The 129287-nt window shown below is 35.7% G+C and overlaps 17 protein-coding genes across 30 annotated transcripts in view; 13 read left to right on the top strand and 4 right to left on the bottom strand.

Moving 5' to 3' along the window:
- Positions 1–11034: 11034 nt before the first annotated feature.
- LOC132191882 (LIMR family protein At5g01460) lies at positions 11035–16535 on the top strand. The gene is made up of 14 exons (XM_059607003.2): positions 11035–11785; positions 11893–11978; positions 12986–13098; positions 13287–13397; positions 13735–13833; positions 13956–14078; positions 14326–14388; positions 14463–14527; positions 14792–14901; positions 14995–15109; positions 15216–15281; positions 15711–15821; positions 15911–15977; positions 16082–16535. The coding sequence occupies exons 1-14, from the start codon at positions 11436–11438 to the stop codon at positions 16127–16129; spliced, it is 1527 nt and encodes a 508-aa protein (XP_059462986.1). The 5' UTR covers positions 11035–11435; the 3' UTR covers positions 16130–16535.
- Positions 16536–17398: 863 nt separating this feature from the next.
- Positions 17399–21213, bottom strand: LOC132192160 (GDSL esterase/lipase WDL1). Its single transcript, XM_059607412.2, has 6 exons — positions 21027–21213; positions 18948–19025; positions 18323–18463; positions 18071–18147; positions 17836–17985; positions 17399–17706 (listed from the first exon to the last, which is right to left on the bottom strand). The coding sequence occupies exons 1-6, from the start codon at positions 21135–21137 to the stop codon at positions 17535–17537; spliced, it is 729 nt and encodes a 242-aa protein (XP_059463395.2). The 5' UTR covers positions 21138–21213; the 3' UTR covers positions 17399–17534.
- A 3551-nt stretch (positions 21214–24764) lies between these two features.
- Positions 24765–27076, bottom strand: LOC132161640 (GDSL esterase/lipase WDL1). 2 transcript variants are annotated; one of them, XM_059571799.2, is made up of 6 exons: positions 26844–27076; positions 26214–26291; positions 25870–26019; positions 25702–25778; positions 25281–25427; positions 24765–25134 (listed from the first exon to the last, which is right to left on the bottom strand). In XM_059571799.2, the coding sequence occupies exons 1-6, from the start codon at positions 26952–26954 to the stop codon at positions 24927–24929; spliced, it is 771 nt and encodes a 256-aa protein (XP_059427782.2). In that variant the 5' UTR covers positions 26955–27076; the 3' UTR covers positions 24765–24926. The 2 variants fall into 2 exon arrangements, with proteins under 2 accessions (XP_059427782.2, XP_088367254.1); XM_088511128.1 differs by having other exon boundaries at positions 25870–25940; positions 26214–26287; positions 26844–26933.
- Positions 27077–28270: 1194 nt separating this feature from the next.
- LOC132192004 (S-adenosyl-L-methionine-dependent methyltransferases superfamily protein) lies at positions 28271–32158 on the top strand. Of its 3 annotated transcripts, none has more exons than XM_059607177.2 (7): positions 28271–28385; positions 28495–28556; positions 28983–29116; positions 29749–29894; positions 30160–30231; positions 31475–31582; positions 31671–32158. In XM_059607177.2, exons 1-7 carry the CDS (start codon positions 28322–28324, stop codon positions 31844–31846), a joined length of 762 nt encoding a protein of 253 aa, XP_059463160.2. In that variant the 5' UTR covers positions 28271–28321; the 3' UTR covers positions 31847–32158. The 3 variants fall into 3 exon arrangements, with proteins under 3 accessions (XP_059463160.2, XP_059463161.2, XP_059463159.2); XM_059607178.2 differs by having other exon boundaries at positions 28272–28385; positions 31674–32158; XM_059607176.2 differs by having other exon boundaries at positions 28272–28385; positions 31668–32158.
- Positions 32159–39777: 7619 nt separating this feature from the next.
- CAX4 (cation exchanger 4) lies at positions 39778–43896 on the top strand. The gene is made up of 12 exons (XM_059607433.2): positions 39778–40175; positions 40483–40550; positions 40857–40885; positions 41016–41212; positions 41298–41510; positions 41665–41793; positions 41956–42072; positions 42170–42223; positions 42320–42436; positions 42678–42768; positions 43075–43142; positions 43468–43896. The coding sequence occupies exons 1-11, from the start codon at positions 39888–39890 to the stop codon at positions 43137–43139; spliced, it is 1368 nt and encodes a 455-aa protein (XP_059463416.2). The 5' UTR covers positions 39778–39887; the 3' UTR covers positions 43140–43142; positions 43468–43896.
- A 1184-nt stretch (positions 43897–45080) lies between these two features.
- TAAC (thylakoid ATP/ADP carrier) lies at positions 45081–50414 on the top strand. The gene is made up of 10 exons (XM_059606301.2): positions 45081–45535; positions 45725–45781; positions 46920–46982; positions 47063–47119; positions 47203–47286; positions 47544–47612; positions 47691–47803; positions 47901–48070; positions 49061–49139; positions 49944–50414. The coding sequence occupies exons 1-10, from the start codon at positions 45194–45196 to the stop codon at positions 50041–50043; spliced, it is 1134 nt and encodes a 377-aa protein (XP_059462284.2). The 5' UTR covers positions 45081–45193; the 3' UTR covers positions 50044–50414.
- Positions 50415–50697: 283 nt separating this feature from the next.
- RUS5 (root UVB sensitive protein (Protein of unknown function, DUF647)) lies at positions 50698–55949 on the top strand. Of its 3 annotated transcripts, none has more exons than XM_059606300.2 (15): positions 50698–50953; positions 51037–51081; positions 51596–51747; positions 51957–52057; positions 52358–52431; positions 52663–52709; positions 52790–52868; positions 52966–53038; positions 53251–53340; positions 54183–54242; positions 54362–54475; positions 54696–54756; positions 54842–54960; positions 55063–55137; positions 55222–55949. In XM_059606300.2, exons 1-15 carry the CDS (start codon positions 50781–50783, stop codon positions 55450–55452), a joined length of 1494 nt encoding a protein of 497 aa, XP_059462283.1. In that variant the 5' UTR covers positions 50698–50780; the 3' UTR covers positions 55453–55949. The 3 variants fall into 3 exon arrangements, with proteins under 3 accessions (XP_059462283.1, XP_059462282.1, XP_088367062.1); XM_059606299.2 differs by having other exon boundaries at positions 55063–55155; XM_088510936.1 differs by having other exon boundaries at positions 55063–55155; positions 55210–55949.
- A 6783-nt stretch (positions 55950–62732) lies between these two features.
- Positions 62733–66663, top strand: AIRP2 (RING/U-box superfamily protein). Of its 2 annotated transcripts, none has more exons than XM_088510942.1 (5): positions 62733–63119; positions 64127–64277; positions 64412–64505; positions 64672–64906; positions 66308–66663. In XM_088510942.1, exons 1-5 carry the CDS (start codon positions 63055–63057, stop codon positions 66516–66518), a joined length of 756 nt encoding a protein of 251 aa, XP_088367068.1. In that variant the 5' UTR covers positions 62733–63054; the 3' UTR covers positions 66519–66663. The 2 variants fall into 2 exon arrangements, with proteins under 2 accessions (XP_088367068.1, XP_059462507.2); XM_059606524.2 differs by having other exon boundaries at positions 62734–63119; positions 64439–64505.
- Positions 66664–67121: 458 nt separating this feature from the next.
- Positions 67122–70740, bottom strand: LOC132191488 (high mobility group B protein 1). Its single transcript, XM_059606523.2, has 8 exons — positions 70530–70740; positions 69471–69550; positions 69111–69239; positions 68952–69009; positions 68775–68819; positions 68167–68247; positions 67985–68068; positions 67122–67382 (listed from the first exon to the last, which is right to left on the bottom strand). The coding sequence occupies exons 2-8, from the start codon at positions 69536–69538 to the stop codon at positions 67332–67334; spliced, it is 516 nt and encodes a 171-aa protein (XP_059462506.2). The 5' UTR covers positions 69539–69550; positions 70530–70740; the 3' UTR covers positions 67122–67331.
- A 2645-nt stretch (positions 70741–73385) lies between these two features.
- On the top strand, positions 73386–74530 carry LOC132191855 (chlorophyll a-b binding protein CP29.2, chloroplastic). The gene is made up of 2 exons (XM_059606968.2): positions 73386–73949; positions 74035–74530. The coding sequence occupies exons 1-2, from the start codon at positions 73455–73457 to the stop codon at positions 74392–74394; spliced, it is 855 nt and encodes a 284-aa protein (XP_059462951.1). The 5' UTR covers positions 73386–73454; the 3' UTR covers positions 74395–74530.
- Positions 74531–76577: 2047 nt separating this feature from the next.
- On the top strand, positions 76578–80086 carry LOC132191989 (Peptidase S24/S26A/S26B/S26C family protein). Its single transcript, XM_059607157.2, has 5 exons — positions 76578–76709; positions 77130–77305; positions 77393–77465; positions 78589–78757; positions 79694–80086. Exons 2-5 carry the CDS (start codon positions 77152–77154, stop codon positions 79799–79801), a joined length of 504 nt encoding a protein of 167 aa, XP_059463140.1. The 5' UTR covers positions 76578–76709; positions 77130–77151; the 3' UTR covers positions 79802–80086.
- Positions 80087–81637: 1551 nt separating this feature from the next.
- On the top strand, positions 81638–85373 carry LOC132191595 (protein yippee-like). 2 transcript variants are annotated; one of them, XM_059606685.2, is made up of 6 exons: positions 81638–81758; positions 81980–82154; positions 83665–83708; positions 84313–84421; positions 84525–84580; positions 85106–85373. In XM_059606685.2, exons 2-6 carry the CDS (start codon positions 82059–82061, stop codon positions 85188–85190), a joined length of 390 nt encoding a protein of 129 aa, XP_059462668.1. In that variant the 5' UTR covers positions 81638–81758; positions 81980–82058; the 3' UTR covers positions 85191–85373. The 2 variants fall into 2 exon arrangements, with proteins under 2 accessions (XP_059462668.1, XP_059462670.2); XM_059606687.2 differs by having other exon boundaries at positions 81641–81758; positions 85005–85306.
- A 3798-nt stretch (positions 85374–89171) lies between these two features.
- LOC132192037 (uncharacterized) lies at positions 89172–93124 on the top strand. 2 transcript variants are annotated; one of them, XM_059607223.2, is made up of 6 exons: positions 89172–89494; positions 89742–89814; positions 90912–91026; positions 91293–92255; positions 92584–92833; positions 92936–93124. In XM_059607223.2, the coding sequence occupies exons 1-6, from the start codon at positions 89398–89400 to the stop codon at positions 92944–92946; spliced, it is 1509 nt and encodes a 502-aa protein (XP_059463206.2). In that variant the 5' UTR covers positions 89172–89397; the 3' UTR covers positions 92947–93124. The 2 variants fall into 2 exon arrangements, with proteins under 2 accessions (XP_059463206.2, XP_088367269.1); XM_088511143.1 differs by lacking the exon at positions 92936–93124 and having other exon boundaries at positions 92584–92922.
- Positions 93125–95689: 2565 nt separating this feature from the next.
- Positions 95690–101336, top strand: LOC132162627 (Protein kinase superfamily protein). Its single transcript, XM_059572904.2, has 7 exons — positions 95690–96119; positions 96215–96346; positions 97412–97524; positions 97752–97962; positions 98406–98643; positions 100222–100372; positions 100679–101336. The coding sequence occupies exons 2-7, from the start codon at positions 96274–96276 to the stop codon at positions 101039–101041; spliced, it is 1149 nt and encodes a 382-aa protein (XP_059428887.1). The 5' UTR covers positions 95690–96119; positions 96215–96273; the 3' UTR covers positions 101042–101336.
- A 347-nt stretch (positions 101337–101683) lies between these two features.
- LOC132192358 (clathrin light chain 3) lies at positions 101684–103621 on the bottom strand. Its single transcript, XM_088510989.1, has 3 exons — positions 103155–103621; positions 102785–102938; positions 101684–102227 (listed from the first exon to the last, which is right to left on the bottom strand). Exons 1-3 carry the CDS (start codon positions 103535–103537, stop codon positions 101856–101858), a joined length of 909 nt encoding a protein of 302 aa, XP_088367115.1. The 5' UTR covers positions 103538–103621; the 3' UTR covers positions 101684–101855.
- Positions 103622–105838: 2217 nt separating this feature from the next.
- On the top strand, positions 105839–113653 carry LOC132161777 (RNA polymerase II C-terminal domain phosphatase-like 2). Its single transcript, XM_059571960.2, has 14 exons — positions 105839–106108; positions 107696–108169; positions 108782–108992; positions 109241–109398; positions 109502–109572; positions 109666–109771; positions 109903–109989; positions 110219–110360; positions 110470–110837; positions 110938–110995; positions 111671–111735; positions 111835–111888; positions 112839–113463; positions 113567–113653. Exons 1-14 carry the CDS (start codon positions 105839–105841, stop codon positions 113590–113592), a joined length of 2715 nt encoding a protein of 904 aa, XP_059427943.2. The 3' UTR covers positions 113593–113653.
- Positions 113654–121780: 8127 nt separating this feature from the next.
- The window catches only part of CPL2 (carboxyl-terminal domain (ctd) phosphatase-like 2), a 12188-nt gene continuing 4681 nt past the window's right edge, over positions 121781–129287 (top strand). For 4 of the 6 annotated variants that reach the window (XR_009441288.2, XM_059606506.2, XM_059606508.2 and 1 more), the window contains exons 1-12: positions 121781–122207; positions 122451–122924; positions 123731–123941; positions 124040–124197; positions 124284–124354; positions 124447–124552; positions 124684–124773; positions 125017–125158; positions 125263–125615; positions 125721–125778; positions 126123–126253; positions 126353–126406. Coding sequence is in view for 5 of the 6 variants with exons in the window: in XM_059606506.2 (XP_059462489.1) it covers positions 121938–122207; positions 122451–122924; positions 123731–123941; positions 124040–124197; positions 124284–124354; positions 124447–124552; positions 124684–124773; positions 125017–125158; positions 125263–125615; positions 125721–125778; positions 126123–126253; positions 126353–126406 (2118 nt within the window). In the remaining variant the exon portion in view is untranslated. Of the gene's footprint in view, positions 122208–122450; positions 122925–123730; positions 123942–124039; positions 124198–124283; positions 124355–124446; positions 124553–124683; positions 124774–125016; positions 125159–125262; positions 125616–125720; positions 125779–126122; positions 126254–126352; positions 126409–127189; positions 127320–129287 lie in introns of those variants that run through there. The other 2 variants (XM_059606509.2, XM_059606510.2) reach the window with 2 other exon arrangements.

Raw genomic sequence — 129287 nt, 5'->3', positions numbered from 1 at the left:
TGGAACAACTTTAATTGAACAGTTAATTTTAAACGAACGTTCATACTAGAGTTATTTGCATGCAAAATATTGGGTACTACTTTTAAATAGTTTCTTAATAAAAGAAATAAATAAATAAGCTATACAGTGCGGAGTAATGTAAGAAATCTTTTTGTGTTTCTTTCTGCTGTGTTAAAAATGACACAAATTTTTTTTAAATTAGTTTGAATAAAATTTTCTTCAACCTATTATAATAAGTGTCAAGTGTCATCTTACTTGTTTAGATTTCTCAAAAATTAATGTTTGGCTTCCTAGGTTAATAGAATTGCAATAAATAACTGTTAAAACTTCAAAATATTAAAGAAAATGAAAAACTTCACTTACTTCCCCTAAATTTTCGCTCTTTTTGCAGGCACCATTCCATTGTTCAAAAACTCTCACTTTAATGTATCAAATTTTTATTTTCTTTCACTTTGCCCCTTCCGTTATGATTTTGCAGTTAAATCAAACAGTCAAATGAGTAAAAGTCCTTTATACCCCTAATTTTTTAAAAAATTTCAAATTTACCCTTATTTATAAATAAAAAAATATTATATTAATAAAAATTAAAAATTTTAAAAAAATAAAAAAATAAAAAGAAAAAGAAAGAAAGTGAACCCTGTTGCCAGGGGTTTATGACCCACCAGCGGTTCACAAAGTGACCCCCGGCAACGAGGTCACAAGACCCACCGAGGGTCACAAGTGCCCTGCCGATGGGTCAATACCCATCTTTTTCTTTTTTTTTTAATATAATAATAATAATATGACATGTGGGTCATAATACAGGTGGGTTAAATCCACGGGTAAACCCACGGTCAAGAGTTTTTTTTTTAAATGTATTTTTTAATAAAAAAATAAGAATATTTTAGTTATTTAACACTGGTCCGTTAGGATTTCACAGAAAATCCTAACGAAATGGGCAAAGTGAACGAAACTAAAATTTTGATACATGAAAGTGAGAGTTTTTTAACAATGGGAGGGTGTCTGCAAAAAGCGTGAAAGTTTGAGGGGAATAAGTGAAGTTTCTCCTAAAGAAAACATGTGAGAGATGACACTTGACACTTATTAAACTAGATTGTCCCTTTAAAAATGTTGTGTCTCTTAAAATCACAATTGAATTTATGATTTATTATTATTAAATTTTAATCAAATGGTAATTTTAATTAAAAACAAATAAAAAATTAAAAAAAAAGAATAACTTATAGAATTACTTATACATTGTGTCTTGAGTAGATCCAACAACAATCATTAATGAGACTCCTTTGGATATGCTTTTAATTTTGTTGTTCTTTTCTCTCTAGGTTTTCTCTAAGCCCAGAGTAGAAGGAGATAGACTACACATCTTCATCGGTGTGGTAGTGAGAATTGATTTTTCTATGGCGGAAGATTTAACGAAAATGTGGGGGAAGTTTTCTCTCTCGGAGTCGGAACTGAATGGGGTTGAATTTCTGGAAGAAGACGTGGAGGAGATCGTGGAAAAGGGCAAGTCATGTTTAGTGGGCAAGCTAATGGCGGATAGAATAATTGGGAAGGATATAATCAGAGCGAAACTGATTCGTGGATGGAAGCCGACAGGCCATATGATGTTCAAAGTAATGGGAGACAATATGTTTCTTATGGAATTCGAACACCATTGGGATAAGGAGCGAGTCCTTGAAGGAAGACCTTGGATCTTTGAAGGCCATCTCTTCGCTGTGGAAGATTTTGATGGCCTTCTATCTCCAGAGGAAATGCGGTTCGAATATGCAGCTTTTTGGGTCCGAATGTTTCGTCTTCCCCTCGCTTGTATGGGGATGGAGATGGGGAAAAAATTGGGAGCGACGATAGGGGTGGTCGAAGAGGTGGATACCAATGAGGAGGGAATTGGCTGGGGAGCTTTCCTGAGGGTTAAAGTTCAGGTCAATGTTCTCAAACCACTTCCTCGGGGTACCATGCTCCGCATGAAGCAACGCTCTATTTGGATTCCTTTCCAGTATGAGAAGGTGCCGAAATTTTGTTACACTTGCGGAGTAATTTGTCATGGCGTGAAAGGTTGTACTGGAGGTTCGGGAAAGCGAATGGTGGGGTCAGAGCAAGAGTATGGCCCATGGCTTCGTGTTCCTCCAACGAAGCCATGGATAGTAGGCAAAAAATGGTGGGAGAGGGAGGAGTCCAGTTCGGTCGGCACCGGAAGAGAAAACGGCAATAAACATTGCCGGTCGGAGGAGGCTGCTTGGCCGGAAAAACAGGATCAAAAACTGAAAGAAGCAGAGAGAAACAGCAGCGAATCTTCATTTAATGAAGATTGTAACGGATTGCAAAAATCGGGGGAGATTCCATGTGGGAGAGAGACAGAAGATATGGCAGGTGTAACTGATGGAAAGGGAAGCGCTTCTAAAGGCTATGAATTCGGGGGAGTAGTCGAAGGAGTAACAGCCATGTGCCTAAATAAGGAGCAATTCTTAAATGCTTCTTTGAAAAAGGATTTCCATTTAGGAAATAAAATCTGTAGTTATGGAAATGAGCATGTAATCGGAAGGAGGAGTAATGAGGAGTCAAAAGTGGAGAATGTTGGAGGAGTTGAATGCGTGGGAGGAACGGACAAAGGGGTCTTCAATGTTTCTGTGCATGAAAAAGATGGGGGCATTAATCCAAAGGCCACCTGTACATTCAATGTGGGTGCAGCAGGACAAGTGGCTAATAACGGCAAGGAAAGCAGCACGCCCAATCTACATGGGGGTGGGCCCAACAAAAAAGTGGGTAGTCCAACTCTGCGCAAGTGGAAAAAACTGGCCCGGGAGAAAGCAAGTAATGGGTTAGAGGCCCAACAAGATTTCACAATTCAGAGCAAACGAAATGCGGAAGAACGGGATGAAGGTTTTACTGTAGAATCAGGCAGTAAGAGGGGAAAAAGAAATGGTGCAACTCAAAAAATCATTCAAAGAGGAATGGCGGTGGCTGACTTTCAGCCCCGCCAGTCATCATGATTGTCTTGAGTTGGAACTGCCGGGGGCTTGGGAACCCCTGGACAGTTCGAGACCTTTGCCGGTTGGTAAAGGAAAAGAGACCCGACATGGTCTTTCTCATGGAGACCAAGTTACAAGCTAAGAGTTTGGAGTTCATAAGAATAAAGGCTGGTTTTAATAACAGCTTTGGTGTGGACAGTGTGGGCAAGAGTGGAGGCCTCGCCTTACTATGGAAAAATGATGTTAGCATTGAGATTCAAAACTATAGTCGTTGGCATATCAACGCAGTGTTCAATTCAGTGTCGGGGACGCAGGCTTGGAAATTTACAGGGTTCTACGGCAACCCCAATGCTAGCAAAAGACAGGAATCTTGGAGTTTATTAAATTATCTCCAATCTTTTGCTCCAACCCCTTGGTTATGTGCGGGAGACTTCAACGAAATTTTGGAAGACAGTGAGAAGTGGGGAGGGAAGCGTAAAGCACTGAGACAAATGCAGGATTTTCAGCAAGTTGTGGAGCAATGTAATCTGCAGGATTTGGGTTTCTCGGGTCCCAAATTCACTTGGCATAATGGACGTGAAGCGGAGGATTTTACCCAAGAAAGGCTTGACAGAGCCTTCGGCAATATGGAGTGGTGTGATTTTTTTAATAATGTTCAAGTGGAGGTTCTGGTGGCTAGAAGTTCGGATCATGCCCCATTACTTATTGAATGCTCAACTGGGAGGAGAACGGGACGAAGGAAACAATTCTGTTTTCGATATGAGGCTAGGTGGAGTAGAAAAGTGGAACCCAAGGAAATAATCAAGAGAGTGTGGAGGCAAAAGGAAAGGAAAGGTGACGCCTGGCAAGGAATTAAAAGTAATTTGGAGCAAAGTAAAAGAGAGTTACTGCAATGGAGAAAGAAGGAGGTCCCACCAACTGAAGATATTATTTCTCAAAAATCAGCACTGCTACGAACTCTGCAGGAAGTAGAAGGTACTGCTAGGAAGGGTGAGATAAAAAGATTGCAGACTGAGTTGGGTGACCTTTTGGCTCAGGCTGATGTAACGTGGAGACAAAGAGCAAAAATGCATTGGCTCAAAAATGGGGACAAGAATACACGATTCTTTCATGAATGCGTAAAACAGAGGAGATGTAAAAATATTATCTCTCAAATTGATGATGAGGAGGGCAGGAGATGGTCCAATCCGAGAGAAGTTGAGAGGGCTTTTTGCTCTTATTATCAGAATCTGTTCACATCCTTACACCCTACTGGGGTGGATGAAAGTCTGGATCTATTGCCCAATAGAGTCACAGCTGAAATGAATTCCAGACTTGTGCGGGAGCCCACCATGGAGGAGATTTATATGGCTTTATCCCAAATGGATCCCATGAAAGCGCCAGGCCCCGACGGTTTTCCGACTTGTTTCTTCCAAGATCATTGGGACTCGGTGGGTCCGAAAGTTGGAAAAGTCGTCTCCAATTTTTTCAGGTATGGAAAAATTGATAAGGATATTAATTTTACTCACATAGCCCTTATTCCCAAGAATAGTAGAGCGACGAAAGTCACTGATTTTAGACCGATTAGTCTTTGTAATGTGATTTACAAAATTATTTCCAAAGTGTTAGCTAATCGGTTAAAAATCATACTCCCGGATATTATCTCACCCAACCAAAGTGCTTTCATTCCGGGGAGATTAATTACGGATAACATTTTGGTGGCTTACGAAACACTTCACACTATGCATTCTAGGATGTGGGGTAAGGTGGGATATTTGGCTTTAAAACTCGATATGAGTAAAGCCTATGATAGAGTGGAATGGGTCTTTTTGGAGGCGGTGATGAGAAAGATGGGCTTTGATGCGAAATGGGTGGGGCTTGTAATGTCTTGTGTTACTAGTGTCAATTATTCAATAATTATCAATGGGGAACCCGTTGGTCTTATCCGTCCTTCTAGAGGGATTAGACAAGGGGATCCAATTTCGCCTAAAAATTGTGTTCTTTTAAAAAAACTACTTTTAAGAAGTAAAAGAAAAAACAAAACAAAAAGTGATTTTTTGAATTATGACAAAGTATTTGAATTCAATAATTGTTAAAAACCTTTGTGGCTTCTCGATTGATTGATACAACTTTCTCATTCTCCGAAACTACTTTTATGACATGTTAAATGATAGGAATCTAGATAGCCTCACAACATCATTTCAAACAAAAATTAACGGGTATGATACATTAATAACTTATACTCAATTTTTTTTTTTTTTTTTTGACATGTCCGCACAAGAAGGGGGATTCGAACTAGTAACCTCCACTTCATTAAGTATGGTCCCAGCCGATTGAGTTACCTCTTAGGGACAACTTAAACTCAATTTTAACCAAACTTTTAGACCAAATATCTCTTTCTCTCTCTATTTAAGGGTCTCTCTCCTCCACATGCAGGTTTTTTTTTTTTTTTTTTTTTTTTAATTTTTTTAACTTAAGGGAAAAATTGGGCCAAAGTTGAGTTTAAACTGTGCCTTTATCATTTTCCAAAACTAAAAAAACATTAACAAACATATGTGAAAAAAATAGAAATATACATTTAGATACAGATTAATTTCCCCTTGTTTTCAACCGAAAATTAGTTTTTATATTTCAAAAATATCAAAAATGTGTTATTAAAAACTAACCATCATCATATGTCCTTAAAAGATGGGAATGGGCAAAAATTTCCAAACAAGTTTAGAGAAAATGTTTTCTAACTCACTCTAATGAATGCCAAGTGTACTCTAACATGTTGGATACACGTATTTTCTTTAACATTTTTAACAATCATTTATTACCATTTTACTAATCTAGGGATCCGGCTTCAATGCGGTAGTCCGCATAGATGCGGTTGCCCAAAACGGTACCGTTTCAAGCAATGAAAAAGTATGTTTTTTTTTTTTTAAATAAAAAATTAAAAACTCATTAAAAATTACAAATTATAAAAAATAATAATAATAATAATTAAAAAACTAAAACAAAAAAAGAAAAATTTGGTGGTCGGCCACCCCATTTTAGCCAAGGGGGTGGCTGGAGCCACCTCCTATGGCCGGTCTGGGGGTGGATGAACCAACCCCAATGCCTTTGGGGGTGGCCCCGACCAAAAATAAATAAATCATTTGAGGGTGGTCGAAACCACCCCCAGGCCAAGCGGGGGTGGCTTGCGGCAGGTATGGGGGTGGTTTCGACTACCCCATGGCCCTTGGGGGTGGTCCGGCCACCCCCAAAAATGGCCATCCCCAAATGATTTTTTTTTTTTTTTCCCTTCTGGCCTTTTTGTTGTGGTCGGACCACCCTAAAGGCCATGAGGGTAGCTCGTCCACCCCCAGACCAGCCATGGGAGGTGGCTCCAGTCACCTCCTTGGCCAAAATGGGGTGGCCAACTATCCCATTTTTTTCCTTTTTTTTTTTTTTTTTTAATAATTTTTAATGAGTTATTATTATTATTTTTTTAAATCTACTTTTTCACTGCCCAAAACGGTGCAATCGCATCTATGCGGTAATGAAAACTATAGCATAGAAGCAGGATCCCTAATCTAGGAAGTCAAATATATTATAAGACACTTGACATTTATTAAAATAGATTAAAATAAATTTATTTCGAATTCGTTTGGAAGAAATTTTGTCCTTTCTAGAATTCACTAATAATGCAAACTCGTATTTTAAGGAGAATGGGTCAAGGTGGTGACATTACAGGTTGGAATCCAAACGGGTATGGAAGATAAAAAATAAATAATAATAATAATAATAATAGAGAGAGAGAGAGAGTAATTAAAGGAGGGAGAGAATCACCACCTCATTCAATCCTGAATCCAGATGGGGGGGCAACTAGAGAAGGCAAAGAAGAAAGCGAAGAATGTCCTTCTCAAACAAGGAGAGAAGGTTGCTGTCGCTTGCATGAAAGGATGGTACATACTCCGGACTTCTCTCAAGATATAACAATTAACAAGCACCTCCTCTTATGATTCTATTTTATGTAATGTTTTTTTATGGTAAACATGTCTTGTAATTTTATCTTGTCTTTAGAGTTGTGATTTAATGAAATATTGAGGGATATTTTAAATTATAACTTGCCATGCATGCATTGTATTTTCATTTGTGACCATTATTTTTGGACTTAAATTATAGAATTTTCGAGATCGACTCTTCCTACCCTCATCATTTGTGTCGCCTTCGTTTTGATTGTTGTTAATGTTGTTGTAACACCGCAATTGTAACACTTTGAGCAGCTCACATAAAGCGGGTGATTTATAAAGACATTCATAAATATTAAGTTTCACATTGGTTCATTATTAGGCGAGATTCGGCTTTTATTTAAGTAAATATACAAAAATTTCAAATTGGCATGCATATGTATTGTATTTAAATTTTTGAGCATTATTTTGGACTTTTATTATCGAAATTTCGAGATTGACTCTTGCTACCCTCATCATTTGTGTCGCCTTCATTTTAATTGTTGTTAATGTTGTTGTAACACTCCGAGTAGCTCACATAAAGCGAGTGGTTTATAAAGACATTCATAGGTGTTGAGTTTTATATTGGTTCATTATTAGACGAGATTCAATTTTTATAAGCAATTCTAAATAAATTTTAAATTGATTAATCATTTTGAAATGATAGTCCTAAATCATTACAAATTGTAATAGAACAACCTAATAACACCATGTAATACTATAATAGATGGTCTATAAAGATATTCATAGGTGTTACATCTCAAGATAACACTTTTCTTAATTGTTATAGCAATGGTACATATGATACCCTGTAAGCCCCAAGCTCTCAAAACCAGGAGGCTGATTTACGACCCAGTGTGATGACAATCACCATTGTTATAATATTAAGTGAATATCAAATTCAATATTTTATTTATTAATTTAAAATTTTGAGATAAATAGTGATTTAACATAATATTAAAATAAAGCATGTGATTTATAAATACATTTACTCATATGTGTTGAATTTCACATTTGTTCATTATTAGGTGAGATTCGGCTTTTATAATTGATTATAAGGAAGTTTCAAATTGATTAGTAATTTTAAAATGATAGAGCAGGTGCATCCAACGTTTTTTTTTTATATCGTTATAAGTGGTATTAAAGCAACCGAATAACACAATGTTGTACTAGAACAAGGTGTTTATAAAGACATTTACATGTATTAAAGTCCCACATTGATTTATTATTATGTGATACTGAGCTTTATAGTTGATTATAGGAAAACTCTAAATTAACTAGTTATTTTAAAGCGATAGCATTGATATGACTAACTCTTTTCTTAGTTGTTACAGCAATGGCATGATACCATGTAGGCTCAAAGCTCTCACAACCAAGAGGTTGATTTTATGACTTGATGTGATGACAATCACAATTGTTAAAGTATTAATTAAAATATCAAACCTAATACTCCGTTTATATCGACGTAAAATGCTTTTCGTTGAAAAATATTTTCAACATAAAAAGATTTCCTGTAAACATTTTACGGTGTTTAGGGTGTATGGAAAATCACAATATATATATTCATTCAATAATATTAAACTTTAAATTACAAAAATGTCCTGACCAAGTCTTAGAGGTATCATAACCGAGTCCCGTAAGGACCCTACTACAACTCGCCTGGACCCCGCCTAACCTTTCGGGACCTGCCCAGGACCCGACAAGGACATTTTTGTAATTTATATTTTTATATGATTTTCCGTACTCACAAAATATTGGAAAATATTTTACAGGAAAATGTTTTTTGCTGAAAACATTTTCCGACATTAAGGACCCGACCTGGAGCCCGCCTGATTTTTCGTACATGTCAAATACCGAAAAATGTTTTCTAAGAGATCATTTTCCAGGAAAATGTTTTTCACCAAAAATATTTTCCGATGTCGGGTCTAGGGCGAGTCCCGGGCAGATCCAATTGTCAAGTCTCGACAGGGTCCTGGGCAAGTCTTGGCAGGGTTCGTCGATTTGAGAATAAGATGCTCAAACTCGGAAAATGACTTACAGTTTTAAAAAATAGAAACTATTTTCCAAAAATTAAAGAAGAATTTTTGGTCAAAGGGAAAATATTTTCTGTTGACTATTATTTTACGACGCATCAAACATCTGAAAATATGGAAAACATTTTCCGGAAATCATTTAAGCGTAATATTTTTTTATCAACTTAAACTTTAGAGATAAATTATAATTTAACATGGCATCAAAATAAATATTTTAAGTTCAAACCTTATATTTCTATTTTATCTCTCATTTCAATTAATAATTCATACAAGTTTAAGCTTATTGGGATTGACCGAAAACATGCATAATGAAAATAAGAGAAAAAAAATAACACTATGATACTTATTAAAGGATCTAATACACCTTTGTATTTCCAATCACATATCAATGATTCATGCAACATTTTTTTTTTTAATTTTGTTATTATTATTATTATTTTTATTTTATTCATTTATTCATTGAAGGTAAAAGGAAAGGGGAAAATTATTTCGAGTAGTTTGAAAAGAAAACACCTCGTACTAGACCTGCAAAACTACAACGACATCATTGCATGAGTTCTTTTTTTTGACATGTCCAAACAAGGGAAGGAGGAGGGGGATTCGAACTAATGATTTCTATTTCATAAAGCGTGGTTCACAGCCGATTGAGTTACTCATTGGGGCACTGCATCAGTTAAACACAGCACATGAGTCAAACTTTTGATTTATAGGGAACCAAATTAAAAGATAGAGTTGAAAATAAATTTATTAAAAATATTAAAATATATGACTAATTAATTCAACAAATATATGATTAATTAATTCAACACAATTCAATTATCATTAATAAAATATAAATGTAACTTGACGGAAGATGATTTTACACCAAGTAGTAATGACCACCATCAGCATACTGTGATACAAAATTACAAATAGAAGCTTGATCATTTAGTGGTACAAACAATGTAGACTACAAATGACCCAACCTCAATGTTGTTTTGCTTTATAACTTTGACTAATGCCAAATTCTATATTTTTAATTTATAATTGTTTAACAATGTTGATGTGACATACAAAATTATCTGTTTGATTTTTTTTAATTATTATTATTTATCAATAATTAATTAAATAATTAGTTGAAAGTGTCACATCAATCTTATTAAATAAATGATTGATAGAATTATCATATCTGTTATTTTTCTTATAATTTTCTTCTTACAACTCGGGGAGAGAGAAAGAAAGAGATGACTTTCGTCTTTATAAGTAGTATGATTGATAATTCGTGTTAGCGTGTAGAGTTTTGATCGGGTCAACTCATAGTCAATCTGATATGGGTTAACTTGAACACGGCACATTTAATAAAACGAGTAAAACCCTTTAACCTTGACACAACTCATTTGAATAAACAAGTGACACAAGATGACTTGTATATTTAATAAACAACCTGAATTTGTACATGAACTTAAAAAAAGAAAAGTAATAATTTATGAATTTTAAAAAATACTTTGATATAACCAAAAAATGTATATGAATTTAGAGTTCGTTTGAGATTGCGGTTTTAATAAGTGCGATTTTAAAAATAACGTTTTTGAAATCGTTACTTTTTAAAATCGCAAAGGTGTTTGGTAAAACATATTAAAACGTATTTTTTATTAAATATTTGTTATGTGAATTCATAATTTTGGTTTAAATTCACATTTTTTTAAATAAGTATCCCCTAACTTACTTATTGAAATCGCAGATTTTTTTCATATTTTAAATTAAATGCTTTTTAAATTGCAATATTAAACGCTTATGTTTAGCAATATTTTTTAAAAACACAGATTATTTTTGCGAAATCACAATTTCAAACGCACCCTTAACATTTTAGGGTTTTTTTAATTATAAGAAAATCAATTTTAATTTATATGACAAAATTATAATTTATTAATTTCGTGTTAAGTCTCTAAATCATTTTAAAAATTATAATAAAATTTGGGTATGTTATATGGCATTTTAAAATAGAATATGGACCGTGTTAGACACATAGGAGTTTTATGTCACGCTCTGTTTGCCGCGGAGCTTACGACGAGCCGCTCTTATTACATACATGTCTTCTCAACGTTGAAAATCATAACACCCCCTCGCCTCGTTTTGACAGGCTGTTTCGTTCTTTATCACAGCGAAAATGTCCATTTTCCATTAAACCCAAACCACCTCCCCTCACCACACTCACAGCACGTCGTCATTTTCCCATTTGTTCAAAGACAATACCGTAATTTCCCCTACGCATCCTCCCCAAGAAACGACCTCACCGGAGCCCGACCACTTTCCTCTTTTTCTCTTTCCTTAAACATTTGGGTCTCGAAGCAAAACCAGATCTACGAAGCCCCATTCAGCAAAAAAAAAAAAAAAAAAAAAAAAAAGAAGAAGAAGAAGAAGAAGAAGCCCTACATTTCTCAATCTGTCTCTGTATCTCCCTCTCGATCTCTTCGATTCGATAGGGTTCGAATTCGGAGCTCGAAGCGATGGGGGATTTCAACCTCGCTCTCGTAATCGTCGCCATAGTTGTGTGCGTCCTCGTCTTCATCTTCAATGTCTACCTCCTTGTCAACTACCAGCACCCCGATGACGCAAACCAGGCCTATTTCCCCAAATTCGTGGTAGTTTTGGGGCTCTCCGTTGCCGCGATCTCGATACTGATGCTACCGGCCGACGTGGCCAACCGGCAGGCGTGCCAGCACGCGATATACAATGGCGCGTGTAATCTCACCCTCCCGATGAAGGATCTGTGGCTTGCCATCTATATCCTCGACGCCGTGCTCGTTTTCTTCATTATCCCCTTCGCCATGTTCTACTACGAAGGGGACCAGGACAAGTAGGTACTTCTAGGGTTTCAAATGTTTAATATTGTACGGGAATTTGTTAATTAATCATTATTTTTGGTTTTTGGGTTTTGGTGTTGGTGTTGGTATGTGCGTGTAGGAGTATTGGTAAGAGGATCAAAAGCGCGTTGCTATGGGTAGTGACGACGGCGATCGTGTGCGGTCTCGTGCTTGGCATTTTATACGGTTAGTTTAGAACAAAATCTGGTTGTTGATTTGAGCTACAGTGATCACATACGAATAGCATTTTGGGGAATTAAATAGTTCATATCCTTATTGCTGATCACAATCAGGTTGTTGCAAGCCATTTTAACTTGGTTGTTTTTCAGCTCTAGTGCCATAGGATGTTATTTAAACATTCATTTCTAGTTTGGTCATAGGTCCTTTTGCGTTATCTTTGTGTATGTATGTGCGTTTGAATGCATTTTCTTTCACCCAAAAAATGTTGGGTTAAGAGTTATCATGAATCTGTTTCTGGGTTAAATTGGCAACTTATTTAGCTTTCAGAACCAGGAGTTTGAGTCAGGAGAATATTACAGTAGTTAAGTAAAAGTTCTTTGCCAAAATGTTAGATGGATTTATTTTGACATAGTGGTTGCAGACTACAGACTTAGATGAAGTGGTTGTTCATCATGTGCTTCTTCATAATCTTTATAATCTATAAAATATCAATGTTTATGGAGCTCCTTTTAGAGCTATACAGATGCTTGAGGATTTAGATAAGCTTGTTTATTCTTTAGAATCCTTTTCTGATATTATTGACATTCTCATTGACAAATTCAGAGAATTTAACTGACCCATTTCATAACATATCTCTTTGTAACAGGATACCATTATTGATTTTGTGTGTAGATTTATATATGATGTTTAAGACATGGAATTGATGAACAATTTCTTGGAAACTCCATCTGTTAGTTGAAAAGTAGTCCTTTAGCGTTTCTTTGTCACATTAAGTCAAGTGTAATCCCCCCTTCTGTTCCTTCTCCTCTTTTGATGTTTGAGATTCTTGCTTGCTTGCTTGCGCTTTTGTCAATTCACAACATTAGTTGTTGGTTCCTCTCTCTCTCTCTCTCTCTCTCTCTCTCCCTCTCACACACACACACACACACACACACACGCACTCCCACACAATGTCTGTGTGGAATACTTATAATCCTATCTAACTGTTATTTTACACTTTGATGACATATTAGGGCTAGTTGGAAAGGTGGACTTCAATGTTATGCACCTTTCTTCATCCACAACTTCCTTCCCTACTACGTGGGACTTCAATAGTGGACAACAGTGTATTGGAGGCACACACCAGGTTCTGTTTCCACTTACCAACTTCCTATATATTTGATTGGTTCTATTATTTTGAGAATCTATTATTTCTGTTAGTTCTTTTTCAGCTTTTGAAGGTGTCATATGGCATATTACTTGCATGGTGAAGTTAATAATTCCCTTTCTCATTCTGGTGCATTTTTTTTCCTTGTTTTATCCCACTTTTCACAGTGCTCTGCATATTCTGCAAGCGCTTCTTCGGAGAAAACATGGACTATGCGCACTACCTTTCCGGAATACGTCGTTGCTCTTGCTACCATTGTTGGATCTGTACTTTTCGCCGTAAGTTCATCCTTGAAAACTGAGAACTTTTCACTTAATACTGAAATCACTCTCTTGTAGTTACACCTGGATGTAATCTCCAAAGTTGACATACCCTCATTGTGTTTCTTTATGTAATGAATATGAATGGCTGAGAGGTGAGTTAAAATGTTGAATTAGGCATAAGTATCTCATTAAAGGTCTGATGCTTTATCTGCAAGTATTGTTACTTTATAAATGGTCCCTATGAACAACACGTGTCATATTTGATCAATTTTAGCCTGTTTTAAAGAAACATTGTTTCATTTTCTATGTTTCCACTTATCTTAAAATTTATTTTTCCTCGTAATCTATCCAGATATTTGGTGGTGTTGGTATTGCCTGTCTGCCATTGGGACTTATATTTTCATTCGTCCGGCGTCCAAAGGCTGTTATTACTCGCTCACAGTACATCAAGGTGCTCTTGTAGTGTATTATATAGACAAATAAAGATTTCTACTCTCGTGTTTGTAAAGTTCTGCCATAATTGAATTTCATGTTGTGGTTGTTTATGGATAGTTGCTATTGATGTACATGTAGGAAGCAACAGAACTAGGTAAAAAGGCGAGAGAATTGAAGAAAGCAGCTGATGCACTCCATCAAGAGGAAAGAAGTGGTTCTAAGGGTCGAAAGTGGCGTAAAAATGTGAAGGCAGTAGGAAAGGTAGATTGAAACCTTCAGTATTTATAGAAGTTTGTTTGACACTTGGCATTGGGTTTTTATGTATGTACTAAGTACAACTTATCATGTTTGGATCCTTGAGAATCCCCATACTCTAGGTATAAGGCTTAGATGCATGTTATTCTTGTCATGGGGGGGGGGGGGGGGGAAACATATACGTACTGAACTTTTGAGGGCTCTTCCCTCTTTTTGGTGAGTGGAATATTTATTGTGCTTGGAAATCTTGCAGGAGTTGCACCAGTTGGAAGAAGATGTAAAGCTTCTGGAAGAGATGTACCCTCAAGGAGAAAAGGTGACGGTTGTCAATTATGTGACCTGTTTTTCTTGTTTTTCTCATTCTGTTAGTAATTTACATCTTGAATTCAGGCTGAGACTACTTGGGCTTTGACTGTTCTTGGGTACTTGGCAAAATTTGTGTTGGGAATTTTAGGGTAAGTACTGACATCAGCGGTATTATTATTCTGATGAATACCATGGTTTCTTTTCTGCTTGAGGAACGGCAGATTGTATTGATGAAACCATCATGTAACTAAAACATTTAAGTATGAGCTTCCATTGATGGTTTTAGCAATAGCCAAGAATTTAACTAAAAACAATCATCTGATCAATAGGTTTTATAGCCCTGATTGAGTCTAATCCACTATTCTGATTTGGATTATGAGTAAACCTAAGGTTTCTTACTGCTTGTTTACCAGGTTGATTGTTTCAGTGGCTTGGGTTGCACATATTGTTATTTATCTGTTGATTAACCCGCCTCTTTCTCCTTTTCTGAATGAGGTTTTCATCAAGCTGGACGATCTCTGGGGTAACTTTGGATTATAATTTTTTTTCCTAATATAACATTTTCCTTTTACACAATGAATGTTATTTTAATATATTTACTCTGCTACTTAATCAGGTCTTCTGGGTACCGCAGCATTTGCATTCTTCTGCTTTTACCTTCTGCTTGCAGTGATTGCTGGAGCAATGATGCTTGGTCTCAGATTTGTTTTCATTACAATTCACCCCATGAAGTAATGGATTTTGTTGAATTAGCATTTTGTTTTTTCTGTATTTGTTTTGTCACTTTCGGCTGACACTCACAGTGATTGCTCATCAATTGAATTCATCTGTTCACAGGTGGGGAGCCACTCTTATGAACTCTTTTCTATTTAATGTTGGTCTTATTCTCCTTTGCTCCATCAGGTTAGCATCTTTGGTCCTTTGCATTTCCCATTTGCATAATTATTTCTATTGTAGGAGTAGCTGAGGACTAGCCCTTGGTCATCATTTACTACAGGGCTGTGCTTCCTCGAAATAGATGACTTTTTTGAGCTAGTAACTCTGGAAAACTGCTCTTACAAATCTTCCTGATTCAAGTTATCCCACTTATTGTTCAAGTATTTGATTTTTTGTACCATGATAATGTTTGGCATATTGCTCTTATCTCTATTCATGTCATAACAGTATTGAATCTGCATGTTCTTAAATTTGTAGCTTTTAAGGTAAGATATCAATTTTCCATCAGTCAAAAGAAATATCTTTAAAGGAGTTAATTCTTGAACATGGCTATAGGCAGTCATGTTACTATCATTACATTGAAAATCATTTTGATTTTGCTTTCTCGTATTTCAGTGTGATTCAATTCTGCTCCACTGCATTTGCATACTATGCTCAAGCGACTGCAGCACAGGAAATATTTGGCCACACGCTACAATCTCTTCGTGGAATTAAATATTTGTACAAGTGAGTTATACTGGTTTTATACACTAATTATTTCTGATTTGGCATGAATGATCTACTGATTCTTTGGAATATTAATTGTTGCATTGCAGGTATAACGTGTTTCAAATTGCATTTGTCGTTCTGGCGGGATTGACCTTTGGGTATTATGCTGCCTTTGTAAGTTTCCTTCGCTGACCTTGTTGTTTTTATTGTTCTTCTTGACTGCGTGCCATGCCTCTTTTGAACCTGAGAATCTTATGTTGTTTCCTTGGAAATTTTAGGGATGGAGAAGAAGAAAACCCAGCGGCAGGTTCCAACTTTCTAGTTAAGGTATGTTTGCCTAGAAGAGCGTGCACCCACCTGGAGGGCATCAGAATTCTCAGTTTCATTCTCTCTTTTGGAGTCATTTTCATAGAGGATGTGTATGGCCTAGTTTTGTGCTGCGTTGAAAGGTCAGATTTGAAAGGTCAGAGAAGTACTCAGATGTCATCTGAGTTGATTTGGGTTACTGCGGGCGGGGGCGGCAGGGTGAGTGCTGCTGATGCGGCTATTGTTTCTGGTTGTTCCCCCCCTTTTTGTATGTATTATTCCTTTGTTTTACTTGTTTTATACATTTGGCTTGGCCATGTAACTGAGATATCCTCTGCAATTTGGGAACTGGGTTTTGAGAAACTAATCTTGATGTAATATAGCCATTGATCACAAAAAGTTGTATGGGCATCCATTTTATGTTCATATTTTGTGTGCATCATTTGCCTTCTATTAAGTTTTAAATATTATTTGATGAAAAAGTATTAGAAAGCTGATTAGAAGAAACGTCTTTGTGCCGAGGAGGGTTGATTCTGAATTCTAGCTTAGCATGGCCTGTTTTAAAAGCTTGCATTATGTATCTTCCGATTTTACCATGTTCGGATATCAAGTGTATCAGGTTTTTTGTTTTTCATTTATTTAAAATTTTTAATATATGGGCCAATTTTTTTTTTTGGAGATTATGTCATCTATTTAATGGAAAAGTGGACAAAGGTCTCGCATTTACGCCGAGGCCAAACTTGTGTATCAAATCTATCAAATTGAAAACTGCGATTTTAAAACCAAAATGACCCTAAAGCACACGTGATCCTGACATAATTTCTTATATTTTTATTCGCCAATAACTGCTTTCAAACCCATTAAAAGCCAAAATAAAACAACATATAGTATAACCGTTTGCCTTTTCTAAGGGTATGATTCTCGCTCTCCTTTTTCCCTCCTTTCTCCTCTTACCAATTGCGCATTAAAGTCTAATTTGAAGACTTGGTAAAGTTGGAAACTAATAAGTTAACTAACTATTGTGTTTCTGTATGTACTACCCTCCACGAAAGCAAGGTACTTGGGTTATCTTTAATCTTTCAAACTAAAAAAGAAATAAACATGTCAGGAATTTTTTCCAACCCAATCTACAAAACTGTCACAATCTATAAAACTGCCACGATACTGAACTGTTCTTACTAGTTGTACATTAAAGAGACATTTTCTGTCTTGGCAAAGTTTACTGCTAAAATATAAGATGACTAAACAACACTGAGAAAGTACAGTGAAAATGCAAGCCATCATCAAGCTGTAACCAAAAAACTTCTTGTATACTTCCACATATCACACTATTAATAATACTCACGGATGTGGCCTGAAAATGGTTTGTTTTATTCGTTTCCAATTCCCATTGCTTATTTCCATAGAAGCTGGTGTCAGAGATATTCATAGTTTTGCCTTGCCATCAGGACTAACTGGAACATAGGGTGGATCCTCTGCAAATTCAGCAGGCAGTGACTTCCAGTGTAGACTTGGTTCCCAGTCTGCCTCACTAAGGACCTTCATTATTTCCTTCACTACTGTCTTACTCCCCTCAGAGGATAAGTGAATTCCATCCCTGAAGAAGGCATGTATGTAATGTAAGTTTGAAGAAAACATTTACTAGCACCAAAGATTTTGATATTCATGTTTAATCTGCTTCCATTCAAGTGGAAGCACAAAGTATCACATGTGAAAGCAAACTCACGTAAAGCTTGCAGTCAACCAATCATCTCTTTTTTGAATGACGGTCCATAGATCAATGGCCTTGATGTCCATCTCCCTGCACAGCTCTAAACAAGCTTCTGAATATATTCTGCAGGACTCATTTGTCCGATGCAGCTCTCCCAATTTGAGACTGTTTTCAATCAAAATATGTGCTATTAGAACTGAGTAACTCCCACGTGAAAGGGAAGAAATTACAAAGTTTACAGCATAAGCACCTAAATGTTTCACAAATTTGTTCCTCACTGACAGGAGGAGCACTAAGAAAGATAATGCGAGTCTTCTCAGAGAGGCTCTGCCAACCAAAGGAATTTTTGTTCATACACAACTCATAACATCACCAAGGGAGAATTCATGTTTGTTCAAAGGCATAGGACAACAAATTTATACCAGAAAAAAGTTGAACAAAAAATCAAAGTATTCCAACTATTCAAATAGCAATAAATACTGCAATAGCCCTGGAGAGATACCTTTAGATGGAGAGCAATCTTCCTCATATTTTCAATATACTCAGGAAGAGGTACATGAGGACCTAGGCCAGATGGATGAGGGAGCATTGAATCATTACCGCCAAAATAGACAATCACCAAAGAAGGTTGTATGGCAGCATCCTAACATAATAACAAACGAAAAAAAAAAGTGTAGTATTAGATTCCAAAAAGAATTAAATGGAACAAAAAAGAAAGAAAGAAAGAGAAGTACAATAGTAGGAGGGAATGCCCAAATGCTGGCAATCACATGACATTGTGCAAAAGCTTAACCTAGATAAACAAGAGATCCATGGAGTTTTACAAGTTCAACCATGTCCGACCCTTTTTCGCTAAGAAATCAACTTTAGATGGATGTTCTCAGTAAATCCCAGCTCATTTCGTGGCAACTTCAGCCCTGTGATGAGTGAGGTTTGATTGCATATGAACTATGGACTACTTAATCCACTAGTTTGTTGTTACAGCTACTTATGAAATGTGGATTGTCTTTTTTTTTTTCCCTGAATGGAATATGGATTGGCTACTGGCAATAAAAGTCAATTTCCTGATATTGACAGGAATGAATACAGTATAATCTTCAAGTATGAAGTGACGAAACATACAATACCTTTGGAAAAACTTGATCCAAAACCTGTAGAGCATGCCTTGAATTCCAACCGGAGTATCCTCGCAACAATATATCTGCCTATAAAGAGTTCAGAATCTAAAATCAATTTATGCCTGATCTTATAGCACATGAAAATGTAGTGGAACGGCTGTGTTGGGTTGTGAAAATTAAAAGGAAGATCAAACTGAAATATCAAGAACCTCAGGCTAAAAACTAGGATTAGCCTGATTCAAAACTGGGCTTTAATAATAGTTTAAAATAGCATAAGAGAAAATTATTTTATATATATTGACGAGGTGAAGTCAACGACATATATCTCTTCCTCTTATAACAATCTAAAGATTAAGCAGCCAAAATTTAATTGAGACAAGTAGAGAGATTAATTAACAAAGAAAGAAGACACAGACTTTCTTGGTGAGGAACTAAATTTATAAGAAAAATAACAATTATAATGGTTAAGGGGGCAACAACCTCAGACTAAGAAAGGCATTTAGTCATATACGTACTAAAAAGTTTTCAAAAATCAAGTAGAAAGTAAAGGAAAGGAAATTATGCTTAAACTGTCCTGACTCACCATAAAAACACAGAAATGGCAAATTTTTAAAAGTAAAAAATATAACAAGAACCAGATTATTTAACAGATAACATGATAAGTGACAGTTTAATAGTACTGATCTTACATAAATTCTCTTTGAACAAAAAGAAATTAATGTGCATGTCACCAATGTGTTTCTTCATGCATACGCCTTGGTTAACAGGGTTAAATGGAGAGTCCACCAAAACCACCACTAGGACCTTAAAGGTCTCAAGTAATTGTGCTGCTTTTGCAATTTTTCAAATTCTTCAATGAATGTTTGCTTCTGTTTTGTTTTTGTTGGTAGAGACAAGAGGGTCAACATAGTCCCTGTTGCTTTTCAATCAAAAAGAACAGGATGTGCTTAATTATGTTCCCAAATAGTCCAATCCACGATCTATCCAACAAAAGACCTTAAACAAAAGTCACTATCTTTTTTCTTTATTTTTTTTCCTTGGGTGACAAAAGTCATTATCTTGCTTCTACACACATGTTCTTAAAATATTAATTAAATTTGCCTTATTCTATCGGCATAAGTTTTTGGAAATGAGTCTTGATTTAACATAGTATTAAAGTAGAGATGCTGATTTCAAACTTAAAAAATCCCTAATTTATCTCCTATTTCACTTGTTGGACACACTTATTGATGAGGTTGAGAGGAAAGTTTGAGCCCACGCGTGAGTGAGGAGAGTGATTTTAGAACAAATGGTAATTTAACACATCTCAATCAATTGTAAAAAAAAAAGGAGGAAAATAAACGCAATATCTTCTATATTAACTCCTCATAAATCCTCCATGGAGAGTAAAACAATTTTCTCCACGTTTGTAAAAACATCAAGGCATCATTATGTGGAATTTACTCTTACCCACAAAGGGAAAAAAAAAAAAAAAACATTGTGGATTTCCAATCAGACAGAATTGAAATGAAGCAAACTAAAGCGATGCATTAACCCATGTGGATTCTGCCACTAAAAATTCCACCCACTGAAAGATGAAGCCTGAAATGACACACGTAGAATTATTGTGCATTTGGGATTGCGATTTCGTAAGAATAATCTGCGTTTTTAAAATATATTACAAAACGTAAGGCGTTTGACATTGTGATTTAAAAATCACTTAATTTAAAATAAGAAAAATATCTACAATTTCTATAAGCATTATAGGAGTGCTTTTTTGAAAAAATGCGAATTTAAATCATAATCACAATTTCGCATAACAAATATTTCGTAAAAAATTACTTTTTAACCTATTTACTAAACACCTTTACGATTATAAAAAATAGCGATTTAAAAACACAATTTTTAAAATCGCAAAACAGTGATCCCAAACGGACCTTATAATATATCTTCGACATCCACAACAAACATTGTCAGCAAAATTCCAACCTTAACAATCACATAAAATCTGAACAACACAGACATGAGGAATCCGTTGCAGCACACGAACAGTATCTTAAACCAGAAAAAAAAAAAAAAAAAAAACGGAGAAAAAGAAGAAGAAATTACCTTACGAGCATATAAGTCAGCAAGAATAGCACCCCATCCTTCGTTTCTGAAACTTTGCTGAACTATGGAGGAGCCAAACAGCACGAACTGGGGTCTCAGAGGTCCAACCATTTCTCCTCTCTCTCTCTCGCATCTCTCTGTATTCTCTCCACTCTTCAAGTGAAATTTATAGACCTCGTCATGCGCCTGAGCACGCGTAGACGCGCTCGTATTTAAGTGGGGGGTTATTCTCTAATGAGAGATGCCATTGAGTAATTATGATGAAGTGTGGTGGTGATAATTAATTAGTAAGAGTTTGTAAAAGGATACAAAATTAATTAATTAGGATTAAATGAAGTAGAAAGTATAGTTAGTTATAGTGGAGTGATATTTTTATCTACTCAAAAAGTAAAAAAAATAAAAATACCCATAAAATATAATTAACTAGATACTTTCCAGTTCATTTGAAATGGAGAGAGAGAGAGAATGACCAATGGCATTTTTTTTTTGAGAATCCTAAACGTATTGATATTAATATTAAATTGACTAAACGTATTAATACATAATAATTTGATTTATAAAATTTGTTTTCTTATTTGATTTGGACTTTAATAATAATTAATTTATTGAATAATTTATATATAAAAAACTCTTGAAATATAATTAACGCAATTAATTACACTAATTAATGACCGATTCACTCTTAAAAAACTGGTTAAAACATTATGCCATAAAAAACCGGTTTAACCTTATATATATATATATATATATATGTATATATATATATATAACACTTGTATAAAAGCCTATTAAGTAGTATTTTATAGCGTCAATTAGTAGGATTGTAATCGAGCCGATCTGACTATTTAATGTTTAAGCTCAATTCATTTAATTTTTTTTCAAGCATGAGTCAGGCGAGATAATTTGTTCAAGTTCTGTTCATTTATTTTTCAAACGACCAATCATGAGTTGTTCAGTTACTTCATTCATTCAATATATAAGGAAAATGTCATAATTGTTTATTTTTGTAAATCTATACTAATGATTAGTTATTTAATTATGATTACGGTTTATTATTTGAGTAATTAAAGATATTAACTCAAATATTAATTGATCGAATCTTGAGTTTGATCTTTGTTTTTTAGTATTTATATACATTCACTATACATACACATAAATTCATTTATATACACACATACACATATGTCTATATTTAGATTCACAATTACATTCAATTGAGTTATATCTATTATATTACAAATAAAATTCATTTTTAATTTTTTTAAGTACTTAATGTGTTCATATTACAAAGTTAAAAATAGTAGAAATAAAATTATACAACCGAGCTTTTACGAGTTCAATTTGATTAATAAACAAGCCTACATTTTTGTTCAAGTTTTACTAGTTTAATAAACTAACTGAGCTCGACCCAAGCTAATTCAAGCAGAATCTAAGCTTGTTCACAAATGACTATTCATTTAGGGTCTGTTTGCATTTTCAATTTCAAAAAGTGCAACCTTTTCTTTATGAAATCGCAATACTAAATGCACTCTAACAACCTTACCCAATAACTCATATGAGATCCATGGGCAGAACCACCCATTTGCTTGGAGTGGCCACCCCCCAAGCCATATATATATATATATATATATATTTAAATAGACCTTTAAAATTAAATTTTGCCCCACAATAAGTTTTTTTAAAATCTTTTGCCTCCCAAATTAAAAGTTATAATTACGCCCCAATGAAATCCATCTTGTTCAAATAAATTTTAATCTGTGAACCCTAATGAGACAAATAATTATTAGGCAATATCAATTGGGATTCTTTCTAGTGGGCATGAGAATCAGGAAAGATCAATTGCCTTGGCCCAGTCTATGTACGGAAAATGGATTGTGCCTACGAGCTTTTTATCGTGGGGCTCTTGTCCCGTGTGAGCAACTGACAGCCAAGTAAACCTTCTTTGGAATATTGTCGGCTCATGTTAGCTTTTACTCGTTGCCTTAGTAAATATTTCTTTGTAATGTCACACACATGTCTAACTTTATCAAATTCATTAATGTTAAAAGAAAAAAAAAATCATTTGTTGTCTTGGTGCACACCTTCTAATCATAACAAAGCATGAGGAAGAAAAAAAGTTTGTAACGTATGTTGTAGACTGAATCACTCTTAGGATAAAAATGATTCAATCTATCCTATTGAAACAGTTGAGTGATTCGTCCCCTATTAATGAATATTTTGGGTATAGTTGAATTATCTTTATAGTTATTGAAATTCCAAAGTAGCCAAAAACATGGCCAATCGTTCTCAACAGTGATGGTGGACGACAAGTAATGACGATGAAAGTGGCATGAGATTTGTAGTTTGAAGTAGTTGAGTGATTCGTCCACTCTCGATGAATATTTTGGCAGTAGTTGAACTACTTTTATAGTTATTGAATTCCAAAGTAGCAAAAAAGATTCCAGTCGTTCTCAATAGTGACGGTGGACGATTGGTAACAACAATAAAAGTGGTAGTGAGATTGATAATTTGAAGCAGTTAAGTGATTTGTCCGCTCTCCATAAATATTTTGGCAATGGTTGAACTATCTTTATAGTTATTGAAGTCCAAAGTAGCCAAAAAGAGAGCCAATTGTTGTCAAGAGTGATGGTGGATGATTCGTAACACTGGAGCGAGAATAAAAGTGGCAATGAGATTGGTAGTTTGGTAGAGGGTAAAAGAGATTTTAATTTTTTTTACTACATAAAGAGTAATGAGACAGAATTTGGACAGCATAAATAGTGGGAGTGTGAGACATCATTATTTGCCCAACATTTTCTAGAGAATAAATAGTCAGAGGATTTGGCCGGTGGAGCATGAATGTACTTTACCACTCTGTCTCTGTCTCTGTCTCTCTCTTTCTCTATTTCTCAAAATTCCTTTCCCACTGCAATCCCACGGTCCATGGCCACCCTGTTTGATTTTTTTTTTTTTTTCAATAATAATATTTTCTAGACATTTTGTTATTTGAGAAAAAATAATAATAATTAGAGATTTTAAATTTAAAATCTTCGTGTTAAATTGACAGAATTGAAAACTAAAGTTTAAAACATAAACTTTAAGGCTAGTAGGAGACCTGGATTTGCAATATAAGCAAAGCCTAGGCTGGTCTATTAAGCACATTTTACACTACAAATTAGCGAAGGATATAATTTTTTTTAGAAATTGGGCTGGAAGAATTTCTTTCAATTCAATATATAAAAATGTCATGTATTACTTAGCATATAATATAATTTTTCACGTCTATTTGTTACACTCATGTCACGTCGGTTGACATTACATGTTTTTTAAGTGGTTTATAATATCAGTTACTTAATAAACATAAGTATAAATCACTTAAAATACGTCATGTTAACCAATCTAACATGAATGTAATAAATAAGCGAGGAGTCAGAGTATAACATTATTGAACAGTGATATGGGGTAGGGCTTGAGCAATTGACTCTGGCACTAACAAAAAGTTCCCAACAATGACAAAAGCCAACAGCTATCTCCATAACCTTTTCCTTTCCATCCAAATAAACTTTTCCTTCAATCCACATGACCATATTGGAGGTGCACATTTAATTTGAAATTGCTAGAAATTGTTTTATAGTTAATATTATATAGAAATTGTCCCTCCAAAGTGATGTGATTTTTTAAATGCATTCTCTATCCGATTAATTATTCTTTTTCTATACCATTTAAATATTCCTTTCTTGAACGGAAGAAAGAGAGATATAGAAAACATAAAATACTTATCCGTTGATCCGCAATGCTTTTCCACGACACTTAAACTCAAATGCGAAATGTATTTAGTTTTAAAAAATTGGATGAACACGTTTTTTAGGCGCATTTTACATCCGACTCTAGAATACTTAACCCATTGTGAGTGCTCAAAACCTACTCCCATTGCATGTGTCTGATAGAGCTGGCCTCACTTAACATGGTCTTCGTATCAGAACTCACTAGATAATTGGGTAAAAGACTTTCAAATTCAATTGGCAATGCCTTCCAGTGTAGACTTGGTTCCCAGTCTGCCTCCCTAAGAACCTTCATTATCTCCTTCACCACTATCTTGCTCCCCTCAGCTGATAAATGGATTCCATCCCTGGAGAATTATGATCCAAGTCTTTCTTAATTAGGCAATTAATCTAAATAAAACATTGCTTTAATTTGTATATATATATATATATATATATATATATATATATATATTAGAAACCTTAAACCTACAGCATATGTAAGCAAACTTACGTAAAGCAAGCAGATTCCCAACCATCCTCTTTTTGAAGTATAGTCCAGAGATCAACAGCCTTCACATCCATCTCTTGACACAGCTTTAAACAAGCTTCTGAATATATTCGGCATGACTCATTTGTACGCAGCTCTGCCATTTTATCACTAGTGATCCCAACAAAACAGATGCCATTAGAACTCATTGAACTCAATTTAAACTCACAAGTGTTAAAATATTCATCTAAATAATTAAATTTCACTAGTTTTTATCAGTCTAAGCTTTTGAAATAAGCGATAATTTGACATAATATCAAAGTTGGCATGTTATCTGGTCCACACGCGAGGGGAGCGGTGAATTCACTATTTTCTATCAACTCAAGCCTTCTGGTAATCGTTTAACAATAAATAATACAAGATTGTTGATATACACATTACACACCCATATGTTCTGCAAATTTCTGCCTTATCAACAGGAGGAGCAGTGAGAAAGATAATGCGAGTCTTCTCTGAAAGGCTCTGGCAAACAAAAGGATATGTGTTAGAGAAAATGCACCAAATTGCATAATCAGTTTGTGCAAATCTTCTTCTAACCTGAAAGATTTATTACCTTGAGATGGATTGCTATTTTCCTCATATTTTCTACATACTCAGCCAGCGGTACATGAGGATCATGAAGGCCTAAGCCAGATGGGAGAGGACGCATTGAGTCATTACCACCAAAGTAGACTATCACCAATGAAGGTTGTAGAGCAGCATCCTAAATTAAATTAAATTAAATTAAATTTACATAAATACTATGCTAAATTGATAGAAAATAATTGTATTTAATCATTTAATTAATATTCTAACAAACATTAAAGCACGACCGTCTAAAAGGGAAAAAAAAGCATAAAAAAGGCTGCCATTTGCATGACCAAATGCCAAAAAAAGATGAAAATTAATGAACAATACCTTTGGAAAAACTTGATCCAAAACCTGCAAAGCTTGCCTCGAACTCCAACCAGCGTATCCTCGCACCAATGTGTCTGCCTACGCCAATTACCAGCCAAAATCAGTTTAAAATACATGTAAGAATCACGTACTCTAATAAGAAGTGTCAGTTTAATAGGCTGAATTGAAAAATCGCTCTTATATTCAATTTGAATGAACACTTTGTCCCCTATTTTGTTGAATATCTGGCAATTTACAATTAAAGGGTTTTACTTTTTTATTTTAGTTGAATAAAAGCTTCTTATGTGTTTCTTTTGGCTTGCTAAATGGGTCGCTTTCAATTGAATTTTTGAAAACATTAGCTAGACTTTTTGGCCTTCTGTGAGGATCAATAGTAGGAAAGACCCGTCTTTATAATTTCCTTTTAATCCTTAATTCTCTACAGAGAAGGTGCAAATCTTATCAAAAAGCAATAATCAAAGTGAAGAACTATTCTTTGCTTGAAGTTGATGATGATTAATCTCTAAGCTAACATTTGAAACTAAGGATATATATATATATATACGACTCTATAATCTATTTGATTATGATTATAAAAATAAAAATAAAACCAGAAAAGAAAAAGGGAAAATGAAGAAGATGAAGAAGTACCTTTCGAGCATATATGTCAGCGAGAATAGCACCCCATCCATGGTCACCATAGCTGAACTCAACTATGGACGAACCAAACAGCACAAACTGAGGTCTATTTGGTCCGACCATTTCTTTCTATTTTCCAAGTTTCAATCAAACGCACAAACACAGAGGCTGTTGACTGTTCTGTTCTGTTCTATTCAATCGAATTGGAGACAGAACCAGATGGTTTATCCAACCATAGCCATTGTCTTATAGATAGACTACATTTCAAAGCGAGTCAATTTATTTTATTATATTTATTTATTCTGTTTGTCTACTTTTCAATTATTTTATTATATTTATTTTGTCTTTATTTTCACTTTATTTTCTTTTTAGATCTACTTGTGCTTTAGGTCAGTTGCACACCACTCACATTGTCACATGTCCCGCAGTTACTATTATTTGAATGATACTGAAAAAGAAATCTACCAAACACTGGTTTTATCTTCTTTTATTTTTTGTTTTTTATTTTACCTACCCCTCTAAACTAACTAATATTTTTTCAATGCTCAATAAACCTTAAAAATTTGTAACGTAGAATTCTGATCTTTCAATCACCTCCTATCGTTTAATTTTTTCATTTACTTCAACAGTTATGATGAAAAATGTCAGTTATACTCCTATAATTTTTTTTTTTTTGAAAAATACAATTATGTCCTTAGTTTTTTAAAAATAGTTTTTATTTTTTTATTTTTTATTATTATTATTTTTTTATATATATATATATAAAGAAAATTTAATTTTTTCATAGTGGTAAAAGTATGGAGGAGCTGCTAGCGCTGAAAACAAGGAATATGATCATCTTCAGTCTATTTTGGGCTGAAAAATATCTAATTTATGGTTATGATTTATTCTTAAAAATTCTAGAGCCACAAATTAAATATATGTTCCACTAACAAAAAAATAATAATAAAATATTATTTCATATTAAAAAAATATAAAATAAAATAATAAAATAATAATTGGTGGTTGGCCACCCCATTGGGGGTGGCCGGACCACCTCAGACCGTCGGTATGGGGTGGCTGGCTTCGGCCACCCCATGGCCGTTTGGGGTGGTCCAGCCACCCCCAATGGCCAAATCTATAAAAAATAAAATAAAGGTTTCGTTTGGTCCTTGGGGTGGCTAACCACCTCTTATTTTTTTTTATTATTTTATTATATATATATATATATATATATATATATATATTTTTTTTTAATATGAAATAATATATTATTATTATTTTTTGTTAGTAGAACATGTGTCTCATTTGTAGCTCTAAAATTTCTTCTTAGATATGAACCGGATATTCTCTTGGACCGAGAGGATCCGGTTCCTGAAAATAGAGGGCAGACTTGGCAGTGAGAGGGTCAACGGCATGTCGTTTCCCGTATTCCTTTCTTTATAGCTTTTGCTAGGTCTGTTTCGTAGCAGTTTGGAGCCGAAAGAGAAAATTAAAGAAACAAGACGAATATGGACATAGCTCTGTTCTCCCCATCTTCGCTTTTTCCTGACGACGACGAAGACACTTCTTCTCGTACTCACTCTCTCGCTCTATGTTCTTATTTGTTTATTTATTTCTAAGTTTATAGCTCTGGCTTTTCTTCTTTGTATCAAATTTAAGTAGCTGGCCCTTTTCCTTGCAGATGAGGAAACGACAGAGACCCAGCAAAACTACGTGGAGAGGAGGCATGAATTTCCTGGAATGGTAAACCTTTTTGCTTTAGATGATCACTGTACAATTCATTTGGATGGATTTGCCAAATTGGGTTTGGTTTGTTTGTGCAAATTCTATCAATGAGGCCATTTTCTTTTTCTTCTGTGGGGTCGAAAACTGAAATGCAAATCTACACATATATAACTAGCACTTATGTACATTTTTCTAGTAAGAGGTATAAGGTATTGGTAATCTTTTTCATTCTGGTATGTAAAATTAAGACTTATCTCACAAGCTTAAGCTAATAGAAAGTTGAAAATATGATCATTTAATCAATATAAATATGTAAGATGGATTACCGTTGTGGAGTTAACAATTCCCAAAAATGGTTGCTCAGCTTCTGTAATGTTTGTTGTTCCGGTTTTGGGCTACTGTCCTGTTTTTAACACCTACTCATGTGTTTGGCTTTGTATGTAGGAATTGCTCATCCGAGAATTTTCATTCCACCAGCTGAATGCCAATTTACTCTGGCCTGGGACATTTGCTTTTGCAGAATCGTTGGTTCAGTACCGTTCGTGGGTAGAAGGCCGACGATGCATTGAATTGGGCAGGTGCATTTATTGTTTGTTTTTGTTACAATTAGATGATTTTGTAACTCTATGAGTTTGTTCTTAGCAATCTTTAGCATCATGATTTTGTACTCCTGTTGATAGTGATTATGTTTGCATCTTGATCTTGTTATGTGCAGTAAAAATCTTGCTTTATTGTTTATTTGCAACTGCACCAATACCTACTATTACATAGAAGCTTGTTTGTCTGTGGTATAGTTGGAAATTAACATCTGTTCACTGTCATCTGCCATCTGTGCGGGTAACTAATACATTGTCAAGACCCAATATTTTGTGTTTATGTGGGAGGTTTGTGCTTTCATTAGTGACCAATTCTTCTGTGGCATGAATCCTGGCTTGAGGTGTAAACCCAAAATGCTGTATCTAATATGAACGGAGTAACTAGCTTTAAGCTTGTTGGTCTTCTGACACTTGTCTCATAATTCTTCTACTTAAATTTACTTATCAAAAAAAAAATTCTTCTACTTAAATACCTTACACTTAGTTATTCTTAATTAGTTCAGAGTTTAAAAAAGAAAAGTTGACAGTTTAGTAAGTTCTCAGTATCTCTGTAAACAAATGATGTTTAAGGGTTTGATGTTTATCTTGATTTTAAATATTCTTTTCAATGGCAGTGGCACCGGTGCTTTGGCCATATTTCTCTGTAAATCATTTTTTCTTGACATCACAACGTCAGACTATGATGATCAGGAAATTGAAGAGAACATAGCTCATAACTGCAGGGCTAATGGGATTACACCTGTCCTTCCTCACATTAAGCGTGAGTTCTCTTCTATGCACACTTAGTTATGAGTCTTAAGTTGAACTGATGAGGAGAAGAAATTTGTAGTGCAATCATTGCTTAAAATGTTCCATTCAGATGTGTTCATTAGTTAGATTTAGATATCTAACTTTGGGTTTTCATCTGGATTACTTGTGGAAGATAACTGTATTGACCCTCGTATTCACTATTAATCAATTTCAATAATTGATTTGTTTTTTTTGGATCAAATGTCGTATATTCAAGACCCTGCTTTTGTTTTCAGATACATGGGGAGACACCTTTCCAATCACTGACCCAGACTGGGACCTGATTATTGCTAGTGATATCTTATTGTGTAAGCTTCTAATCTTCTAGCTTCTTTCTGACTTGGACTCAATTAAACTGCATTTTTTTTGGGGGTGGGGGTGTCATGCAATGAATTGCTTCAAGAAAAAGAAATGCATAGAGAGGAACTGGCTATGAAAAAAAAGCCATCTACCAAAATTAACCCAGCAAAGTTGGAGCAAAGCCCACTAAACTAAGCTAAGAGTCTCGTGGATTATGGTCTGTGGAGGTATGCAAAGGGTTACAGAAGCACTCAGTTCCATATTGAGATATTGTCTGTGCTAATGTCGTGGTCATTCTTGTTGGGCGAAAACAGGCAATACTAATGTCAGTTGTTGACATATGGATAAGCTTTCTTCTGGTATGTCATGGCATTGTTAATCTTTTTTTGTGTGGTGTTGATAGTTGATACTCTATTCTTTCCACTGGATCCCTGGATCTGGAAATTCCATTTGGCCATCTATCCATGAATCTTGCTATGTTGGATACTTTATGGCTCTTTTAGCGAGAACTCTTTCCCCTGCGCTCCCTCTTGATTTCATAATCACTTTTAGGACAGATCGCTTCTTGTATCACCTCTTCCTTTGTAATAGTTAGTTTCTCATCAAAAGAAGAAAACTTTATGATAGTCGTTCTGGGTGGACTTGTGAACATTTAGTAAGATTTTAAAGTATGTTCAAAATATTTGACTCTTTGGTTTTGTTATTATTGGATTATGTTTACAGTTTAATTATGCACAACGTAAACAGGAGATTTGTGTGGTGAAAAATCTATAAGTAATAAATAACAATGTCCATCTTTAGAGAGAGAAAGTGAGAGTGTTTGTCTCGTCTCACTGGCTGGAAAACATTTGCTCTTCTTGGCTGCTAAACTTATTTTGTCATCAACGGGAGGCTATGTTTGCTAGACATTCCAAAAACACTTTTCTCTTCTCAAACACAAGAACAGACTTCATAAAATAGTTACCAAGCAAACACTTTTCAAGAAGCAAAACACAAAACACAGACATTTTTTTAAAAACAAAACGCACTTTTTAGAAAACTTCTCACACCTTCTTATAGGAATATTTTGAGAAAACACATATTTACTTTTTCCAGGTGTGGAGTTTTACTTACTAGTTACAGAAAAAAGAAAAAAAAAAAGAAGATAGGTGGCTGCATGACCACCCCATTGGGAGAGGGTGGCTGCGCCGCACAACCACCCCCAGTGAAGATGAAATAGGTCTTAATATGTTTTTTATTGTCTGCTTGTAGATGTGAAACAGTACGAGAACTTGATAAAGACTCTTTCCTTTCTTCTCAAATCTTACAAGCCTAAGGATAACAAAGCAGTTCCACAGACGGAGATTGAACAGAACGGTGGTAAGAAATAGCAGATTCTATGCTTATATGTAGTAGAGAATGAACTTAGTGATCTTGCTGAATTTTTTATGGCTCTTGCTGGTAGAAGCAGGGGTCAGGTTGCCCAGGCCAGCATTTCTAATGAGCTGGAGACGCAGAATTGGGAAGGAGGATGAGTCCCTCTTCTTCACTGGCTGTGAGAATGCTGGGCTTGAAGTAAAGCATATTGGATCACGTGTGTATTGCATCAATCCTAGGCAAACGACTGTTTTGGAGACAGTATAAAGCTAATAGTAGAAGCTGGTACTTTGTTCAGAAATTGAAATCAACCTGAGTCAATCGCGGTCTAGATCAGCACCATATATAGTCCATTAACCAGAGAAATTTTCTTCATGACTCAGCTTGGCAGAATATTTGTACTCTTATTTTTCTCATGAGAATTTCCACCAGATAAACAAGTATTTTTCTTCTCAGTTATGGAAGTAGAAGATCCCTTGTGAGAGTTTTTGTAGTAGGGATCTGCAATAGCCAATATGTAACATGTACTTCAAGAATTTGAAATGAATTTTTATAAGCATAGTTACCATTTTGACTTCGTATTAGTTTGGAAAAGTGTTCTGATATGACATACAGGTCAAAAATGTTTTTGTGTGTTTTAAGGATATTTTGTGTTTAAATTGTTAATGTTTTTGTTGTTTTGAGAAGAGAGAACACAAATTTTAACAAACGGGGCTTTAAGTTTCCCAAGTAATGTGATTTATGTTAAATTGTATAGAAATGACTGGAGTTTTGGTGTGTGATCTTTGGATACTATTTTTCAATTGTTAGAAGCTAAATAGGTTGCCATGGTAATGATATTTTATTTGTAGCATGTGTAAGGTGGGCCTATACTCCCCAAGGAATTGAGATCCCATGCAATTCTCTCAATCTTGGTTGTTCTTTGTAAATGAAAGGTAGAGATTTAAAAACATCATTGAAAAAATTTGTTGTGTCATATGTAAAATTCTGCCTCGATGTTTAGAAAAATAAAAGCTTTAAGGGTAGTCGAATCATCCCAAACTTGATGAGGACGGGAGGGGTGGCTCAAAGGGCCTTAGCTCCCTCCCCTTTTTTTAAAAATCTCCCTTGACATATACATAAGTGGCCAAACGATTAAGTTTAACCCTTACCCATTAAAGACGTGGCCTCTACTTGAATCAAGTGCAAAAGTCGGTGAAACACCGGACCAAATGGCATTTGGTATGATTTGAAAAGGTTATAGGAGACAACCAAATTTGCTTGGCATTGCAAAGCCAAATTTCTATTTTTGATATTATTTACTAAAATTGGTAACTCGTAATTGCTTTTTAGTCTAGATTAATGATGCCTCCATTATTCAAAGCATTTGGATGCATAATCATACAAATTAAAGGTACGATTCATTAACATGAGCAAATAAGAAGATATTTATTAGACTTCTTTCAAATGGACTTTTTGTCGAACCTCTCTTGACAAGAAATCTTGTTTCGATCTCTAATGATCATGACACCCGTAAACAATTTTAGGGGTGATGAGATGGTTGAATTACTCTAATTTTATTTTTTATTTATTTATTTATTTTCGAAATGATTCGACCACCTTAACAGTGCCGTGCGTCTTTGAATGTATACTAGTTTATTTATTTTTACATTAATTTAATTTTCATTCACGCTTGAACCTCTCTCGATAAGAAATCATGTTTCAGTCTCTAATGATCACGACACCCCTAAACAATTTTAGGGGTGATGGGATGGCTCAACTACCCTAAAATTATTTTCGAAATGATTTCGGCCACCGCCAAAATCTAGAGGTTGTACCCTTGGCAGTGCCGTGTGTCCTTGCCCTTCTGAGAATGTGAGTTATTGTCCATTTGTCCATTTGCAAAGAATTTTTTGACGAGAGCTTATTGGTTAGCCAGATTGCACAAGGGATCAGGATTGGCCCCCCTTGTTCGTTAAATTGGGATAAACTCACTGAGGAGGTTCGGTCCATAAAGTACGGTCTGAACCGGCCACTCCTCTGCAAAAGCTCAATTCTCAATACTAGGTGGTCCACTTTTCAGTGGTCAATCGGATCACATGGGCAGCTCCTTGATTGAACCCCCAAGCAGGGCTCGATCGAGTTCAATTTGGACAAAATTGCACAACAATTAATGTCCTTGAGCAATGACCCTCCCATGTGCAATCATCGCATTATATGGAAAGTTTCATAGAGTTTGCTTGAGATCTGTTTGGCGTGCATGGAAAACCCGTTAATGAGCGTGGTTTTTGAGCGAATGTGGCCGGTCGAGAATGCTTATGAAATGCTAAGTTGGAAGCGGCCCTTCCGACTACAATAGAAGTCCAATCTTGAGATGTTTGCCGCATAGCATGAGTTTCATCAGTAGCAGTAAAAGACAGAGATGCGTGGTGACAACACGGATAATATATTTTACCGTTGAAGAATCTAAGAATCATAACTGCAACTGATAAATCTCTTTTAACTGCAATAACAAGTCACAGCAGCAAAACACGCACCATGTCAGACTGAATCAACGCCAAAAAAGAGAGTCTCCACTCAACAATAATACGACACAAGATGAAGGAGACTAAATCGAAGGCCAACCCAAAACATCATAAAAACAAAAACAAAAACATGTATATGTAATATGAAAGTGCAGATGTTTTTACTTTATCCTTCTGTGTAATAATATATGCTTTCTTCTAATTATTCTAAACTTCAACAAATTGACAGGAGAGATTCCCCTGCAGAACTTCTCGAACACTCACCCTACTCGACAAAAATCCGTCCCATTGAGGCCACCTAATACGTAACCTTTTTGGCACGTAACAATAATATCATAACAAAACTAGAGGTAGCAGTAGAAACAAACGTCAACAGTACCCCACTGACTGCAGACAAAAATAATTGTGGCACCGGCCAAATCGCCATTTTTTCTTCTTTACCTCTCTACACATATTCTCTTTTCGGTAAAAGGAATATACTAAAATCACATTTTTATTATTGCGAGATAAAAATAAGATATATATAATATTATTTATTTGTAAAAAATAGTGAATTTTGTTGGGGGAATAACTGCATCATTAATCAATTAGCTATAAGTCCGTCATGTCGCATACAGGGACGGAGCTAGCTTTGAGTTTGGAGAGGACTAAGGGTCAAAATTTGTTTGGGGAGGGACCAATTAGCAAAAAATACTTTAAATTATTTTTTTTTTATCTTAATTTTTTTTCTTCTTATAATTTGGGTGAGGACCAAGGCTACAACCGGTTCCCCTAAATCCGTCCCGCATGCATCCATAGCTATTTTCCAAGGAGTCCCTCACATTAAGAAGGGCACACATCTTCAAAATGAGGGATTTCTCTCATTGTCATACTCACTCTCTATAACTCTAAATTTTTTCATTTAGTTTTCTTTAAGAGAATGCACTAACTTAAGATCGAAGTGTTTCAATTCTTCTGAAGATTAATGACGGGAATTTTAGTAATCGTTTTCTCTATTTTGTAAGTGACCCGGCATCAGTCCGATCATAAAAAAAGTTGCTTAAACAAAATAATATTTTAATTAACGCTCTTAATCAGGCTCAAACTTCCACCAATATAAGAAATATTTTAATGATTTTAAGAAAATAATTCAAAACCGTTACTAGGCGTTGCTAAACGGTTACCAAAAGTTGGCAATATCATTTCCCTGCACGGAAGAACACACATTTTGTACAAGCAAAAGATCGTTTCGATGGAGTCAGCAACAACAGGACCAATTAACGACGAAGTACTTGAGCTTTCAACGTACGCCACACACACACACACACACACACAAAAAAAAGAAAAAAAAAATCTTTGGAAAATTAAAACACATATTGTGTTTGACTGTTCGTCAGTGAAAAGATACTGCAGTTATCCGTACAGAAACGTCTTCCGTCTGCATCTGTTGAGATGGAGAGGCGAAGCTTCGCGGAAGCTGCGGAACACATGCGTGTGGGCGCAACAATTCTGGACGAGGATGCTCAGCCGCGCGCGATGTTGATCCGGATTGGGATAGGACTGTCGACTGGGGGTATCCATGTGGGCTGGTTTTGGAATGAAGTGATAACGTGATATGAGTGAGCTTTTATGGGAGTGTGGGAAATCATGAGCATGGCGTTAGAAAACACCGCTGGCATTTATCATGTATTGATGAGGAAGACAACAAAACGCTATTATATATATATATATATATATATATATATATATATATATATATTGCCTTCACATATCTTTGGGCCCAACAAATTTGATTTCCCACCAGAAAAAAAAAAGAAGATAAAATATATATGACCCGAAAAAGATGAAAACTAACCGTCGTTTCTTTTCGATTTCACTTGAAATTAAGATAATCTTATTTTCTCTAATGGTGGAAATTGAATCCAATTTAATTATGATACAAACAGGAATGAAGGAATAAGGGGGCCGGTACCCATTAAAATTTTTGACTCTTGACCCCTATCCATACCAATCTCTGCCTTTGTCCCTGAATGCAAAGAATATGAGATTAGTGATCCATTGTTAATGAGTTTTCTCACGATCTTACAATTTTCACCGTATATTTGAATCACATGAAATTGATCTTCATATATATTTAATAATTGGAGGCAAGCCACGTCCGAAAATTATTGGTGAATAAAATGATATGGGTAAGTTTTGGCAATTAACAAGAATTAATGGGCTCAGAGAATATCAATGAAAATGATATAGAGGTTTGCTATACAATGCATTCCCCACCCATCTTCTCTCTTTAACATCTTGATTTAAAAAAAAAAAAAAATTAAGAGAGAGGAGATCATAGGTGGGAGAATGCACAAAAGCATTTGCCAATGATATATGTGCATGGTTTTTGGCCTTTTTGTTTTTGTTTGTCGAGAAAGTTCAATGAGGTTAAGGAAATAAGACCTAATGAATAAGGGGTAATTATTTAACATATTGTAGATATATAATTGATTACGCAAACTTCTCTATCTCTACCTGTAAATTAGGTCAAGAAAACAACATCTTGTACCTCGCTCTTTAGTCAATGATTGAGTCATTGAGAGAAGAAATCATTCGCGAAACAACTAGTACTACGTACGTAGCTAAAACAACAAAACATTTAAAAGAGAAATGTGAAAAAACAAACATATTATAAGCCATTAAAGTTAGGTCTTCCACCTAACCAAGAGACTCAAAAAACAAAAGGTGGGGAGAGATTTACCGTATCAAAGAGAAATGTGGGGGCCTTAATTCATGGCCATTGAAGGTAAAATATTAAAGACAATTAAGCAAAGCAATTACTATAAAAGCACCAACCTTCTTCCATGAGTAAAATCTCTGAAAAACTTGTGCTTGCAGAAACTCATCCATGGCACAAATTGCAGTAAGTGGCAAATATATAGACACCCGGAATTCAGATGAGCTTTTCTACTTGTACAGTTCTAAGATCTAGCGAAACTTCTTTCTACCTTCCTTACCTTGGCGCTTAGCCACTTCAAAAACAGTGCATTTTAGAGAACAACAGGTTTGATGTTAGAACTTAATTAATTAGGGGAAACCCTAATATTCCTCTTAAACAAATAATTTTTTTTTTTTTTTTTTTTTTCGACAAGTCCATAGAAGAAAGGGATGGTGGATTCCAACTAGTGACATCCGCTTCATGAAGCATAGTCGTTAGCTAATTGAGCTATTTCTTGGGGTCTTAAACAAATAATTGGGTAGGAGGCCAAGAATAACTTTTTTTTTTTTTTTTTTTTTAAGGGCTGAGGGCATGTTTGGGTGTGTGTTTGAAGGACCTAAAAGTGCGTTTAACACTCAAAAGACTTTTCCAAAAAAAACTACCCGTTTCGTAAAAAAATTGAAAGCGCTTTAAAGGGTCCAAAAAGTCAAAAAAAAAGATTAAAAATGAAGTTTTTGCCAAAAAAACATTTTTTAACTTAAAAGCTCTATTTCTCAAACAAGCTCTTAATTAATAAATTGGGCCGGTTGATTGGGTTTCTGATGCAGATCAGAGAGCTTCGTCTGCAAGCTTGTTTGCAACCATACGGACGAGCGTCAACCCAAGAGCCTCGTCTGCAAGTTCATCTAGAGACCGTCCGGACGCTTATGTTATTTTTCTGTTTTTCCTGCTTTATTTCTGTGACCATCCGGATGGCATTATGTCTCGTCCGGACGGCTATCGTAGCTTCATAAACCGACTTTATTTATGTTTACAATTATGGTTAGGAGTTTTGGGGTTATAAATACATGCTTGTAACCCTAAGAACGCAACTTTTGATATTATTTGAGTTTTGTTCAATAAAAATACTTAGAGTTGAATTTCTTCATTTTTTTCTTTAAATTCTAGATAGACTCTAGTGTTTTGAGATTATAGACTCAAGATCTAGAATTATTTATTCATTCTTATTGTTTCTGTTTTCTCTGCATCCTATTTAGTCACGATACATCAAATTCTCTATGCCCAATTTAGAGAAAATTTTTATTCTAAACATTAATAAGGTAATTAATTGCTATGGGCCGTGATTCTAAGCACGCCAGGCTATTTTCATTTTTTTTTTCTAATTTTTTAATATTAAAAAAAAAAATTGCTTTACTTCACCCAATTGCTATAATTCGTGCCCATTTCAAGTAAAATGGAGAAAAACAAATTTATAGTCAAAATGACTCCTCTACGTTTCACTGTCTGCTTGAAATGGAGAGCACCCTAATCCCTTTCAACAATGACAGAGCAGCAACGTCCTTTTAAGTCGCTTCAAGCTCAAGCATTAAAGGATTACCACCATAACCTGCCATCTAATTTGTACGGGCTTGCGAAGTTTCCACGAAGTTTCCCTCATGCCAGTACGGTACGGTGAGTTGTACGTCATCATATATAAATGATTGAGCTATAGCAGAAAGCTTGGCCCTCCTGATACTGCTATGTATTTATATATATCTTGTTTAGAATCAAAAGGAAAATGACATTAATACACAGACAATGCATGCAAAACGTAAAAAGAGCGAAGATTTAAAAGATCTCGGGAGTCGGCCGGGTTGGGTTCATTGATACCACAAGATGTTTCTATGGATAAAAACACTCGTCAATTGTTCCGGACGCGTAACCCAACAAAATAGAAAACGTTGCGTGGTTTACAATTTTCTTGTTTTGTTCAGCTCTATTTACATGGTGATCAGTTAGTTGCCTTTAGAGTTTTTGACTTGTGTCCATTAATGAAAGTTAAAGAGTTTTTGACTTGTGTTCATTATTGAGCATATTTGTTTACAGGAAGATAGAAGTGGAGTTCATGGGAAGCTCTTGCTGATTGGTCAGACCCAACTTTTTAACCTTTTACTGTTGACTGTTTTCAGAATGAGTTTTGACTTCTTCTTTTTGTTTTTTTTTTTTGAATTATTATATATAATATTAATGATACAGAGAAAATATGTAAACACGTACAAGATATGGACAAAAATGGTACAAATAAACTATTCGATCTCTAGATTATTTTAATTAATGGGCATTATGTTAGAATTTGGAACTTGCTAGGAATGTAAAATTAGAAGATCGATAGAAGATCCAATAGAAAAACATGACATATATAGTTTGTAGAATTATAACTAAGGTTGCTAGAATTTCAAGTAGAGCTAGCTGTCAAATGTCCAAATACAAGTGCCCTTAATATTTGGGTTGATGGTACGTTGGATGCAATAAGGTTTTTCATTGCAATGAGGGCACCTGAACATCTCCTTATTCGGGATCAATCTGTTTGACTGAACAGTGCAATAGGCAGTTTTATTGCACGAAATCTATCTGAATTCTGATATCTTGGCAAATATCATTTAGCAACAAAAGTAATATATGTTATTCTTCACACCTATTTATCATATTCACTGCACACCGGACGTGGCATGTTTAATTTAAGTGACTTTCTTTTTTTAAAAAAAAAAGTCGATTGACATAAAAATTCACTTAAAATACATATCAATAGCCGAAATAAAATGAATGTGAAGAGTAACATTACTCGTAGAGACAAATATATCTATTTATCTATGATTTGTTTTATTTTTTGGATGAATTAAAATTTTTAAACGGATATATACTAAAAAAAATAAAAAAATAAAGGAGAAACTTCGAGGAAGATGCCAGCTTCTTGAATTACAAGCCTGCCATAATAATCGAGTTCTCTCTTCCCTATTTATAACAGTAGGTCTCTCGAACCCTTAGAGGCACAAAGAGACACAGAAAAATAGTAACTTCTAAAGAGTACTGGACAGCCGGTCTTGCTATACAACAGTTTGGACGTTTTGTGTCAGCAACGACATACATGGCTTCTTCACAAAGCAGCTCTCACCAAGAGCCATGGCTGTTGGAAAATGGCAACCTCAAGAGCTTGACCAAGGAGATGCGGCACGGCCATGGCCGCACCGCGCACAACCTCTCCGCGTCGTCGCTCCGAAAGAAGTCAGACCTCACACTTATCTCGAAGATTCCTTATGTCTGTCTCAGACAGATGTTGGCTAATCTTCAGGAGGTTGTTTTTGGGACCAAGCTTTTTGTACTCTTCCCAGCCATCCCCCTTGCCATTCTAGCAGAGTGTTATGGTTTTGGAAGAGTAAGTTCTTCTTCTTCTTCTTATCCAAAATATATTTTTCATGCATATAAAATTAAAAATATATGGTTTTCGAGAATTTTATGAATGAATTCGATCTGGGACTTTTTAATTAAATAATATATATAAATATAATTTCTTTTGCCTGAAAACAACTGGCTTGATTGCATTATAAAGTGTGAAAATGACTGATTCAATTTATATATATATACAGCTCAACATGCCCTCGAAAAATTTACTTCTTATTTATTTCCTATATATGTATTTATTTAGTAACCATATATAACCGTTGTGATTCTTTTGCAAACAGCCCTGGGTTTTTGCTTTGAGCTTACTTGGACTTATACCACTTGCTGAACGTGTGAGCTTCTTGACAGAGTAAGTCAAAATATTCAAGGAAAAAATATGTGTCACTACTTTGAGTTCGAATTCGAATTGACCCATATAATTGTTGACTGATCATGTGGGACATGGTTTTTCATGAGGTATCTTTTAAGAAATGGACAAAATCGGACGAAATTAAGTATATGATTGAAAAATAATTAAAACCCAAAACATTATTACAAAAATGAATGAGAGAGTTAATTCATGAAAGCTAAGGAGAACTCAAAGTAATGACTTGTAGATTTCATTGTTCATCATTTACAAATACTGATTCTCGTCTTCCTGTATCTTAAATTGCAGACAAATAGCTTATTACACTGGTCCGACAGGTAAAAAAAAAACATAAAATCTCTCTTGTTTTGGTCGGTTTTAGCCTTTTGAATATAGTACAATATTAGTACTTCACCACAGACAGCATGAAAAATGTAACTTAATTAATTTATCTGTGTGATTTTGCAGTTGGAGGGCTCCTTAATGCAACATGTGGGAATGCCACAGAGCTCATTATCGCTATACTTGCTCTGAAGGAACATAAAATAGCATTGGTCAAGTATTCTCTCTTGGGCTCAATTCTTTCCAACCTTCTTCTGGTTCTTGGCACATCTCTCTTTTGCGGTGGCCTTTACAACCTTAGAAGCGAACAAAAATACGACAGAGTGAGTTACTGAACATTATAATTATATACATCCTACCTACAAATGGTTGAATTTGGTGGTGCTAAAATGACCGCTGATTTGACAGAGACAAGCGGATGTGAACTCACTCATGCTGCTGTTGGCGTTGCTGTGCCACTTGCTACCTATGTTGTTTCGGTTTGCTGGAGCCTCGGCGGCTTTGACAGCCGACCCGACACTCCAGCTGTCGAGAGCTAGTAGCATCGTTATGCTTATTGCATACGCTGCGTACCTCTTTTTCCAAATGTGGACTCACCGCCAATTGTTTGAAGCCGAGGAGGTAATTATCTCAAATTTTAGTTTTACTGTTTGCCTGTTCGATTAGGCGGACGGAGTGTTGAAACTGTTCAAATTTAATTTCTGGTCAATCTTTCCCCTGATACTGAATTACTGCTATGGTAACTTAGTGTAACAATTTTGGTGCAACTGGACAGGAATCCGAGGGTGATGGCGATGTTGCAGAAGAAAAGCCCGCGATAGGATTCTGGAGTGGATTTGCTTGGTTGCTCGGGATGACCTTAATCATAGCTTTGTTGTCCGAGTATGTCGTCGGTACAATTCAGGTAACTCATCAAACATCTTCATAGTATATATGTTATCACACTTTTTAAGGTAAATTTAATTATTTAATTATATCTAATTTAGATTAGGTGAATTAATCGTGTAATTAAAGTTCAAACTCATAAAATGGAATTCACTAAGAATATTTCAAATAATCTTTTCAGGATGCATCAGAGTCCTGGGGCTTGTCTGTCAGCTTCCTCAGCATAATCTTGCTACCAATTGTTGGAAATGCAGCGGAACATGCAGGAGCAATCATTTTTGCTTTTAAGAACAAGTTGGTGAGTATACAATGGTGTGGCCTATTCTATATATATTGCCACTTCTCTGGCAATAATAAACATAAATTCTGAGTGAAATGTTTGGGCATAAATGCAGGATATATCTTTAGGTGTTGCCTTGGGGTCTGCGACTCAAATTGCAATGTTTGTGGTGAGACTTTAAAACCTAGATGCTGGAATTAATGCCTTTATCAAAGTTTATTTGAAAACTTTATACTAAAAATATGTATATTGTCTAAATACTCAGGTTCCATTGTGTGTGGTTGTGGCTTGGATTATGGGCATCAATATGGATCTTGATTTCAACATCCTTGAGACCGGCTCTCTTGCTTTAGCAATAATTGCTACAGCCTTCACTCTGCAGGTAAGAATATTAATAGAAATCCCTTAGAGTAGGCCACTTCGTAACCCATCTTTGTTGGCTAACTCGGCAGAATACACGACTCCGTCCGCAAGACTATTATATCAGTTATTCAAAAAATTTAAAATAGCGAAAAATAATAAATTTAATCATTTAATTAGTACACAAACATGTCTCTGCTCTCTATTGTGTATATTTGTCTTTCATTTAAATTGAAGATTCAACTTTGAATTTTCATATATAGGATGGAACTTCTCACTACATGAAAGGAACGGTTCTCCTCTTGTGCTACGTTATTATTGGAGCATGCTTCTTCGTATCCAACCCACCATTCAGTAAGTAATTGCATCATTGTTTTTAGAGAAATGGTAGATATCAGTATTTTTTTTCATATTTGGCTCATCTCATCTTACAAACCAGCCATTAAATTTGTGAACTTATATATGTGGATCTCATATAAGTCAATAGTGGATCTTACAAATCTAATGGTTAATCTATTGAATTTGTAAAAAAATATGAGTCAAATATGAGAAACTTATTGATTCCTAACATTTCTCATGCTTTTATGGTATTTACTGCCAAGGTACACATCTATCATTATGCCCAAGAAATATCTAAATCTCTCTATTTCTTAACCCCAGACCAAGCAAATGTCATCAACTCGTCGGGACTTAAGATGACAACAGAAGCGGTCTTCAGAGTTTAAAGGGTAGGTCTAATTAAATAAAGTTTTTCCTTTAAATTAGATCGAAAGAATCCCAATATATAAAATTAACATTTATTATTATAGCATGTGATTCTCACATGTATTTTTAATAAGAGTAATTGTACAAATCACACTTTTATCTCACAACTATCTCACAATTCACACTAACGTGGTAGTCTCAATCAGCCCGTGAGTAAGCCCCAACATTGCCACGTTAGCGGGGTGGGATAAAAGTGTAATTTCTTACATTCCTCTTTTGTCTAAAAACAATGTCAATTTTATAAACTAAATTGATGGTATTTTAACCTAGCGATATGAATGCACACAGGCTTTGCCTTGCGGGGTCACTCTCCATAAAAGGATTGTTCCATTGAAACTTCAACTGATTCAACGGAATTTGTGTCCTTTGATTTTGATTGGACTCGCCTGTCTGAAAGCCAACAGTTACATGTATTTTTGCTGGTGAATGGAAGTTGTCATGCCCCCCCTAAAGTTGAGACGGGTTTTATATGATGCCGTCGAAGCTTGATGAAGACTGGCTAGCTATATATATATATATGGTACCTCTCGTAACATAGTGTTTTTGTACTAGGTAAGAAAATAAATGATGTTTTTTGTGTGATAGTTTTGTTTTGTTTTGTTTCATATAAATGCCAAAAGAGTGATGGCATACGGCACATATGGGTTGGATTGCTTCACTCTTGTATTGCAATAATATTTATTAATAAATGGAAATTGGTGTTGTTTGGGTTTGCAATTCAACTTTGTCTTTCAAAGCTTTATACGTACTTGTTAGGTCTTTTGGTCATAACCTTGACAAAAAGTTTGTCATATATGTGCTATACTCCAAAAAATTAGTCACGGTTGCAATCAGAGTTTCGTGTAATTATTTATAAAGCACAACTTCACTTAATAAATAAGTAGCTAATATGACACTCGATATCCATATTGCTACTCTATGCTAGCGGGCGCTACACATCCTCTAATAGGTGATCATATTTATAGTGAAGGGCCAAGACCAGTGACGGAGGAAGGAGGTGGCCAGTATAGGCCATGGCCACCCCACAATTCATAATAAAAAAAAAAAGATTGAAGGTACAATTTATTAGCCCTAAGCCCCTGCCCATACTAAACTATGTCTAAACTATGTCTCTGTCCCTAGCCAAAAGCCCCTCAGTATGCTCACACCATTGCTTCTTTTTTATATTAGGAATGGTGAAAAAAAAAAAAATCTAGAAAAAAACAAGGAAATGATTGAACTTACAAAGTGTCAAAGGCACTAAATAAATTATAATATCAAAAGTATTCTAACACTACTCCTAAAGTGGCTGTCATTGTTCTATAGTTCAGATTTGGGTTTTGAGATACATATTTTGAGGAGGGGGTGCTATAAACTTTTATTTATTTTTATTGAGCTTATTTATTGTGAGTTTTGTTTTGATAAAACAAGTTGGACACACTACACAAAACGACATGACCAAATTGGGTTTAAACACCTTAATTAATTGAGTAGGAATTTTGTTCCAACTTGATGTGGTGAATACAAATTTGTGATGAGTAGATTTCATATGATTTTATATATATAGGTCCTAATCCCTTCGTAGATAAAGTTTTTTTCTTAAATAGGTTAGAGAAAAAAAAAATTTAATTAATTCTATTGAATTGATATGTATTTGAAATGTTTATAAGAGTTATATACATTTTAATAGAGTGTATGAAAATTATATGTATTTTAAACATATATAAGTTTAATAGAATAAATTAAAAAGAATTCCATTTACCTAATTTAGAGAAAACTAACCCAAAAGACAGACTTTCGGTAGTGTGAAGCCTACATGGAAGCCATTAATGGGATTATTATTATTTTTAAGATCCAAAAAGTCAAAGTCTGTTAACAGTAAACGGCTTACAATAGTAAAATGCATCGGTACACAGCGAATCGGAGAATGAAAACACAAAGTCACAAACTACATAGCTCCTTTCTCGCTCTCTGCAACTGCCTCACTGCCAGCCTTATCTCTTTTCTGCCCCTACCCAACACTTGAAACTAAGCCATGAGCGAAGAGAGAGCCGTTCTAGTGTGCCGCGACATCCCAAGCCTTAGAGAAAGCTTCAATTCCACTTTCATTCGGACCACGGACTACGAGCCGCTATGGAAGACCGCGCGGCTCAGCTGTACTGCGAGTGGCAGCCGCTGTAATTTCGCCTGCGTTTCGATGGCAGAAAAGAGAGACCAGAGGGAGTTCGAGCCGACTCCGGCTCAGCTCCTGAAGCACCCGCTGGCTATCGTCGCTTGCGTTCCCAAGGACGCCGCGCTCTTCGCCGCCGGCGCCATCGCCGGTGCCGCTGCCAAGACCGTCACGGCTCCGCTCGAACGCATCAAGCTCCTCATGCAGGTGCCTTGTCAACTATCACCTTAACTTCGGCGCATTTTTTGTTTTCTTTCTAATTCAAAACCATTGCTAAAAGATATTGTAAATGTGGGCGTTAATGTCATAAACGGGGTAGTTTCTTGTTCAATTAGAATTTCTCTTTACTTTTTGAAATTGCCTGTGGTTTTCTTTTTCCTTTTTTTTTTGTCTCAGACTCACGGTGTGCGAGTTGGAAAAGAAAGTGCTAAGAAAGCGATTGGTTTCATCGAGGTACGAGATGGTTCTTTTTTTTTTTTGGTTATTACGAGTTGTGGCAAAAGCTTGAGCTAATAACAATCGGATGATTAAAATCATAACATTTTCATTCCATATGTCTGATACGATCATACGATGTTAAATCAGCAATAAAAAGCTCATTTAATTAATATTTTTACATTTTTTATGTCATGGTCACATAGCGGGAATTCAATGCATCTGATTCAAAGTTATATGGGCTATGATACATGTGCCCTTCATTCTTCCATTGCAAAATACGATCTTGTTGATGATATGAGGAAACTAATAATTAGCATAATTGAAATATTGATTTCGGCCTTTTATAACCATAGGAGATTATAGCATGTTCATTTTCTTGTTCAGCATCTGGTTTAGGGAACTTAGGATGCTATTTGATAAATTACCATTTGTCTCAGAAGTCTAAGGCACAATAACTTGGCCATTTCTGTGCTTTTGTTTCCGTGGTTTAGGGTTCGATATTGTCAGACTAAAGATGGGTGATTTGATATTACTAAATCTTTCCTGATAATTGTCAAAATGAATAACCTTATGGTTCAGCCCCTAAACTCAGTCTCTGTTAGTGCTTCGAGTAATATCTTTTGTTCTACCACTCCAAACAAAGAGAGGAATTACTGGACTAGAGTTGTGTTAGGCGGCTCACAACCAACGTAAAAACTGCAAAATTTTCATGAATATGAAGCGTACGAATGTTTGGTAAGTGCTGGTGTGTGCTGAAGAAGGGCATTCTCTACACAGTTGAATAGAAAAGTTAAATTTCCATGGCCAACCCCATATAGGTGGGATAGAAGGGATTGCTGTCTCTGTTGCTCTTCTTGTTTGTTTGTTATATCTTTTGATTCTTACAATATGACCATACTTAAATGGCATATTTTAATGATGATAGCATCAAGGAAAGAGGAAATTGATGAGAATCGAATTGTTGAAAGAACACTACCTGCCTAATTAAGTGGTTCGGTTATGCCTCTCGTCATCTTCTCTTATGGTAAATGGTTTAATTATGTGATAAATCCATGTGGATTGTGTATATATTATTGGAGATGCATAGTTTATCATCCTCTCAGACTCTATGTTTGATATCCTTTAGTTATCCCATGTCTATGATGGTGTGCAGGCCATAACATTGATTGGGAAGGAAGAAGGGATCAAAGGGTACTGGAAAGGCAACCTTCCTCAGGTTTTTGGATCTTTCCATCTGTAGTTCAGATTTGTTTATCCCCAAGCAATGTTGATTGGGCTTTGTTTTAAATGTTGCAGGTGATACGGGTCATACCTTACAGTGCAGTCCAGCTTTTTGCTTATGAAACTTACAAGGTTGTTATAAAACTGTCTCTAAGAAAATCTTAGTGCAATACTCTATATTTCTCAAACTAAATGTTCTACATTTGAACTTGCAGAAATTATTTAGGGGAAAGGATGGTGAGCTTTCTGTTATTGGAAGACTTGCGGCAGGTGCATGCGCTGGCATGACGTCCACTTTTGTAAGTATTGTTGTAGTTTATATTGGGTTTTCTTAAGTGTATTGTTTCTGTCTTCATGAGATTATATATATCCTTGTTTGATAATATACTTATTACTTATCAAAAAAAAAATTATATATATCCTTGTTTTTCCACTTGGAAATTCTTTATGGACAGTTATCTCTATTTTGGGACTTCTGTATATTTGCCGCTTATCTCTAGTTCTACTTGTTCTGTATGTCTATATATGAATGTCCATATTTTTTTTCTCTATGTAGGTAACATACCCTTTAGATGTCCTGAGGTTACGGTTAGCAGTTGAACCAGGGTACCGAACTATGTCTGAGGTATGATTAGCCTGCTGGTTGTATATATGACAAGATGTCCTTTCCATGTAAATATGAAGAGTAATCTGCTGTTTTCAGGTTGCTTTAAACATGCTCAGAGAAGAAGGATTTGCCTCATTTTACTTTGGTCTTGGGCCTTCCCTTCTCGGAATAGCACCTTATGTTGCTGTGAACTTTTGTGTTTTTGACTTGTGAGTCCACTGTTACCCCCGTTTTCTATAGCATGTTGAAGGAGAATACTGTGGAATGTTGTATCTTATACACATTCTTATTTTTTGTGGATATTAGGGTGAAGAAGTCTTTGCCAGAGAAATATCAGAAAAGGACCGAAACATCTCTACTAACTGCTGTGGTGTCAGCTTCTCTTTCCACGATCACATGCTATCCCTTGGACACCGTGAGAAGACAGATGCAAATGAGGGGCACACCTTATAAGACAATTCTGGATGCCTTTCCAGGCAAGTACTATCATTTTGCTCTCCTACAGAAAAAAGAATATTGCTGCCCATTGTATCAGCATTAGATCATAAATAATTGCGATATAGAGGAAGCTCTACAGAAGTAGTAAAAATAATGAGTTACATAGTTGTTTGTGCATAATATGTCATCTTGCGGATGGGTTCAAAGTTTAGATGGTGAGCAGCTCAAGAAATGGAGATCACTTTTGGGTCAGGACCTGTCCCTCAACTTCTGCTCTTAGGATATATGTGCTTAGTCATAAATAAATGTGGTCACACATTATGTATGAAATGGTATTTCTCTTGGTCCTTTCCTTCTTTTTTTTCCCCCTCCTTAAATTTTTTTTTTTTTTGTGTGTGGATGGTAAGTGTTAAATCATCACTTTTCCTAAAAGCTTAAGCTTATAGGAAAAATGTAAATTTAATCATTTAATCAATATTTTAACACTCCTCCTCATGTTTGTGTTCAAACTCCCTTTTAATCGGTGAGGCCCAACACTTGAAATATTTAATTGAAATGGACGTAAATGACGGAGTCAATGTTCGAACTTAAGACCTTTGCTTGATACCATGTTAAATCATCACTTTTTCTAAAAGCTTAAAGTTATAGGAAGATGTAAATTTAATCATTTATTCAATATTTTAAAGATATAAACTATTGCATGCATGTGGATTTTCTATTTTATGTATGAACTTACCATCCAAGCTTTTTCTTGGGTATGGTAATTTTGTTGTCATTAATCTAAAAAAGACGTGACATTTATTCCACTTCTTGGAAGACTATTGAGTATCGTGACCAAACCAAGAGACGGGGAGGTTTAGGTTGCACATCTCTTGTGTTAAGTTTACAGGTTTGCTTCAGTTGTTGATATTTGTAAAACCTTCAATGATTTCTCAAACATGAAGTCCCATGTTGTCATTTATTTGTGGGTAGATAAAATTTTAAATCTATCATCAACATCCTTGTATCTGAAAATATTTTTAATGCAGGAATTGTGGCACGCGATGGAATAGTCGGCTTGTACCGAGGCTTTGTTCCCAATGCTTTAAAAACCCTACCAAATAGCAGGTTCACATTTATAGCAGTTTCATCTTATCTATTATGTTACCTTGGATTTAGTTCTTGTATTAGTCAATTAATACAGCTCAACCCCAAGGGGTTGGTTCAAATGGTAAGAGCTTTGGTCTTTGTAGTAGTCCATAAGGTCTAAGGTTCGAATCCCCTTGAGTGAAAACAATTCCTTGGGCCCAGCCCTACCCGATCCGTGTGGAGAGGGCACTTTACACGGGTCCGAAGTTTACCTAGCAGGGGTGAGTACACAAAGTGGCCTTGCCTTGGAGGGGTTTCTTTTTATAAAATTTTTTTTAAAAAAAAGTTGGGATAATGCCTTTGGTTGAGTTTTTTTGAAGCTAATATTAACTTAGATTTGTTTTGAAGAGCTTGTATGAAACAAGAAATATTTCTTTAACGATTTTTTTTACATTTTATAGAATAATTAGTGTATTTTGGACGTCCCATGGAAATGAAATTATTTTGTTTTGGTTTGGCTTGTCCATTCTGTTATGTGCTCTGTTTGTACAAAGGATAACTATGATGCTTGGATTTCACATGGTTACAACTTTTACCATCATTTTTCGTTACGGTTCCATGCTATGGATGAAATCTCTCCCTTCTGTCTTTTAAAAACCTAAATGATCAAGGTTCCAAGGGACATCCAAACCCGGAGTTGTGTGGATTATTGGATGTTTTCTTATAAAAATTCAATGCTGCATAATTGAGTTGATTCTCATCTTTAGTTTCTACTTCTATTGTCGATGTTCCTACACTAATTTACCTGATGTATCCTTCTGTTTTTTTTTTTTCCTACTGCAGCATTAGGCTTACCACCTTTGACATTGTTAAGCGCCTAATTGCGGCCAGTGAGAAAGAGTTTCAGAGAATCGTGGAGGGAAATCGCAGTAAACACAGCTAGAATCTCACTAATTGAAAGAGCCTGGGTGTTGATGCCATTATATTGTTTCTCAACATTCTACTCCCGCTCATTTTTCTTGTGGAGATCATTTCCCCTTAGAATTAGCCATTATTTCTGGGAATCATCTTTTTCCAGAAGTTCCTGTATTGTAGTATCTAAGAATTCATGAGGCTCAGAGAAAAGAAAAGAAAAAAAAAAAAAAAGACAAGAATTTAACGATTTGAGAATACTGGGGTTGTATTTTTGTGATGGGAATTAGGATGCCATTTTTTCGTGGAATTCGAGCTCCCCCGAAATTTCCTGTTCCTTGTGTGGATTATGTTCTACCAAAAACTTCTTGAGCTCCCGCTGATTCCTTGTTCAGCGGCTTTATTTTGTGAGTTAGTGAATTATCCTTTGACTTCAAATTTTTCCACTTTTCTGCAATTCATGGAACTTGAAATTTATTGGGCCTAGGCCCACGCCTCGGATTGTCTGTCTCGTTCAGTGGGCCGTAAAGCCTGTAATCACCCGTTAATAAAACGACGGCGTTTTGGCATCGTTGATACCATCGTTTTTAAGTGACGCCGTTTTCGAGTCATATTGAGCCGTACAATTGGGTGGTTGTGGAACCACAAAGACCAAGATAGGCGACACCTGGCTTTCTTTCTTCGCAACGGCAAAGGGGGACAAACCAAAACCCTCTTTGCAGCGCCAACAACTATAAAACCCCAAGCCTTTTCGTTTTCTTTTGCGAAATGTCGTTAGTGTCGTGCATTCTGCGAGTATCATTTCCCACGCGCGCTTTTGAATCTTCCAGAAAGAGTAGGGGAGCAACGCGTCGTCGTTTTCAAATTCTATGCTTTTCTTCGCAGCCAAACCTTCCCGAAGGAGAAGAAGAAGAAGAAGAAGACGGGGCTGATCATGGCAGGTAAAAAATAATAATAATAATTCGAAGTATGAAAATGGTTAAGAAGGTTTTGCTAGGCTCACGGTTTTGTTTTGGCGTTTTAGGCAGGTGATCTTGGTGGAGAGATATGGCAATGGCATTGCTAAGAGGTCGGGTCTTAACTAAATTTCTTTCTTTTGTTCTGCCTCGTCTCTACTCTCTGTAGTTTTGCTTGTAGTTCACTAATCGTGAAATTCATGAAAAAATGAGCATAACAGTAGATATGAGAGCAACTTGTGATATTGCGGCATTGGCTATATTTCGTTGCTTTAAATCACTAATTGTACTAAAAACTTAAGTAGATAGAAAATGATTGATTTAATCATTTAGTTAATATTCTAATAATTTTCCTTAATAAGTGAAGTTGAACAAGTAGAATATGTAATTGAATGAGAGAAGAATGACGGAGATAAGGTTCGAAGCCGTCATTATCTTTATTTGGATACCATGTTAAATCACTTTATTTGGATACCATGTTAAATCACTAATCGTTCCAAAAGCTTAAATTGATTTTTTTTTTAAAAAAATGTGCTGATTTAATTATTTAATTAATATTCTAATACAATAGAACCTCGGGTTTAGGCTGTGACTTGTTTTGTTTATCATTGAGCCGTGGCATCACAGGTACATGTTAGATGAAGAATCGGGATTGCGAACTTTTGTTGAGGAGCATAGTTCAGATACTAATAGGTTACAAGACTTTGATACCTCTGACACTACATTATCGTGGCTTCCGGACGTTGTTAAAGATTTTATTTTACCTGCAGGATTCCCAGGTTGCAAACATTAGCATTCTTACTTTGTTTCTCACCAGCGAATGTCTTATTTCTTCTATGCTATTGTGAAAAAAATATGACTACCTACGGATGTACGATGGAATTAGAGAATTTTGAGTAGAGTTTTTGTGCTTCTAATACCCAGGTGTAGTAAGAGAATCTGTGTGATTCATGAGAACATGTGCTTTCTTTTTTGGCATTTGATGCAGGATCAGTGTCAGATGATTACTTGCAGTACATGTTGTTACAGTTCCCTACCAATATTACTGGATGGATCTGCCACACATTAGTCACATCAAGTCTTCTTAAGGCATGTCAGTCTAACTCAGGCCATTACTTCTGCTTGGGTATGTCTATTAGGAAGAAGGAAACCTTTAGCTGTTGTTAGTCTTATTAGGCAGTCTCAGAATTATCTTGTGCTACATCTTATGTTTCTTTTCTTCTTTTATTAAGTTTATCTGGTATAGTTAATTTTTTATTTGGTGAGGTGTTGTTTTGGCTGAAATGATGTTTAAAGTTTGTGAATTTTCATAAAGTTTACTCTTTCCTTCAAAATATTACAGACGTATTTTTTCTTCTGACAAAAATTGTTCTATGCACTCTCTTTCAGGCTGTTGGTGTTGGCTCTTTCTCAGGAACTACTGCTGCCGCCTCTGCTGCTGCCGCCTCAGCTGCTGCCATCAGGTGAATTTCTCTTTTATTGATTTTATGTATTTTCTTTATCGCTGTTTCTGGAAGTTTTATATTTTTACTTAATTTGATGAAAATGTGTTTGTGTGAGTGTTTGTGTACTTTGTTTATATGAACATATATCTGTTTCGTGTGTACGTCTGCCTGTGTAGACAATGTTTCTGTATCAAACTAGTCTTTTATTGGATTGAACTGCAACTGCAAGTTATGCAATTGTTTCTGCAGATGGGTGTCAAAGGACGGCATTGGAGCTGTTGGACGCTTATTCATTGGTCTGGCACTGTAAAAATTGCTACAAAAGAGAAGGTTATGTGCTGAAATTTTTATCGATGACTCTCACTATATTTTCCAGGCGGCCGGTTTGGAAATCTTTTTGATGACGACCCAAAACAATGGCGCATGTACGCAGACTTCATTGGTAGTGCAGGAAGGTCCGTGTAAGAAGCTTTGTTTTAGATGTAGAGTAAGTTAATATTAGATGGTATTCAATATATTTCGTTAATTTTTTTAACAAAATTCACCTTGCAGCATTTTCGATCTAAGTACGCCACTGTATCCTGCCTATTTTTTACCATTGGCATCTCTTGGAAATCTTGCCAAGGTATTATTCCCATTTGGGGCTAAATAGGCTGCTCTTGATTATTTTGATGACTACATATCGAACCCCAAGCATTTAACATTCTTCAGCGATCACTTCTTTTCCCCTCAATTATGTTTCAGAAACATATGTTGATCATATCCATATCAGTGCAGAAGTTTACCATAGGTATGATTAGTTTTTTACTGATATACTTGAGATTCAAATTTATACAGGCTGTAGCTAGAGGACTAAAAGATCCTTCATTTCGAGTGATTCAAAACCATTTTGCAATCTCAGGAAATCTGGGAGAGGTAGCAGCAAAGGTATACCTTTGTATATGTCTCTGCTGAAGCTTAATGCAACTTCTGATGATTAAATTCTCTCACTATCATATTTATTTGGAGTGAACTATGTAGTTTTGCTGCTAATTGTGTCAATGATAAGTCTTCGTTGCCCTAGTTAATTTTATCATTGAAAGCATGTACCTTGACTTTCTTGTTCAATGGAGAGAATTTTTTGCATTACCAAGTTATAATTTATGAGGAAATATCAGTAATCCATAATCATTATTTAAAAAATATATACGTTTCTCTTTTCGCTAAATACTTCTTCTGGTCCCTGATTCCTCTTGACAAATTTTGGAAAAGACAACCCCAGCTATTTAGGCAACTCTACCCTGTGGATAGACATCTACGTGGGCACAGTGTGGCCATCAATATTTGCAATGACGTCTCCTGGCATTCAATGGAAAGTTCTTGTCATTTTCCAGACTTACATGGACATGTTATAGAACTCTGCAGTGTTTCGCTAAGTTATAGAACTCTGCAGTCTTCTGGTCCCTATTTTATAGAAATATTAGCATCAGCTAATGCTGCATAGGACGTGAGTTATAAAACTGGCGCTGCTCTATTCCTATGTTTTCAATTGATTTTTGTTCAAGGGTTCTGTTTGTGAGAGGAAATTATAAGCCTTCTCTTGATGCAGAATTATTTTTTCATGTTTTCATATTGATTTACTACCACAATGCCATGTCAGTGCACATGATTAGAGGAAAATTTTATCCCTTTGGGTTGGACTTTTAACTACAAATTTTCACCTTCTATAGATAGTAAGTTTTTATGCATAAAAGAATGTTTTCCCATTAATTGATTGATCAATTGTTTAGGAGGAAGTTTGGGAAGTAGCAGCACAGCTTCTTGGCCTTGCTCTGGGCATACTGATCCTGGTACATTATGTCCTTCCAAGATGTTGTTCATATATTCCCTTGATAGTGATGTCAATTCACTAAAAACTAGATACTTCTTGATTTGATGCATTTAATTTATTTTAGAGTTACAAATGCAGGATGCACCTGGCCTTCTCAAATCATATCCAGTGTTGTCATTGACATGGATGAGCATGCGGCTTCTGCACCTTTGGTTACGTTATCAATCACTTTCGGTTCTACTATTTAACACAGTAAGAATGTTTTATAATCAGTTCCTAATTTTCTAAGACGTAAATTAAAGCTTAAGTTGAAGAACTTCTTTCTTGGGAAGGTATATGGGATTGTTTCATTTCCTTGCGATTGACCATGTTTAATAAACGTACGCTGAGTGACAAGGGGGGAAAGTACAAAAAAAGCAGGAGATCCTCTCTGATTAGTTGAACTGTTTTCTATGTTCAACTTTATTGACAGATAAACCTCAAGCGTGCTTGTCTGCTGGTAAAATCACATGTTTTACACTCTATTGTTCCAGGTAAAATTCACATTCTTTTTTTTCCTTTGCTCATCACATAAGTTATTTAGTTTACAAAAATGACAAATCTTTTTGTTGGTTTCAGGATGCGTTGCATGCAACAAGGATGAAAATATTTTATTATGGCAAAGATTCATGAAGCCACGGATAACATTTGGTGTGTCCTTGGAGGAGATGGTTTGTGGTGGAAGATCTGTTTCCATGGTATTGCCAAAATAATTATGCTGCTATCCTTTATTATAATTTGATGGTGCCATCAGAAGTAACCTGATCATTTCTATTATTTATCTGTTTATATTGCAACAGATAAAAACACTTCTAAAATTATATGCAAAGGAGCAATATATTCTTATGGTGAACCAACAGCAAGGAGATTTTGAGGTCTTTGTCTCATTCAAGGTATGCATTTAAAATATTTTTCAGGATATACAGGCTCAGCTTAATCAAATTAAGATCCCAATGCAGGTGGAAGCTACAAGTGTGTCTGTCTTGCGTAGTGTGTGGCAGACTTATTGGCTACATGAGAACTGGGACAGTTCAGATGATGTCTTCCATCAGCTCGCACAAAGCATATTGCAGATGGAAGATAGATTTGAGGATTTCATCCAACAGTTAAATAGAGCTGGATGGGATACTGATCAAATAAATCTGAGGGTCCCTAAGGAAATTACCATTGATGAATCAGGTCTTGTTTGATTGTTCAAGCATCGTGATCAAAATGTCTTCATTTTTGGGTTTGATCGTCAGTGCCCTATAATGTGGGCTCTCACTCAGCCAAAATGGACATGCTGGTGGGTGTGCATCACAATGCTGTTTGAGGAAGGTGTCCAGTTCCCTTTGCCAATTTTATCTGAAAATAAGGGGAACGGAGCCATGGAAACATTTAGCTAGAAAAAGAGGTACTTGGACTTGAATCCCTTGGCTGGTATGCTGTGACGTTGTGCACTGGAAGGACAGTTATAGCGGTTCAGATGGGCTTGAGGTCCTGTTATGTAACGAGTAATTTTGGCTTATTCTAAGTTTTGAAGTGATGTATTTAATGGACCACAAAATTTTAAGTCCTTTCTTTCATTTTAGTTTTTATTTGCCAATATTTTGACTTGATTGCAATCAATTTATCAAATATGGAGTGTGTATATGTGCTAAAAATGACACCATGTCAAATTTGAAGCAGTGTATTGTGACGTTATATAGTTTAGTGCTTTTACCTTTTCAGAAAGTATGACAACTTCATCAGGAGGCTTGGATGCTGCTTCGGGTGTTTCTGTTATTAGACTTCTCCTGGGGACTTTGCAATATCTACCTTTACAAGTGGAATTATTGAAGAATTTCAGGAATTAAGTAGCCGCACTTGTTTAATCACTAATTGGAGGAATCATGTCCTTAATTGTTCCTTTTCAGGTGGAGATCAAGGTTCAAATTTTAGGAGAAAGAAGCTTATGTTGTTCCTCCAACATTCAGCGACACCCAAAGGTAAATTTTCAGTTCATTGAGACTACACATAATGAGTTATTACTTTTTGGGAATTTTTATGTGCAATCACTAAATTGATGTTGCTTCCAGAGGCACCCTATACCATGTTCATCATTATAAAAAACCTTGATTCTTGCTTCTGTTGGGATAACATCAACTGTACTGACCTGACTATTATGTAGCCTATAATGTCTTAAAGGTATTTATAACGTCTCATAAATGACTCAACTGCCGCTGAGTGTTAAAGGGGGCTATCATATTTATTTATGGCAAGCGTATTCATTGTATGTTGCCATGTCACAAACCCTTTTTTTTCTTGTCGAGGTTTAGATAGTAGCTGGTCTTGGTGTAGACTGAGATACTTTGGCATCTGGTAATTGGTGTTTGTTTATTTATTTGATTCATGCTATACATCCTCTTCCTATCCTTTTCTCATTCTCCTACTTTTCAAAATAAAACTCCTACATGGCTACATGAATCTCACAAATCTAATGCTGATTTTGAAAAGTGAGGAAATAGAAAAAGGAGGAGAAGTGGAATCATTCCTCTTAATTCATCATAATTTTCTTCCTGAACCATGTTCACACTGGAGTATGACAGCTTTGGCATATTTCTCATTTACAGATTCCCCAACGCTGTTTTTGATTTGACTTGAAAACCTACTTTTTTCCTTTTTTATTTATTTATTTTTATTTTGTTTTATTTTAAATTTCCTGAAAGGCAATTTGGGCTCTTCTTGGTCTTGGTCTATCCAAAGGAGTCTTGGTCAGCAAGATTTTTTCTTTTCTTTCTATTTTGAACCTTATTTATTTATTTATTATTATTTTTTTTTTTTTCTTGGTGCAGTCCTAGCTTAATAATAGCCAGATCTTTATTCTTCTCTTAAGTGTGGCCACCCTTCTATCTCCTACTGATGCAAGGAAACTAGCAAATTCTTGCAAACAACAACCCCAGGTTTTCTTTCATATTAATTGGTTGCGTAGCTGAGAAGGTATGTCGGTTCCACAAGTAAATGGTAGTTTCTCACTCCCAAAGACCCGCCATCTGGTTTTCTACTTTTCTTTTTTCTCATCTCCCATTAGAGGTTGGCTTGTCATTGTCACCAAACCAATCATTGTTCGGTGTTCTCTGTACTTTGCTTAATCACATCCCTTCATTTGTATTGAAGGGTTGGGACTTGGGATTTGGGAACGAGCCACCACGACAGAAGAAAAAAAAAAAAAAAAAAAAAGTCCATAAATCCCAACTGTTTTGACCACCGCCTCAAAGTGAAAATATGGTTTCAGGGGCGGCCTGAACTTCTCTTGCCTTCGGTCTTTTCGTGTGTTCTTTGAGATGACGTGGCTCATTTTAAGCCAATCATTGTGAATTGCGGTTCCCGCTGTTAAGTTATTTGGCCGTCATTGGAGAATTCTACTCGTTGTGTTGTCAAGAATGCTCACATTATCTTGATTGTGACTTATTTATTTTAGTATTTTGTCAATTCAAAAGGAGAAAAAGCGATGCATAATTTATTGTCCCCACCACACCCGGTAATGCTAGATGAAACCAGTCCCACCTAATAAAGTTTGTTTATCTTAAATCTGAACATTTTTGTAGTGTTTTAAAACCCATGAATTTGAAGATTTTCTTATTCTCTTTCTGAAACATGCCCCACGTACCAGAATCTGTATGATTTTTTATCGTGTTTTGTTTGGTACAAATCGAATCGTTTGTTAAAAGTTCTGAATGAATTGAAGAAGAGGCTGTTGAATTGTAAAAATCATTGGTTTTAAATTAATAGAAATCTTTTTTATTTGTTGTTAATGTTTGCTATTCTTAAACCTTCCGTGTGTTTTCTGTCAAATAAAGTGATGCTCGATAAGCCAAGTTAATTTTTTTTTTGTTTTTCCACATCATATTAATATAAAAATTATTCATTTTATTAAAACTAAATTTTTAATTTTTTTCAACCACACAAATAGTTGTGTCACCCTTGCATCCCTGAAGGGAGGGTAAGGATAACCACCCTTCACCGCGAGCCACCCCACCTCTGGAGGGTGGCTTGTGAGAGGTGGTGGGTTATGATGTGGCAAGAAATTCAAATTTTAAAACATCAAGAAATTATCACAAATAACGTGTATACTAAGTGATTTATTTTACATTTACCCTTTATCTTTTTTTGTACTGTAATTATATGAAAAATGCTATATGTGCTTACTTTATGATCTGACAGTAAGTTTTATCAATGAATTTTGGATAGGTTAATCTATATATAATAAATCAATGGTGAGAATTACTGTCACACCGATGGATAAGCAAATTCTTAAGAGAGTAAATACTTGCAGCAAGTGCATATAGCAATTCTATAATTAAAAAACCCAAAGCCCACCGACAACCACAGCACGAAAGGTTAAGATTCGTATGAGGCCAATCATAGTTTTATCCCTTCATAACCACCAACAGCCTACAGGCCAAAGATAATCCAAAATAGAAGTTTATCCTTTGATAACCACCTACTTGTATTTTTCATTGTCTGATCTCTACATATTTTTTATCCCTCAAAAATCTTTTTTTTTTTTTTTTTTTTTAAATTCTACCCTTTCTCCTCGATTGTCCTCATGCCTAATTCTAGTTTGACCTAATGTAGCACATGACTTAAAAAACCAAAAAGAGAAAGGTTTTCTACATTGTCGGCGCACGGAGAGAAAGATACATTGCATGGAGCATTTTAAGACTATCGAGCACGTTTTTGGGTTTACGTGTATGTACTATATATGTAGCAATCTCTTAACAATGAGCACGAATAATATTATAATATTACAAGGTTTTTTTTTTTTTTTCACTTTAAAAAATATGACTTTTAATCATTATTTAGTTTTATCATTTTTTAGGCCATGCTAGTTAAAATCTTTGTTTTCCTGTTTTTCATTTTTTGTTCTAAAAAAAAAAAAAAAAAATTAACAAATAACTCAAAATACAAAAACATTTTTCTCTTTTATATCACATCAAAATGCTTCTTTTTTGTAAAAAAAAAATAATAATAATAAAAATCTATCCAACAATACACATTAACAAACACACCCATAACTTTCAAAAAACCAAAAAAAAAAAGCAAACACACCCATAATTCTATTTCTATAGTTAAACGAAGGGCCCCTGGTTTGCAATCTTCCACTAGTTGGATGTGTAAGGAGAAAGGAGAAAATAATATAATAAGAGTAATTGGATAAGATAACTTCTTGAATAGCCTATAGTTATCTATAAGCAACAGCATTGTCCTTGTCATACATCATTATATTATACTTAAAGCTACTTAGCCAAAAATAATATTTATTTATGATGATATCTAATGCTAATTGACAAATGTGATCTTTACTCTAATCAATGGGACCACAAAGTTTGTAAGGTAACCCACCTCTTTTATTAAAAGAAGAAACCTAATCTACTACATTTTTGGTAATCAATAAAGTTTAATTATTCTAATTTAATAGAGCATGCCATGTTTTTAGGATAAATCGGGAGCATAAATAAAAGATTTTAACTTCAATAAAACCCAACTTTTGCAGCCCTCAATCACCAACTGCCACATAAGCAAAATGCATAAAACTATCATACAGCTTAAAACACTAGATTTTTCCTTATTTCTTCAATTTCTTCCTTCTTGCCGACAACCTCCCTCATTTCTTCTTATTCATTCTTCTTGTCATTTAACAGAGAAAGAGTGAACCTTCCATTTAACAGTCATCTTCTCCAGCTCTAAGGTGATAAAATTTCCTAAGTGTTAAACCTTCCACCTCTAGGTTTTAAATTTAAATAAAAAAACGAGTTTTATGGCATTAGAAACGAGTTTTAAAGTATTAAAAATGAGTTTTGAGGCATTATAAACAATTTTGAGGCATTAGAAATGAGTTTTTTAGGCTTGATTTTGTGGGTTTTCCAGCGGGTCAGGTGGGTTTTTTGGCGAGTTCTCGTGGGTCTGGCCGTGAGTCTCGCCAGACCCACGGCATGCATTGGGCAGCTTGGATTTATTTATTTATTTATTTTCATTTTGATCCGGTGCTTTTGTTTTCAGTTTTATTTTTCACATTTTTTTAATGGATGAGGTGTCACAATGTGGTTGGATGCTACAAAACACCACTTTTAAGGCTTGACCAGATGGTAGAGACTCTCATAAATAAAACCATTGACATTTCCCAGTAATCCATTATAATTTTTGGAATACTACATGTTTTATTATTATTTGAATATAAATTGAAGTATGATTAATAAGTTTGTAAAAAATATTAGGGTTAAATACTAAAACTCCCTTAGGGTTTTGACACTTTATTTTTTCCCTCCTAGGTTTTGATTTGTATCATAGGGGGGTACCTGTAGTTTTGATAAAGACCAAATTAGTCCTTCCATCCATTAACCGTTAGTTGACTTAACGGAAGTCCATGTCACTAACATGTGGACCAATTAAAATTTGACATATAGCATAAGTGGCCACGTTATTAGTGATAACGTGGTCACCTAATTAAATTTTTTATTTTTTATATTTTCAAAAAAAAAAATTTGGGGTGGCCTTTGGTGCTCAAGGTACCTCACAAATCAAAATTTAGGAAAAAATAAATAAAGTATCCAAATCTTAAGGGGGGTTTTTTAGTTAACTTTGTAATATAATTAAATGCACCGTATTATGGGTTAAAAAAAACAAAAAAAAACATACTCTATTATTATTACACTGCTTACCTCATTGTGGGGTCCATGATTTTACAATCACGACACGTAGCGCAAGAAGCTTCAAAATATAAACCACCAACGGTGGGATCCGCCAGTAACGGTTAGGCATAGCTCATGCATGCTCTTCACGTGTCAGTAGATGCTGCCACCGCACCGCCTTCTCCAACTACTCTGTCTTCTTCATACAACCCAGAATGTCTCTTTCACATCATCACCCGCTGAGGCACACATCTCCCATGAGCTGCGAAACGACACCTCACCTCAACCAGAAAATAAAACACCCAATATTGATTTTTTTTTTTTTTTTTTTTTCATATATACTATATTTTTATTAGAACTACTACGTCAATAATATTATAAAATAAAAATACAATTTTTCGCATTACTTTTATCACAGACAAATTTTAGGACAAAAACATACAAATATTTATTGCAAAAACACTTCACGTATATTTGATCAATATTTGTGAAGTTTTTTTTTTTTTTATATTTGACCTATATTCTCTTATAATCAGTCATTAAATTTATGAACTTATGAGGACCTCACACATAAGTTAACAGTAGACTCCATAAATTTAATAGTTGATCTATTGAATTTATAAGAGAATATGAACTAAATATAAAAAAAAAATATTAACATCTAGCATTTCTCTATTGTAAAATAAAAATATAATTTTTAGCATTACTCTTATCGCAGGATCAATGTAAGACAAATTTTAGGACAAAAAACATATAAATATTTATTGCATAAACACTTTACAAATATTTGTAATAAGAGAAATGCTACTTAGAATATTATTATTAACCTTTAAAAAAATATATATTAAAGATTAATTTTTACTATCACGTCATCTCAATTGTACGACGCTTCATATTATGTTTGTTTATTTCATGAAAATTGGGTGACTTCTAATAATGGTTTGAAAATAGCTTTATAGTTTTTAATTAATAAAAAGAAACTTTTTTAAAGACAATTAACAAATAATTAAAAATATAAAAACCTTTTCAAACTATAAAGTACTGTTTAAACATGTATCCCACCAAATAAAATACTTACGGCTTTTATATCACTTCAAAATATTTTTTAAAACAAAAAAAAACTTTTCGAAGTCGCTAATAAATAATTCAAAATATAAAATACATTTTAAAACAATTTTCAAACAATAAAATATTATTTAAATATAGGTCCTACCAAACTATACTTCTCCCTTTCCTTTTATATCAAATCATCGAAACATTTTTTTTCTCAAACATAAACGAATCTAAGGATTTTCCTCTATGTTTCGGTCAAATCATATATTCTCCAAAACTCAAATTTTCAACTTTAACTCTAATTTGAATACGACTAGACCCAATTAAATATTTTAATCATCAATTAAGAACTTTAATTTTGTGATTGAGTCATTAATTTCGGAATTACTCAACCAATCTTTAATTTATCATTTCATCTAAATTTAATATTATATATATATATATATATATATATATATATAGTGGGCATTCATCGAAATTCATTTCATTATCGCTTCCCAATGTTTCTGTTCACTCCCCGGCAGTGACCTCACTTAGGTCACTGCACAAACACGAAAAGTAATATATATATATATTACTTTTACTAAGTGAGGTCACTGCCGGGGAGTGAACAGAAACATTGGGAAGCGATAATGAAATGAATTTCGATGAATGCGAGTGGGCAAATTGGTCATTTCGGAACCCTGTCTTCAATCTCCTGCCGCTACCTCGCGCATTAATAAAGAATTGAGATGTATATATATATATATATATATATATATATATATCTATATATATATTACTTTTACGTGTTGGCCAAGCGAAAGCCAAGTCAGCCCCACCTCTCTCTCTCTCTCTGAAACGTCTCCAAAGTGCAAGAGTTTCTGAGACTGACGCTGGGCAGTTAAGCATAGAAGATTATTATCAGGAAAAATGAAAAAGGGGCCACCCGGGTGTTTATAGAAAGTGAGAGAGAAAGCTGTAGAGTTGGGTTTGTTTTGGATTTGTTGGTTTTTAAGCATCTGGAGGTGGGGAGTGAATGGTGGTGGTGGAGTTTGGTAGGGTTATTGGGTGAGCTTCTGTTGGAGGTGGATGAGTTAAGAGAAAAAAATGCGCAAGTCTTTCAAGGATTCCCTGAAGGCCCTCGAAGCTGATATTCAGTTTGCAAATACCCTGTAAATTTCTCATTTCCTCTCTTTTTTTTTTTTTTTGGGGGGGGGGGGAGGGGGGGGGTGGGTGTTGGTGGGTTTTTATTTTATGAAACAAAATTTTGGGTTTTGAGTGTGATGATGAGAATCAATTTATTGAAGTTTAATTTTTTTTCCTCTCGTTTGTTTAGCTGTGAAATACGTGTTACATTTTTAGTCAATTATTTTTATTTTTTAATTCACTTCCTCTGTTTTTTGTATTTCTCCATTTTTCTGTTTTTAGCTGCTCAATTCAAACAAAATGGTTTATTTCGGATTATTTTCAGATGTGAAGGAACGATTTTTAGAATTTATAAGTTATGACGGTGGTATGTGCAAATATGCATATGCCCCAATTGGAGAAATTGTGGGACATTCCAACTACTGATAATTGCTCTGTGTATTCAATGGGCTCCAAGCTTTGTTCTCTCTTGAATTTCGAAGATAATTTTTTCTCTACGGTGATTTTGTGTTGTAATTTTGTGGAGTTTGAATGTGTGACCCTGATTTATACACAACCACTGTTGATTTTATTGACACTTGCTTGATTGGGAAAGAACCTGAGGAGTCATCATAACAGAATAGTTTTTTCAGGTTCTGAGACTCTGGATTCTCAGAAAGAACCAGTCAAGCTTGTGTAGTTCCATTTGCAATCTTATGTTAAATCTATCATCCTTTTTGGAGATGGGACTAGTTCAATTCTCATTGCAGCCAATTTTTGCACCACTCTGAGCCCATTGCTTTTTTTTTCTTCTTTTTTTTGGGGGGGGGGGGGGGGGGGGGTTTCTTGTGTTTATTGCTTATTATAAGTCTTCTGCTTTTGATAATTTGTTCTTCATGGAAGAGAAAGAAAAATGAGGAGGTGTTTTTTGTTTTGGGAAGGGGGAGGGGAGGGGGTGTATCTGCAAGGTGCATCCATCGGGACTGAATGTACACTCTGCTGATTATCTTTAGTGACGATGTTTTTAAGGGGTAAAGTACATCTTGTGATACAGGGCTTCTGATTATCCGAGGGAATACGATGGTGCCTGCCTTCAGATGAGATTATCCTACTGTCCAGCTTCTCAGTTTTTTCTCTTTCTTGTTCAGTGGACTGATTGTCACCTTGCTGGTGCCTTGGGATTGCTTAGGGTTCTTATATTCAAGGTTAGTTGCAATTTCTTATCTTTCTTTCAGTCAATTTAACTGGTTTTTGCTTTTAGTCTATTTCTTTGATTGCCATATCGTATATAATGTCTAATCCATAATAGTGTCGAACTTGGTACTTTGATCTTGTCAAGGGTGTGATAGTATTAGGTTTGTTACAGGCTTATCAAGATGGGAAGACCACCATGTATACTCATGAAAGGAAAGCCAGTCTAAAAGAGTTCTACGGTAATTAGGTTCCAAAGGAATTGAATTTCTTTTTCTCTCAAGTTCTTGAAATGCTCTTTTTTTTTTTTTTTTTTTTTTCTGTTAAGTTCAGTGCATATATTTATTCTCCGAATAATTCCAACTGTCTGGCAATCCATTTTGTACCATTTTGGCTTTTTGAGAACAGGTGTGATATTTCCTTCTTTATTGCAACTTCAAAGAGGAATCACTGATGTAGAAGAGAGGAAACAAAGAGAAATTTGTGCCACCAAATACAAGAGAAAGGATGACTCGGAAAAAGGAAAGCTCTCTGAAATTGATTTAGAGAGAGAAGAAGAATGTGGTATTTGCATGGAGATGAACAGCAAGGTCGTGTTGCCCATTTGCAGTCACTCAATGTGTATGAAGTGCTACCGAAATTGGTATGCTAATTGTTATGAATTACTAGCTTTTGTTATAATATATTTCCGCAATCTATCATCTACTGGCTGTTATCCTATGAAAATGATAAGGATCATGTATTTATTTATTAGATAGGAGCAAGTCTGAGCAGACCATTCATTTTCTTAACCTGAAGAAAGGGAAAAAAAAAATGTAAAAGAAACTCATTTGAAGGGCACTGTCAATCGATGTTATCAAATATCTAAGGCCCATGGCCTATTTGTTGTTGCTTACAAACTTTGAGACATTTTGTAGAGAAACCAAACAGATCAATGATCATTATCATAGAGCATTCCCTTGGGTGGACCAACAATTCTTAACAGACTCTCTCACTCACACGCATGCACAAAAGCACAGGCGGAAAACCATGTAATAATTCAAAGCTTGCGAATTCCAGATTCTGTACAGCTAGACCTTTAGCCCTATTGTTTACTAAATGTCCAGTACCAAATTTGCTCTCTCTTTTTGTCAGTTGCAACTTGCCTCCAGAGATTCACCATGTTGTTTGATAGCATCATCAAGGTCTTTATGTTGAATAATCTAGTTCATCCTTAACAGTTTCCTGGACACAATTAGTTCTTGTCTATCAAACTTGTTTATCAGACCCGCCATATTTGTCCAGGTTAATGATTGAACTTGTTTAGAGTGCATTTATGGGATGATCATTGATTCATGCCCTGGAAGGCTAACCCAGAAATTATGCAATCAGCTCGAGGTTTCCTTAAGATCATCAGAACCTAAATAGGCATTTTAGATTAAAACCCTGCTCATTCTGGAAATTTACAGCTAGCCAAAGATGGTTTCACCACACTGTAATCCAGACCTGATCTCTTACACAAACCTCAAAATACTATACAAAAATTAAGTAACATAAGCAAATAATCTACGTGTTTTATTGTTTTCTTTGTTGGAAAGCTAAAATTTGTTATAATGTACAGATACTTTTATTTCTTACAGAAGTGCAGTGGTACTAGACAGATTTTTGGCATTCCAACCAAAGTAGTGAACATTCTAATAGAGTTAGGAGCTTCCAATGGAATCTTTTTATGGCTAGGGCCCAACTTTATGTCTCATCTCTATAATGTCGGCAAGAATATGTAGGAACTATGTTTTCTTTATCAAAATATTGAATGCATTCATTTATGCCCATAGATTCTGCTTCTACTGCATGTGATGATTGCTCCCAAATGAAATAGTGCGATTTGATTTAGGGCCTGTTGTTACTTTGTCCTGAATCATCACTCAGAAAGAGTCTACTCCTTTTTTTTTTTTTTGAGGACTTACTTTTATACAGTGAGTGCTGGAGATTTTATTTCTCTTCTTTTTGTGACTATATTAGTTAAGTTGGTCATCATGTTTGCTGTTTCGTGGTTGCTCTCTAGGCGTGCACGATCGCAGTCATGCCCCTTTTGCCGGAATAGTCTCAGCAAAGTCGACTCCGATGACCTTTGGATCTGCATCAGTCGCTGTGAAATTGTTGACTTGTCCTCGATCTCCAAGGAGAACTTGAAGAGACTTTTTATGTACATTGATAAACTGCCTCTCATTGTTCCAGATCCTACATTTATTTCTTATGATCCTCATCACCGTTGACTTAGTTATCTGCAGGGGCTGGGAACATCGTGTACATAATACCTAGTTGATTGTATATAATTCTTCTCTTCCAAGAAGCATTTGAAACTGTAAATCGTTTTCAGCACAACTCAACAGTAAATTATTTGATTTCATTTTTTCTTCATTTGCGTTGTAGTTCATTTTCTGCAGTATGTTTGTAGAAAATGTTCACCTTTTTTTTTTATAAGACAACAAAGAAGAAAAGCCGAGGAGGGACTTTAAACTTTCGAGCCGCAAAGGAGAAGGAGAAGATATGGGAATGCTTCGCTGGACGTAAAAGTTAAAGCTTCTATGAACTTTTTTCTCTTGGGAAAATCTTGAAGTCCATGGTGAAATCCGGATAATTGAGAGCTAAAATAACAGTTCAAGAGACGGAGGAGGTTTGTCACTCTTGTGTATTAATTTACAAATCTGATTGTTACTTGTCATGACCACTGCCCATGTAGCGTTTACATATTATTATCAATGGTTCATTAAGAAAAATATTGGCATCCAACAATTGCTTCCATGTAAATCACAGCTTGCTTCAGATGTTAACTTTTTCCTTGTTAAAGAGAGATTATGTAATCTTTAGCCATCACATGCCAAAAGAACCAAAATTATTATCAACTAAAACAGGAAAGCTCCTGCAGAGCATACAAGTAAGACTAAAAAGGAAAGTGGCAGCAGCACACAAAAGAGTGTGCGCTGTTTCAAGGAGCACCAAAAGTGACCTAGCAGTTTAAACACACTCCACAATCCTTTCCCACTAAATTAATCAACCATTACACTCGAGTCACAAAGCATCCAATTTTAGTCCTCGTCATCGTCGTCCTCCTCTTCCTCTTCCTCCCCCTCGTCCTCCTGCAAAGCGATATAGTTGTTGTAAGTATTGGCATCAGAACTACCAAAAGCAACCACCCCATAATCAACATGAACAATACAAGGCAAGGAAAGTTTACAGCTTAACAAGCCAATGATTGCATCAAAACAGAGACCAAGGTTGCCGGGAAAACTCGGTTCAATTAAGTCATTTTATGTGGCTAGTGGACACACCCAAAGTATCTTCATAAGGTAAAGCACCAAATTTATGTATTTCATACGTTTGCTTGGGTTTTCCCATGAGTTCCCTGACGAGTTAAAGCTACTTTCTCATCATAGTCCCTATTATCTTTCAGGGCCACACTCATTCTGTTCCCCGTGTTAATAGCCCCTGAATATTTAGTTGAGCAATTCGAAACTCAAGATTCATATAAGCAGGCGAATCCAAAAAGGCACTTGAACTTAACCATTTCCGAACAGGAAGCCAGCTTTTCATCTACAACATAGTTACCCTCCTTCGGAAGTTCAGGAGAATTGAGGACAAAGCCCTCAATAAGTACTTGTTTTATATAACCAAGAACGTTATGACAAACATGCCAGGTAATGCATCCAAAAAAAAAAAGAAATTATAGAAGTAGAACTACCTCTGCACTTGCTACGACATCGTCATCATGCACTTCAGATTTTGACCTGTCTGACTCCTCTTCACCATCATCTATTGCACTATCCTATCAACGTAAAGATAATTATGTCAAGCTAGTAAAAAGCCCTAACAAGTACCAAGAGTAAGAATAACAAAAATAAGTATTAGATGCGAAATATCCACCTGCTTCTTGTTGTAGGCCTTCATAACCTTTTCATACTCGGACTTCTTTTTTGCAGCCTTGGCTTCATATGGAGCTTTTTCCTTTGAAACCAGGCAATAAAGCTCAAGTAAATAACACATATCCAAATAAAATATCACAGAAGTCGTTCACCAAAAGAACCATCTCTGTATCACTAAATGATCTTATCTTGACAGAACTGACATGATAGTGATCACATTATGATATAATGATATACTATCTAATAAGGAAAGAATATCTCTTGTATTTCAACACTCATTCACCAAAAGACCATGCACCGAATGACATTATCTTGACTAAAAGAAGACCGGCTTAACATCCATTCTCAACCTCAAAGGAGCACCCACCTCATCAGGATATTGAGGTGTTAAGATAGCCATGGATTATTTGGCATATGTCAAGTCGACAGTCATTCAGCCAAATCACAAAGACTTCCAGAGAATTTCAGTGTCAGGTAGCAAACCAAACGGTTTCACACAACAATATATTTAGCAGCAGCTTTCAGACGGAAATCAATTTCCATGTCAAAGAACGTAATTTCAAGGCCAAATAACTCCCCAATATCAATATAAAACATAAGAATACTTACAGCACCAGACAAGGATTTCCACTGCTCCCCTCCAGCTTTCCCAACCTTCAATTAAAGCATGCAAAAAACAAATCTGTAGTTTTTTTTTTTTTTTGGAGGGGGGGGGGGGGGGGGGGGGGGGGGGAGGAACTGTGTTATCATGCAGAAAGAAAGAAAGCAAATTCATATACAACTTACAGCTGACACAGCTTTAATATCAGGGTGTTCTTTCTTGAAGTCCTTTCTGAACTCCTCACTATTGAATTAACAAAGCATGGATCAGATAGATCTTCAAATTCATATCTTCCAAAACCAAGTAAAACTACTGGAGAAAGCAACAGAGAAAGAGATACAAACAGGAACACAAAGAAAGCACTAGGAGGCCGTTTAGGTTTATTAGGGTCTTTCTTGGCATCTCTCTGCTTCTTGGGCTGATGTTTGCTACTCTTGTCAGCCTTGGCTACCGCCTTTCGCTTCCCAATCTTTCTGAAAAGCCAAATATACACGACACATCACTACAATATTCCTGTAACAACTGTATACACCATTGGGTATGTAACATCAGATATCGATAAAATATATACCCATGCCGGTGGCCATGAAACCAATACCATAAAATAGATCGTGTAAAGGAACAATCTATTTAAAGTTCATCTTAAGCCTAAAACAATAAAATAAAATGCAAGAATTGAACCTAAGCAAAACACAAAAACCAACCTGTCATCCACAGGCTTCAAAGTTTCCCTTGTGTTCCTAGCAGTCCCCTTGCCCTTGGGACCCTTCATCGTTACAATCGCCTGCCCAAATAAACACTCAAATCAAAATGGACCAATTAAACATATAGTTAACTATGACACCATTTTCAGATGATATAAAATCTATGGGGCAACGGCTGAACAACATTGATTGCGTTCAAAGAAAAGAAGCAAAAGCTTATAGCTCAAGCAGCCAGGCCAGTGTTCCAAGTTCCAACAATACAAGTCAATGCACCACGCAGACACACATATTACCATCTCAACAGGCAAATTGAACACATAACACATAAACAAACAACACACACGCAAATTAACAAAAATAGCTGCAATGATGAATAGAAAGAAATAAATCAACAAATTTTTTTTTAGACAAAAAAAAAAGGAATCACAAGCTCACATGGTTTGAACCACTATAAGCATCAATTAACACTTTTTTAAGAAACCAAACTTATACTCCGTAGTTTATCTTTTCCATGTATATATCACAACAATTTTCAAAATTAATAAAACCGCAAACGTCAATCATCAACCAATTTGATAAGAAGCTGAGCATAACACTGATGGATATTCGCACAAGCAGCGTAAATCACGTTAAAAATACACATACTTGCAGTTGCAGAGAGAGTTCGAACAATAAATACTCCGTCAAAAAAAATTCTAACTATAAACAGAATAAAATTCTAGAATTTTTTTTCTATAAGTTTAGATAGAGTCGCAATTATATAAATATTCTACTAAAAAATATGAGTGTGGAGACAGACTTTTTAAAGTTATCCATGCTTTTTCATTTTCAGAGTAAGTTCTTTACGACAAAGCAAACGAATATATAAACAACGAATAAAAGAATAAAACACTCACGCCGTTGATTTGCTTTTTCGTTTTTTTCTCGCTTTTTGAAGAAAAAAGCAACACATAGACTTTTAACATTCTACTGCCTTCTGGTTTTTAAAGTTTTCTCGTCAACCAAACAGAGAATTACGAAGTAAAAAACAACGAAACAGATCTAGGAAAACATCTTCACCTTTAAGGAACGGAACCGAACGGCGACTCTTCCACAAGAATCAGAAACAAACCGAAAACAGAGAATCAAAGCGAGAGAAAATATGGAAAGCCAGGGAGGAAAGGAAAGCGAGAGAAAATTGAATTCCAACAGAGCAACCGGAAGAGCCAGTAAACCTTAAGAGTTTGCCGCCACAGGAGTCAGCAGAGGGAAGCTCCTTTTACCGACTACAGCCGGTTTCCAAGGCTTCGGTGCGGGTTTTATATGTTATTTTATTGTCCTTCTCGGTGCGCTTGATTATTTTAAGAGAATTCGCATTCAAGGGACGTGATATTTGTGCGTAGAAACGGGACAAGGGAGATATTTGTGTCAGCTCTTACTAGCTGACACGTGGCTATTCCTGAGCACTGTTGGTGTTGAACTGTTTGCGGTTCGAAAAATATTTGTCATGCATATATAAATATATAATTGTATTTTGAGGTTTTTTAAAATTATTTATAATATTTATGTTATATTATAATAATTTTTTTAAGAAAAAAAAAACTGTAGCGTCACACGTGGGATAGTGGGATAATTACGGTGGTATCTCAATCGACGTGAATTAAGAGAATATTAAATAAATAAATAAGGTATCATGCTCTTAACCCGAGTTAATGTGGTTGATGACACCAAAACTGCAATGATGTTTTTGAACTTATTAAACATTGTCTTGGTTCTGGTTAATGTCATAATGATGGTGTCCAGAAAGAATTCTTATTCGCAATTATGGTATGCCATTTTTACCTAAACAAGTGGGGAAAAGGGTTATAAGAGAAAAATAAAAATAAAAAGGGGTGGGCATTCCATTAACTTATCTAAACAAAAATACACTACTCAAAATAAGAATAACAAATAGAAAATGGACGAAAGATTGATACGGTCCTCTCTATCTTGGATTAAAAGCTAAGAAATATGTCACATAAAATGGGTTTTACTTTTAAAGCAAGTTGAGAGTTTAGTGGTAGATCATCTCTATTCTACAGTTTTTGTATCGGACTATGACAGTGCATTTCAGTTTTAGCTTCGTTATGATGGTTGTTTTCGATTCCATGTGCCATGTGGGGATTCAAATAAATTCACCTTAATTTGTGCCTCTTTTACTTCTGTAACCGTCTTGAGCGGCCCTTTGAGGTGATCGAGCCACTCGTTTGATCTGTTTCTTACCTTTTGTAATTATTTGTGCACTGTTTTAATTTATTTTGGGTCTATTGTTAGGAAACTCACCCCTTTTTTGATTTTAAGATCACCCACTTTTTTTCTTTTCAAATCAAGAGTTGGCATAGATAGGGGCCATTAAAGAGTCTTCACAATATATATAAGAGAGATTCAGCGAAACACATGGAGATTATAACCCATAAAACAAAAGCACAACACCATAAAAGCAAAACAAACAACATATATAGACAACAAAAAACTAAATATCATGGAAAAGATATCATGGTGAGGCCTTAAATATCATGGTGGTGGTGTGTTGGAGGAGGAGGTTGATAGTGGAAGACAGATTTGGGTTGAAAAAAAAACTAAATTTATTCTCAATGGCTAGCGCATGAGAGACCCGGCACGGTGGTTAATAGCGGAGATTGGAGGTGGAAGAGGAAATTAGCTAAACTTGTGGTGGTGGAGGAACTGACATTGTTAATTTGATAGAGAAAAATTGAGAAAAACATAGAAGAAAGACATGAGATGGAAACGTACGGCGGATGAGAGTCCACTCCCTCCTCCCCGCAACATGCCATAGGTGGTGGCCGGAAGCTTCTCTCACTAAAAAGTAGAGAGAGAAACATATATCATCATGGTATGCCTTTAAAATTACACCATTAGGGAACTAAACAGCATTGATTATTTAGTTTGTTAATGTGTTTCGAGGATATTTTTTGTTTTGATGAGTTTTAAAAAGTGTTCTTAGTCTTCTTGTGAATACCATTTTTGTATTTCTATAAGTGCTTTATATTTTGATTGATTGTTAATATTTTTCATTTTGAGAATAAAAAGAAAAAAGCAAATATTTTAACAAAAACGTGCAAACAAATGGACAAGTTACATTTTTATAACAAGGACTAATACAAGGTTTGGTTTAGATTGTCGTAAAATAATTGTGAGATAAAAATGTAGTATATAGTATTACTATTTATATTGGTCGATCTCTTACAAGTTACAACTATCTCAAAATGTTGTTGTGTCGGTCCCAATCAATTCTTATATATTTTTTTTCTTAACAATAACTATTCAAATGTTGGTTAAGATTATCATATCAAATATCATTGTGGAATAAAAATATAATATCTAGTATTAATCACTTTTAATAGAGACATTTTGAATAAATATTAGTTTAATAAATTGTGACGATGCATTTTAAATACCTATCACTATAATAAATTGGATTGAAAAAAATTTCACCATTTCAACTTAAAGAAAACTTAATTTAGTCTTCAAGTCGGAGGCCAATCAGCTGAAGACCACGTCTGATGAATCGAAAGTACCTAGTTCGAATTTCTCTTTCTTTTTTCTTCTTCTTATAGCGACATTTAAAAATAAATAAATAAATAAAACTTAGTTTATTCCTCCTGTTTCGTGGTCCAAATTTAGGGAGAACGGATTTTCTCCTCTATAGCAACCTCAACCACACAGAACGCAGAAAACGTCCAATTTCGTGGACCGGAGAGAGAATAGCCAGTTTCCGGACCCTACTGGCCAATCTAGCTCACTACCAGATAAGGCAAAGATAAGGCGGAGACCCTCACGCCCGTCAGATGGATACGCTCCTTCATCCAACGGCCACAAAGTCTCACCGTGGATTATCCACCAAAACTTGATAAAAATACTCAGTCACCTCCCTCCACTAAATATAATTTCAGTCTTTCACACCCTGCACTCCACTTCACACCCGGCGAACGTTAGCCCAACGCCATGGCCGCCACCACTGCCGCTGCAGCTACATCATCCTTCATGGGGACGCGTCTCTCCGACGTGTACTCCAACTCGGGCAGGATCCAAGCCCGATTCGGATTCGGAGGCAAGAAAGCACCCAGGAAAGCCACAAAGCCCAGCAACGACCGCCCGCTTTGGTACCCTGGAGCCAAGGCCCCAGAATATCTGGACGGGAGCTTGGTGGGGGACTACGGGTTCGACCCATTCGGGCTGGGGAAGCCCGCGGAGTACCTGCAGTTCGACCTGGACTCGTTGGACCAGAACCTGGCCAAGAACTTGGCCGGCGATGTGATCGGGACCCGGTTCGAGGAGGCCGACGTGAAGTCGACCCCGTTCCAGCCGTACAGCGAGGTTTTCGGGTTGCAGAGGTTCCGAGAGTGCGAGCTCATTCATGGGAGGTGGGCCATGTTGGCTACTCTAGGCGCGCTCACCGTTGAGTGGCTCACCGGAGTTACCTGGCAAGACGCTGGAAAGGTACGCAACACCCAATCATGGTAATGCGGTTCTCCATCTCTTCGAAAATTTCCATTTGTAAAGCTGTAAATTGTTGCTATTTCAGGTGGAGCTGGTTGAAGGTTCATCTTACCTTGGCCAACCGCTTCCATTCTCCATCACCACATTGATCTGGATTGAGGTTCTGGTGATTGGGTACATCGAGTTCCAGAGGAATGCAGAGCTCGACCCGGAGAAGAGGCTCTACCCCGGTGGGCCGTACTTTGACCCTCTCGGCTTGGCGGCTGACCCGGAGAAGAAGGCCACCCTCCAATTGGCAGAAATCAAGCACGCCCGCCTCGCCATGGTTGGGTTCCTTGGGTTTGCTGTCCAAGCTGCTGTCACGGGAAAAGGCCCCCTCAATAACTGGGCTACCCATTTGAGTGACCCGCTCCACACCACTATTATTGACGCATTTTCCTCTTAAGCAACCTACCCCTTGTTACATCCTATGTCGCTTGGTCTATAAGTATTTTACTTGGCTGAATTATCATTTGTACTCTTTATCTTGTAAAAATATGAGATGACATTTGATAGGCTAAGCAGAATGTTTTAGTGACTTATTTTTCAAGATGTGTGACCGTAAAACATAGATTTGAACCCAAAAAACACTTCCTCCCTCGGATCATAATCCCCAATTATGGGATCTTGCAATCTGACAAGTAATTGTAAAAAGCTCTCGATAGGGTTTACATATCCGAACCGGAGACCCCTCCAGCCCAAACATTGTTCGAATTGATAAGCCCTTATACCGATGATTGGGTAATATGAATGAATACCTGCCAAAACTTCGATCGAAAGCCTCTCACAATTGATAGAGGCGGATGCAAAGATTGTTAGGAATTTTGATCTTCCTCCTTCACTCTCCTTGGTAATGGTAAATAACTTGTTGGGCAAACTAATGTTGTGTGTAAGCATGTGAGCTTCTTGGTGGAGATCGTTTATGAATACCGAATTGCTCATGACTACTCTCAAATGCTCGCTGATTGACAAAATAAATTATTATTTGATAAAATAATAAATTAAAGTACACGTAATATTTAGTGTTAATCTTTACTGCTACCTCAATGAGTGGATATTTGAGATTATATGTAGCATTTATCTCCAAAGAGTGTTCTAAAATAAAAATGAAAAGGAAAAAGATATGTTCCTTAATTTGTTTTGCCCGACAAATTATCAAGTTTTAGGAGCATGCATTAAGACAATGCAATTCGGAAGGCTACGATCGGTACACGTCATGTTTGGCACACATAATTGTCATTTCTTTTGGAATATGAATAAGAATTACTGAGAATATAAGATGGTAGAATAGAATGATCATTCATATTCATTTGTTTCATGACAACACATATACTCTTACAAAAATTGAACAAAAAATTATAAAATATTCAATTTCTTTTTTTCTTCTTTTTTTTTTTTTTTTTTTTTTCAAAAAAATAAGTCAAAAATTCGATGCGTTGTCAACTACCCCCACCTTAACGGTCACATAACATCGAGGGTGGATAAGACCAACCTCGATGTTATGTGAGAGTGGTTGGCCACCCCTTTGAGTAATCGACCACCCATATAATTCATTCATATATATATATATATATATATATATATATGAATAAGTAAATTTTTTGGGAAACACGATTTATTCCCACAATAATAACTATTATATTGCAATGGTCTATTCCTCATACTAAATGTGCCCCTTAGGGTTAGCTTCTGATTAAGATCATACTAAATGTGCCCCTCATATATAATTCCTAGAATGCTTAGACAAGGGATGAGATCATAGGTGGAATTAACATTTTAGGTGTTAGGGAGTAAAACTGAAAAGAATATTTTTTTAGAAAATTCTTCCATTTTTTTTTTTTTTTTCAATTGAGTTCAAAGAAAAACTGTCTTACTAGAATAACATACAACTGAAATCTAGGATACAAATTTGTGTAGCTACAATGGGTGTAAGAGCAAGAGTATAGGAGACGATTTTTAAATTACTATAACATTGCGAGCATCCTAAAAACATTTAAATGCTTATATTACAAATGGCTAATCAAAAGCTTAAAAACGTGTCAACTACAATTGCTCTTTCGGAGAAGCACCGTAACTCAAATGCAAAATATATTTACTTTAGATAATTTAATAAACATGTTTTGAAATTTCTAATTAGTCATTTTACATACAACTTTAAAATACATAAGCCATTGTGAATACTCAAAGCGTAGCTATAAAATAATGGAGAAATTATTTTTTCCACATATTTTTATAATTAGATACAATGATGGATAGGAATTGGGCCTAATCATCTTCTTTTTTTTTAATATTTAAAAGGAATATTTGTGAGATTAAGATTCCTAGCTATGATCTCTTCTTTTATATTAAAGATTATGAGTAAGTGGAAGTATTTGCTTTTATCTTTTCCAATATAATTAAATATTTTCAATATTGAACTCATTCCTGTAACTTTCAATAAATTTTCCTAATTTTAAAGTGAAAAATAAATCTACATTCCGGGAACCGTTAGATGAACAGACCTGACTCATTTCGGTGCTGATGTGGCGACATCACAGGGGTAATATATAAAAGTTGTTGAAAGGTTATGTTACTGTAGATTGGCTCACTGCGATTACACTGCCATTTTACCCCTTCAGCACGCGCGAGGAGAAAGAATAGGGTTTTGGTATTCCATAAATCTCAAACTGTAAAACCCCAGTATTTCTCTCCCGTCTGTATATGAACAGCAATCTCTTCAAGGTAAAGCTCATCGCAATTTCCTTTGAGTTTTTTTTTTTTTTTTTTTTTTTTTCATTTTCCTTTTGCAGTTGATTTCAGTCAGTGCGGTGGATCTAGTGCTCTGTTCTCATTGCTATTTGTCATTGATTCTGAGTTCTTTCTAACTCGAGCGCTTGCGAGAAATGCTTGGCTATCTTTTTCTTTTGTTTCTTTTCGGGCTTATGTGTGTGTTAGTTTTCTGGAACACCGCTACTTTATTATAGACACAACCATGGACTTGTGTTATGCTTTTGCTTACTATAATCTGAAGCGACACTTTTTTTTAAGACTTTGAATTGTTGTGCCATAAGCAATCTTAGATAATTTGCACAAATTTGAACTGCTTATATACATATATGTATATAGTTGAAGTGCTGAACAAAAAGATGGTGATTGGTACAGATGGTTACGTTTTGAACCTGATATGGGAACTCGAAATGTCTTGTGGAATTTGGCAAACAAGTATTTCACCTTTGGGCTCATAGGCCTTACTGTTTCTGATCGATATGCAAGTATTGTTCCGGTGCGGGGGGCTTCTATGTCTCCCACATTTAATCCTCAAGCCAGCAATTTTACGGGTAATGTGCCGTGTCACCAGGGTGGTTTATTTATTATTATTATTATTACTTTTATGGGGTCTGATCACGGGTTTTCTTTGGCTGCAGATGACTATGTTTTGGTGGAGAAGTTTTGCCTTGAAAAGTACAAGTTTTCACACGGCGATGTGGTAGTTTTCCGGTACTTTGTTTTGCCTTCGGTGTTGCTTAAACAGCTCTTTTGCTCTATTAGCTCAAACTACAAACGAAGCCTCTGCATAGTGCTATAAAGTAATACAGTTTAGAATGGAACTTGATATAATACAGTCTAGAATGAGTTTCAATATCATAGTGCTAGAAAATTTTCTATTGCGCAAAGAAAGTTGTGATAACCTAAGTTTTGTGTTAAATTTGAAAAATGCTGCCCGTGGCTCTTATTTTTTTGGCCCTCCAGGTGACAGCATTCTGGATTAATGCTTGATTACAAAAAGGATGGGGGGAGGGGTACATAAGTGCAAATGTCAAGAGAAGAGTATTCTGGTAGAATTGGTACAGCAATATGACGCCTTTGGGCGAAAAAAAAGGCTGTGTTCTTTGAACTGGCTTGTTAAGATCTTTTGGATTGATTTCATTTTTCTTCCCCTACAAATAGCTGTTTGTTCAATTTAGGTGTTCATGTTGTGGCTGAAAATCGAGTGAAATGAATAACGAATCTAGAGAGATGATAAGTTGGTGAATAGGGAAATGTGGGATTTCTGGTTACTGTTGGCTGTTAAGTTTTGGGTAAAGTAGGGTGAGGGCAAGTAGATTGAGTAGATTGGGAATAACTCGTGGTAATTCAGTAGATTGAGCTAATTGATTATTTGAAATAATGGGTAAAATGCTTTTGAGTCCCTACTATCCTATTTTCATGAGCTTGTCTGAGTTGATATTGGGTTTGCTTGTGTTTGACTAGCTAAAGAAATGAGCATTAACTCAAAGTTTGGGACTTTAACTTGATTTGTTGATGACAAACAGCCTATATTGTCCAGGAGAGATGAGTTGCACTGGACTATTTTTGTCTGCAGCCTAGGTAGTTTTTAACCCAGTCTGAGTTGCATCCCATCTTTGACTTAAACCTTGGGCTCTGACCAATATTAGGAGCAACATCATCAGTGCTTTAATGTTTACACGTGGTTTTTTTGTCCCTCATGCTTATATTGATAATATGTAACTAAGTATACAAAAGGTCTGGTGATTCTTTTATTATTGCTTTTTAAGTATTGTTTTGATGCCAACATTTCCGTGCTGCATTATGATATTAGTGTAGTTTCAATCCTCTGCAGTTCCCCAAGTAATCACAAGGAGAAATACGTAAAGAGAATAATTGGCTTACCAGGTGACTGGATTGGAACTACTCATAATTCCTATGATGTGTTGAAGATTCCAGAAGGACATTGTTGGTTAGAGGGTGATAATTCAGCTTCTAGCAAGGATTCCAGATCTCTTGGCCCAGTAAGTTGCTCTTTCCGCTGTTTTTGCAGTTTGCTTGAATAAGATAGTGTATAAAAGTTTAATATGGAAGGAGGCCACCCACCCAAAAAAAAGGGTCCTTTGATAATATAATTCTTCACATGGCCATAATTGTATTGGTCCAGTGGCAGAAGATGCAGAATGTTTATGCATTAACGGGGAAATTTTATTTGTTTGTGTACCTTGTTGGGAAATTACTCATGTTGGAGACTTCATATATGAAAAGAGGAACTCCAAGATGATTGTGATAAACAAAATCCATTTTTACCAAACTCCATTCATATTGAGTCAGAATCTGTGAATTAGTAACCATAATTACTCTATGCAACACCAGGAATAAAATTTTTATTTCTATATAATATGCTTTTTGACCAAGCTTCTGCGAGAAAGGGAAATAAGTTGTGTTTGTTGTATCTGTTCATAGCATATAGGAGCTGCAGTTCATTTAAATTGAGAATATATATATTCCAATAATCTTTGGTGTTGTGACGCTACGAACGATTTAGAGTTTTTATTTTGTCTTTGGAATGGAATTGGTGTTTTGTTTCAGACTCAGATAATATGTTCCTTGAGGGACTTCCCATAGTATTGCCCTGAGCAAGGATGAAATTGAAATTGTATTGTGCAGCTTCAACCAATTGTCATGTCGAACAACTTCAAAGAGCTTTAGATTTCTAGGCCAACAGATTGTAATGTTGAACAACTTCAGAGAGCAGTAGATTTCTAGGACTATTGTTTGCGTAATGTTGAAACAGATTATTGTTGTCATTATTTAGAAATTTGTTTAGAATTTTGATGTGCATATATTTGAAGTAAACTTAAATTGTGTCTTTTCCCTTTCTGAAAGTTGCATTTGAACGTCTTTACCCTTTCACCTTGGTAACATTTAGCCTAACTTGCACATGCTCTTATTGACAGATTCCTTTGGGTTTGGTTCAAGGAAGGGTGACCCACATCGTGTGGCCTCCTCAGAGAATAGGTGCAGTCGAGAGAAGTTATCCTCAGGAAAGAGTTTCTTCTCCTTGATATTATTTCGACTCTGGATCTCATTTTGCGAGGGAAAACCATTTTTTTCCCTGATTCATGTCCTTTTGGGCATTTGCAGAGGAAGCATTTTTTGATTGGATTTCCATCTTGTCATTGATTCTTGATATGTGCCCCTTGCATGTTTAGGCTCTTTTAGTGAGATCTATGCTGATTTTGCCTTCATTTTGGGAATAGGATCTTCCCCATTTCTTAGTCAATTTTCAATTTCGCAAACTAAAGATATATATGAATGGAATCATTTAATGGTCAAGATTATATTTTACAGACCTAATTGTGTATATTATTATGTTGTTTGAAATTTTTTGGTCATGTGGTTCAGTGTATTCATTCTTAAAAATTCTGGAATACAAGCACATGATTAGATATATTCATTCTTAAAAATTCTGGAATACAAGCACATGATTAGAGATATATCTAATCATGTGGGGCCTAAGATGATCAACGTTTTAGTTTAGGTCCACTTTTGTTTTCTTTTGTTTTGATAGCCCAACCAATTGTGGCGAAATTGAGGAGGATTTGTATTGTAGAATAAATGAAATGAATAGGTACACCTTCTACTACCAAATCAGTTCACCATTACTTATCCCGAGTTATATCTCTCTCTCAAATGATGGCCATTTTGTGGAAGGTTCTAAAGTAATTGTCATATAGGCAAAGGTTTTTCTCCAAATTAAATGGGAAGATATTTTTTTCAACCCATTTGTTAAATTGACAAATGTCTTTAAAGTACTTGACTTTTACATTATATTTTTTTAAATGATATCCACCCACACAACGAACGATAGACACGTGGTACTACTGAAAACCACATTAGATGGGAAGGTAATTAATCCTAGTAATTATTATCCTTGGCAAATCTTTCCTTTGCACGCCTCTTTATATGAATCACATGCTAAAAGTTTTCAGTCGGCTATGACTATCAAGTTTGGAAATACATTAGGCGTGCCGGCATTAAACAACTCTTTGGCAACTTATTACTCGCATGCACTATGCCCAATTAAAAGAAATTGGCATGCATTGCCCAAGAGATGGGATTAAATAATCATTCATAATAATAATAATAATAAATAAATAAACAACTACAATTGAAGGATTTTAAAGAAAGATGAGACCTTTCGGTACCATGAATAGTAATATGCATATTTTGGAGAACACCAAAACTATTGAAAGAAAGGGTTACAAAACTAAATGTTAAGAAATCCCTAATATCCATGGGAAAATGCTAGTCGTACGTACAATTTACATACGACAAATACGATTAATTTACACATTGACGTGGCTTTGTCAAGTTAACTTCAAAAAAAAATTACCCTCCTATTTGGGGTGGTCGCACCATTCCCAGAGTTTTCGATGTGGAACCGAAATTATGATTCTCTTTAGTTTGAACTGTATAGCATCCAATTAGTTATATTTAAGGGTATTTTTGTCTCTCAAAAAGTGAAAGGACAAAAATACTCTTAAAATATAACTAATTAAATACTTTCCCGGAGATGATTCAGGAGATAATGCACTCTTAAGGAAAGGGGTGTAATCCACGCTTCCAGGTCGGCCTTAAAAAAAAAATATTTTATAGGATATTTAGGAGGTGTTTGTGTGGTATTTATTATAAAATTGATTTTTCAGACAAGATATAGTTAGTAAAATATTTATAATTATTTTGAATTTAAATAACTCTGTTACAATGAGTGATATGGTAAATATAATTATAAATTAATTATTAAAATATTAAATATTTTATCCGGATTATCTTTTAAAATATTAAAAATCTAAACGACAAATATCTAACGATCGTCACTCGTCAGGTTTCTTCAAATTGAGGAACTCGAGTTTCACTCAAATTAATACTACATCTACAGTGTATATATATTAGGGGCACAGAACCTTGGCTCAATGGTATACGATTCGATTGCTCTCGTGGCTCTCTCTGTAACTGCTGGTAAAGATGAAAAAATATTACCCAATCTACCTTTTTCTATTTGTAGCACATTCTCTGCGTCAAATACAAGTCTGCATTGTGATATACTGATATCCCATATGATTGATTTTCGTTTTTTGTTGTCTTTGATTGATTTTCATGAACTTTGTTCGATTTTAGTTTATGGGTTTTGTTGGTTTAACTCGTTTGTCTAACATGGAGATCGGTTTTTGGTGGTTCAGAAGGGAAACAGAGACAAAAAGTTCGATTGCGTGTGTATGTGTGAGGGGTGAGAAACAAAGGGATTGGTAGTGGGGACAGATGGGAAGGCTGTTTGTGATCACTCTTGAAGGAAGCTTCTATAGCTGCAAGCACTGCAGAACACACCTTGCCCTTTCTGATGATACTCTGTCTAAGGTTTTTTTTTCCCCGTTTACCCACAATGACTCAAACCCATTGTTGATCCTTTTGCTCTACACTTGATATTCGTGACGTAATGCTGAATTATGCAGTGTTGTGCTTTGTTAATGTGTGACTTTCTCAGTAGGGAATTAGATATAAGGTTCAAGGAAGACCCTAAATCTGTTAAAAACAATAAAAAAGGATTATTATGTTTTTTTTTTTTAAAAAAAAAAAAAAATTATTTCAAAGTATCGCAAGATGAAAAAGAAACTTGGTTTATTAATTTGGAGATATTATGATTCTTTTTTTTTTTTTTGTCTCTAATTTGATTTATGCTTCCTGGTATGATATTGTGTTTTCATGTGTGAGGAATTGCAAGAAATCCAGTTACTTTATTGTTCTTTCCATACTTTCTTATGTTGGTTCTCTTTAGCTTTCACACCCAGCTAGAGACTTTAACAAAAAATTTGGCGAGATCATACACCCATCAAATGTGAAAAAGAAAAAAATATTATTCTATCATTCTCGTTCTTCTTACTAAAGAAATTTTAAAAAAAAATCTTTGAATTTTTTTTTTTTAATGGAATAATAAAAGTGTATAGCTAAAATAAAGAGTGACATGTAGGTGTTTTGAAAAAAAATGGAAGCTAAAATAGGAAGAAAAAAGAAAGATGTGATTTTTTAGCTAAATTTGAGAGGAAATTTGTTGAACGGAATGTGAATGCTGTTACCTCATAAATGATTTATATTTTATACCATGACACATTTCACTAGGACATTGTGTATATCTGGTATATCTGCATGTATACTTGGTCATACTATTAGAATCTTGATAGATAAAACCAATGTGATTATTGGCATGCTTTGACTATGGAAATGCAGAAACTGTGGAGTGGACTGATTTTTATTTCATATTTTGAGATTGTTATTTTCCGGAAGAATTAGGTCACCCAATTCTCCCAGACTTTTTCCTTGTTTAACTTCTTGACCAAGTTTACTTCCAGACATGTAAAAATGATATTAGTTCATTAAATGTTCAAGATTTTTGGTTTAAAAAAAAATCCAGTTTTTATATGCATTGTGGCTGGCATCACCAGATTTAACTTTATTTAATCATGTTTTTTTTCTTTTGTAAGCTTTTTCATTGGATTGTTTTCAGATTGTAAAGCTTTTACTTATATTGTTTTATTTTATTTTACTTTAACTAGTTTAGGTAGGCGTGTGAGTCTTTTTCTTATTAAAGGCTATATTATTGTCTTCTGATTATGTCAACCATCAGAGACCTGGGGATTTTATGCCCAAACTTGTTTTTATGGCTTAAATAGCTGGTCTAAATTTTTTTCTGGTAAGTAAATAATGAGTCTAAATAAAATAATGAAAATATGAAGATGGTCGTGGGCAGAGACTATGGTTAGTATGTTGTCTTTCTTGGGTGTATATTCCCTTTTCATTGTTATGTTTCAGTGTCCAATCATGTCTGAAATATAGCAAAATGCTCTAACCCTTTTGTTTTCCTATGTCCCAGTCTTTCCACTGCAGGCATGGAAAGGCTTATCTCTTCGACAAAATGTAAGTGTTCTTGATTTTGACATCTGTTACTAGTTAGTATTCAGAACATAATTGTTGGCAGTAGAATCTCTTTTTCTGCACCTACAATTGTACTATTATTGGTTATAATTGTGTGAATATTGGAATAATATCAACCAAAGTAATGTATGCTTGCGTGATTCTTAAAAAGTAAATGGGCTTATCAGTTTGAATAATTTCTCAATGTTCTATAGTTTCTACAGAAGATCTGGTTATATTAGTGTGAGAGGATAGATAATTATATATTCTAAAATGTTGTTTGTCAGTAATCAATGCTCTTAAGTGATATGGGAAAAAGGAATGCTGAAAAACCAGCAAGCTATGAAGTAGCCATAAGGATTTCATTCCTACCAATGGGTTGAAAATCTTTGCCTGTGGGAGGAAGAAATAATGCTTTGTAACAGTGTTCTACTTTTACCATTGTCTTCCCTTTATATTCCATGGTTGAGCTGGCCAGTTCCCCTATGGTTGACAAGTTGTCTGGTCGATGGCCAATCCCATCACTTGTATCCTATGCAGGCTCATGCATTTGGCAATTTTACATATAAATGCTTCAAGTAACATTTTGCTTTCCATTGCACGACAGCGTGAATGTCACAGTTGGAGAAAAAGAGGAGCGCACGATGATTACTGGGTTGCACACTGTTGTTGACATTTTTTGTGTTGGATGTGGCTCACTTGTGGGATGGAAATACGTAAAAGATCTTATGTTTAAAATTTTATTGCTTATAAAATTTTTTTCTCTTGTCAACATAGTTCATTGAAGGATTGTCTTTAAATTTTGCCACTCATTTTCAGGAGGCTGCACATGAGAAAAGCCAGAAGTACAAGGAGGGGAAATTCATCCTTGAGAGGTAACTGATTAGCAGTAGTTACATGCTTTGTTTGTTAATACTTTTTAGAGGGTGTTTTTTATTTGAAAATAATGTTTTTGTGATATAAAAGTAAAAGTAGTTTTGAGTGTTTTGACCATTTGAGTTGTTTGTAATGTTTTGATTTTGAAAAGAGAAAATTGAAGGGAGAATGAAAAATTTTTATCAAACAATTTCGGTTTATAACTTTCTGAGTGACCCGTGTTTTATGAGTAATGCTATATATCACATTTTTATCAAACAACTATCTCACAATGCTAACGTAGCCGTCCAAACCAACTCTTGAAATTTTATTTTTTTTAACGACTGATCCAAGGGTTGGTTGGGACTGTCATGTCAGTATTGCGAGATAGTTATAAGATAAAAATTGAATTTCTAGCATTACTCGGATTTTATTGTTGAGCAGGTTTATGGTGTTGGGTCCTGAAGGAAGAAACTACTTGTCAAGTCAGGAAGATCAAATTCTTGGAGTTAATATAGAGTGACCCGAGTTTTATTGTTGAGCAGGTTTAAGGTGTTGGGTCCTGACGGAAGCTACTACGTGTCTAGTCAGGAAGCTCAAGTTGTTGGAAGCGATGCTGATGATGCCTGAATCATTACATTAGCCTTTCAAATATGAATCTGTTTTGATTGTACATTCTCTGCACACCCCCATTTTCATGTTTTATTCTTCCTTCTGAGTTCTGAATTGGTATTTGCCTTCGTCTTCATAGACCAGTTTTGCAGATAGCATTAGAACGATGCCGTTTCCCTAATTTTAATTTTAGTTTGTATTGACTTCTTTTCCATTTTTTATTTTTAATTTATTTATAGCTTGCATATAATGCAGGATGATGATTGCTGGGTTCTGTCCAATTTTCTGTGCACAAATGTTTTCTATTGATTCACACTGGGCCACGATTGGCCGAGGAAGCCCAAGCCCGGCTCATAAAAACGGGTTTTAGCGTAGATTTAGTTTCAGTTAGAATTAAATTTGTTGGGATTTGAACACCTTGAAGCCTGATTGGCCCAAGAAAAGGGAAAAGATGGTGTATGTCGTCTTGTATGGCCTGTTCGTTTTCTTCATGCTTTGGTCCAAAAGTGTTTATTTCGGCAATCAGACTTGGGTTCGACTAGGAATCCCCCAAAACCAATAACGTCCAAATGTGACTCTCTCTTCTTTTAATGTGACGAAGACGGACTTGAGAGAATTTTTGTCTTATTAAAAAGTGAAAAGACAAAAATATTTTTAAAATATAATTAACTTGATACTCTAGAGAAGATCATGTTCCCTTTAGTTTAGGGATGACCAGTTTTAAATCTTACAATTAGCAAGTTAGTATTGATGAGTTTAACGTGTTTAATTAAATAAGTCGAATTAGAATTGATTTATATGGTCTTATACCAATAAGTGAATCCTAATACGACCTCAACATGTGATATAATTATGGGCGGATAAATCTTTACACAACTCACTAACTCAACACAAACCCAACAGAAAATTAGTGGATTAGGATTGTGAAGTCTAATTTGTTTAATTAAATGGATCAGGTTAAGGTTAATCTATATAATCTTATATAAATGCTTACTCAAATGCAAAAACGAATTACCGCCCCAACTCTAACCTAAAATCTTGTAGGGACAAAATTTTCTTTAAAATTAGGTTAGAAGATTTTACCTTTTAATTCAATATATTAAATTGATATTTGTTTTTAGAGCACGTGACTAAGAATAATGTCAATTTATATTTAAAAAAATACGGGTAAAAATCACATATTCAAAATATAACTACTTAATTTAAGAAAAACTCTGTGCCAATCTTATATATCTAAAATAACTATCAAAATAGTCCTTAAAAAATGAAAAATCCACAACCTTTTACATGTCCTTTAAAAAGACAAGGGGAGGGCCAAGGGTGTGGGTTTCAAACAGTGAACGTGGCACATGGCCTACGCCTCGGGTCCCCATTTCAAGTTTGAAAGTAGACATTAATGTGCAACATCGAGTGCTTCAAGTGAGAGCAACAATCACATTTAGAGAGGTAAAAAAAGACAATGTATATAGTAAGGAACAAATTACATTAATTGAGTTCATATAATGCATAGCATCTAATTCCTTAAAGATTGTAATATATTGTAAGGAGAGCTTCTCACCTCGAGTTAGATTCCGTTTCCAATTTGTGGCTTAGATTTTATCGCGTCAACTAAATTAAATTTGAGGTTTTAAAATAGTACAGTACAATTACCATGTTGAAATTCTTTAACCAAAAACCAACACCATGTTTCTACTCTTCCACGCTCACTCCTGACCACCATAATTGTTGTTACCACCGTCAACCATTATAAACTTTATCGCTCATTTACCTTTCTTTTTCTCTTGGTATGTCATTGTATGAATTTGTGTTGTTTATATTTTATTATGGGGACACATATTTCAATTTTAATGAGTCGAGTTTTAGCTGAAACTAGACCCAAATTAAACCTAATTATCAGATCTTAATATATCTAAAATCATGTTAAAACACTTATGGTAAACTCATGATTAATGCTATTTTTATACTAATTTTATATTGACTCTGTCATTACTCTATACTTGTGTATTGTGAGTTGTCACTGACTCGTTAATGCGACGTCGTATGGTAGCTGTCGTTAGTTGGACCATGTGTTATTACATAATTAATGATCTTTTCGTGTGCCGAAGTGCAATCAAGTGGGGTCTTTCAGGCCCAATCCAACTGATCGATTGGGAATAATTTCTCAGAGGGAATGGGGTCCGCACGCAGAGGCTGACACCAATTTTGAACCACACGATTCACGAGGTACACGTCATGCAATTTAAACCCTCTGGGTCTGAATTTCTCGGCTCAACCATGGCCGTTAGATCTGAGGCTGTGCATCCCGAGAAATCCAACAGCTCACGTTTAAATCTCGGTATCTTTTCCCAGCCCAAGTTTGAATTCCCTGGGAATTAACAACCACTTCGGCAACTTTCTCCCCTTTAAGAATAGGTTTGATTTAAGCCTTAAATCTCAAAATTACCCCTACGAACTAAGTTAGATGACAATACTTTGCAAAGAGTAGCATCCTGGCATTTTTATTTTATTAGTTATTGAATTTATTTTAGGGTAAATATCTTATAAATTTCTTAGTCAAACTTACTTAACTTTTTTTTTTTTTTTTTTTTTTTTTTTTTTTTTGTCTTTTGTCTTTTCAAAATTTTCTCCAAATGTTTAACGTTGGGTAGCTCCAACTAAACCTACCATTTTGTCACGTCAGCATATTAATTTAATTTAAAAATTAAATCTAACAAACAAAAAAAAATTTATTGAAAGAGTGGTCGGTCACCCCCAAAGGGGTTAGGGGCTTAGGGCTGGCTTTCCGACCACTCCTAACCCCTTCAAATATATATAATTATTAAATTAAATTAATAAAAAAATTAATATGCTGATGTGGCAAAATTGTGCGTTTAGTTGGGACTGACGGGTGTTAAACATTTGAAATAAAATATAACGGTATGTGTTAATTTGCCTTTTCGATTGACTTAGGTAAAAATTGAAGGAAAAAAATTGAGAGAATTTTCTATTTTGGCGCGTTGACTCAGAAATTTATAAGATATATACTTTTTTTTTTTTTTTTTTAGCTTATTCAATAGCTACTATATCCACCATGTTACCATAATAAAATAAAAATGAAATATTTGTGTGGTATATAATTTTTTTTTTTTTTTGTAAAGTGTGCCACATCAACAAAATGAGATAATGAAATAAAAATGTAATTTAGAACATTACTTTTAAAAAATATATTTGGGTACTATTTATATCCGATAGGATAAATATTACATAAACTATCACACATTTATGTTAATTTATAAAAAACTTATAATAAAAATTATAGTAGCTTTGCTCAATGTTTTATCTTATTCCTCTAAAAAAGTGTATGACATATGCATAGAAATTGTAACAAGTATGTTTAAACTTAAGAGGAAAGGTGCCGAGTAGTCAAGTCTAAATAAAATGCATGAACTGATGAACTGTAACCAATGATTCAATGAACTTGCCGGTGAATAAATTCTCTTTTCTCTTTTATTCCGAGAGAATAAATTCTCACCTGCCAAACAAAAAAGAATAAATTCTCATTTCTCAACTTTATTAAACATGACAAAGGCACATCACATTTGGACAAAATGTAAGTATCGGTTAGCTGCATTGCATGATAGCCTTTGTCATGTTTAATAAAGTTGAGAAATGAGAATTAAAATGTTTTCGACAAGAAAAATGTTTAGTGTTCTTCTACTGTTCTTCTGGTGTTCTCCTCAAATGTGATATACCTTTTAAAATTACCAATAGATTAAAAGTCAATAATGATAATTTCAAATTCAGTTATAATTTTAAAAGTTACATCATAATTGAGAGAACATCAAGAGAACAGTAGGAAAACACTTAACATTTTTCTTATCGAAAACATTTTAATTATAGATTACCTAAAAATGGCAATTTCGTGATTTTGTCCAAATCTGTAGTCGTTTTCCTCAAGGTATTCTCATTATTATTTTATTTTATTTTTTTTTCCCGTCTGCAATTCAAATCCTCTATTTTGTTCATCTTCCGTTTGAAACAATCTGAAAGCCGACTCGAGCTGCACTGCTCTCTCACAATCTCTCTCTGTTACTGCGTTCAGAGCTTTTGCTTCAGATCCGTCTTCGTTTCCAATCTAAAAAGATAACTCAGTTCGTTTTCAAGTACTCGTTAGTCGTTGCCTTTAAGTTTCAGTGTTTAGAGTGCGAGACTGTCCGTACTGACCAAGAAACAGAGAGAGAGGAAAATGGTGACGAAGGAGAGAGGAGAAGAGCTCGCGCTGTTCCTTGATATGCGGAGGCGGGAGATGGACGCTGACGAGCTCCACACTCCTTCACCCTCAGGTCAGGTTTTCTGCAATTGCTCTGAATCCGATTTTGAAATCTGCTTCTGCTAAAAGCGTTGAACACGTAGAATGTTTGACCGAAACGACAGGTGTATTATGGAGTTAGGGTTTGAACTTCGGACCATTACTCTGATTCCGTGATAACTTGTTCCAAAAAATTAAGTAAATTTAAGAGATTTCACATTCTTTGTGCATATAAGAAAATTTTGATTTCTTCTTGTTGATGATGATGATGTATTTTGCAGAGTCAATGCCTCCCCGGAAGACACGCGCCGATGAGTTCTTGAACTCGGAAAATGACAAATCTGATTATGATTGGTATTTGTTTAAACTTAAACTCACTCCATCTCTTTTTTTTTTTTCAATTTCTTTTGCAATTTTTTTACGTGATCGAAGACTTGACATCAATTGGGAGTCAATGTCAAATAGCTTGTAAAATTGATCAAAGAAAAATGCGAGCAGAAAGTCATTTGGTAATGTTAGATTACTCATTTGGTAATGTTAGATTACTCAATGTTTGGAAAAGAGAAGAAGTTACATTTTTAGATTGATATATGTCTTTTGATGGACCCCGCTCAAATTTAAAGAGCCGATTAGTTATGAATCTGAGGATAAAAATTTGAGTGCAACTTTTCACAATTCTCCAAGTATTTTGTTGCCTTTCTTCTCCCACTTTGTGATAATCATAGGCGATTAAAGTTCTAGTAAAGTTAATGATCGAAGACTTGAACATCAATTGGGTCTCAATGTCGAAATAGCTTGTAAGATTGATCAAGAAAACAGTGGGGCAAAATATCATTCGGTAATGTTAGACTACTACGAAAAAGGAAAAAGTTGCATTTAAAGGATCATATTTGTACTTATCAAAAAAAAAAAAAGGATCATATTTGTCTTTTTTGGACCCCACTGAAATTACCAATGCCATTTCGCAGGCATCTTATGCTCAAATATTCAATAGAACTTTTCACGTTGTCCCTTTTCTTATGACTGATGATTAAAGTTCAATTGAAGTTAATGGTCTCATAAAGAAAATGTTAAACTAGTCACTTTCTTTTTAAAGATTTATTCATGCACGTCTCTGACTGCATGTGTCTTCTCCGAAAAAATGGAGCAAAATTAGTTTCAGGCCCTTTTTCTCACATAATTTCAAAATGAACCTCTTAAATTTATGAAGAAAAAGGGTTTTGGGTTTCTTAGCATCTGGTTTCGATTGTAGAATGCTGAGCTAGATTGGTCCAGAAGCTTTAGGACTGAAAATGAGAAGAAATGTGTATACTTGCATAATATATGGATACACACATACTTGGGGACACAGAGTGACATATTCTTTATTGCTATATACTGCGTCTATGTTGTTCCATGGGAGAATTATGTGTTTTGCCTTAGTATTTATGGGAACTCTCCTTTGAATTCAGGCTTCTTACACCACCTGGGACACCACTTTTTCCTCCTTTGGAGAAGGATTCACAGAAACCTGTATTGAGTCAGATTGAGATTCCTAATGCACGCCCCACTGCTCCAAAATCTAGGGTAAGAGCTCTATTTATTTTGGATTCTGGATGCTTATGGGCCTTGTTAACTGGTACGGTAACATTGTGTATGTGCAGCTTGTTAACATTACACTAATGTAGAGTATAGCCTTGCTCTTTTCTTAACCAGTAGCATAAGATGTCTTTAACATTTAGCTTTTTAGCATATAGATTCCTTTTTTAATGTTTTGGTATTTTCTAGTTTCGCTTCCTCTATCATAATTTGCAAATTTGTGTTGCTTTGTTTTCTATATCATTTGGTTGCAGCTAGATAAGGTCCAGGAAGAACCTGCTTCAAGGAGTATTATAGTCCCTAAGCAGCCAACTTTGTCCTCTAGACAGAATTCTTCCAGCAACGGTAATAGAAGGTCATCATCATCTATGGGGCTCACATCAGCTACTTCAAGACCTGCAACTCCAACTGGACGGCCCACATTACCTTCTAAAACGAAACCTTCAAGATCCTCCACACCTGTTTCACATCCCACATTACCTTCTAAAACGAAACCATCAAGATCCTCCACCCCTCCAATGGTGAGATCTTCAACTCCTACTAGATCCACTGCTCGGTCTTCAACGCCAACTGCTAGACCTTCCTTACCAACTTCCAAGTCACAAACAAGATCAGCCACACCAAACCGCGGACCGTCAGCCCCCTCAGTTGAACCTAGTTTATCTGCTCCTCCTGGTCGATCTTCTTCAGCACCAAAGTCAGGTCCCACAATTTCAAAAAAGCCACTGCTATCACGTGGAAGTTCACCACCAGTTAAATCTAGGCCTAGGAAACCCTCTGAGATTCCTGGTTTCTCACTTGATGCTCCTCCAAATTTGAGGACATCATTTCCAGAAAGGCCAGTTTCAGCCTCTAAGGGCAGGCCAGGAGCACCAAGTGCTAGGTCATCTTCTATTGACTCCATTGCAAATGGAAAATCGAGACAACAATCATCCTCTCCCTCTAGAGGACGAGCTTCTCATGGCAGTGCCTATAGTAATGGGAAGGCCATTCTGGCTAAGAGTAGATCACGTGGAAAAGATAACGAGACTGATAGCCCTGTACTTATTGGAACAAAGATGGTTGAAAGAGTGGTAAACATGAGGAAACTTCCACCACCCAAACAAGATGACGGTTACTCCACACATAATGAAGGTAGCAAGTCTTTGTCCGCCAACAGCTCGGGCTTTGGAAGAACACTTTCAAATAAGTCCCTTGATATGGCTCTGAGGCATATGGTATTCATCTCTATCCTTATTGCAAGCATCCTATCAGTTAAATGAATACATGCTTGAGTTGATTATTATCAACAAATAAGACAATATACATAATTTTTCTTGGTATTCAAATCCTTAGATCCCTTTTGGAGATATATCCACCTCATACTTTATATGTTATAGTCTTATAGGTATATGCAACTTATTATGTTGAATGATTTTAATTAGAGGCTTATTTCATCGCCATTTTAGCATGCATGTATATGGTGGACATGCGAACATGATATTCGTGCAATAATTTTTTTTTTGTGTAGCAATTCCTAATCTGGCTTTGGATTTTCTTACCCAGGATATAAGACGCAGCATCCCCGGTAAACCTCGCCCATCCATGACAAACATTCCTGCTTCTTCTGTTTACAGTGTGAGGTCAAGTTCCACAAAAAAGACAGTGAGTGCTGCTGACTCTCCTCTTGCCACAAGCAGCAATGCTAGTTCAGAGCCAAGTATCAAAAATAGCTCCGTTTCTTTAGATGGGAGTGAAATTGAAGACAATGATTTTGGACGTGATAAAGGAAACTCCTCCCCTGCCAGTGAGCATGGTAGGTAACTCAAAACACTCAAATATGTAAACGGGTTGTGCATGTGCATGCTAATCATTGCTCTGAGATTTTTCTGTTTTTTTTTTTTTGGGTACATGGTAGGGAAACACTAGCTAGATATCTAAGCAACATTCCCATTAGAAAAAGGAGATGACGGTAGAAAAGGTGCTGATGCTACTATGACCAATAGCTTCGCTATTTGATGAGTCTAGTTATCATTTGAACTGTTCAAAAAGACAACTTGTATCCAAAATTTGATAACTGGAAATTGAAGAGCTCCTTCATCCTCAACTATGAAATTGGCCCGAGATCTGAACAACTCTTTACTTGTGTTCTAAAACTAGTAGTAGGTTATGTGTATTTTATAGCCCTTGAATATCCTGTTCTACCAAATATACTAGCAATTGTAACATATCACATATGCTACACTGACCTTTTTTGTATGATAGGTTGGAAGAAATTTTTTTCAATTCAATTAATACTATTAAAAAAAACATGTAATTTTTACATATTCAAAAGACACTTAGCAAATTTATAAATTGGATTGCAAAAAAAAAAAAAAAAAAAAATCTCTTATCCTGCAGGCCAATCCATTTACTATATTCTCTTTCATTGACCCAACTAGATTGCATGTATGATGTGATACCTTAGAAAGTTATATATTGGTTTCATGGACTGCATTAAGTCAATTAGGTTACAACTTGCAAGGAATAATCATCATTGTATTCAAGGATACGTTTGGGAGCTAAGAAAATATTTAACAAACAAATAAAACGAGGAAACATTCAAAGAAATCGAATCTGTTTGAATATCCTTACACGGATTTCTTTACATACGGCGATTGACGTTGCCAATTTCCTAACCCTGGTTTTGTCTGATGAGCTGACTTTTCATTGGACCCATCATCGGTTCATATTATTTCCACGCGGCAGTTGAGATTGGCAAGTTGGCGGCAACCCTGGTTCTGTACGATAATGCCTTTTGTTGTTTTTTTTTTGGGTGCGACCAAGATCATGTCTTAACCGTGACGTTATAAAATCTCGAGGACACGGGAATGTGGTCAAAGTTTGAAGCGAGGTTAGGGCCAATAAATTTTTAAGCGATATTTAAATTTAATACAAATTCAATACAAAGTTAATATGTTAAGATTAAGGGGTATAATTTGTTTAATTATATAGGTCAAATTAGTCTTATATTCATGTTTCTACATAATCTGAACCTCACATACGACGTAAAGGCTAACAAGTTTTTAGACGATCTGCAAACTTGACACAAATTTAACATAACAGTAATAGGTTATGCTTGAGGATTTGACCTGTTTAATTAAATGAATCTGGTTGAATTCATTTCTATAATCTTATACTTGTACCTCGTCACGATTTGAACGTAACACATTGTTAAAGTGTTGATTGAATGATTAAATTTACCTATTTCTATTAGCTTAAGCTTATGAGAAAAATGATGATTTAACATGGTATTATAGCAAAATGTCTGTCAAATCACTCCCAATTTAAATTAAATATTTCACATGTTGGGCCTCGTCTATTAAAAAGAAATTTGAGCCCATGCGTAAAAAGAAGTATTAAAGTGTTGATTAAGTGATTAAATTTATCTATTTTCATCCACTTAAGCTTATGAGAAAAGTTGTGATTTAACCCACATGAACACGAATTGTCATATTAAGTGAGATATCTCATAGATTTATGGAATAGAATTGATAGAATAGGCATCTTCATAACTTTTATTTTAAGGAAAAATGTAAAATCAATCCTTGTAGTTACTCTAATTTGCAATAAGCTTCTTGTGGTATAAAAAAGTTATGAGAACTCCCTATAGTATGCAAAAATAACAAATAGGTCCGTGCACGCAATTTTCGTTTAATTTTTTTGATGGAAACCGTTAAATGCCACATCAGCACCAATCGAATTATGACACATATATCCCATAAGATGTGTTTGTTATTTGACCGCAGAACACTTTTATACCGCATAGAATTTATTACAAATTAGTATAACCACGTTGACTGATTTTATATTTTATATATTATTTTAAAATCATTTCTTTGAACGAATACAAATACGAGATTGTAAGGGATCCCTGCAATAAAGGAATTGGAAGGAAAGCCATCTATGGGACTATAGTCTCAACCTAGAAAAAATTTAGGAGAAATTTTACTTTGAACCTCTAAATTACCACCCGTTTTGACATACTCTCAAATTTCAAAACTTCTCAATTTGGACCTCTGAACTTTCAATTATAGTCAATTTGAACTCCTCCGTTAATTTTTGCCCCGTAAAAAGACAATTACCCTTCAATTTCTTTTTTAATAAAAAGAAAATTTTGAAAAAACTGAAAAAGAAAAAAAAAAAAAAAAAAAGAAGTCACAAGGTGGCCCAACCGTAGGTCACCTTGTGATTTTTTTTTAATAATATATATATTTTTTTATTTTTTTATTTAAAATTAAGGATAAATTTAAAATTTTATAAAAAAAGTTAAGGTTATAAATGTCATTGTTTAATTTTTAACGTTTAAAATCTGACGGATAGTTCAAATTGACTGCAATTAAAAGTTTAAGAATCCAAATTGAAAAATTTTAAAGTTTAAAAATATGTCAAAACCAGTAATAATTCAGAAATTAAAAGTAAAGTTTTCCCAAAAATTTTGTATGCTCTTGGGAGGAAGAGGAAAAGTTTGATTTCGACCAAACCATAAAAAAAAAAAAAAAGAAAAACAGAGAAAAATATACAGTGTAAAAAGACGGCGTCGTTGTGGCTATGGCCTACTTCCAACAGAAGCGAAGCACTGAAGGCTCAAGCAGTCCAATTCTTCAATTCAACTATCGATTTTGCTGACCGATGGAAAGGTAATAGTCGGTTGCTATGAAAGAAGAAGCCACCAAGCGACCAACCACCTATGAATATGTGTGAACAAAGGTGTTGCTCTAACATGGGAAAGCCAGCCCGCATGAAAGGGAAGAAAAGAAATAGAAAAAAAAAAAAGTAGTCACTATCATCAAATGCCTTTTCACCCGCCCTGCACACCTTGGCCAACTTGACCCTGCTCTAATTATCAAATCTTGAAAAATTTTGACCACCCCTAATCGTGGTTCTATTTCAAAGATTTTGATAATGGGTTTTCATTCTTTCCCACTCATTTCCACACAACCCATCTGGGATTTCCTCACTAAATACCTGTTCTTGGCGTTTGTTGCACCTACAGGCCCAATAAGACAGTTAAAAGCTTTTTGGCTCGGGCGGGTTGGATTTGAAATCACTCCCAAATTCAGGTTTGCGTTTGTTTAGTTCTTTGATTTTTCATGGGTGGTTGTGTTTGCTTCGTTGCCTTTTGATTAGCTTTCTGATTCTTTTTGGGATGGAATAGGATTTGAAGAAGATATGCGGTAAATAATTTGGGTGTGAAGAACTTCCAATTCTGTAGCAATGATTCGTAGTTGCTTTGGTGCCTTGAGAGACTGTAAAGGGCAGAATAGTGCGAGTCAGACAGAGGCAGAAGGTAAGAAAATGGGTGTGATTGAATTCATTTCAATTATTATTAGAGGTCCTCAAACTGTAAAAAATTGTAAATTTTTGGATTACAACCCCGTTTTTTGTATACCACTCTTATAATTTCCTTGATTCATCGACATAGACCGTTTCGGTTTACTATTTATTCCAAAATTCCATATAAAATTGATTCAAGTGCTGAATCAGCGCGTCCTTATACCACTCTTACGTCCCAGATCAAGGTCCTTAACCCTCTCTGGAACCTATTTCAACTACTGATTGGTATGATAGAAGTTAGAATTTATTTCAAGATGTATATTTATGATTTTATCTCTTTTAAGTGTTAATGTGTTGTTTGGGAGAATTGTGCCCCCCGCTAGGCAACCTGCTTCTGGGTATTGTAATAGGGTGAAAACCAACATAGATAGTGATCAAATTCCTGCAAAGATGGTGAACTTCAAAAAAAAACAAAAAAAGCTTGACAATTGGAACTCTTTTAGCTTAGAATTAAAAGTCAAAGGTATTTTTCCTTCATTTTATCTGTTCCTTTCTATAAGCCAAGTCTTTGCAAAATGTTCAAGCTCACAATGTCTGAACCTATCTATTTACTAGTCCTTGTTGGTTGAGTCAAGCCAGAATTGGCGTGAATCACGAACCTACTAACATTGGATCATTTTGCCAGTTCCAAATTTTGTGGGATGAACTGTGACTGGGATCTGTGTAAACTGAATTTTTATAGCCATACCAGAAGGGCATGGTAGAAATTAATGAATTGCCTGTGGAATGTCTAACTCATCTGCAATACAAAACTTTTGAGCACGCTATCAACTATTCATTCAATGCAATCTAAGCAATTTAGGAAAGAAAATTTATGCGAATATAGCGGTATCAGGCTAGGTTTGGAACACAAGCCTACAAAATGCACCTTTAGACTTCCTTTTCTTTTTCTTCTACATGTTAGAACTTGGATGTTGTTCACTAATTTTCTTTACTTCTCCATTTAATATCTGAATACCAGAGAAATTCACCCCACAAGTTTGACGTGTATTGGCTTTCTGTTTTTGTGCATGGTCAGGAATTCCTACCAATAATGTACAGCTCTTTTCTTATAACTATTTGAGATCAGCAGCAGGGAATTTCCATCCATCCAAAAAAATAGGTGGAGGAGGTTATGGAGTTGTCTATAAGGTGAGATTAACTAGCTTTACTTTGTTGCAGTTGTATTTATATAAGCGTAGCACCTCTACTCTTACTTTTTCTTTTTGGGGGAAGAGAGGGGGATTGGTGGGGGGGGGGGGGAGGTGGGGATGGAGAGAGAGAGAGAGAGAGAGAGAGAAAAACTAGTAGTGCTCTTATTTTCCCTCCTCCTCTCTATTTACTAAATTCTTACACAGTTTCTCCATTATTAATTGCAGGGAATTCTAAGAGATGGTACTCAAGTTGCAATCAAATCTCTTTCTGCGGAATCTAAACAAGGAACTCAGGAATTTTTGACAGAGATTAATGTGATCTCAGATACAAGACATCCAAACCTTGTTGAACTCGTTGGCTGCTGTGTTGAGGACAATCATCGGATATTGGTGTATGAATATCTGGAAAACAACAGCCTTGCAACTGCTTTGCTTGGTAAGATTATTGGAGATTTATGTGCATCTAGTTTGTATTTCAATTGGGATGAATTTAAAAATTTTGAAATTTGTGGTGTTAAAATGTGAGGTGACTTGTCAGCCTGGCTAGTTAAGCCCTATCAGTTCATACCATTTTCTGAGATTTTGGTCATCTGACTTGGTTGTGGGATGAATTTTCTATATTGGCTGGGGTGGATATGCTCTGGAAGGGGATACCAAATCAACTAAGCCAAATAATTGAATTTGAAGATATAGAGTGATGATTTCTTTTTTTCTCTCTCCCTCTCTCTCTTTTGTTGGAATGTCTGATCTTTGTATCTGTAAATGAATTGGATCAACTTATTGGATTTGTCCTATGAGTTCATTCTGCAAGATGTATTTCTGAAAATAAGGTTTAATCTCTCTTCAGGGTGTGCTAATGTCCAGAAAATATTATTTCAGGTTCAAAAAGTAAAAACGTTGCTCTGGATTGGCCAAAGAGAGCTGCTATATGCCTGGGTACAGCTTCTGGTCTTGCATTTCTTCATGAGGAAGCTGAACCACATATTGTCCACAGGGATATTAAGGCTAGCAACATACTTCTTGATGGAAACTTCCATCCTAAAATAGGAGATTTTGGGCTGGCAAAGCTTTTTCCAGACAATGTCACTCATCTTAGTACTCGTGTGGCGGGAACTGTGTAAGCGTGATTTTATATTGCATTACATTTTACTTGTGTGAGCTAATGGGCTATTTATCTATTCAGAAACCTGTTAGAGAGTCTAGCGTAAGTGAGGTTGTCACTAAATTATGTGTATAGTCAAACTTCACATGCAATTTGTTGTTAAACTTCACAAATTAGCTGCTTTTAAGTTGCCTTTGGGGCAAATGGCATCTCTCCCTTATAAGCAAAAGGGTGGAAGGTGAGGATATGAATTTGATCCCTTTTAGATGCTTGAGTTGTATCATAAAATAAAATGAAATAAAAACTTAGCAGAAATCATTCATAAGTTTTTATGTTATAGAAAGAAATTTTTTGTAGTCATTTGCTGCATTTCAAAATTTTCAAATGCAATTTGATGGGTTTTTCAAGAAATTTGTTTCATGCACATAGTACACTGAATTTGATGACCATGCTTATTATCAGACGGGAATCCTGTGCAATATGGCAGCCCCATGAGAGAGCTTGCTCAAGCACAACAGGTGGGGTTCGGGCAGGCTGTCACATGCATTAGGGTACCCTATTGCACAAGATCGGAATCCCTCATTATCAGTCTTATTCAGGTTGGATATGAAAATGGGCCATTACGTTAATAGTTTAATCAATTGTTACGCCATGCTTGATATAGGTGCTACTATGGAAAAGGACACTAGTGTTTCCCATTTGTATCGGAGGCAAAATTGGATATGTTCACCGGCTTTTCAGCCAGAATAGAATAAAACACAAAGCAATAACAAAATTCATAATAATTAAATTGAAAAATTGCCTGAATTTTGCCACTAGGTAAACCAGGAGTAATGCTACAAGTCCCGCTTGTGTCCCTCCAAGGATGAGGCTCTTAAATTACCATTGGGCTTGTAATTGATTAATATTGTATTTTGATCAAATTGTGATTTTAAAAGTCACCTTATTTTTTGAAGGACACGAGGAATTACTAAAATTACTTTGTAAACCAGTACTGGTGTGAATGTAACAAACTAGTGAGGATAATAGATGAGGATTGAGGTGAGGTTGTATAGTGGGAATGGATCCAAATCTTGTGATAGTCATAGATTTAGAGGATCCCACTGCGCATGAAATTGTTTAAAGGGAGTGAGAGAGCGGGACAGTTTTCCATGGAAAATGATCCTCTCCATTTTAAAATCTCTCAATTTCCTCAATTTAGTGTATTTTGAAGGGTAGTGTTGTCCAAAAGTTTTAATGATGGTAGTGCATTAAATGCAATACCCTTCAAAATGCGGAATATGATCCTCTCCATTTCAAAATCCCTCCATTTTCTCCATTTAGTGCATTTTGAAAGGTATTGCATTTAATGCACTATCATTATTAAAACTTTTGGACAACACTACCCTTCAAAATGCACTAAATGGAGGAAATGGAGGGATTTTGAAATGGAGAGGATCCTTTTCCTCAAAATGCATTAAATGAAGGAAATGGAGGGATTTTGAAATGGAGAGGATCCTATTCCGTTTTCCATGTGGTTGCTATAACTCTAGTATCTAAATTTTTTTTTCTGCTTTCTCTTTTTATTTCACCAACAACCCTATGTATTTGCAGGGGATATCTGGCCCCAGAGTATGCACTTTTAGGCCAACTCACAAAGAAGGCGGATGTATACAGCTTTGGAGTGCTTGTGCTTGAAATAATTAGCGGTAGAAGCAGTACCAAGGCAGCATTTGGGGACGAATTACTGGTTCTGGTGGAATGGGTATCTTTCTGAACTTCTATTGTCTGTTTTTCTTTTTCTGTTTGTTAAGTGAGTTTTGTCCGAAAGGGAGATTTGAAGTGGCCTTCCTTTATTATCAGTTCTCTACTGTCTTTCTGCAACATCTCAACAGTCAATTGAAGCTTTTTCTATTTTCATTGTCATTAGTCACTTTCTTATATGGACTTGACTTTAGAGCATATAATTATCACGTGCATTTTTAAAACAAATGTAAATTTAATAGACTGAGTCGCCCAAGTTCTATGGAAAACTTTGTCGTGTGCTGATGACTTATATATTATGTTGCAGACATGGAAACTAAGAGAAGATGAAAGACTTCTGGACATTGTTGATCCTGAATTGACAGGGTATCCAGAGGATGAGTTGATGCGCTTCATTAAGGTGGCTCTGTTTTGTACCCAGCGCAGTGCAAGCCAAAGGCCTACCATGAAGCAAGTAGTAGATATGCTTTCCAAAGGAGTTCACCTCAATGAAAAGGCACTAACAAAGCCAGGAGTATACAGGGTAAATACCTTTAATAAAGACGGGGGTGGTACCAGTTCCGAGGAAACATCTTCTCGTGCAGAGAAACGAAACCAACAAGCAAATCCTCGTGTAAATTCTAACGATTCATTCAGCTCTGACAATGTGTCTATGATGCTTCCCAGATGATGCATTCAAGGATGTGTCATATTTTTCAGTTGCTTTTGTTTCTCAGATATTTTTTATTGATTATTCATTGGAACCTTTTATTTTTTTAAACCTGTAAGATATCTTTTATCAGATTTGGATCCCCCATCTCCCCTATTCAGAGATTGGGGGGGGACAAGAAAAGTTAATACCCTGCCCAACAACAGAAAATCGGGGTAATAACAGGGGATCTTGATCCCTTGTTTTTCCATGTAAATATACGAACTATCATATGCCATATTACCAAGGATCCGGATCCCTAGCAACATTCTGCTCACATTGCTCTATTTTTTTTTCGTATTTGGATCCTCTTCGGGAGCCGGTTCCAACAAAAGAAGGCCAGAATTGTTTAATAAAAAGTAAAATTACAATTTTACTCCTCCTTTTGTTAGAATCAGCTTTTCTTCGGTTTATTTTAATTCAATTCTTTTTATCTTTTCTTTTCTTAATAAATATATATAAGTGTCACGATTTGTAGGATGACAGAACTATCAACTGCCGTATTATCAAGGATCCAAATTCTTAGCAATTTTTTGTTTGAATCGTTGGCCATTTGAACATCAAAATTAATGGAAATTTAGTCATATTATCAGGGATAGGGGCTTAGGCAAAGCGTGCAGCAAGTAGACAACAATGAAAACCTTTCTACATTGGCTAGACACATAACTACCATGCACACATACAGACTCACTTCCACATATCATACAAGCTCTAGCATATCTGAGTCACAGCCACTACTACATTATCATCACTGTTTAGTATCATACAAATTCTTCTGTAAACACTTGCTTCAATCTCAAACGGCAGCTAACGCCTCGGGAGATGCCGCAGCTGCAGCCTTAGGAGGAACAGCACTAGCACCACCAGCGGCGGGAGGAGTGGTTTTAGCGTCCTTTTTAGTTTCTGATGATGATGGTGGTGGTGGCTTGGGCTTCATATGGGGAGGAGGATTGTGCTTGAGCTTCAGAAGTATCTGACGCATCCTTGAGAGATCAGTTGGCTTCCCAGGCTTGGGCCCCTGGATCACAACAATTGCAGGCTTCTTCTCTTTTCCCTTCTTCCCCTTTTTCTCCATAGTCGGCACCTCATGCGGGATAAGTTCTCCAATTGCCTTCCAGTAATTCTTCTCAGCTTCGGCATGGAACTTCTCCCGATTTGCTAAAAATAGCTGACATGATACATCCAAATTCCAAAGTAGACAACGTTATTTGTAAGTTAAATACTGAGGCAGCAAAATTTAAATAATTTTATGTAAGAAATGAAGAATTTAGGGAAAATCACACTTTATTCCTAAAATTTGGAACGATTTTTAATTTGATTTTTATTATTTCAATTTTTGTAATCTACTCTCAAACTTGAAAATTTTCTTCAATTCGACCAATGTTATTTCAAAATTCTCATATTGCTCTTTTTTTTTTTAAAAAAAAAAATCGGGGTGACCATAATCACTCCTTTGACGATCCGGTTATTTTTGTACTCCAAATTATTTTTTTTAAAAAAATAAATAAATAAAATTGAGACAATATGAGAATTTTAAAATAACATTGGTCAAATTAAAAAACATTTGCAAGTTTTGGAAGTACATTACAAAAATTAAAATATTAGAGGTCAAATTAAAAATCGTCTTAAACTTTCAGGGTAAAAGTATAATTTTTTCATAAATTTAATAATTTAATTCAAAAAAATAATAGTTCGGATTTTAAGAATTGGATTCTGGCCACTCACCTTCTCCTTCTCCCTGTTAGCAGCTTTATCGTTCTCAATAGTAACCTTGCGTTTCCTATAGAACTCAATTTTGTACTCCTCCGCTTCCTCGATTATCTCCTTCAACATCTCTTTCTCTTGCTTCTCCTTCTCTTCCAATCGAATCGCGTTCAGTCTGCGAATTCATCCACAAATTTCACCGATTACTCATCACAACCCAACCAACTACATCGCCGCATATCTCTGTGTCTAGCTTTTTGATTGAACTTGGAAAATTAAAGTGAAAATTGAGCTAATAAATTTAAACCAAACAACAAAAAAAAAAAATCAGATTCAAATTCTTATGTCATAAAAACCTAATGATTATAGAGAAATGGTATGGTCGAGTCACCTACGCCACTCTCTCAGAGCAAAGCCCTCCTCCGGCTCCATCTCCTCCGGCGGAAGCAGGATCGAGCCGTCCGACGAGTCAAAACCTCCATCGAAGCCCTCGCCGTTCGGCCCCGGCGAGAATTCCGAGAATCCTCCGGTGGCGGAGTAGACAGACGGGGGCGAAGGGGTATCGGGAACCGGCTGCGAGGAGAATACATCGTTTCCGGCGCTGTACGACTGGCTGGAGGAGAAGATCGGGGACGAGTCGCCGGCGGCCGAGTCCTTCACTGACTTAGCTTCGAAATTCGAGAAGGAGCCGAATCGCTGAGACGGGAGGCGAGGATCGTAGCCGACGTAACCGTCGTCGTCGAACGGTCGGGTCGACCCGGAGAACGATGACATGGTTTGTGGTTCTCTCTTCGACCCAAGCCAATCGCTCGGCCCAGAGGTCTCGGCGAATCTCACGGGTCTCGTTGTTTCATTGTCATTTAAAGAAATCGCGTGGCTACGATGATATCAACGCCGTGCTACGAGGTCCACGGGAATTGTTGTGTGGGCTTTAGGCAGACATAAGGCCTGTTTGACAAATATTTTTAGAGGAAAAATAAAAAATTAATAGATTTATATGGCATAAAAGTGAAATGAAATTTTTTTTTTTGAATGTGAAGAAAATGGTGACTTTTTGAGTAGAAAAAGAATTTGGCTTAGCAAATGCCGCATCTTAGTTCAGGAATCGGATCCTCTCAATTTTAAATAAAATAGAGAGTTAAAATTCTCTTTTTTTTTTCTTTTTTTTTTTTTTTTTTTTTTAAGACAATTTTACTCCTATGAAATAATAGATAACTTTTTACCATTTAATTTGAAATGGAAATGATCCTTCTCACTCAGTTAAGGGGTTGGTATATTCCCAATTATCGAATGGACAATTGTCGACGTGATTATTGCCAATTAATCTCGTTGAAGTGTGTATTATATGGTAACAACAAGCATGATAGATCATTTTTTAAAACACACATAGATTGAATTAAATAACAAATATTGTTGTTTTTTGCAATTAGTGGTTTGTGTTTCACTAATAGTATTTTACAAAAATTGTTGCATAGAAATAAGATAAATGCTACTTTAACACATATTTTATATTAGTTCATATAACGTCGTCCGCCAATATGAAATGAATGTAAAGAATAACATTTTTTTTAGCACTAAATGTTGTTAAAACACACATTATCTATGTTTGTTAATGCATTTTCGTAACTTTTTCTTTTTTGAAAATTGTATTTTGACGTGACATAAATATGAGAGAGCGAGAGAGATCGTGTAGCCACCCTCAATGAAGGAGATGGTTGATTGTGTAACCACCTTTATCTTAGTTAGTGTAGCCCTGAAATCATTTCAATCTTATTGGAGTGGCCGCCTTGGCCTATTGTGGTGGTTGTGTGGCTTCTCTTCTCTTTTGTTAAAGGTGACTGCATAGTTAGTTAATTAATTTGTCTCTTTCTTCTTTTTTGTTTGTTTGTTTGTTTCTTTTTTTGCTTCTTAATTTTTTAAATAATCAGGTAACTCATGCTCCTACAAAAGTTTAGCACAAGTTTTATCAAAATATTCGAATAAAAAGAATATGTGAACATTATTTTATAAACAATATTGTATTTTGAACAACATTGTGTGTTTTTAGTTATTTGTTTAACATATCTAATAAGTTAAAATATTCAAACTGAAAAAATAAACAAAAATAGAGTTGGTTAGCAAACATTAACAATAACTTGGAGCAAAAACTTATTGGTGGTTAAATTCTACTAAGGTCTAAGAAGCTTATGCAAATAACAATGGGCCTTCGAAGACTTACTCAAGCTGAGACATGATCAATGGTAAGATAGACTAACCAAAACATGCCCAACCAAGCAGTGCCACCTAGTGTTACGTTACCATGCAACCAATGTTGGAGAAGATGGTTGGATAATATGAGTTTGTTGGTAAAATAATTCGAGAAATTCTACGCTCACGAGTTCAGATGATTAATTACGCCTTTAATCGGTCAACCAATCGGATTATGTAGCACTACAAAACAATGTGACAAAGATACACTCCTAATTCAACATGGACAATGAAAGCTAGACAAATCATATTTAGAAGAGGAAAATCCAATTCTTAATAGAAAAGGAAAAAAAAATAATAAAATAATAAAAACCAGCATTAATGTCATGCTTCGTCAGTCAAAAAAACGACTCTACTCGAGAGATCCACGGTCCAAAGGCGACTCTTCAAAAGAACCGACGTTTTCGGCTGCCACGTATACAAAGCGGTGTCCCACTACCCCGGAAAAAGAGCAACTCCTTTCCCTTGCTCGCCAAGTTGCGTACAACGATAGGATTGGTATTTTGGTAATTTCATTAAAAAGCAACACATAGTTAACCGACTCCCTCCGCCTATAAATTCAAAACCCATGCCTTTTTTTTGAAACCGTGAACAGTGCAATAGAGAGTGCAGAGCTCTGAGAAACTAAGTGAAATAAAGACGATAACGCTTTCTTCTACAGTTCTACTATTTTTTCGTGAGAAAAGAAGCGAAATAGAGACGATAACGCTTTCTTCTACAGTTCTACTATTTTTTTTGTGAGAAAAGAAGCGAAATAGAGACGATAACGCTTTCTTCTACAGTTCTACTATTTTTTTCTTGTTTGGCGCCGAATCAAATTTGATTTAAATGAGTCGCTTAGGGTTTAAATCCGTGGTCTATCACGGGGACTTGCGTTTGGGAGAGGTGGACGCTATCCGGGTCTCGGACCAGAATTTCCAGTTCCCAAACAACGAGATTCGCATCCACAGCGTGTCGCCAAGGAGTAAACGATGCCCTCCGCTCTCGATTCTCCAAACGATTTCTTCGTTTTCGGTTCAATGCAAACTCGAGTCGTCCTCGCCCGTCGAACAGTCGCATCTGATCAATCTCCATGCCGAGTGCTTCGACAAAAATAAGGTCACCACTGAATCCGCTTCGTTTTAAATTTTAAGACCTAAATTATTTTTTATTTTTGTCGCCGAGAATATAGCTAACAATTGAAAAAACAAGAAGATTGTAGGCCTTTTGGTTTACGGAATCTCGTGTCGAGGCGGGACGGATATCGGCATTTTTCCCGACCTACCTTGCACCTTGCGGGTTTGGAAATTTCAACCCGCTACCTGGGCAAACTGAAGCAGGTTCGGGTAGTGCGAGGTGGACCGGGGTGGGTATTGCGGGTTGAGTTCTTTTCCTTCGCTTCCTCGTAAAAGGAAAATGAAAGAGAGAACCTATGGAGCTTTCTCGATGAGCTCTTGAACGTAGTTTTCGCCGAAATAGCGATGACAGGCGTCGTAGACTTAGCGGACAAGAGAAACCGGTTTGTTCTTGCTCACGGCCACCACTCAGACCTAGTTGGACTTGTCGGTGGCTCATTGGACTCGCTGCAGGACGGACTGGAACGCTAACATTGCGATGCCATTGATGGGGGCTGCCGAGGTGGCCATATCAGAGAACAAAACAAAGAGAGCAAGAGAGATGAGAGAGAGAGCAAGAGAGGGAGAGAGCAGATGAGAGAGAGAGAGAGGAGAAATGACGTAGAATACAGAGAGAGTGGCTAAAATGATTAGGGTTAGGGTTTTTTCTTTTTATACCTATGCGGGGTGGGGCGGGGCAGGTACCGCAGGAAAAAAAAAATTTCTATACCCGCAACCTGATCCGCCCTGCACGAGTTGAAAGAAATCTAAACCGCACCCGCAAAAAACACTTAAAATTCACGGGGTAGATCGGGGCGGGTTTTTGCCCACCCCTAGTTGGAATGGAATAATTACTTCAATTACTTAGTTTAATAACAACACATATTTCATAATGAACTAAAATGATTAAAAAACCCATTTGATTTTTAATTTTTCTAAAACTCAAAAAAGAAAAAAAAAATTGGGCTTGTGGTGACCACCCCAATGAGTGGCTGGCCACCCACAGCATGCACTGGGGGTGACCGCGCCACCCCAGAGGACCTCACCGTGGCCCTTTGAGGGTGGTCGCAACCACCCCCACGGCCCATCCAGGAGTGGTCGTGGCCACCCCAAGGGCCATTGGGGGTGGCTGCTACGATGTGGATTGGGGTGGCCTAGAATCTCATTGGGGGTGCCTTGGGTGGCCGCCTCACTCCAGAGGACCGGCAAGGCCCTCTGGGCCTTCTGTGGGTGGCCGGCCACCCATATGATTTTTTGTTTTTTATTGCTTTTATTTTATTTTTAAGTTTGAGAGAAAAAAATGGTTTTTTTTTTAAAAAAATGATGTCATTTTTATGAGGAGTAGCTATTCCTCTTATTTATTTATTGTTTGTAAGGAATCAGTGATTCCCATGGGAATCCAAACAAAAAATTGACAATTTCATTCTATTTCAAGTGTCTATTCTGTAAAGCAAAGGAGTCTTGTATTGTTATTTAATTGACTAAACATCTAAAAAAATTGTAAGAATTGGAAATAAAATAAGTCGATTTTTATCATTCTCGTACTTTTCTTAATTATAAATGAAAAAAATTGTTTGATTTGGTTATATAGACGGCCGTGGTATTGATTGGGGACGAAGAAATTCATTTGGTGGCAATGCCAAGTAAGCAGAACAAGTTTCCGTGCTTTTGGTGCTATTCGGTTCCTGCAGGTCTGTACAATGCGAGCTTGGGGATGCTGAATCTGTGTTGTCTGGCGATCGTGTTCGATCTTGATGAAACGCTCATCGTTGCGAACACAATGAAGTCGTTTGAGGACAGAATTGAGGCGCTTCGAAGCTCGGTTGCACGCCAGACTGATCAGGTGCGCGTGTTGGAAATGATTGCCGAGATGAAGCGGTACATTGATGATCGAATGCTGTTGAAGCAGTACAGGGAGAACGATTATGTGGTGGATAGTGATGGGAAGGTATATAAGGTGCAATTGGAGGAGGTTCTGCGGCTATCTGATAACCATGAACGAGTTGTTCGGCCTGTAATACGGTTGCAAGAAAAGAATATTGTCCTTACTCGTATCAATCCTGAGGTGAGATTGTTTGTTTCTGTATCATCTCTATTAGATGCACCCTTTGGGTTTCATACCAGCTTATTTTCAAGGAATACTTTAACGGATGGAGCAGCTAGTAATGGATTTGGATGAGTTCTTACCTTTAGTTAAATGATCGATAATGGATACAAAAGGGGAACTTTCTAGATTGCTATACTAGATCCATATGCTTCATAGACTAGGGTAGCTGAGGAGTTAAATGGCTCAGTATTTGTACAACATGTGCGTGCTCACACGCTTACACACACGTCACCCATATTTACCGATTGATTGATATTTGTAATAAGATGTGTCCGAAGAAAAATGAGTAGCTTTTGCTGTAAATGATGATATGCTGATGCACTACAATCAGCTAGGAAACCTGAGTATGTATTACATGGTTTTTGCTTCCTGATAGGAGTTTCGACAGTAGAAGCATCCTATGGTAACACATTTAGGGATTTTAGCTACATTTATGCAGTCCCTGTCCAGCAATCTATGTGCGGGGTATCTAGTTTGGCTTCTGAAATGATAGGCTGTTCATGTTTTTTTTTTTTGGGGATGAATAACTGTTCCTTTTTTTCCTAAGGACTGGCTGTTTCCTTTGTGTAGAATCGTGATACCAGTGTGCTTGTGAGGTTGCGACCCGCGTGGGAGGATTTGAGAAGCTATTTAACTGTAAAAGGTAGGAAACGGTTTGAAGTTTATGTGTGCACTATGGCAGAAAGAGATTATGCCTTAGAAATGTGGAGGCTTCTTGACCCGGAGGCACAACTTATAGGTTCAAATAAACTCCTGGACCGCGTTATATGTGTCAAATCAGGCAAGTATTATGAGAATAATTCAACCTTTTTTCATGCTTGTAGGTTCTTCTCTTACAAATGCTTCTTTACATTTTGGCATTCATCTTGCGTACATCTCTGTTGAATTGGCATGCTCCATCCACCTTTAATTAAAAAGGAAAAAAAAACACTAATGGTGGATGTAGCTTGCTAATTCAGAATGCAAAGAAGTATTTCTCCTAAACGTAAATCAATTTGTAAATCCTTTTCTTGGTTCTTGACCTGACAGGCTCCAGGAAATCGTTGCTAAATGTCTTCCGGGATGGCATGTGTCATCCAAAGATGGCAATGGTAATTGATGACCGTTCAATGGTTTGGGAAGATAAGGACCAACCTCGAGTTCATGTAGTTCCTGCATTCACTCCTTATTATGCTCCTCAGGCAGAGGTACTTTATTTTTCCTTTTCTATATTTGTTGAGAAAAGTTCTTTTAATTTCCTTTCTTTTAAAATGCTAGTGACTTTTTGTTGTTGATTTATTTGTTTAATAGGCAGCTCATGCTGTTCCAGTCCTTCGTGTAGCAAGAAACGTCGCATGCAATGTCAGAAGTTACTTTTTCAAGTAAGAGCCCTTTTTTTTAATCAAACCATTTAACCATTCATTTTTTAGAATTTACTTATAGTTGCAATTTAAATATGTAATGCCTGCATCCAGAGAGTTCGATATGAATTTATTACAAAGAATCTCGGAAGTATTTTATGAAGATGAGGTGGTAAATTTACCTCCTGCTCCTGATGTGAGCGACTACATGATGCCAGAGGTATTTGAACTGATCTGATTCTCAAGCCATTGATGAGACTTATATTTTTTTTTCGTCAGCTGTTACCAAATTTAATTTAATTTTTTTTTTTTAAAAAAAATTTCTTATTATAAATAGTTTCTGAATTTCAGGATGCTGGATTTCTACCAAATGGTAATAATGCTCCCATTAGTGAAGGGATGAATGGTGTCGAAGTTGAACGAAGGTTAAACCTAACGGTAGGTTTTTAATATATTAGTGGATGTGGCTTTATTAGTGAATGCTAAGTGATTTTAGCATTATGAGTCAACATAATGAATTGGTTTCGATTGGCAAATGTTATTCTTATGACAAAATTTTCTCCATTTCTGCTCCTTATGTGCATGTAGCATAATGGGACTTTGATTATTTATTTACATTTTTAATTGCTTTTTTTTTTTTTTTTTTTCTCTCTCTCTCTCTCTCTAGGATGAGAAGTATATCAACGACTTGGCTACTCCTTCATTGACAAGTCGTCCTGAGTTAAGATATGAAACCTCTCAACCTCCTCTTTCAATCTTACCAAATGTCATCGGCCACGCATTTACAAGACCATTGATGCCTTCTCAGAGTATTTGCCTTATTTCTCTCAATATATTTATCCTTTGGACAGTTTGATTTCCATTATGAAAGATATATGCTCAATGTCTTCCCATATTATGTCTCCAATTATATTGTAGAGCCTGGTTTACTTGGAGCTCCCGTTAGACAAGATGCAATCTCATCTGATCGTGATTTTGATATGAAGAGAGGACTCCTTACAACAAAGCGTGGTCCAGATATAAGGAATCAAAGCTCAGGTGAACCTCCTATTTTGTCAAGATTACATACACAATCAGCATCAGTGATGCAGCCACATGGAGGCTGGTTGGTGGAAGATGATATCAGTAGAGGACATTCAAATAATCAACCTTTGGGATTTGTTCAAGATGCTGAACCATTAAAACCTGATAAACAGCGTGCCCATCTAAATCCAGTTCCTCGTAGCACACCAGGATCTACTCCTACTGGTTTATTCTCACAAACATCCCAAGTGAAGGTTGAAGAGGTTTGTTGTGAATGTTCTATGAGCTTACGATATTACTTTCTGGTTTGGACAATCATTTTTACAGGTGGCTCAGTAAATTTTTCTTTTTGCTGATACGCAGGCATGTGCTGTTTATGGTTTGCAAAATCAAAATCTTCCACTTGCAAGTCAGCTATCAGGTATGGGAACTTGCAAAATCATGAATTCATGTATCTTTACAACTAAAATTAAAAAATCATAGGTTTTTTAAAGACTATTGAGTTAGTCTATCAAGCAAGGCACCCTTTTGGGTTTCCATGTATGAAACTCACATAGATACTCCCTCATCATGTATCAATTTATTTTGTACTTACTACCCACCACAAATCTTTCTTTTTGACTATGAAAAAAATCTTGAAGTACCAACACTAATTGCCCTCTTAAACAACTTGGAATAACTTTCTACATTTCCATGTGTTTTCTTATTTGGGAACTTGTGTTACATGCATAATTTGTTGAGAATAAGCTTATCCATGGATAATTTGTCAGTTTCTCCTCTTTGCATCTGTTTATTAGTTCCTCGGCTTTAATGCTAAAACCTCACTTTCTTGCTTCTGTATTGCAATATCAACGTATTTAAACTTTCTATCTTTTAATTTATTTTTTAAATTTTTTATAGCTTTGATTCCTGCATTGAAATCAGAGGGATGGGAAAGTGAAATTGATGTTTTACTATCCTTTTTGCCTTTGCTGTCAATGATGAGCTTGAATAAAAAGTTTGATGATGTGTTCTTTTTATGAATGATGTGCCGTTTATGATGAGCAATGCCTATCTAGTATCTATATATCTATTAGCTGATTGAAGTTTCTTGCAGAGGTTGGTGTATCTGAAAATCAGGTGTCCAATAGCAGAGAGGTTGCACGTAGATGCATCTCCAAGGTAGAGATACATTCTGGGTTGACTAGGGATATATTGCTCTATTTTTGGTCCTCCCTTTTCGTTGTTGGGCTGTTCACCATATTATGTCCTATCCTGCAGGTTGAATTCAGGTCTGTTGTAAGCACCAGTAAAGATTTGCAATTTTCTGTTCAGGTCAGTGTAACTGTGTTTCCTTGTTAAAAGTTATTTTGAATCTTTACTCCTGTCTGAACATCCATCCATGATATCATTTTGTATTGTGCGATAGAAAGTATATATTTCTTTTTGTGAGTTATGAAAGAATGGTTCAACTATCACCATCAGTTGGTTAAATTACAGAAATGCTTTTTCTGCCATGTGTTTTCTCCCAAGTTGTTGCTCGTAGTGGTTGATTTGTTGGTCTTACTATTTTGAGTTGGATTTTATTGGACTCTTTGAGGACTCATCAACATGAAAAATATATTAGTTATGTTAGTAGAAATGTATCAAATGCGTATGATAATGTACAGAAACGGATTTTTATTTCTTGGTTTTTGTATTAAAAACTACATGACTCAACTCAACTAGCTTCCACCTCCTCGTAGGGCAAGGGCCTAGAGTAGTCGTACCTTCAAGGAGGGTGGTGGTGACCTAGGTTTAGGATTAGGGTTTTCTATAAAATCCTAACCCTTAAAAACCTTGCCCTATTTTTTTGGGGAAATTTTAAAGGGTTTTTTTTTTTTTTTTTTTTTTTTTTTGAAGTTTTCTCATAAATCATTTAGGGTCGATTTTCTTAGTGGGAGTGGAATGTGGCTCCTAATTGGAAACCTAAGACAAGGTGAGATTCCAATATGATTGGAATGTGGTTTCCTAATTTGATTAGGATAACCATATATTGTTGGATAGGTTCCCATTTGACTGAAATATTAAACATGAACATAATCATGGCATATACATTTTGGAAACACAACAAATATAATGTGAAACCCAAAAGAAAACATAGCATATTTAAATTGTCTTCTTTTAACCCTCTCGCCACATTTTTGAATTAGACTACTATATTGACTAGATCAAATTACGCACAGTGGAAGCGTAGTTTTGATGAGATACTGACAACTAAAAGGCACAATCTTGTGTTGTCTCAGCCTTCTCTAGGTTTTCCAGCTTTGGATGCCACTCAGGAGGACAAACAACAATTTGATCGTTGGAATCATTTCAACGAGTTGGCGAGAACCTTCATCTTGACATCTTTGTCAGATAATCTCATGGACGGCCTTTCACTCGATTCAAACATGTTGGTTAGTCTGAAGCAGAAATTTGGTGAAGAAAATAACGCTGCTAGGCAGGACACGACAAAGAGTCTAATTGATACTAGAATGACTAAAGAAGTTCCAGTTCGCAATCATTGTCAAGATATGATTGCATGCTTAAAAGAACTGGAGGTGTTGGATGCCAAGATTGATTGTCAACCTCGAGTGGATGAGATCCTCGAGTCTCTGTCAGATTCATTCAATCAATACAAACGTAGTGTTTCCATGAACAAAAAGGCGAATAAAAAGGCTTACAAAAAGGTTCAAGTTGCTTCTTCTGAGTCGAAAGGCCGGAAAAAGAAGAAGGGTTTTAAAAGAGATGGCAAGCAAGTTGCCATAGGAGTGAATGGAGCAGGGAACAAAATAGTAAAAGTTAAATCCAAAGGAAAGTGTTTCCATTGTGGCGTAGAAGGGCATTGGTTAAGAAACTGCCCTAAGTATATGGATTTCAAACGCCAAGGTAATGGTTCTTTCTTTTAGTGGCAAAATGCTTTGTAGTGAATCCCACTGGTTGTTGGTGTGTGGATTCAGATAAACTAATCATGTTTGCAATGTGATTACAGGGGTTTTCAAGAGATCAAATAACTGAGAGAATGGAAGATGTGCTTGACCCTTGAAGGAATGTAGATTTTAGTTTTATCTGTTAGAGTAATTTATTTGTATATTGAATCAATAGTTGTAATTTTATCCGTCTATGGATACTCTTTTTACAGAAATTTGATTTCTATAACCTTTTGGGTAAATGCTATTAATATCTCTATTTTGAAATATACAATCGCAATAAAGAATAATTAATTGCTTATCTATTTTGAATTTATTACTTTTGACAAGTAATAGTGCGTCCAATAAATTTCATTATTTATTACTTTCATTATTTATTATGAATATCGCGTTCAATAAATTTCATTATTTTGTGACATTTGTGGATGATTTTTCCTTTATGACTTGGTTATTTTTATTGAAAAATCGCTTAGAGTTATTTTCTGTCTTCCAAATTTTTCGTAATATGATTAAGACTCAATTTTCTCATAAAATTTGTATTTTGCGTTCTGATAATGCCAAAGAATAGACATCTAGTTTTTTTGTCTCTTATTTGTCTGATAAAGGCATTATCCATCAAACCTCATGTGCTCACACTCCACAACAAAATGGTGTGGCTGAACGCAAGAATCGTCATTTATTGGATGTTGTGCGTTTTCTTTATTTCGTATGCATGTCCCCAAACATTTTTGGAGTGATGCTGTTCTCACTGTTTGTTATCTCATTAATCAGATGCCCTCCTCGGTCTTAGATGGTGCTTCTCCACATTCGCTCTTATACTCTTCTTCACCCCCGTTTGCCTTACCACTTAAGGTTTTTGGGTGTGTTTGCTATGTTCATAACTTGGGCCTTGACTATGATAAAATTGATCCTCGCTCTACTAAATGTGTTTTCCTTCGTTTTTCCACAACTCAGAAGGGATATCGTTTTATAGTCTTGTTCTTCGCCGTTACTTTACTAGCGCCGATGTCACATTTGATGAGTCTCTTTCCTATTTTCCTGTTAATGCGTCTTTCGAAGCGTCCACCCTTAAGCCCAATGTCACGTCTGTTTCGCTGCCTGTTCCATATCTCTCTGAGTCTGTCGTGTTGCCTCCACACTCTTCTGCTCCTCTCCAGGTTTATACATGTCGGCCACTCCCATCAGCTTCTGCACTTCCACCATCATCCGTCCCGTCTTCGGATCCGTTGTCACCTGCATCTGATTCCTTGCCCATTGCCCTACGGAAAGGTACACGTTCTTGCACTACTAAACATCCTATCAGTCAATTTGTATCCACTAGTTTTATCTCCATCCCATTCTTGCTTTATTTCCCATCTTTCTACTATTTCCACCCCAAAGACAGTGCAGGATGCCTTATCTGACTTTGGTTGGAGGCAAGCTATGAAATTGGAAATGAAGGCCTTGCATCAAAATGGTACGGTGGGAACTTGTTCCATTACTGCCCGCTAAGAAGACTGTTGGTTGCAAATGGGGTATACACGGTTAAGTTTAATCATGATGGTTCAGTTGAATGGTTGAAAGCTCGTTTGGTTGCTAAGGGTTATACCCAGACATATGGTATTGATTATGATGAGATGTTTTCTCCAGTTGCCAAAATCTCTTCCGTTCGTATTCTTATTTCTTTGGCTGCTAATCTTGATTGGCCCTTATTTCAATTAGATGTCAAAAAGGCATTTTTACATGGGGATTTACATGAGGAAGTTTATATGGAGCAACTCCCTGGGTTTGTTGTTCAGGGGGAGTATCAGGGTTGTGTATGTAAGTTAAAAAAGCAATCTCCACGGGCATGGTTTGGGAAATTCTCAGCGGCGGTTATAGAGTTTGGTCTTCAGCAATGTCAGACAGATCATTAAGTATTTCACTTACATAAAAGTGTAGGCTACATTCTTCTTGTGGTATATGTGGATGACATCGTGATTATAGCTAATGATTCAGGAGGCATTGCTTGATTGAAACTGTTTTTACAACAGAAGTTTCACACAAAAGATTTGGGAAAACTAAGATATCTTTTGAGGATTGAAGTTGCTAGATCCCGAACAGGTATCAATTTATCCCAAAGAAAATATGTACTTCATTTGTTAGAAGAGACAGGTCTTCTGGGTGCTCGTCCTGTTGACATTGCAATGGATCCTAATAAGAAATTAGTAAAAGATGAAGGGGAATTATTTGAAGATCCTGGTAGGTATTGTCGTTTAGTTGGAAAGTTGACTTAACTTACTATTACTAGGCCAGGCATCTCATATGCAGTGAGTGTTGTTAGTCAGTTCTTGAAGGCTCCTAGGGTTTCACATTGGGAAGCTGTTACTCATATTATTCGATATTTGAAAAGAGCTCCTGGCCTTGGGATCTTGTATAGACCGAATGGACACCTCTAGGTAGAAAGGTTTACTGATGCAGATTGACTAGCAAGAAACAGACGGTGGTGGCACGGTCCAGTGCCAAGGCAGAATATAGGGCAATGTCTAATACTACTAGTGAATTGACGTGGCTACAACATTTCCTCCAGGAGATCGGATTCGCCGCTCCTACTTCTATCCCGTTATTTTGTGATAATCAAGCTGCTATACATACTGTGTCTAACTTTATCTTTCATGAAAGAACCAAGTATATTGAGGTCGATTGTCATTTTGTTCGAGATAAGATACTCAACGAAGATATATCTATACCATTCGTGAAGTCTGGAGATCAGCTAGCTGATATGTTTACAAAACCCTTGTGTCGGAAGAAGTTAGACTTTATTTGTTCCAAGCTGGACTTATATGATATATATGCTTCAGCTTGAGGGGGAGTGTTAGGAAAGTGTATTAGGGTTAATATGTTATATGGGTATTTTGGTCTTTGTATTCTAAGTTTCAATATATATATATATATATATATATATATATATATATATATATATATATATATATATATATATATATCGTTTGAGAGGAGATGGGCTGTAAGAGAATACTGACAACATCCCCTATTCCTTCTTCTATTCTTTCTTTCATACAAACTAACAGGATGTTAAGCTTATCTCAGGCTGCATACATATGCAAGGTCTTGTAAACCTTTGGCATGCAAGACTTTAAGAATCCCTTTGGGCATGAAGTTACTCTTCCTAGGCATGTGTCTCCTTGTAGAAGTAGGATTAAAAACCTTAGCCTCACCTTGAAATACACAGCCATTGGTGTTCCTAAGAAGCTTTTGTAAATTCGGTCAAACAATTAGTTTTGAGAGTGACATAGGGAAAATAAAAAGAGCTCCAATAGGCCTAGGACACTTACCATCCTATGACTTGTCATAAGTTAGTGTTAATTACAATTGATTCCACTAAACAATTGTAATTGTACTCTAGTATTTTATTTTTGATTATTCATATAATCCTAGTGACATTCTTATATTATTAATACATTTAACCCCTCCATGAAATAATCAGAAGAATTAAAATAATAAAAGGATTGTCACTTTAATTCATTACCTTGTCATGTTTATATTTATATTTACTTCTTATACTGGTCATTTTATTTGCCTTACCTTTACACTTTTCGCTTCTTCAACTTGAATTAAATCACTCTTGTGTCTATACATTCATTGGTCTTCATTGCATTTCTTCATAATATTAAAAGCTTCTATAGCTACTTATTATCATATTTTTTGATATATTGTTTACCTTGAAGTAAGCTGCTACTGATGTTCTTTCTTTGCTGTCCTCCCTCTCCTTTTTTTTTTCCCCCCCCCCAAAAAAAAAGGTTTGTGAAAGCCCAAGGAACCACAATGTTTTCTTTCGACTCTATTAAGCTCATTTCTTCGTTCCCGTGGTTTAGGTTTTATTCACAGGTGAGAATATAGAGGTTGGAATGGTTATGACAAGGAAAGATGCTCAACAAGAAGCTGCTGAGAGTGCCCTTCACAGCTCAGCAGGTAAAATCCTCCTCTTATTCGTTCTCCAAGGCAGATTTCTTCTTTGAAGGAGACTTTGATTTTATACTACATAAACTTTGCAAGAATGATTTATTTTAATATATAACTGATGTGACCCTTAGAAGTTGTGGAGCTTAGACATTTGTGCACTCTAGGTAAGGTGAAGTGTGATCGTATTGGTGAGTTAGAGAAGCTTAATTGCTAAAAGAATCTCTTCTTCTTGGGTGGTGTGGATTTTGAGGGGTAGCTGGTTCCTTTAGAAGCAAGACTATTTGTGGATGTTCCCTATTGTTTTCGTTTCTCGGATAAGTCTTGATGTCTCCTTATTGTTGGTGTATCTGGCATTAAAGAAGTAAAAAACTTGTAATCTTTTAGTACTCTGGTCTATAAGGAAGTTATTTCTGGGCATAACATTTATACCGTCAACTGTAGACTATAACAATTCTTTACTACTTTTACTCCTTGGTAGTACTTATGCCATTCGATTATGGTTATTGAATAATTACATCCTAAACCCTATGATTCTGAATGCATCTTGGTGTGTGGAATCGCAGAAAAATATGTTGCGTATATTGCACCTCGTTCTGGGCAGTTGACAGAGATTTTGACAAGCTCTCTCTTGGTTATATAGAGAGAAACCACTCCCTTTTTGAATTTTGCATCGCATCAAGATGTAGGAGCTAAATCACTGAAAGGGGAGTGAGATGGCTTCATGTCTGCTATTGCTGCTTTGCCCAGGCTCCATTCTTTTATAATGTACGAGGTAAAGTACTCGCTTGTAGTCGATTCAGCTTTTCCATTTATATCTTAAGGCTTCATTCAACATTTGTTATGTCTTGTGCATTTGGAAGTTCCAATAAGCATTTTTTTAAAAAAAGGCAATTACGATTTACACGAGTTCACATTAATCTTTTAATTGCTGTATTTGAAAAAGATATGGTCTATGGACACAGGTGTTATGTTCTGACATGACCACAGGGGATCCGCTTCAACAGCAACGAATTAGAATCAGACGTTTTGACATGACCAATAGGGGATGAGCTTCAACAGCTAGGAATCAGAATCACACATAATCTCAGGACATCACCAACGTTGCTGATTTTGTGGGATAACAGAATCACGATACTGAAGCCTTATTCCCACAAATCAATGAAGCCGAAATAGATGCTTCAACGGTCATATTGAAAAGCACTATAAAATATAAGCTCAAACCTGCTATGAAGGGACCTTGGCCCTCAGCTCAAACTTTTGATTATTGCCTTTGTTTTCCTACTCACAAATTCTGACTTAAGCATTAGACCTATCTCGTGTCGGCATCAACCGACATGCTCTTCTTGTGTTTACATTTTCCTTCTCTCTTACAGGTGTTCTAACAAAATGGATTGACGCACAAAACGCTGTATATCAATGGTTTAAATTAATATAATCTCTATGCAATAGACTATATACAAAGATATATATGATATGTTCGCGTTTTTTCTTGGTTAGGATTTAAAGTTTGTATATCTAATGGTATGAATGATGTCAATATTAGCATGACATTTAAAACATTTAAATATTAGAGGATTATATGGTAAGATACACAAGCTTTAAATTTTGACCTTAAAATGAAGAAAATCTTTGTCCTTGTACGATACTTCATGTAATGCACTTATCCAAATCCTAAAATGTCAATACATTTATGAGTAGGATGCTTAATTAAGAAGATTGATGTTGATTTGACACATTATATATATATAATTTCCAATCAAACTTTTAGACAATTCCTTCCACAAAAAAACGTGGATTGGAATAGCCCCCATACGCGTGGGAATTTTCTTTTACCTTGATCGTTTATGTGACACGGCTATGCAGCCTATGCCCCATCCAAAACCCTTAATTTTTTTGTTACAATTTGTTTTTTGTTAATGACATATTTTGATATTCACGTGTAATTTTACTTGATATGATGTGGCCATGAACCTATGTATTATTGCTTAAAGTTAAGAAATGCAACAAAAATGGTTTAAGGTAATTTGATGCATTTATTTTTTATTTTTTAAATCCGATAATTTGATGCATTTTATACTTTAAGGAATAATTTTATAAAAGATTAAAAAACCAACCATTTTGTTTTCTGTTTTTTTTTTTTTTGGTTCTTCACGTGAATATATTAACAAATAATTTAAAATACAAAATATTATTTGAAACATAAAAACAATTTTTGTGTATTACATCTAAATATCTTTTTAAACTAAAAACAAAATACACGATCAAAATACATGTTAGGAGTCTTCAAGGGATAGCTCAATTGGCAGTAGATTACACTTCATGAAGCGGAGGTCACTAGCGTATATATATATATATATATATATATATATATTAGGAAAAGACAAAAATGACTTTGGAGCTACTATAAATTAAAAAAATAAAATAAAATAAAACATAAAAGAAATATATATATATATATATATATATATATATATATATATATATATATATATATATATATATTATTCCTCATAATGTGGTCGTGTCGGGTCATTAGCCCTAATTCTCCAATGCCCATCTAGCAAATCAGCATTTCTAGCTCTCCCTCTCCACTTCCTTAGCCTTGCATCGATTTTCTCATCAATGGCCTCGTACACTTGCCGCTTGCCACCACCTCTGGCGAGCAGCTTTAAGTCACTAGCAAAAGGATCGATGATGGTCCAACATATCCCACCTACAGGCTACAATCAAAGACGGATCTATGGGGACTGGGAGTGCCCTGGTCCCCCCCTAAATTACAAGAAAAAAAATTGAAGGCAAATATATATATATATAAAAGGTAAAAAAAAAAAAAAATTAAGGTATTTTTTTACCAATTGGTCATTTCTTAAAATTTTTTGGCCTTTGGTCTCTTCCCAAATTGAAAGTTAGATCCATCCCTGCAGCTTCAATCACACTCTTTATAACACATCTGTGGCTTCAGCCTCAAATAATGTATTGCATAAACATCTGTCGGTATCTCATGCTTTTCCTTGCTCAGCTCTCCATAAATTTTGAGATGATTAAGCTTTGTAGGCAACCAGTGCAACCACATAAAAACTTCATTAAGAAAACCTTGATCACTACCATTATAAGATCCCCTTGAAACTCTTTTCCATTAGGTTCAAAGGGGGCAACCGAGCACCCTCCCCCTCCAACGGTCTTTGGCGGTTTGGTCAAAAGGGTTTAATTAGGGCCCATACATCTGATTGTAATTTTAAAAATGTGGGAAGATGAGAGAAGAACTGGACAAAAAAATGAAGCATTTTTCTTTCTTTATTAAGGGTAATTTTGTTTTCAGGGGACATTAACTAACAAATTTTGCTAATTTGGGAGATTGTTTCAATTGAAGTTTATCAAAGGAATAGCTCACTTTATGCCAATTTTTTTTTTTTTTTTAATGTTTTAAATTATAAATAATATTAATAATATATATGAGACACATGTCAATTGCTGATTTATTTGACGTGAAATACTGTTAAAAAAATAAATAAAACTTGAACGAAAGTTGCATTTCGATATTTAGAATGACAATAATAATCATTTAATTATGAACTACATATAATAAATCGGCATTTAACCACCTTTTTTTTTTTCTTTCAAAAATTGTAGTTTTCTTAGACAATTATTGTTTTTAAATTTTTTTTAGGCTTGTGGTGCATGGTAAGAGCCTGTTTAGAATTGCGTTTGAGAAATAAAGCTTTTAATTTGAAAATAACTTTTGAACAGAAACTTTATTTTTAAGCTTGTGCTAAAAGTACGTTTTGACTATTTTTAGACTTTTTGAACCATTAAAAGCGCTTCTAATTTTTTTTATTAAATTAGCATTTTTTCTTTAAAATAATTTTTTGAGTGTCAAAAGTACTTTTAAGTCTTTCAAACGCAATCTCAAACAATCCCTAAGCATTTGGTAGCTTTCTTTTTCCTTCTCATTTATTTTTTTTCTGCGGCAGGCACTGTCTTTTTATTGGCATCATAATCTTAATTAACGCGAACCAATAAAGTTGGATCACGCTAATTTTTAAGAGCAAGTTCCACATACGTGTAGTCAAGACGACGACTCTCAAGTCACTGCGAGATCGGACGGTCCAAAGACAACTCTTCATAATCACCGACCTTTTTCGACTGCCACGTATACAAAGCGGTGTCCCATTACCCCCCGCAAAGAGCATGTCCCTTCTTCTCTCTCTCTCTCTCTTTGCTGGCCAACAACGATTGGATCGTACGGAGTAGGTATTTTCGTAATTTCAATAAAAACCAACACTATATAGTTAACGGACCACTTCCGCCTATAAATTCAGACCCCCATATGCCCTTGTTTGAAACCCGGGGCAGAGAGGGAGGGGGAGAGAGCAAGAGAGTTGAGAGAGTGAGAGGATAAATCTCAAATTTCACAAAGATAGCCCTAATTTTACATACATTTATGCTTTTTTCTACTATTTTTCCTTGTTTGGCGTCGAATCAAATTTGATTTAAATGAGTCGATTAGGGTTTAAATCCGTGGTCTACCACGGTGACTTGTGTTTGGGAGAGCTGGACGCTATCCCGGTTTCGGACCAGAATTTCCAGTTCCCAAACAACGAGATTCGCATCCACCACGTGTCGCCACCGAGTGAACGATGCCCTCCGCTTTCGATCCTCCAAACGATTTCTTCGTTTTCGGTTCGGTGCAAGCTCGAGTCGTCTTCGCCGGTCGAGCAGTCCCATCTGATCAATCTCCACGCCATGTGCTTTTACGAACTCAAGGTCGCTACTCAATCCGCTTCGTTTTAAATTTTAATTCATCAATTATTTTTATTTTTGTCGCCGAGAATGTAGCAAAAATTTGAAGTTTTTTTTAGCGTTATGTTGTTATTTATATGACCAAAACGTCTTAGAAAAAATTGTGAGAATTGGAAATCAAATAAGTAGAATTTTATTTTCTCGTACTTTCTTTTATTTTTCTTAATTAGAAATGAAAAAAAAAAATTGTTTGGTTTGTTTATATAGACGGCCGTGGTATTGATTGGAGACGGAGAGATTCATTTAGTGGCAATGCCAAGTAAGCAGAAGAAGTTTCCGTGCTTTTGGTGCTATTCGGTCCCTGCAGGTCTGTACAATGCGAGCTTAGGGATGCTGAATCTGCGTTGTCTGGCGATCGTGTTCGATCTTGATGAAACGCTCATCGTTGCAAACACCATGAAGTCGTTTGAGGACAGAATTGAGGCGCTTCGAGGCTGGATTGCACGCCAGACCGATCCTGTGCGTGTGTCGGGAATGGCTGCCGAGATGAAGCGGTACATTGATGATCGAATGCTGTTGAAGCAGTACATGGAGAGCGATTTTGTGGTGGATACTAATGGGAAGGCATATAAGGTGCAATTGGAGGAGGTTCTGCGGCTATCTGATAACCATGAACGAGTTGTTCGGCCTGTAATACGGTTGCAAGAAAAGAATATTGTCCTCACTCGTATCAATCCTGAGGTAAGAGGATCACTTTGATTCTCTATTGTTTGTTTCTTTATCATCTCTATTAGATGCACTCTTTGAGTTTTATACAGTGTATATCCAAGGAATACTTTAACGAATGGAGCAGCAAGTAATGGATTTGGATGAGTGCTTACTTTTAGCGAAATGATTGATAATGGATACAAAAAGAACTTTCTATATTGGTATACTATATCCAGATGCTTCATAGACTATGATATGCTGATGAATTAAATGGCTCAGTATTTGTACAACATGTGCATGCTCGCACGCATACACACAAGTCACCCATATGTACCGATTGATTGATATTTGTAATAAGATGTGTCTGAAGAAAAATGAGATATGCTGATATGTAATAATATATTTGTAATAAGATGTGTCTATAGACGATGATATGCTGATGCATTACAATCAGCTAGGAAACCTGAGTATGTATTACATGGTTTTTGCTTGCTGATCGGGAGTTTGGACAGTTGGAGCATCCTATGGTAACACATTTAGGGATTTTAACTGCATTTATGCAGTCACTGTCCAGCCATCTACGTGCGGGGTTTCTAGTTTGGCGGAATAGTTTTTGCTGTTAGGGTATAAAAGTAACTTGACTAATACTAATACTAAGATATCAAAATTGTGGATACAGCACATTGGTTAAGTTGTTTGGATGGATGCTTTCTGAAATGTTAGGCTGTCTTTGTTGTTGTTGTTGTTGTTGTTGTTTTTTTTTTTTTTTTGTTTAAATCTTTTTGTTGGATGGCTAACTGTTCTTGTTTTCCTAAGGACTGGTTGTTTCCTTTGTGTAGAATCGTGACACAAGTGTGCTCGTGAGGTTACGACCTGCTTGGGAGGATTTGAGAAGCTATTTGACTGCAAAAGGTAGGAAACGGTTTGAAGTTTATGTGTGCACTATGGCAGAAAGAGATTATGCCTTAGAAATGTGGAGGCTTCTTGACCCGGAGGCACACCTTATAGGTTCAAATAAACTCCGTGACCGTGTTATATGTGTCAAATCAGGCAAGTGTTATGAGAAGAAATTGACCTTTTTTCATGCCTGTTCCTCTCTTTAAACCTAAATCAATTTGTGAATCCTTTTCTTGGTTCTGACCTGACAGGTTCCAGGAAATCGTTGCTAAATGTCTTCCGGGATGGCATGTGTCATCCAAAGATGGCAATGGTAATTGATGACCGTTCAAAGGTTTGGGAAGATAAGGACCAACCTCGAGTTCATGTGGTTCCTGCATTCACTCCTTATTTTGCTCCTCAGGCAGAGGTACTTTATTTTTCCTTTTCTATATTTGTTGAGATAAGTTCTTTTAAAATGCTAATGACCTTTTTGTTCTTTTATTTGTTTAATAGACTGCTCTCGCTGTTCCAGTCCTCTGTGTAGCAAGAAACGTTGCATGCAATGTCAGAGGTTACTTTTTCAAGTAAGGGCCTTTTCTTAATAAAATCATATAACCCATCCATTTTTGAGAATTGACTTATAGTTGCAATTTATAAATGTAATGCCTGCATCCAGAGAGTTCGATGAGAATTTATTACGAAGAATCTCTGAAGTCTTTTATGAAGATGAGGTGGTAAATTTACCTTCTGCTCCTGATGTGAGCAACTACATGATGTCAGAGGTATTTGAACTGATCTGATTCTCAAGCCATGAGACTTAACATTTTTTTTTTGGTATGCTGTATGTTGCTGTTACGATTTTTTTTCCCCTTCTAAAACAATTTTCTTATGATAAATTGTTTCTGAATGTCAGGATGCTGGATTTGTACCAAATGGTAATGCTAATGCTCCCATTAGTGAAGGGATGAATGGTGTTGAAGTTGAACGAAGGTTAAACCTAATGGTAGGTTTTTAATATATTAGTGGATGTGGCTTTATTAGTGAATGCTAAATGATGTTAGCATTATGAGTCAACGTAATTAATTGGTTTCAATTGGCGAATGTTATTCTTATGACAAAAGTTTCTCCTTTGTTGCTCCTTATGTGCATGTAGCATAATGGGAATTTGATCATTTATTTACATTTTTAATTCTCTTTTGTTTTGTTTTGTCTTGTTTTTTTTTTTTCTCTCTCTCTCTCTCTCTAGGATGAGAAGTATATTAACGACTTGGCTACTCCTTCGTTGACAAGTAGTCCTGAGTTAAGATATGAAACCTCTCAGCCTCCTCTTTCTGTCTTACCGAATGTCACTGGACCTGCATCTTCAAGACCATTGACGCCTTCTCAGAGTATTTGCTTCATTCTCTTAATATATTTATCTTTTGGAAAGTTTGATATCCGTTATTAAAGATATATGCTTTGTGTCTAACCATATTTTTCAATTATATTGTAGAACCTGGTTTACTTGGAGCTCCTGTTAGACGAGATTGCATCGCATCTGATCGTGATTATGATATGAAGAGAGGACTCCTTACAACGAAGCGTGGTCCAGATCTAAGGAATCAAAGCTCAGGTGAACCTCCTATTCTGTCAAGATTACCTACACAATCAGCATCAGTGATGCAGCCACAGGGAGGCTGGTTGGTGGAAGATGATATCAGTAGAGGACATTCAAATAATCGACCTTTGGGATTTGTTCAAGAAGCTGAACCATTAAAACCTGATAAACAGTGTGCCCATCTAAATCCACTTCCTCCTAGCACACCAGGATCTACTCCTGCTTTATTCTCACAAACATTTGAAGAGGTTTGTTGTGGATGTTCTTTGAACTTACAATATCACTATCTGGTTTTGACAATCATTTTTACAGGTGACTGAGAGAGTGAAATTTTTCTTCTTGCTTTTATGCAGGCATGTGCTGGTTATGGTTTGCAAAAACAAAATATTCCACTTGCAAGTCAGCTATCAGGTATGGGAACTTGCAAAATCTTGAATTCATGTATCTTTATATCTAAAATTTAAAAAGCATAGGTTTTTTTTTAAAGACTATTCAGTTAGTCTATCTAGCAAGGCACCCTTTTGGGTCTCCATGTATGTATTAAATTTTTTTATTATAGCTTTGATTCCTGCATTGAAATCAGAGGGATGGGAAAGTGAAATTGATGTTTTACTATCCTTCTAGCCTTTGCTGTCAATGCCAAGCTTGAATAAGAAGATTGATGATGTGTTCTTTTTGTGAATGATGTGCTGTTTATGATGAGCAATGCCTATCTAGTATCTATATATCTATTAGCTGATTGAAGTTTCTTGCAGAGATTGGTGTATCTCAAAATCAGGTGTCCAATAGCAGAGATGTTCAAACTGAAGCTGGGAAATTGAGCCTGCTACATTCTCCTTTATCCATTGGAGTTCTGCATGAAATTGCACGTAGATGCAGCTCCAAGGTACAGATGTATTCTGGGTTGACTAGGGATACATTAATCTATTTTTGGTCCTCCCTTATCCTTGTTGGGCTGTTCACCATATTATGTCCTATCTTGCAGGTTGAGTTCAGGTCTGTTGTAAGCACCAGTAAAGATTTGCAATTTTCTGTTGAGGTCAGTGCAACTGTGTTTCCTTCTTGAAAGTTATTTTGAATCTTTACTCCTGTCTGAACATCTATCCATGATATCATTTTTTATTGTACTTTAGAAAAGTAAATATTTCTTTTTGTGAGTTATGAAAGAATGGTTCAACTATCACCAACCAATTGGTTAAATTACAGAAATGCTTTTTCTGCCATGTGTTTTCTCCCAAGTTGTTGCTTGTAGTGGTTGATTTGTTGATCTTACTATTTTGAGTTGGATTTTATTGGACTCTTGGAGGACTCATCAACGTGAACAATATGTTAGTTAGGTTGGTAGAAATGTATCGATATGTTCTCTTTGCCACAAGGATTTGGATTCTAAAGACCAAGTCCAACAAGGAGTCCTAGTGTGTCTTGGATTCCCAGTAGGATTAGGTTTGCTAGTGTTACTAGGATTCATATTGGGTTAAGAGAACCTAGTTTGACTAGGATTTCTATTGGGACTTTGACTCCTATTTTAAGTTGGATTCCTAATGAGATTGGGACTCCTAAATTAAATAGGACTTTCATCGGATAAGTTATCCTAGTTTGACTTGGATTACTACTCAAACTATGATTCTTAATGAGATTAGGACACTAATCCATTTTTGTGAAGTTTTTAAAGGGAAAGGTCACAATTGTGAAATAAAACCCAATATTTCAAAACATCAAGTGAGATAGAGATTCAAGAGTTAAGTCTCATGGCATCCATTGTTGGTCTATAGTAATGTAAAGTAAAGTATTTCACATTGACCATGGGTCATGCTCCCTGCAGGGTGTGTCTTTACTTTGCGGATTATAAGAATCGACTTCCGTGGAATAGAGGAGATGTGATTAACATCATGAATGACCATGTTGCGGTGAAGTTGCTTGAGAATCACGTTGAATCTATATGATGGTATACACTTGACTAAGTTAAGATGTTATCCTTCTTATGGAGCTTGTCATCTTAAACTTAGAGGTTAAGGGAAGAGCTACTAATTGTTAATATTTGGTATTGAGATACCTAGATGCCATTAATGATGAAAATAGTTCTCGCCTAATTATAATAGTTAAAGCATTTCGCCTTTACCATGGGTCATACTCCCTACAGAAGGTGTTTGTAATTGCAGGATTAGGTTGTCGTTGTTATGTTTTCTTTTAGGTGTTGTAATATATTTGTTGTTTGCGAAGTGTATTTTCCCTAATTATGTTCATTTTTAATATTTCGGATTAAAATGTCTTCTTTTAACTCTCCTGCCACCTTTTTGAATCAGACTACTAAATTGACTAAATCAAATTACGCACAATGGAAGTGTAGTTTTTATGAGATATTGATAGCTGAAGGGCACAATAATGTGGTGTCTCAGCCTTGTCTAGAGTTCCCAGCTTTGGATGCCACTCAGGAGGTCATACAACGATATAATCGTTGGAATCATTTCAACGAGTTGGCGAGAACCTTCATCTTGACATCTCTGTCAGATGATCTCCAGCATGAGATGCAAGACCTTTCACTCGCTTCAGACATGTTGATTAGTCTGAACGATAAGTTTGGTAAACAAAATAGTGTTGCTAGGCAGGACACGAGAGAGTCTAATTGATACTAGAATGACTAAAGAAGTACCAGTTCGCAATCATTGTCAATATATGATTGCATGCTTAAAAGAACTGGAGGTGTTGGATGCAAAGATTGATTGTCAATCTCCAGTCCCTGTCACATTCATTCAATCAATACAGACCAAGTGTTTCCATGAACAAAAAAGGCTTACACTTAGCCTGAATTGGTGAATGTCGCAGCAGATAGCATCTTGAAAGTCAATGCTAGTATGCATATGGCTGAAGCTTCTTCTGCTGAGTTGAAATGCGGGAAAAAGAAGAAGGGTTCTAAACGAGATGGCAAGCGAGTTGCCATAGGAGTGAATGAAGCAGGGAACAAAATAGCAAAAGCCAAGTCTAAAAGAAAGTGTTACCATTGTGGCAAAGCAGGGCACTGGCTAAGAAACTGCCCAAAGTATTTGGCTCTCAAACGCCAAGCTAATAATGGTTCTTCCTTTTAGTTGGAAAATGCTTAGTAGTGAATTTCATTGGTTTCTAGTGTGTGGATTCAGGTACACTAATCGTGTCTGCAATGTGATTGCAGGGGTTTCAAGAAAACAATAATTAAGAGAAGGAAAGATATGCTTAACGCATGAAGAAGGAATGCATATTCCAGTTTTTTCTTTTAGAGATTTATTTGTATATTGAAAAACAGTAGTTTTAATTTTATCTATTAGAAATGAGTTTTGGGCCTAACTCAACCCAAAAGCTAGCTCAAGAGTTGAGGTTTCCCCTCACCCTTATAAATGGCCCATCTCCTTAATACCCAAGCAATGTGAGACTTCCAACATTATCAAACTATTTATACTCTCCCTTTTGGATAAATGCTATTATATCTTTATTTTGAAATATACCACCATAATAAAGAATGATAAATTGTTTATTTTGAATTTGTTATTGGTAGTCTGAAAAATATTACTTATGATTATTGCATTTCTATAACCCTGTTTTAGAACCTACTTAGCTCTTTATCATTAATTAGGTAGGTTTTTTCTACTAACGTAGCATGTATTTGCAACGCATGTCTTTGGACATATTAATCCAAGTAAGGATCTAAAGACTGATCAAAGATGGGCCCATTGGCTCTTGGTGAGTTCACAATCTTTAAGGATCACTTGTCAAAGGCTAAGATTGTATCCTAATTGACCGCACTCAGGGATTCTCCAACAAAATAGTGTGGCGGAAAGAAAGAATAAGACTCTTTTAGAGATAGTAAGGACTAGCATGAGTAACGCTATTCTACCTATATCCTTTTGGGGATATACCCTAAAGACTGCAACATACTTCCTAAAGCATGC

The sequence above is a fragment of the Corylus avellana genome, chromosome 10 (genome assembly GCF_965113065.1).
Source record: "Corylus avellana chromosome 10, dhCorAvel1.hap1.2, whole genome shotgun sequence".
NCBI classification, from domain to species: Eukaryota; Viridiplantae; Streptophyta; class Magnoliopsida; order Fagales; family Betulaceae; genus Corylus; species Corylus avellana.
This window is presented reverse-complemented; position numbering and strand designations above follow the sequence as displayed.

Excerpts from the sequence above, each read along its gene's own strand:
- LOC132191882 (XM_059607003.2), top strand. The coding sequence starts at position 11,436 with ATGGGGGATTTCAACCTCGCTCTCGTAATCGTCGCCATAGTTGTGTGC. Across the intron at positions 13,099-13,286 it reads GTATTGGAGGCACACACCAG|TGCTCTGCATATTCTGCAAG; the intron begins GTTCTGTTTCCA and ends CACTTTTCACAG. Across the intron at positions 13,834-13,955 it reads CTCGCTCACAGTACATCAAG|GAAGCAACAGAACTAGGTAA; the intron begins GTGCTCTTGTAG and ends ATGTACATGTAG.
- LOC132192160 (XM_059607412.2), bottom strand. The coding sequence starts at position 21,137 with ATGGTTGGACCTCTGAGACCCCAGTTCGTGCTGTTTGGCTCCTCCATA. Across the intron at positions 18,464-18,947 it reads TGGATCAAGTTTTTCCAAAG|GATGCTGCCATACAACCTTC; the intron begins GTATTGTATGTT and ends TTATTATGTTAG. Across the intron at positions 18,148-18,322 it reads AGATTGCTCTCCATCTAAAG|AGCCTCTCTGAGAAGACTCG; the intron begins GTATCTCTCCAG and ends TTTGGTTGGCAG.
- LOC132161640 (XM_059571799.2), bottom strand. The coding sequence starts at position 26,954 with ATGGTCGGACCAAATAGACCTCAGTTTGTGCTGTTTGGTTCGTCCATA. Across the intron at positions 26,292-26,843 it reads CTGACATATATGCTCGAAAG|GCAGACACATTGGTGCGAGG; the intron begins GTACTTCTTCAT and ends TAATTGGCGTAG. Across the intron at positions 26,020-26,213 it reads TGGATCAAGTTTTTCCAAAG|GATGCTGCTCTACAACCTTC; the intron begins GTATTGTTCATT and ends AATTTAATTTAG.
- LOC132192004 (XM_059607176.2), top strand. The coding sequence starts at position 28,322 with ATGGACATAGCTCTGTTCTCCCCATCTTCGCTTTTTCCTGACGACGAC. Across the intron at positions 29,117-29,748 it reads CGATGCATTGAATTGGGCAG|TGGCACCGGTGCTTTGGCCA; the intron begins GTGCATTTATTG and ends TTTCAATGGCAG. Across the intron at positions 31,583-31,667 it reads GGAGATTGAACAGAACGGTG|AAGCAGGGGTCAGGTTGCCC; the intron begins GTAAGAAATAGC and ends TCTTGCTGGTAG.
- CAX4 (XM_059607433.2), top strand. The coding sequence starts at position 39,888 with ATGGCTTCTTCACAAAGCAGCTCTCACCAAGAGCCATGGCTGTTGGAA. Across the intron at positions 40,176-40,482 it reads AGTGTTATGGTTTTGGAAGA|CCCTGGGTTTTTGCTTTGAG; the intron begins GTAAGTTCTTCT and ends TTTTGCAAACAG. Across the intron at positions 41,213-41,297 it reads GCGAACAAAAATACGACAGA|AGACAAGCGGATGTGAACTC; the intron begins GTGAGTTACTGA and ends CTGATTTGACAG.
- TAAC (XM_059606301.2), top strand. The coding sequence starts at position 45,194 with ATGAGCGAAGAGAGAGCCGTTCTAGTGTGCCGCGACATCCCAAGCCTT. Across the intron at positions 46,983-47,062 it reads GGAAAGGCAACCTTCCTCAG|GTGATACGGGTCATACCTTA; the intron begins GTTTTTGGATCT and ends TAAATGTTGCAG. Across the intron at positions 47,613-47,690 it reads GGTACCGAACTATGTCTGAG|GTTGCTTTAAACATGCTCAG; the intron begins GTATGATTAGCC and ends TGCTGTTTTCAG.
- RUS5 (XM_088510936.1), top strand. The coding sequence starts at position 50,781 with ATGTCGTTAGTGTCGTGCATTCTGCGAGTATCATTTCCCACGCGCGCT. Across the intron at positions 52,432-52,662 it reads GCCTCAGCTGCTGCCATCAG|ATGGGTGTCAAAGGACGGCA; the intron begins GTGAATTTCTCT and ends TTGTTTCTGCAG. Across the intron at positions 54,243-54,361 it reads CTCTGGGCATACTGATCCTG|GATGCACCTGGCCTTCTCAA; the intron begins GTACATTATGTC and ends TTACAAATGCAG.
- AIRP2 (XM_088510942.1), top strand. The coding sequence starts at position 63,055 with ATGCGCAAGTCTTTCAAGGATTCCCTGAAGGCCCTCGAAGCTGATATT. Across the intron at positions 63,120-64,126 it reads ATTCAGTTTGCAAATACCCT|GGCTTCTGATTATCCGAGGG; the intron begins GTAAATTTCTCA and ends CTTGTGATACAG. Across the intron at positions 64,907-66,307 it reads ATGAAGTGCTACCGAAATTG|GCGTGCACGATCGCAGTCAT; the intron begins GTATGCTAATTG and ends GTTGCTCTCTAG.
- LOC132191488 (XM_059606523.2), bottom strand. The coding sequence starts at position 69,538 with ATGAAGGGTCCCAAGGGCAAGGGGACTGCTAGGAACACAAGGGAAACT. Across the intron at positions 69,240-69,470 it reads TTGAAGCCTGTGGATGACAG|AAAGATTGGGAAGCGAAAGG; the intron begins GTTGGTTTTTGT and ends TTGGCTTTTCAG. Across the intron at positions 67,383-67,984 it reads ATGTCGTAGCAAGTGCAGAG|GAGGACGAGGGGGAGGAAGA; the intron begins GTAGTTCTACTT and ends ATCGCTTTGCAG.
- LOC132191855 (XM_059606968.2), top strand. The coding sequence starts at position 73,455 with ATGGCCGCCACCACTGCCGCTGCAGCTACATCATCCTTCATGGGGACG. Across the intron at positions 73,950-74,034 it reads CCTGGCAAGACGCTGGAAAG|GTGGAGCTGGTTGAAGGTTC; the intron begins GTACGCAACACC and ends TTGCTATTTCAG.
- LOC132191989 (XM_059607157.2), top strand. The coding sequence starts at position 77,152 with ATGGGAACTCGAAATGTCTTGTGGAATTTGGCAAACAAGTATTTCACC. Across the intron at positions 77,306-77,392 it reads TCAAGCCAGCAATTTTACGG|ATGACTATGTTTTGGTGGAG; the intron begins GTAATGTGCCGT and ends CTTTGGCTGCAG. Across the intron at positions 78,758-79,693 it reads ATTCCAGATCTCTTGGCCCA|ATTCCTTTGGGTTTGGTTCA; the intron begins GTAAGTTGCTCT and ends TCTTATTGACAG.
- LOC132191595 (XM_059606685.2), top strand. The coding sequence starts at position 82,059 with ATGGGAAGGCTGTTTGTGATCACTCTTGAAGGAAGCTTCTATAGCTGC. Across the intron at positions 84,422-84,524 it reads CACTTGTGGGATGGAAATAC|GAGGCTGCACATGAGAAAAG; the intron begins GTAAAAGATCTT and ends ACTCATTTTCAG. Across the intron at positions 84,581-85,105 it reads GGGAAATTCATCCTTGAGAG|GTTTAAGGTGTTGGGTCCTG; the intron begins GTAACTGATTAG and ends ATTGTTGAGCAG.
- LOC132192037 (XM_059607223.2), top strand. The coding sequence starts at position 89,398 with ATGGTGACGAAGGAGAGAGGAGAAGAGCTCGCGCTGTTCCTTGATATG. Across the intron at positions 89,495-89,741 it reads CCACACTCCTTCACCCTCAG|AGTCAATGCCTCCCCGGAAG; the intron begins GTCAGGTTTTCT and ends TGTATTTTGCAG. Across the intron at positions 92,256-92,583 it reads ATATGGCTCTGAGGCATATG|GATATAAGACGCAGCATCCC; the intron begins GTATTCATCTCT and ends TTTCTTACCCAG.
- LOC132162627 (XM_059572904.2), top strand. The coding sequence starts at position 96,274 with ATGATTCGTAGTTGCTTTGGTGCCTTGAGAGACTGTAAAGGGCAGAAT. Across the intron at positions 97,525-97,751 it reads GTTATGGAGTTGTCTATAAG|GGAATTCTAAGAGATGGTAC; the intron begins GTGAGATTAACT and ends TATTAATTGCAG. Across the intron at positions 97,963-98,405 it reads CCTTGCAACTGCTTTGCTTG|GTTCAAAAAGTAAAAACGTT; the intron begins GTAAGATTATTG and ends ATATTATTTCAG.
- LOC132192358 (XM_088510989.1), bottom strand. The coding sequence starts at position 103,537 with ATGTCATCGTTCTCCGGGTCGACCCGACCGTTCGACGACGACGGTTAC. Across the intron at positions 102,939-103,154 it reads GCTCTGAGAGAGTGGCGTAG|ACTGAACGCGATTCGATTGG; the intron begins GTGACTCGACCA and ends ATGAATTCGCAG. Across the intron at positions 102,228-102,784 it reads CTAACAGGGAGAAGGAGAAG|CTATTTTTAGCAAATCGGGA; the intron begins GTGAGTGGCCAG and ends GTATCATGTCAG.
- LOC132161777 (XM_059571960.2), top strand. The coding sequence starts at position 105,839 with ATGAGTCGCTTAGGGTTTAAATCCGTGGTCTATCACGGGGACTTGCGT. Across the intron at positions 109,573-109,665 it reads GTCAGAAGTTACTTTTTCAA|AGAGTTCGATATGAATTTAT; the intron begins GTAAGAGCCCTT and ends GCCTGCATCCAG. Across the intron at positions 113,464-113,566 it reads TATGGATTTCAAACGCCAAG|GGGTTTTCAAGAGATCAAAT; the intron begins GTAATGGTTCTT and ends ATGTGATTACAG.